General features: G+C 39.5%; 2 protein-coding genes across 9 annotated transcripts in view; both read right to left on the minus strand.

The window, feature by feature from the left end:
* Positions 1–660, minus strand: part of RWDD3 (RWD domain containing 3) — a 12,221-nt gene extending 11,561 nt beyond the window's left edge. For all 3 annotated transcript variants that reach the window (XR_006268070.1, XM_043460579.1, XM_043460581.1), the window contains exon 1: positions 530–660. Coding sequence is in view for 2 of the 3 variants with exons in the window: in XM_043460579.1 (XP_043316514.1) it covers positions 530–614 (85 nt within the window). In the remaining variant the exon portion in view is untranslated. The remainder of the gene's footprint in view (positions 1–529) is intronic.
* Positions 661–36,807: 36,147 nt separating this feature from the next.
* Positions 36,808–107,900, minus strand: LOC122436661 (TLC domain-containing protein 4-like). 6 transcript variants are annotated; one of them, XM_043460585.1, is made up of 7 exons: positions 107,519–107,900; positions 84,930–85,095; positions 80,556–80,645; positions 78,572–78,630; positions 76,312–76,406; positions 57,739–57,812; positions 36,808–42,814 (listed from the first exon to the last, which is right to left on the minus strand). In XM_043460585.1, exons 2-7 carry the CDS (start codon positions 85,082–85,084, stop codon positions 42,496–42,498), a joined length of 792 nt encoding a protein of 263 aa, XP_043316520.1. In that variant the 5' UTR covers positions 85,085–85,095; positions 107,519–107,900; the 3' UTR covers positions 36,808–42,495. The 6 variants fall into 6 exon arrangements, with proteins under 6 accessions (XP_043316520.1, XP_043316521.1, XP_043316517.1 ...); XM_043460586.1 differs by lacking the exon at positions 107,519–107,900 and adding an exon at positions 107,323–107,489; XM_043460582.1 differs by lacking the exon at positions 107,519–107,900 and adding an exon at positions 106,977–107,292.
* Between the last annotated feature and the right edge of the window lie 36,279 nt (positions 107,901–144,179).

Consider the following 144,179-nt stretch of genomic DNA (forward strand, 5'->3'; position numbering starts at 1 on the left):
GAAGAATAAGTTCAGGACACCCAGGGAAAGCCTCGGGGGACGCTGTCCAGGAAGGCGCAGCTGATAGCCCTCAGCGAGTTGAGGAGTGATCAGGCTAGGGGGTGCAACGGGGCGGGGAGTATGTTTGAGGGGGTGTAGAGGCGAGTGGGGGAGGGACGGGAGAATGGAGGGAAATCAAGGAATTGGGGGCAGGGGCGAATGGAGGTGGGAACGGGCGAGTGGGGGTGAGACGCGAGAGTAGAAGGTGAGACGGCCCAGTGGATGAAGGGGCGCGGGAAGCAGGGACCGGCCGACGGGCTGCACAAGCCTGCGCGTTATGTTCTCGGCTGACTGCAGAGCAGCGGAAGGGGCGCTACGCTATTCACGTTTTAAGGGTCGCCGCACTCTCCCGCCTGCTCCCACACACGCCCAGTCCCGGCGCCTGTCATTCCATCATTCAACTACCCCGGCCCCCAAGTGTGGGCTCGAGGAGGTGAGCCCAGTCGGGGTGGGTGGGGAGCCCGGGTCCCTCTGGCGCGGAAGTAGTCACCTGAGAGACTCAGCACTTCCCACTCGTCCGGCCCGCAGAAAATCGCTGCCAGGGCCGAGAGCTCCTCCCGCACCGGCTCCGCCATGGCCGCGCCGCCCCGCACGCTCAGCACCGCCCCTTCCGCCGCCGCTGCCGCCCCGGTAGTCCCGGAACAGTGCGGCCGGGCGGCCACCAGGGGGCGCTCCGCGTCTCCGCTGCGCTCCGCGGGCTGGAGGCCACTAGACGCCCCGCCCACAAGCTCCGGCTCTGTAACTGCAGCGGGAAGACTCACGCCGTTTGGGGGGCTTTTCTCCGAGGGTGAAGGCCCTGTGGTCCAGGGCAGGGTGTCTGCCAGAGGCCACCCTGCAGCTCACCCGCTGCTTTTCTAACAGAGGGAAGCCGCCTAGCAAAGCCGGAAATTCTCTAACTTTATCCCGGGCTTTGTACACTAGCCATTCCCTCCCAGACTTGTCCTTGAAGGGAACTTGGAGGTTGGGGGGGGGGGGGGGGAAGGCAGGGAAGTGACCAGAAGAAGTTAGCCCCTGTCTGGCTCAGAATTGAACTAGGTGTTAGAAACACTGCAGTTAACAGATCAGAGGAGATTCTCCGCCCTCATGGAGGTACTAGAGACCCAGGCAATATGGGACACCCGGAAAACCTCCCGGGCAGTAACAACCTCCAGATGCTGAGAGGTAACTGGAGCTCAGACTCTAGACCAAGACCGGATTCCTCTTTCTCTTTCTCCTAACGATGGTTCAGAAGGGGAGAGTTGGACCTGCCACCTCTGGCATTCTAAGGATGTTACTGGGGTGGCCTGGACCCTTGCTGGGGACCTGTGTACCCAGGTGCTGGGAGCAATGTCATAACGTTCCTATTTGTCTCTGCCTTCACAGGGTTCCCTGGTGGCTCAGTGGTAAAGAACCCCCGCTGCCAACGCAGGAGACCCAGGTTCAGTCCCTGGGTGGGTAAGATCCCCTGGAGAAGGAAAGGGCCACCCACCCCATATTCTTGCCTGGGAAATCCCATGGACAAAGGATGCCTAGCCGCTACAGTCCATGGGGTCTCAAAAGAGTTAGACACGACTTAGCATATAAACAATAACAAACAAACAAATCACAGGGGACAGCCCTGCTGAAATTGGCAAGTGGAACTCCTGGGCCTTGGAGGGTACAGTCAGGTATGTAAATATGGCAAATGCTAGCTTTTCAACATTACTCATTTTGTGATCTTCAGTTGATACAAAGCAATGTGATTCTTGAAGCTTAATAATGAAATGATCATCCTTGAACTCCACTCAATTCTAAGAATGTTCACGTACCAGTAAGGTAACAGAATTATCAATCCATTCTGTTCCAACGTTGGTTTTGTGAACAAGATTACAATGATTCTGTGTGATAGTTTTTTCAGTATGTTTGACTTGTCCTTTTGTTTGTCAAGTAGCAGTTTAAAATTTTGCAGACCCAAAAAGTAGCTGGTCTAGTTAACCGAGGTCCCATGATTTTTGTTTGTATCAGAAATAACATTTTGTGAGATAAATCAGGGAATTTAGATGACTACACAGTGACTCCTGTCATTGACCATGGATGTCAGGGAAACAGGGTTGATTTAAAGACTGAGTTCATATTACCATCATTAACATCCTTCCCACTCCAACTAAGAAGGGGTCTTAAAAAGGAAAAGATACTGACTTCTGAGAACAGAAAGGAAGTTTAACAAGATAAACTGCAGGGGAAATGCCTTTCAGAGGATGCAGTGGGGTTTTAGTGACCCCAAGTAGTTAAGAGCACTGCTGTGTACATAACTGGAAAGACAAAGGTTTAGTTAAATGCATAATTATCTCTGATGTGGCCAATTTGTTTAATAATAACTCCTTCGAGTTATTTCCAAAGTAGCAGCAGGTCAGTAGGTTCAGTAGCTGCTAAAGACTTTGGTGAGCAAAAGAATAAATTTTTAATTTAAAACATCATTAAATTATTTTTAATTTTAGCTTGAAATCCAATGTTAGTATTAAAAGTGGTAGGAAAATATTAATTTATTTAACTTACTTATTAAAGATGATCAACCAAAAATCAAGTAGTTCATATCTTATTTTTAATATGAGTCAAATAATATTAACAGCAAGACTACAGCTGTCAGAAATGTTAGGAGGCATCCCTGAAGCCTGTTGTCACAAGGTGTCCGTGAAATTGATGTAAGAGTGCATCAATCTATGTAAAATTTTCTTGTCAATAGGTTTCTTCTTTGCTTTTCCTTTCTTCCTTGATTTCTTAACCTGCTTCTCATACTCCATTTAGCATGTTTAAATAAAACAGAAGTCGATGTGCATGTCTTTTAAATTGACAGTATCCTCAGGCCCTGAAGTCCTATGAATAAGTTTCTACTCTCTGACATTTGGAAGTTATCATCACAGAGAAAGCATAATGTCAGCTTGATATTTCTCACACTATGAAAATACCAGCTACATGTCAAATATCTGAAGCCTACCTTAATGCAGTAAATTTTCTTGGATTCATATGCTACTGAAAATTCTAAATATTTAAATGTGCAATGATATCTAGACATGTGGATAAATGTCTAGTTAGAGCATGATCTCTTTCTCTCCTTCACTACTCCTCTGCCCCCAACAATGTTTGTTTTCCTAGAACAATATTGTTTATATATGCGACTTTCCTAAATAGTTGCTTTCCCAAGACCAAAGGAGAAGCTGTAAATCTCTCACCTCCAGTTAAAACCACTAGCCCAAGAGAAAGAGTTCTTTAACTTTTCTGGGAAAACCTTTCTATTCACTTTATCATGTGTAGTATGTGGACTGGAATATTCAACTCTGTGTCTGTAATTTTAAGTCAAATTAAGGTAGGAGACAGATGGGCCCCTGGGCTGCACAGCTGGTGTTTGTCAATTGGAGTAAAATTGAAGCTTTGTTCTCATCCAGATTCTCGGGGGACAACGCTAGTGGCAAAAGCTATGAAGTAAGAGATAAGGTACCTACTCCTAAGGTCAAGGAAGACTTCCCTGTCTGCACATGCGCAAGAAGGCTTCTGGGGGGTCAAAAAGGGAGGGAGTCCAACCACATATTAAGTGTGAACATGCACCCACAGGCCTCTATGGTGGGGAATCCATCTTAACAAAAAGTTGCACATGCATACCGGGGAGGGTCCTAGGACCTCAGGTGTAAAGAAAGAAACAAGATAATTGGCCAAAGGTAAACAAAAACCTGGAAGGACTGTCCTACTTAAATGACTTAAGTCACTTCCTTACTGCTCTCCTCCTCATTCAGTACACCCGCCCGCATTCGTCCCCAGGTGTGTATTTCTGTCTTGCTTCTAACTTACTGTGCTCCTCCTCATTAGGGAGGCCACCCATACTGTTTCTGTCTGTCTGCGTCTTTCTGCCCTGCTTCCATCTTAAACCTTTTCTCTGTGTGCTGTCCCACATGTTGTGCTGTGTCTCTGATAATAAACTCTGTACCTGTTTTTACAGTTTTTGCCTCCTTGAAACATTCTTGCTTTCAAATGGGGGAAAGAGCCAGAACCACTGTGCTTCTAGCCTCTGGCCCCTGGTGGTCTAGTAGCTAGGATTCCTGGTTTTCATCCAGGCTACCCAGGTTCAATCCCTGGATAGGGAGCTAAGATTTCTCTTCAGAACCGCTGATTGCTCTCCCTCCAAGATCAAAATCTTATAGAATTGAGCATAGAAATGAGAATACATAACAAAGAATATTAAGAGAGGTTAAGTATTAGTATCATGTCAAAAAAACTGAGACTCCTAAATCTGAAGTGAATGGGAGTATGATAAGGAAAATGATCATATTAAGACTATGAGGCAAGTAAAAATGCTTTCAAGAACCACTAAAAGTAAAGAACAAAAGAGGCATTAAATGCCAGCTTGCTAAGTGAACCTGAACTCCAGTAAGTTGTGCTACTGGTTTTGCCTAAAGGCTTTCTGTGTTTTCTTACTTCATAAGTACTCATAAGTTACTTCATGGTTCTTGGGCACCACTGGTCTGACTCGACAAGCTGAGTATTCAAACACAGAGATGAAGGCAGCAAGCCTTTGCTCTCTTCAGTTTTGAGTCTAGACAGGTAAACCCTGCTTACAACAATTACACGTTCTTTCATCATATCATGCTGAGGTAGCAAGAATTGCCACATTCCCTGCTTCGTGTGAGGTTTGCTGTCATGGTTTGGTGACCGTGAAGGCCTGCTGTGGAGCACGTACCTCCTACAATTTCCCAGAGGACAGATATGTCTGTAATGCTCAGGAACATGGTAGGTTTCCAAAAGTACATCAAGTCAGTGGTGTTGATTGGCCATAGTTCTTTTTGTTCTGTTACCATGTATGAGTCACAAACTTATTTTTCACCCAGAAAACAAAAGCAAATAGAATGTGTAAGAATTTGATATTGACACTGTAATCATACCCTTCTGTGGAAAGATCTGCCTCCACCTTGTCCAAATAATCGGTCCTCCCTCCAAAAAATTGGTTACATTCTGCCTGTAAGAAATCGCTTGATTCTCACACAGGAGCAATATCAAACGTTTCAGCTTGCCTTGTAAGAAAACATCCCTATGACCCAGGTCCATTGACATAAAAGTTCAATGCCTTATCAATGTTTTGAAAAGAAGTCTTCAGTTTCATTAGTGTTTTAGACTTTATCTAACACCCAAGAGTTAATTTTGGTTACTACTGTAAGTGGACTTTTTTATTCATTATATATTTTGTCAGTGTGTGTTACTAGTCTAATCAGTTTTTATTATCTGGATTGGAGTGGGGGGGGGGCGGTGCTTGAGAATATGTGAATTTTTTAAAACTCCTTTTCTCCAAACTTGTAAAGGAATTATAAATGAGTCAATGCTGCCATCTTGCAAAATAGATTCTCGGTGGTTGCAAGTTGAAAGAAAGAGTATATCAAAGAATCAAAACTGTGACTGGGAAACTTACATCTGAATTTCCTTATAAGAAAAAATGTGGGGGCTCCACAGGCAGAAAATGTATTAGGCACAGAGAGAGGCGAAAGGGAGGAAAAAAGGAAGGGGGAGGGGCAAAGAGGCGCCTTAGGAAGATCAACACTTCAGAACACTATGTGAAAGGATGATTTTCATGAAGTGAAGGAAGTCATAGGTTAGAAGTTTGGCTTTATTTCTAGATTTATTTACCAGCTTTTTATGCACAGAGAGTCCTGAAACTTTATTTATTAATAATATGAGGTCTAGGTTTGCTTCAAAATAATGTAGGAAGGGGGAAGAAGCTGGGGTATGGATGGGGCTGACATGACCATAGGTTAATAATTGATGAGATGGAGTTGTGGGTACAGAAGGATTTGGCACTGTTCTATTTTCATGTATTTTATATTCTTTATAACAAAAGTTCATTTTTATATTATTGGTAGATAATCTATCAAGATACTTGAAATTTGCATAATAAGAAAGAAAGAAAAGGGAAAATAGGAGGGAAGAGAAAAGAAGAAAAAAAAAAAACAGGGCCAAGTAGAAAGACCTGAGTTGGTGAAGGCCATTAAGAAAGAAAAGAACAGGTTCTCTAGTGATAGGCTCAACAAATGCATGACGTACGATTTGTTCAGGTGAGAAAAGCACAGAACCTAACATTTCAGTGTCCCTCACAAGATGCAGGAGGTTTACTCTTAGACACTCAGGCAGAGGGAGACAGGCAGAGCGGTGGGCTCCTCAGCGTAAGCCTCCAAACTCCTTCTGTTCTGTGGCTGGGATCCCATCGGTCGTTCCGTGGTCCAGGGTGGCCACCAGGGCCCCGGCCACCAAGTCCACACATAGTCAGGAGAGTGGGGCTCAGGCCACTGGCTGGAATGTAGTCCCATGACTGCTCCCAGCTAAAAGGCGGGGACCAGGAAATGTCATTTCTGGGAGGCCATGTACCCAACCAAAGGTAGAGGAAGACATGAAGTATTACTGTTATCATTTCTTTCTTATTATGGACAAAGGGAATCAGCCCTGGGAGACAGCTGGCAGTCCCCACATGAAGTTGAGTTCTGGCCCAAAGGTTAGGTGCTCACATACCATAACTCTGTGGAGCTCACCCTTCCCCACCCCTCAGCCCCCACTACACTTCACTGTTTGTCACACTGTCCCATTTTATTTTTCCCATGTCATTTACCATTACCTGAAATCTCATTTATTTGCTGACCTGCAACTTGTGATTGCCCCACAGAGAGCAGAGTCTGCCTCCCCCTGAGTACCACCAGGTGGGTTCATATGTCCAGAGTGTTGAGGACACGCAGGCCCCAAGAGGGTCTGATGGGGTTTGTGGCTCACCAGCTGAGACTTTCTGGGAGGAGCAAGGCAATTCAAAACGACCTGAATGAAGGCAGGGGCGAGCGGCTCTGCGGTTCCTATGGTTAAGGGGTGGGGCCGACTTGGAGTTCTCTGCACCATGCGGGTTTCTGGAGTCTCAACAAGGGAGGGAATGTCCACACTTTGCCAGAGGTGGAACAGAGGGAGTGGGGTGGGGGTGGGGGCAGGCCTTGAAAGCTGTAGGCAGTCACACATCAAAAACAGAGTCAGACGCATTTCCTGTCTGTCTCCACTAGAATTCTATAACTCCCAAAGACGCCAGGGCCCTATCAGTCTTGTTCACCTCAGTATCCTCCATGTCTAAGACAGTACCTGGCAAATTAGGAATTCAATAACATTTGCTAATAAAAATAAACTCACTGCAAAGTTTATAAACTCTTCATAACCATTGCTTAGTCAACAGAATTATAGAGCACCTACTATATGCTAGTGACTTGATGAGGTCTCCGGCAATCCATGGCTAAGTAAGACATCACTACACTCCAGGAGCTCCAACTCCAGTCTGGGAGAGGCATCTGCTTTTCCTGGGATGGGGCAATGAGTGTCCTGCCAGGTGAAAAGAGGGTTATTAGAGGCAGGCCAGGAAAATGATGGTTTGGCCATGGTATCAGAGTTCTCCCATCACAGGGCAAGGGGAAGAGGAGGAAAACTGCAGGCAGAGATGGCTGGAGGTAGATCTCCGCTTTCATTCCTAACAAGCCTTTATTGAACACCTTACTATGTGCCATGTATGACAACGGAGCCCAGGGAATCTGTGGTTGCAGTGAAATGAGGAAGACAGGTCTCGAAAGGTCACACTTTTGATAATGGGCAGTCTGTTGAAATCAAGGAAGTAGATACGACTGCCTGCCTACATTTCAAGAATTTCACAACGAAGGTGATGTACATCCCAGCAATTGAAACAGAGAAGCACTGGTTGGCCAGTGTCTAACACAATCTGCATCAGAACAAAAGTCACTTTGTGGTAGAGTCTCTGTATTTCCCTTTTGTTTTCACTTATTTGTTTTACTCTGTGTTTAGTGAGGAGAAAAATCAAGCTGAGAAAACAGAAAAAAAAAATTTGTGGCATTGTTACCACTTGGAAGGGTCTCTTTGTCTCTATCTCTCTTCTTAGGAATGTAAAAACTATCTGAGAATAAAAGACTAGGCTAGGATATGTTCTCTATGGTTGTTTCAGATAAAATCCTGCTATATTTATGTGATTCTTATTGCCCTTTGAAACAGGTTGGTCAGAAATTTCTTCACTATAACTTCATCAAAAGCTTTTAGAGGGAACATTATACTTCTAGTAGAAGCATAGCTAGGGTTCCTACTATTGGGATCATATTACCAAATACTTTGTTCTTAGTTCCTTGTCCTTTTTTAGAAAATACTTTCCCGCCTCTTTGCCTGATGAATTCTTATTCATTCTTCAGCTCTGAATCCCACCCATGCCTCCTCCTGAGGCTGAATTGAGGACTCCCTTCTATTTCTCCACCATCTACAATATTCACACACCTGTCAGGCTGTATTATGTCAATAGTTGCTCATGAGTCTGTGATCCTGGGAGAGTATGACTTTCTTTAGAGGAGGGGGTGTTTTATTCCATCTTTGAAAGTATCTCTGACTCTTAGCACAGTGACTGGAATACCAAAAGCACTCATATTTGTAGAATAAATCAGAAATGAATGAATATGGAACTTTCCTGTTGGCCCAGTGGTTAAAAATCTGCCTGCAGCCAAAAATACAAATAAATAAAGATTTTTTTTTAATGAATGAATGCATGGTTATGGTATCAAAGTAAATAGACTGTGCTTTTTTTTACTTGTTACCTCTACCCCAATTCCTACCAGTTTTTTTTCACCCTTGAGTATATTTGTATATATCAAAATCAAACAAGGAGATTACTACCCATGTCTTTACCTGTGAATCACAGTCAGAGGAATGAAGAAAGCACAAAAGGACAAAGGAAGCAGTGGATTACTCCTAATGAGGCCCCACAGTTTCATACAGACAGTAACTTTTAAAGTGAAATAGTAGTCCACAGTTATCATTTTACTATATACTATATCATGAACAAAGAAAAATGAATTTTAAAGTAATTATTATAGCTAATACTAAGTCAGTCATGTGGTAAGTAAATCTACATAGTGAAAAAGTCCCAAACTGAAATGAGACACCACGTGGTATCTGATCCAGTCTGGCTAGAAAGTGATCATATTTCCACTTGAATTTGTGACTACTGTATATATTTTATTTATCCTTCAGGTTAATATTAATCATTTTAAAAATAAAAAGGTCACTTGAAGATAGGGTATTATATAAAACAATGTAGCCGTAGCAATTAATTTGAAGTTTTGACACAAATTTTTGACTGTGTAACTCATTATCACTTATGAAGATTCTCTTCTTTTTTCTTTTTCTAACATTCCAAAATGTTATTAACCCATGATTTAAGTTAAAAGATAGGTTATGTTGAAAGGGACAGGAGGATTGATTGGAGAGAGGCCCAGAGAACTTTTTGTCAAGATAGAAATATTTGTTTTCTTGATTGGGGTGGTATTTACATGAGTTTATGCCATTTAACTATACCTTTAAGAACTGTGCATTTTATTTTATGTATAGTATGTCAATTTTTAAAAAAGAGTATTTGGAGGAAAGAAAGTAAGTTTATTAAATTTTATAAGATTTTTTTTTCTGAATTTGAGCTATGCTCTCAACTTGAAAATTGAAGGGAATTATTCTTTTAAAAAACCTTGAAACTTTGCTGTTGCTTGATTTTTAGGTATAACAAGAAATCTTGGCAAGAAAAAAGTTGCAGTTTTCAAATGTCTTCAAATGGCACTGACTTGTCTCTCTGTGAGTAGGTTGTTAATAAAAATGAAGAAAACCATCCCTTAATCCATGGCAACTTGTTTTTAGCCTAAAAGCTCAGCCTACCATTGTCTGTTGATGTAAAAAAAAAAAATGTGATTGGTACAAGTACACCTCATTTTATACAGTCTAAAGACTGGTTATTCAAAGATTTTAATGTACTCAATGAATTTATACAAATAATTTTAGGATGAGTTTTTTTGCTAAGTGAGGAACTTGTAATGATGTAGACCATCTACCATTTGTACAACTGTTCTGTGATGCCCTTATTTTTTACATTTTAATCATCTCTGAAATCAAAAAGCTTTATAGCATGGACAGCACCTTCTGTTGACCATTGGCCAGGCAGCAGATGAGACTACTGTGGCTTGCACATGCATAAATTTGGTTATTTTACTTGGTGACTTGATTTCTGGTGGAGCTATGAATGTAGCAGTATCAAAATTTGCAGAATGTCAGAAAAGGTATTAGCAACTTAGAAACTTCAAGTAATAAAAAAGTGAGCCATAGTAGACTGGCAGCATATTTCCTTTTGTAGCAGTACATAAAATAATGACTCATAATTAATGGCATCTTAGAATCTATTAAAGCTGATCTTTGCACTTTTTGCACGCTGGCTTTCAGCTAAGGGGATGATTGAAGAGCAGGCAAGAAAGACTTTCATCAGATAACATCTTAAATTTATAATAATAACGACACTATGTACTGAGTAGCTACTATAGGCCAGCTTCTATGCTAAGTGCCTTATATAACTCATTACACGTAACTCTCCCCCAAAAAGCCTGAGAGTTACTATTGAGCAGATCTTTATCCCTTCTGAGCTGTTAGATAACCTAAGTTAAGTTTGCAAAACTGAATCTGAACCTCGTTTTGACTGATCCCTCCTAAAAGTTCTTGATTTTTGTGTAACAGATTCTTCTTCTGCCTATCCTCCTACCCCCACCCCCACCCCCATCCCCACAAGTTCAAAGTGAAAGCTTATAGAAGGGGAAGAGAGAAAGGCAAGAATCCTAGCAGCATTCAATTTCTGTTCAGGTTGTTCTTAAAGACAGCTTCATCCTTGATCTGGTGATGCACTTCTTCATTCAATCACATGCAATACCCCAGAATTCTAACATCATCCTCCTTTTGCCTTGGTTCTATTTGGGATTTTATCACTTGCAACAAAAAGCATACTACTATAATCATTCATAACTTTAATACATTTAAACATATTACTTGTAATAATAAAATATTACTTCTAACACAGCCAGCCAGTTTAAGTTCTGCTGGCTCATTTCATTAAACTGAACAAGGACTGAAGCTGGCTGTTTCAGTTACAACCAGCAGCCCTGGAGGCACTGGATTCTCTCTGGGATTAAACAGTATCCTGATCAGCACAGGTAGGAAGCTGTGGATACAGCACAGAGAACCTGGGACATTGAACCGGCTTGGTTTTCCTGGGAGCAGCTCTGTGGTTAAGCACAAGTTGCTTAACTCTGATGGAATTCCATTTCCTTGATTGTAATAAGATGCAAATTACAAGATGATTTTTTTTAACTTTTATTGAAATATAGTGGATTTACAATGTTGTGTTAGTTTCATGTGTATAAAAAAATGATTCAATTATACATATATAGATAAATTCTTTTTTAGATTCTTTTCTATTATAGGTACAAGATGATTTCTAAGAATGTTTCTGGTTTTAAAATTTTTGGCTCCTGCACAGATTAAAGACATCCAGATAATGCATTTGTTTGTAGTAGTGTAGTATTAGTCACTCAGTTATATTCAACTCTTTTCAATCTTATGTACTGTAGCCCATCAAGATGCTCTGTTCATGGAATTCTCTAGGCAATAATGTTGGAGTGGGTAGCCATCCCCTTCTCCAGGGGATCTTCCTGACCCAGGGATCAAACCCAGGTCTCCTGCATTGCAAGCAGATTCTTTACTGCCTGAGTCAGCATGGAAGCACCATTCAGTGGATTTCATGGCTAGCTTCAACTCCAGGTTTTTTTTCTTAATAAAATTAAAATTTGATATTATCAAGGGATACGCTTAAGAATTTTAAATGACACTTAAAGTTAAAAAAACTTAGTTATAATATAAACACATAAGTTGATAGTCCAAACATTATCCAGTAGCAACTTCAGAATAGTTTTAATACTATAAGACTTGTAATTCATGGGAGGAAAATCATCAGGTTCTGGAACGGTGAAATGAGTTTTTTATTCTTACCCCAAAATAGCAGCATCCATCCTTGAAAGGAAAGTCAAATTTTTAACATTAAGCAATAAGAAGGACATGGAAATGTTCTTGTTTTTCCTTTTGGACTATTGATTTCAAATTTTAATACCAAAATACAATATATAATGACTTTTTCCCCAAAGTGATAACCTTAAAAATAAACACATTAAGGAAATTCCCTGGCAATCCACTGGTTAGGACTTGGTGCTTTCACTGCCAGAACCCACATTACATCTCTGGTCAGAGAACTAAGATTCTATGAGACACAAAGCGTGACAAAAAAATAATGACAACAACAACAAACCCACATGGATAAGTGATTTGCGATTGTTAAAAAATATTTGTGTGTTCAACCTCAGACAATTGATACAATTTTACAAATCAGAAACTAAACTCTTTTGCCAAAATGCTGACTTGGAAAAACAAAACATGAAATGTGATTGAAAATTATATTATTAAATATTTCTTCCAAAAACACTTAAGCAATTTTTTCCCAGCAAAAATGGAATTGATTCAATTAAGTGACTTCAAGTTATATGTAACATGTTTTAGGAGATACTCTTCAATGTTATTCTTATTTACCAGTGTCATGTAATTTCCTGGAGCAGCTATTTCCTAACTCAGGATTTTTATGTTCTGGTTTCTTTGGGCGAGAGGCATGTGGGATCTTAGCTTCCCAACCAGGGATCAAACCCACACCCCTGCACTGGAAGGTAAAGTCTTAACCACTGGACCACCAGGGAAGTCCCCTGGCTTGGAATTTTTGTTTGCTTTCTATGATATCTAACTTGCTTATACTGAAGAAATTATTCAGGGGCATAATTTCCCTCATGTGTACAGTACTTTGGGTAACATTTTAACAAAAGGAAACCAAGGAAATGAACAAAACTACCTTTGCCAAACACTAAATCTGCCCACTGCCTTAAATGTTCATACCAACAGATGGGGATCCACAGAGCCACAGTCAGAGAAGGGCTATACTGACTTGGCTTGCCGACTCAGCCATTTCAAATACATGTTCTGCAAGAGGAAAGATTACCTTTCAAAATCCCCACCCCCAGATCTCCAAGCAACACGACATCTTAATTATTCAAAGGCAGCGAGGTCCAGATACTGTGGTTGTCCCAACAGTACATAAGTAAATGACTGTGAGGGCCAGAAGGAAGCAGGATCTCTGTGCAGCTCACAAGCAGCTAGCAGCAGTGAGAGTCAAAATAATAAACACTACTGCAGCTTGTGGAGAAGGAAATGGCAACCCCCTCCAGTATTCTTGCCTAGAGAATCCCATGGACAGAGGAGCCTGGTGTGCTACTGTCCATAGGGTCGCACAGAGTCGGACACCACTGAAGCGACTTAGCATGCATGCATGCATTGGAGAAGGAAACGGAAGCCCACTCCAGTGTTCTTGCTGGAGAATCCCGGGGACAGAGGAGCCTGGTGGGCTGTCGTCCATGGAGTCTCACAGAGTCGGTCGGACATGACTGAAGCGACTTAGCAGCAGCAGTAGTGCAGCTTGGGTTCTGACCAAGCTAATAAACATTAGGTGTAAAAGTCTATACTGGCTGTAGCGGTGCACCATGGCTGGGTGTTAGCCCCCGGAATTAGTGGCCTGAGCAAACTAGTGCAGTTTTATAGGTCACAAATATATTTTGAAATATGTTATGTAACTTAAACCTCAAAAATTATGTAGGCATTACTATTTTTCTAATTTGTAGTTTAGAAAATTGAGGCTCACAGAGGCTAATCAATTTGCCATAGCTTACACAACTAGTAAGTGATAGAACCAGATAAACTACTACTGCTACTTAATACAACCAGTTTGTTTTATTCTGTGGTTTCTCTTTCATTCTCAGGGCTAATTATAAGGACTTGACACTAACCTTGATTTTTCAAACTGTTCTATTTAGACATTAGAAAATAAAAAGCACCAAAGATGTTGATTCAGTCCTTCAACTTCATGTTATTCAAATCACTGTTATCAGCAGTTCCTATTAAATGACTTTTTTCTTGGCCTATGGAAATGTTAATGATTAGTACAAGAAATATGTGCATAAGACACTTGCAATGTTATTTTTGTGAGGCTCTTCATTGCTCTCATCTTCTGCTGCTGTTAGCATGTTAATCTGTATTGAAAATTATGAACCAAATAGTTAACTTCCTGAATGAAATCTATCACACAGGTTTAATCTTAGAAAGCAAGGCATGAAGTAATTGAGTCTTTTACAGGAAAATTAAAAATTCACTTACCCTGGAAAGAAAAGTCTGTGGTTCAGAAGATTTCTTCATAATCTGTGTAGATACTCTACTCACACAGAGATGGAGCCTGTTTCCTCATTCCTTGAGTGCAAGCTGTGCATAGTGATTTCCATCCAAATAGGTCTGTGTGAGGAGTGGGGTATACAGGCAGTAATGTTTAAAGGGGAGAAACCTGACAAATGATACTTCATTCAGGTGATCAAGGTCAATATCAACAGTAATAAGTCACTTTAATGGTACGTACCTTTGACATGATGTGATTAAAATGACATTCTGGGGTCTTCTCCAAAACTCACAACCCTAGTCTAATCATGAAAAGCATTGGATAAATCCAAGTTGATCTAGGCATTTTACAAAACATACCTGGCCAGTACTGCTCAAAACTGTTAAGTTCATCAAAATCTAGGGACATCCAAGACATTGTCAAAGCCAAGAAAAGGCTGAGAGACATGATGAAAGAAAGTTGTGTTTCTTGGATGGGAGCTTACAACACAAATTATTCTAAAAATTAAAGTTTATTTTATTTTAAAGAAATAACTCATTTTATCATTTTGACATTTCAATAGTTGATGACATAACACCAGGCCTTCGGTTAACTCAAAAGTATTACATAAAGTGAGGGTGGAATTCCTTGGATCCACCCTCACCGGCTCTCAGGAAATCTACCTCCTATATCACCACTACCCCTACTTTATCCTCTTTCACTTTGGTTTCACAACCAAGGTTCTTACTAAAAAAAAAGGTGTAACCAGTCAGGATGGCTGCTATCCAAAAGTCTACAAGCAATAAATGCTGGAGAGGGTGTGGAGAAAAGGGAACCCTCTTACACTGTTGGTGGGAATGCAAACTAGTACAGCCACTATGGAAAACAGTGTGGAGATTCCTTAAAAAACTGGAAATAGAACTGCCATATGACCCAGCAATACCACTTCTGGGCATACACACTGAGGAAACCAGATCTGAAGGAGACATGTGCACCCCAATGTTCATCGCAGCACTGTTTATAATAGCCAGGACATGGAAGCAACCTAGATGCCCATCAGCAGATGAATGGATAAGGAAGCTGTGGTACATATACACCATGGAATATTATTCAGCCGTTAAAAAGAATTCATTTGAACCAGTCCTAATGAGATGGATGAAACTGGAGCCCCTTATACAGAGTGAAGTAAGCCAGAAAGATAAAGAACATTACAGCATACTAACACATATATATGGAATTTAGAAAGATGGTAACGATAACCCTATATGCAAAACAGAAAAAGAGACACAGAAATACAGAACAGACTTTTGAACTCTGTGGGAGAAGGTGAGGGTGGGATGTTTCAAAAGAACAGCATGTATACTATCTATGGTGAAACAGATCACCAGCCCAGGTGGGATGCATGAGACAAGTGCTCGGGCCTGGTGCACTGGGAAGACCCAGAGGAATCGGGTGGAGAGGGAGGTGGGAGGGGGGATCGGGATGGGGAATAAGTGTAAATCTATGGCTGATTCATATCAATGTATGACAAAACCCAAAAAAAAAAAATTTAAAAAAAGGTGTAGACTTACTGTCTCTACTTTCATTCACTCTTCAAACCACTGCAGTCATGTGTCTACCCAACAATGATTCCAAGTCCAAATCCAATGGATTCTTCTCGGTCTTCACTTATTTAATCTGGCAAAGCTTGAAAATATTGATTATTCTCTTCCTTCAAACTCCCAATTTCCTTGCCACAGTCTGTCCTAGTCTCTTAACTTCTCTTCTCCACTGTTAATAAAGCAGGATATCTACCCTCCAGTGTTTTTTTTTTTTAATTTTTACCTTTATACAATTTGATAGAATCTGGGTTTCTTGGTCTGGAAAAGGGTCACTTAGTTATGCAAATATAGGGCGAGTACATAAGCATCATTCTAGAACAAATACTTACTTTTTTGTCTTAGCAAAAACTGTCTCTCCCATTGATGTGCAGAGCTGGACACTGGGGAAGAAGTGACTCAGTCCCTTCTAGGAACTCAAGGCCTTCTTGAGGAAAAGACATCAGAGCACCAAAGTCCAATTTCCAAGACAGAAAAATCTGTAAGGATCCATCAAAGAGTTCTGATTAAAGACTGCTAGAGGAGTAGTGACCAAGGATTCTAAGAGTTGAATGTACCAGGAAAATAAGATACACTCATGCAAAGACTCCAGAATATATGGGCATAGAAGGTGGGTACACTGTCTTCAGCACAGGGTGGAAGAATTTTCTCTCCAGCCATCCTGCCACTGCTGTTGCACATTGGGGAAAATTAGTGAGTGTAAGTGGTAATTAAAAATAGCTAGGACCCTGATGGGGCTTCCCTTGTGACTCATTGATAAAGAATTTGCCTGCTAATGCAGGAGACTCAGGTTCCAACCTTGTGTCAGGAAGTTCCCCTGGAGAAGGAAATGGCAGCCCACTCCAGTATTCTTGCCTGGGAAATCCCATGGACAGAGGAGCCTGGAGAGCTAAGTCTATTGGGTTGCAAAAGAGTTGGATACAACTGAGCGACTAAACAACAACAAATGACCCTAATATACAACACAGTGGTTTTGTATAGTCATCTGACAGGTCAGCAAGGGCATCCTAACATCACCGATCAAACTTCAGGATTAGTCTTCAGTGGTAATACCCTGGGACTGAAGAAACAAAGGCAAAGAGCTTATCAGACTCCAATGCACTCTCCACTTGATGCTTAGAAGCAGACCAACCAACAAACCTCCTGATCCTTGGCTAAATCAGGACCTGACATTAATAGACATTTTTGAGGATGAAAATGATGGATTTTTTTCCTTGCTAATATGGACTCAGTCAATTTGTTAAGCAAAAGATGTGATCATATTTGTACCCTAAATTTTTGATGGTCACACCAGCTATACAAGTTTAACTCACTCTACCTAACCCTTTATATTGCTGTAATTTCATCCTGCCTGTAACTTTCTTATTACCTTTATCCAATGGCTCCCATACCTTTATTTAAAACAAAGCATTCTGAGCTATTACCTCCAGAGGCCTCCTTAACTTCGTCTAGGTGTTTCATAGGACTGTAAACACAGCCTGTGCAAAAATGATTGTATTCCCCCAAAGTATACCAACACACCCACAAAAAACTTATTCCCCAACCTTACCAGTGGCATTATCCCAAGCAGAAATATGGGAGTCTTCTCAGTTGCCCTATTTCCATCACCTCCCACATTTCATCTCTCCTTTTCTCAGCACCTTCTCTTGTTTACCATCTTCTTTGCACTAATCCAGACCCTCATCACTTCTTGCCTGGTTTGCAATTGTCTCCTAATGTCTTCAGTTCAGTTCAGTCGCTCAGTCTTGTCTGACTCTTTGCGACCCCATGAATCTCAGCACGCCAGGCCTCCCTGTCCATCACCAACTCCCAGAGTTTACTCAAACTCATGCCCATCGAGTCGGTGATGCCATCCAGCCATCTCATCGTCTGTCGTCCCCTTCTCCTCCTGCCCCCAACCCCTCCTAATGTCTTACACCTGCCCAAATAAGCTCCTTCCTCTTTTTGAAATATGCTTCCCATTTTCCCTCTCCTCACATCTGTCTTTTCCAACTCATAATTGGTTACTCCAGGAGGCGTCCTTCACTCCCAAATCTGGATTAGCAGCCTCTCCTGTGAGCTGCCCTATCACAGGGCTCTTCACGCTGTACCCCATTCTTGTTTCTCATCCTTGTGAAACTGAGGGCTCTTGAGGGAGGGACTATCTGATTCACCATGACAGTCCCAAAATCCAGCACAGTGCCTGGCACTCAGTAGGTATTTAACAATAATTTGATGAAGAAACGAGCTGCCCTGGTGGCTCAGACAGTAAATAATCTGCCTACAATGCAGGAAACCTGGGTCCAATCCCTGGGTCGGGAAGATCCCCTAGAAGGAAATGGCAACCCACTCCAGTACTCTTGCCTGGAGAATCCCCACGGACAGAGGAGCCTGGCGGGCTACAGTCCATGGGGTCACAAATAGTCGGATACAACTGAGTGACTAACGCTGATGAAGAAATAAATGAATATAAATGAACTTTTTCTCCTTCCTTTTAGTCTTCCTCCTCCAATCCATCCTTGACAGTCCGTCCTCCACACATGATTCTAAAATAAGTCATGTTACTTTCTACAGTTTAAAACTCATCATTTATTTTCCTATTGTTCTCAGTAATATATCTCAAACAGTGTTCTGTGTTACACTTCTCTGAGGAAAAAAAAGCAAGGTTAATGATATTTTTCTTCTAAAATTCATAGAGAAAAGGAGAACCAGCCCTTAACCCCTAGGTGCTGGCCTGCTTCTATCAACTGTGCCTTGGGGCTCTACCATTGAGCACAGTTTCATAAAACATCAGCAAGAGACAAGGCTGTTCTTTGACTATGCTGAGTCAGGATAAAAACAAGGCCACTGGATAACCATGTCTGCATAGAGACATAACATGAACAGTGTTCAAACCACATAAATGGCCTAACAACCTCCTACCCTGACTGATATGAGTGAATGCTGCTTCTTTACCCATTGCAGACTAGCCTCCAACTAGTCTTCTTTCCTTTGAGTTAAGATTTATTAATCCTACCCAATGATAGAATTACCTGTTTCCTGACAACATTCAATCTCAAGAAAGTCCCACTTCTTCAAACGCTCCTGAAATCAACCCAAACCCCAGTCCTACAATAAGCCCTTTCTAACACCATCTTACTGAGATGCACAGTTTCCCATTGTGAGCATCCTTCTTTTCTGTCATGAGTGATAAACCCAACCTGTTCAACCGCAAGTATGTTCCCAGTCTGATCAGATTCAGCTCAAATATCGGCTCCCTCCCTAACTTAGGAAGAATGAACTAACAGGTGGCCCTAAGAGCACGTAGAGCAGGATGAACACAACACTTTGGGTAATAAAAGGGTCCAGACCTGGGACTAACCTGAAGAAATAAGAGCCCACATTTCCTTTCAGAGTGTTTGCACTAGTAATAGTTCAACTCCTCCTTTGTCTTCTCCTGTCTCTATAAACAGACAATGCCTGCAGAATGCTGTCTATAAGCTATGACATCTTTGTGGAAATTATAAAAGGAACAAGTTTCACCTCCAGGCTCATTCCATAAACTGTGGGAAAGTCTCTGGGTTTTCAGAGGTTATAGAACTGGGAATGTGTTTTGATCTAATTTTATCTAAAGCCTGAGAGGAGGAAGAAGCTCCTTGATGCCATCTGGGCTGTATATATAATATGAAAAATAGGCTGAAACGTTTTGAACTACAGTGGAGGACAGAAGTGGCTGTAAGTAGACTATGAATCTTTTAAGGATGGACTGGTCTTTCTGAATTTTACTACTCTAAGTGTGGTCCAAGGTGACCAGCATTGGCATCACTTAGAAGCTTATTAGAAGCACATATTCTAACCAACTCCAGGACCAACACTGGATCAACCCCAAACCTACTGAGAATCTGTATTTGAATAAAATCCATGATGTTTTGTATCCATATTGAGAAGAACCTGAGTCCAGTACTACACCTCACTCACTGTTGAAGGAGAGAAAAAATAGACAGAAGGAAGGCAATCTTATTTTGAAAGCTCTTACACTGGAATATCTGAGTATTTTAGAACTTTAACAGTGAGGAGATGATAAGGAGAATATTTTTAAAATTAAAATGTATCAATTTTATGCAGTCCATGATGTTCTCCTCTGTTTCCTTTGTTCTCTCATATTGCATATCTTTGTCACAAAATTTCTCCTAATTTTTTAACATAAGTACTAGTATGAATAAAGTAGTGCATGAAATAATTTTTTTTATTACTTAACTAATTTGACATAAAGTGCTGCCAGCTTTGACCTAAAATTAAGGGCATCATTGTTTTCTCTTTCTTAGCTATCAGTTAGCACTGTGTTTTTTAAATATTTGTTTAATGTTTTTAAGGTAACGTAGTTGTTGTTGTTCCTCTTGTTATTAATACTCTCTATCAGAGTTGAGCATAAACTTTCATTCTCTTTTTCCCTTTTGGTAGGAAGTAAGTTACCAAAAATAAACTGTGTTAAGTCAATATACAACTTTATGATTTCGGCTCCCTTAAAACTGTGACTTAAAATTACAAGCACCCTCCAAATTTCCTTTCAGGCCTAGGTAAAATTACAGAAATGCTGGAGGTCACAGTGGCATTAGATAATGAACCTAACTGTGCAGAAATAATCTTGTTGATATAAGTACTTTGAAAATTCTAAACACGATGCTGGCTCTCCTCCTCCTTAACAAAGATAAGATGACGTTGGAATACTCACACTGCAGTGACCTCAAGAACAGAATAAACAAGGAACAGTAGCCTGAAGGGGTAAAGAAGTATTTAAATTTAATTGCTGTTCTCCTCTGTGTTTGCTACAGAGCAAGAAGTTCCCCAAAGATATTTAACTATTCATATGACTTTTTGGTTTCTTACCAGGAAATCAAAAATTATGTCAGGATCCCACATCTTAGAAATCATATTTGTTACAGGAAATTAGCTTTTTCCATGGAACCTATAAGATATCTATTACTTAAATGTTTGTTATTTAAACCATTTAATCTACAGATGGTTTAGTATTTAAGTTGTTCACTATTCTATAAAGGAACTAAACAGCCTTGTAAAAATTCTCTTTCCAGAATATTTAGTGTGTAGGGTCTTGTTAGTCAGATCTCTAGTCTTAGCTTTCTACCTGTAGCCCTCTCAGAATAAGGGGTGCCCCAAGTAGACACAATTGCAAGCACATCAGAAGGCTTTGTTCTTCCATAGAATCATAATTAGGCAATTCTTAATTATCATTAATTTATTAAAGACTCTCATTCCAGCCTAGATTACCTACCAATAATTGAACAATATTTTTAAACCCTAGCTTGGAAATAATGTGTTCTAGGGGAAGTGGAGGAGAGAGGTTAATAAGTATAGCACAAAGCAAGTGTTTCAGATGCATTAGGGCCAATTATTAAATGAAATATTCTAAAGCCAGGGTGGGTTGTAGGCTTTGCTTTGGGGTAATGGATCCAAGAAGAGACCAACGAGGTGGGTGGGGGGATGCTCATTATTTTCCTGCTAAAAGCTCTTAGTATTTAAATCAAACTGTGGTTAAAAACAACCCTTGGGACCATACATTCATACAGTTTTATTTTAAGTAAGCTTTTCACTGACGTACAGCATACAGAAGTTTGTCCAAACCACATGAGTTTCACAATGCAAACTCACCCATTTGACCAGCACTGAAATCAAGAAACAGAACAAGGCCAGCTCCACAGAAGCCTCCATCCTGCCCTTCCTAGGTGTTACTCTCAGTCCTGTGCAAGGTAACTTTTAACATCATAGATTAGTTTTACCTGTTTTTGAACTTCAGGTAAATAGAATCAGGTAGTATTGACTTTTTTGTATTGGACTTTCTTTTGCTCAAAAATAAGTTCATGGCATTAATCCATATTTACTTATAATTGTGATTCAAACATTCTCATTGCTATGTAGTATTCCATTGTGGGTTTATATTGCAGTTCTCCATTCTATCATTAATTACATTTGGGTTATTTTCAGTTTGAGGCTATTATGAATCCTGCTTCTGCATTATAGCTTCTAATCAAAAGTTCTAATAATCAGTTTGAATAAGGAAAAGCTTGGCAATACTTTTTTTCATCAGTATTTTCCTTTTAAAAAAATGAGGTTATTGGATTAGATAAAGCAGAAATAAACCTTAGAGTCTAGCAGTCTATAATCATACAATCTTAACAACCTTTCTGCTTATAAATAATCTTTTTAAAATAAAAAATAGTCTCTACATAGCCAATTTAGCAACTTTATTAGTTTCTATTGCTGCTGTAACAAATTACCTTAAATTCATTGGCTTAAAGCAACACAATTTGTTCTCTTATAGTCCTGAGGTCAGTCCAGAACGTGTCTTAAAGAGCTAAAATGAAAGCATTGGCATGCCCACCTTCCTTCTGGAGGCTCCCAGGGGATCTGTGTCCTGCCTTTTCCAGGCTCTAGAGGTTGCCTACATTCCTTATCTCCTGGCCTCCACTCTGTGATCCCATCACTGACAGCTATATCTCTTGTCCTTTCTCCTCTGATTCTCATGCCTCCCTCTCCCTCCATTATAAGGACTTCTCTGATTACCCTGGGTCCAGCTGAATAATCACATCTGCAAAGTCCCTTTTGCTATGTAAGGCAACACATTCACAGATTCTGGCAATTAGGATGTGGACATCTTTAGGGGACCATTATTCAGCCTACCACACCAACCCTCTGAAATTATGTTCGGCTTCCATTCCCCACTACACCTTGCCCTCATCACTTCACTGAAGTAAAGGAGATACTCAATGTCCTTTTACCCTATGATCTCAATTGGAAGACATTTACAGCATCAGCTCATGGAGGGTAGAGTTTGAGCAACTCTCTTGCCTCTTCCCCATCTCCTGAATAATCTCTGGCACTCAGCAGGCTCTCAGTGACTTAGATGAATGAATGCATGAAGCATTCCCTACATCCTCATGTCTTCTCCCTACTAGGTAAGGAGCAGCCACTTGACACTGGAGTCCCTGCAGCTATTGTTTTACTCGATACTCTTGGTTGCTTAGTCGCTAAGTTGTGTCTGACTCTTTGGCACCTCAGAGACTGTAGCCCACCAGGCTCCTCTGTCTATTAGATTTCCCAAGCAGGAATACTGGAGTGGGTTGCCATTTCCTCCTCCAGGGGATCTTCCAAACCTAAGGATTAAACCCACTTCTCCTGCTTATCAGGTAGATTCTTTACCACTAAGCCACCTGGGAAGCCTGCCATCCAGGATACCACATATTTACTTGTCATGTCTCTTTAGCCTATGACAGATTTATGGTTTTAGAAAAGGCAGAGGAACCAGAGATCCAGCTGCCAACATCCGCTGGATCATTCTAAAAGCAAGAGAGTTCCAGAAAAGTATCTATTTCTGCTTTATTGACTGTGCCAAAGCCTTTGATTGTGTGGATCACAATAAACTGTGGAAAATTCTTCAAGAGATGGGAATACCAGACCACCTGACCTGCCTCTTGAGAAATCTGTATGCAGGTCAGGAAGCAACAGTTAGAACTGGACATGGAACAACAGACTGGTTCCAAATAGGAAAAGGAGTACATCAAGGCTGATTATTGTCACCCTGCTTATTTAACTTATATGCAGAGTACATCATGTGAAATACCAGGGTAGATGAAGCATAAGCTGGAATCAAGATTGCCAGGAGAAATATCAATAATCTCAGATATGCAGATGACACCTTCCTTATGGCAGAAAGCGAAGAAGAACTAAAGAGCCTCTTGATAAAAGTGAAAGAGGAGAGTGAAAAAGTTGGCTTAAAACTCAACATTCAGAAAACTAAGATCATGGCAACCAGTCCCATCACTTCATGGCAAATAGATGGAGAAACAGTGAAAACAGTGGGCTGACTTTATTTTTTAGGACTCCAAAATCACTACAGATGTTGACTGCAGCCATGAAATTAAAAGATGCTTACTCCTTGGAAGGAAAGCTGTGACCAACCTAGACAGCATATTAAAAAGCAGAGACATTACTTTGCCAACAAGGGTCTGTCTAGTCAAAGCTACAGTTTTTTTCAGTAATCACATATGGATGTGAGAGTTGGACTATCAAGAAAGCTGAGCGCCGAAGAATTGATGCTTTTGAACTGTGGTGTCGGAGAAGACTCTTGAGAGTCCCTTGGACAGCAAGGAGATCCAACCAGTCCATCCTAAAGGAGATCAGTCCTGGGTGTTCATTGGAAGGACTGATGCTGAAGCTGAAACTCCAATACTTTGGCCACCTGATGTGAAGAACTGACTCATTTGAAAAGACCCTGATGCTGGGAAAGATTGAGGGCAGGAGGAGAAGGGGACAACAGAGGATGAGATGGTTGGATGGCATCACCAACTCAATGGACATGAGTTTGGGTAAACTCTGGGAACTGGTGATGGATAGGGAGGCCTGGCGTGCTGCAGCTCATGGGGTCACAAAGAGTTGGACATGACTGAGCAACTGAACTGAACTGAAAATAAAAATTCAGTCTTTTTATTGTCTGAGATAAATTGGTTAAGAATTTCTGTCTCTTGTAACTCACAAGATTCCTAGCTGACACAGCTTTCTAGTATAGATTATTTTATAATGAGAAAAATGAGGCCCATAGTGTCCAAATGTTTACCCAGTGTCACACAGCTAGTACTAAAAGCTAGGATTCTAGCCCAGTGGTTTTATTCTTTTAATTTTATGCTTTATGGTAATATGCCAATTGTTGCTGGGATACACTGCAATCAAATTACTCCAGAAAGTTACCTTCATTATATCCTTAATTTTGGAGCTCTTATAAATAGCGACACTAAGATATAGATCACTGACAAGGTCTTGATGAACTCTCAAGGTCTTCTGAGGAAATAATAAAAACAAATCTTGGTAGTGAAACTTCTGTATCTACAAATTAAAGAGAGAGAATTTTCACTCACTGACTTGTACGTCAGCAGCTTCTCTAACAAGGTACCGAATATAGGGCTTCAGAATAAAGATCTACTCATCCATCCAGTAATGTGTCCATCCACCTCTGAAAGTGTAGTGTGGGCTTTGCTGCTGGCTCAGATGGTAAGAAATCCGCCTGCAAAGTAGGAGATCTGGGTTCAATCCCTGGGTTGGGAAGATGCCCTGGAGAAAGGAATGGCTAACCACTTCAGTATTCTGCCTGGAGAATTCCTTGGGGCCCATGGGGTTACATCCAATAATGAAACCATACACCTACTGAAACAAACAAACAAAAACAAACAAAAGGGACTTCCTTGGAAGTTCAGTGGTGAAGACTCTGAGCCTTCACTGCAGGTGCATGGTTTTGATCCCTTATTGGGGAACTAAGACCCCACATGCCACCAGGCCAAAATTGACCAAACAAACAAAAAAACCTACTCATACATACATACATATAAGTATTTATTCAACAAACATTTATTGACTAACTGCTATTGCTCAGACAATACTACTGGCAGTGCAAAGCAGCTCTTGTCAATCTCTTTTATCTCCTATAGTGGGACAGTCATGCATCTCCAGCAATTTTTGGATTCAAACCAAATGGTATCAAGGTATTAAGTTCATGAATCCTTTTTTCTTTCTTGTGGGTTCAAAGTTAGCAAAAACACATAGTGCCTCTCTGTGTCTCCAATTCATTATCTAATAAAGGAGGTGGCTGGCACAGGTAATATCCAGAGTATCTGGCCAGCGTTTATGTTTGTTTTAAATAGAAACAATGCTTGACAGTGTGAAAGTGTTAGTAGCGCAGTTGTGTCTGACTCTTTGTGACCCCATGGACTGTAGCCCGCCAGGCTCCTCTGTCCATGGGATCCTCCAAGAAAAAGTGAATAAAGTGAAAAGGTCAGAATTCAACATTTTATCAATGGTATGATTCAAGTTGACTGTAAAATTATGCACCATACTGTTAGGTAGTTAGAACAGGGAAAAGGAGTCCAGAATGACGGTGGCTAAAAGACAAGGAAGAGAAAAGCCCGTGAAAATAGAACAAAGGAAGGTCCGAGGACCAGAGTGAGGACCTCAGGCAGAACAAGCAGTGCTCCTGGCAGGGAAGGGAGAAAAAACTTATAAAAAGAGGGGCCAAAGGGCCGGGTCTCTCTCTCTCTCTTTCTCTTCAAGTCTTTTGGGTCAGTATGCCCTCATGCCTCGAGGATGTATTTTCCTTTATTTTCTAAATATAACAGCTGTAACACAGAGCTGTAACACTGATCTGTCCGAGAGCTGTGACATGCTGAGGGCTTTAACGTCCGTCGCTTCAAATTTTTGTTGTGACAAGACAGAACCGAGGAAATTGCACACTCCCCCAACAATACTAATATAAAAGTTAATACTGGAAGAAACAGTTTGGGGTATACTGGGACTCTGTACTATCTTTAGACTTTTAAAGTAGATTTTAAACTGCTTTAAACTAAAAAGGATTTTTTCTTTCAAGTTGCTTGGCAATGAGATAGATTATAAACTTCTTGAGGGCAGAGACCATGCTCTCCCTCATATTTGTTTACATAAAGCCTAGGACAATGCTTCAGAGTGATTAATGTGTTGAGTGTAAAAGAAAATATTTTTCTGGATTTCAGATTAACACAGGGTATCTAACAGTCTTATCAGAAGTGTGAAATAAGCTTTGTTGTATGAAAGCCCAGCTGGACTTGATGAAATCACTTGTCATAGAGGAATGAAGTCTTGGAGGAGGCTGAGAAATGTGTGGCTTTTTAAGGATGAAAAATGGTGTTTCAGTGGTAAAGAATCTGCCTGCTAATGCAGGAGATCTGGGTTTGATCCCTGGGCAGGGAAAATCCCCTGGAGAAGGAAATGGCTAACCACTCCAGTATTCTTGCTTGGAGAACCTCAAGGACAGAGGGGCCTGGCAAGCTATAGTCCATGGGATTGCAAAAGAGTTACATATGACTTAGCAACTAAACAACATCAGATGGGAAGTGAAGGAGGCCAGAAAGAGCACACGTAATTCAGACAAGCATATTTAATTACTTTATAATTGAAAATTCTTAAAGTCTGTGTATCTAGAATTCTCAGTGGGGACAAAGATGGATGTTGTAGAGTGTGTGAAGTACAGTTGACCCACCATACCCACGGGTGCCATATCTGTGGATTCAACCAACTGCAGCCTGAAAATATTTAAGAAAAAAAAATTCCAGAAAGTCCCCAAAATCGAAACGAATTTGCCTGTGGGCCAGCAACTATTTGCATAGAATTTACATTGTATTAGGTATTAGGAGTAACAGACAATTTTAAGTATATGGGAGGGTGTCTGTAGGTTATATGAAAATACTATGCCATTTTAAAGAAGGGACTTGAGCATCCTCAAATTTTGGTATACAAAGGAGATCCTGGAATTTATCCTCTGCAGATACCGAAGGATGAATGTAGATGTGCAAATATCAGCCCATATCCAAAGCTGGTTATAAATTATGATGTGATCATACACATGGGTTTTTAAAGTTTGAACAACATTGGACTGAATAACTGGGTTTCTCATTAAAATTATTTTATTACAAAAGTGAAACTACTTGTTAAGCATTAATGATCATAAACTTCTCAGCCTCTAAAACCACTGATTATCTCTAAACTGCTTATGTAATTTCAACTCTAAACAACTATCTTCATAAAAGTTTAGACAATGGCCAAAAAATATGCATGGAAAAATTACATTAAAGAAACATTAAAAAATTAACCATTGTCATTTGAGGGCAGGATGAGCCCATGGACCACATTTCTTTTCTTTTTGGTTTAGTAAGCAGGTTTTATTTCTATGGTAAAAATAAAATTATTTTTTAAGTGTTTTTAATTTTAAGAGTTTACATAAAAACACTGTTTTAGTGTCAGCTTTTAATTTGAGCAGGGCTTCCCATGTGGCTCAGGGGTGAAGTATCCGCCTGCCAATGCAGGAGACATGGGAGATGGGTTTGATCCCTGGATGGGGAAGATCCCCTGGAAAAAGAAATAGCAACCCACTCCAGTATTCTTTCCTGGAAGATGCCATGACAGAGGAGCCTGGCAGGCTATAGTCCGTGGGGTAGCAAAGGTTGTACATGACTGAGTAACTGAGCATACACACACTAGGTTTTGAGCAATTAATATTACAAATCCCTATGCATATGAACATCTATGATCAAAGATTTCTGAAGTATTTAAAAGAAGATTGCTCAATTTCCCCTCCACCTCTCAAAAACAACCTTCTATTTTCTTCCCCATCTTATGATGTAGGACCAACATGTGCCCATTTGTTCAAACCAAAATTGTAGAAAGTTATCATTCGCTAGGCTTTTCTCCTTACTTTCCTTCAAGTCTATCAACAATCACGGTCAATTCTTCCAAAATACACCCTGAATCTGTTCATTCTTCTCCATCTCTTATGTCAGCACTTTAGTTTGAACCAACATTTTTTCAACTGTGAATTGCACTCTTTGGTGAGTTAAGAAATCACTTTAGTCAGTGACAATCAGTATTTCTTCTTTTACAATGAAATCGAATAAAAAATCTCAGGGTGCATCCCTCATGGTAAGAGTATTGTCTCAGGAAATTTTTGTTTATGAGTATGTGTTAACGCCCTGAGTCACCATGAAAAAAATGTGTTTCTTCTTGTGGACTTAAGCCCCCATCATTTCTCACCTGGACTGCTTAAAACTGGAATGTTTATTCTAAGCATGATGAGAAGCCAAACACTTCACAATGGCCTAAAGGCCCAATGTTGTCTGGCACCTACTTACCTCTCAACAAGTCTTATCTCTCTTCTCCTCCTCACTAACATGTGCTGCCAAACCCCACCCCCTATCACATTGGCTGCCTTTTGACTGTACACACCAAAGCATCCTCATCTCAGAAAATTTATACCTGCTATTTTCCCCTGCCTAGAACACTCTTCACAATCTTTGCAGATTCTGCTTGCCCTTAGTGTAAGGATTACCTCCAGAGTGGACTTTCTAAAACACATCCACCCAGTATCCCCTGTCTTTTATTTCATTCTTAGCACTTATGGCAGCATCTGATCACATCACATCAGGACAAATGAAAGGGGAAACAATGGAAACAGTGATAGACTATTTTCTTGGGCTCCAAAATCACTGTGGATAGTGACTGCAGCCATAAAAATAAAAGATGCTTACTCCTTGGAAGACAAGCTGTGACAAACCTAGACAGCATGTTAGAAAGCAGAGACATTCCTTTGCCAACAAAATTGTGTATAGTCAAAGCTATGGTTTTTCCAATAGTTCTATATGGATGTGAGAATTGGGCCAAAGAGAAAGCTGAGGACCAAAGAATTTATGCTTTCAAACTGTGGTGCTGAAGAAGAATCTTGAGAGTCCTTTGGATAGCAAGGAGATCAAACCAGTCAATCCTAAAGGAAATCAATGATGAATATTCATTGGGAATGATGCTGAAACTGAAGCTTCAATACTTTGGCCAGCTGATGCAAAGAACTGACTCATTGGAAAAGACCTTGAAGCTGGGAAAAACTGAATCAGTTCAGTCAGTTCAGTCGCTCAGTCGTGTCCGACTCTTTGCAACCCCATGAACTGCAGCATGCCAGGCTCCCTGTCCATCAGCAACTCCCGGAGCTTTTTCAAACTTATGTTCATCGAGTTGGTGATGCCATCCAACCATCTCATCCTCTGTCGTCCCCTTCTCCTCCTGCCCTTAATCTTTCCCAGCATCAGGGTCTTTTCAAATGAATCAATTCTTCATATCAGGTGGCCAAAGTATTGGAGTTTCAGCTTCAGCATCAATCCTTAACAATAAATATTCAGGACTGATTTCTATTAGGATGGACTGGTTGGATCTTCTTGCAGTCCAAGGGATTCTCAAGAGTCTTCTCCAACACCATAGTTCAAAAGTATCAATTCTTTAGCACTCAGCTTTCTTTATAGTCAGACTCTCACATCCATACATGACTACTGAAAAAACTGTAGTTTGACTAGACCGAGACCCTTGTTGGCAAAGTAATGTCTCTGCTTTTCAATATGCTGTCTAGGTTGGTCACAGCTTTCCTTCCAAGGAGCATCTTTTAATTTAATGGCTGCAGTAAACATCTGCAGTGATTTTGGAGTCCCAAAAAATAAAGTCTGTCACTGTTTTCATTGTTTTCCCATCTATTTGCCTGATGGGACCAGATGCCATGATCTTAGTTTTCTGAATGTTGAGTTTTAAGCCAACTTTTTCACTTTCTTCTTTCACTTTCATCAAGAGGCTCTTTAGTTCTTCACTTTCTGCCGTAAGGGTGGTGTCATTGGCATATCTGAGGTTATTGATATTTCTCCTGGCAATCTTGATTCCAGCTTATGCTTCATCTACCCTGGTATTTCACATGATGTACTCTGCATATAAGTTAAATAAGCAGGGTGACAATAATGAGCCTTGATGTACTCGTTTTCCTATTTGGAACCAGTCTGTTGTTCCATGTCCAGTTCTAACTGTTGCTTCCTGACCTGCATATAGATTTCTCAAGAGGCAGGTCAGGTGGTCTGGTATTCCCATCTCTTGAAGAATTTTTCAGTTTGTTGTTATCCACACAGTCAAAGGCTTTGGTGTAGACAATAAGGCAGAAATAGATGTTTTTCTGGAACTCTTTTGCTTTTTTGATGATCCAATGGATGTTGGCAACTGGATCTCTGGTTCCTCTGTCTTTTCTAAATCCAGCTTGAACATCTGGAAGTCACAGTTCATGTACTGTTGAAGCCTGGCTTGGAGAATTTGGGGCATTACTTTGCTAGCATGTGATATGAGTGCAATTGTGCGGTAGTTTGAACATTCTTTGGCATTGTGTTTCTTTGGGAATTAAATGAAAAGTGGCCTTTTCCAGTCCTGTGGCCACTGCTGAGTTTTTGCAGTTACTGGCATATTGAGTGCAGCACTTTCACAGCATCATCTTTTAGGATTTGAAATAACTCAACTGGAATTCCCTCACCTCCATTAGCTTTGTTTGTAGTGATGCTTCCTAAGACCCACTTGACTTCGCATTCCAGGATGTCTGGCTCTAGGTGAGTGATCACACCATCATGGTTATCTGGGCATGAAGATATTTTTATATAGTTATTCTGTGTATTCTTGCCACCTCTGCTTAATATCTTCTGCTTCTATTGGGTCCATACCACTTCTGTCCTTTATTGAGCCCATCTTTGCATGAAATGTTCCCTTGGTATCTCTAATTTCCTTGAAGAGATCTCTAGTCTTTCCCATTCTATTGTCTTCCTCTATTTCTTTGCATTGATCACTGAGGAAGGCTTTCTTATCTCTCCTTGCTATTCTTTGGAACTCTGCATTCAAATATATCTTTGAATATATCAAGTATATCAAATATATCAAATATATCAAGTATATCTTTCCTTTTCTCCTTTGCCTATGGCGTCTTTTCTTTTCTCAGCTATTTGTAAGGCCTCCTCAGACAACCATTTTGCCTTTATGCATTTCTTTTTCTTGGGGATGGTCTTGATCACTGCCTCCTATAAAATATCACAAACTTCTGTCAATAGTTCTTCAGGCACTCTATCAGATCTAATCCCCTGAATCTGTTTGTCACTTCCAGTATATAATAATAAGGGATTTGACTTACATCATACCTTAATGGTCTAGTGGTTTTCCCTACTTTCTTCAATTTAAGTCTGAATTTGGCAATAAGGAGTTCAATAAGCCATAGTCAGCTCTTGTTTTTGGTGACTGTAAAGAGCTTCTCAATCATTGGCTGCAAAGAATATAATCAATCTGACTTCAGTATTGACCATCTGGTGATGTCCATGTGTAGAGTCTTCTCTTGTGTTGCTGGAAGAAGGTGTTTGCTATGACCAGCGTGTTCTCTTGGCAGAACTCTATTAGCCTTTGCCCTGCTTCATTCTGTACTCCAAGGCCAAATTTGCCTATTACTGCAAGTATTTCTTGACTTCCTACTTTTGCATGTTCACTCTTGTCATCTTCTGTTTGACCACTTCCAATTTGTCTTGATTTATGGACATAACATTCCAGGTTCCTATGCAATATTGCTCTTTACAGCATATTGGACTTCCATCACTAGTCATATCCACCACTGGTTGTTGTTTTTGCTTTGGCTCTGTCTCTTCATTCTTTCTGGAGTTATTTCTCCACTGATCTCCAGAAGCATGTTGGGCACCTACCAGCCTGGGGAGTTCATCTTTCAGTGTCCTATTTATTTGCCTTTTCATACTGTTCATGGAGTACAGGAAAAGGAGTATGTCAAGGCTGTATATTGTCACCCTGCTTATTTAACTTATATGCAAAGTACATCATGAGAAACGCTGGGCTGGAGGAAGTACAAGGTGGAATCAAGATTGCTGGGAGAAATATAAATAACTTCAGATATGCAGACAACACCACCCTTATAGCAGAAAGTGAAGAGGAACTAAAGAGCCTCTTGATGAAAGTGAAAGAGGAGAGTAAAAATGTTGCCTTAAAGTTCAACATTCAGAAAACTAAGATCATGGTATCTGGTCCCATCACTTCATGGCAAATAGATGGGGAAACAGTGGAAACAGTGACAGATTTTATTTTGGGGGGCTCCAAAATCACCATAGATGGTGATTGCAGCCATGAAATTAAAAGACACTTACTTCTTGGAAGGAAAGTTATGACTAACCTAGACAGCATATTAAAAAGCAGAGAGACATTACTTTGCTGACAAAGGTCCGTCTAGTCAAGGCTATGGTTTTTCCAGTAGTCATGTGTGGATGTGAGAGTTGGACTATAAAGAAAGCTGAGCACAGAAGAATTGATGCTTTTGAACTATGGTGTTGGAGAAGACTCTTGAGAGTCCCTTGGATTGCAAGGAGATCCAACCAGTCCATCCTAAAGGAGATCAGTCCTGGGTGTTCATTGGAAGGACTGATGAAGGTGAAACTCCAATACATTGGCCACCTGATGTGAAGAGCTTACTCATTTGAAAAGACCCTGATGCTGGGAAAGATTGAGGGCAGGAGGAGAAGGGGACGACAGAGGATGAGATGGTTGGATGTTATCACCAACTCAATGGACATGAGTCCGGGTGTGCTCCGGGAGTTGGTGTTGGACAGGGAAGCCTGGCGTGCTGCAGCTCATGAGGTTGCAAAGAGTCGGACTTGACTGAGCGACTGAACCACTGTTCATGGGGTTCTCAAGAACACTGAAATTGTATGCCATTGCTTTCTCCAGTGGACCATGTTTCATCAGAACTTCCACCATGACCCATCTGTCCTGGGTGGTCCCACATGGCATGGCTTATAGTTTCATTTAGTTAGATATGTCTGTGGTCCATGTGATCACTTTGGTTAGTTTTCTGTGATTGAGGAAGTTTGGGAAAGATTGAGTGGAGTAGGAGAAGAGGATGAGATGGTTGGATCGACTCAAGGGACATGAGTTTGAGTGAACTGCAGGAGATAGTGAAGGACAGGGAAGTCTGGTGTGCTGCAGTTCATGAGATCACAAATAGTCAGATATGACTGAGTGACTGAACAACAAGCATTTATGACTAGCTGAAATTACCTTGTATATTTATTTCTTTTCTTCAGACTTATTTTCTAACTGCCATTTTCTAATTGCTAGAATGTATGATGGGGTGCTCGGATGGTAAAGAATCTGCCAGGAATGTGGGAGACCTAGGTTTGATGCCTGGGTCAGGGAAGAAACCCTGGAGAAGGGAATGGCTACCCACTCCAGTATTCTTGCCTGGAGAATTCCATCGACAGCGGAGCCTGGCGGGCTACAGTCCATGGGGTCACAGAGTCAGAGACAACTTGAGTGACTAACACTTTCACTTTCAAGGGAGCAGAGGCTTTCAGGTGTGCCTTTTTCACCAAAGTATCTCCAGAGCCTAAAATAAATCCTGGTACACAGTGAGTGCTGATGAAATGTTTTTTGATGAGTGAGTCAGTGTGTATGAAACACTCTGCTAGATCTGGGATCAAACAGAAGAGGCATGCTTGAGTCGCTAGACATACCATATACTTTCCTGTTCCTTACCTTTCTATTACCATTCCGTTCCCTGGGGGCAAGGCTCCCAACAGTGTTGTTCACCTTCTGCCTTGCATGGTGCCTGGTACCTAGAGAATAAGTTTTTATAAGTGAATGACCAAGATCCTGAATTTGTAGTGGCTCCAATTACATGGGGTTAAATGATTTTCCAGGTCTCTGTTACCCTGGTTAAGCACAGAAAATGTGTGTATTTGGTTAGATCCAGGACAAAGGTACTTAAAGAGTTGAAACTAACAACTGGAGAGTCATGAGAGGGATAGACAATGGAGTGTAGACACCTTCATTCTGGTTTCACATTTTTCGTTAAAAGCTTAGATTCCTGTCTAAAAAAGAATGGTTCCAAGTTATAAAAGCTTTCCTTTCAGTCATTTTTAAAGGAAAAAACTAACATATTGTCACATCCATTTTCTTTTCAGTTCTTTAGAATATAAATCCTAATTAGTGTTTATTTTTGCTCATTACAATGCTAAGGAATCATTCAGACTTTCCCCTAAAGCAATACCAATTGTGGAAATTTGGAGTGAATTTTTACTATAGATAATTCTATCACCATTCAGGTAAGTCCAATCAAGTTGCGGGAAACAAGTATACCACACAACCAAGTCACAGGCAGGAAGTACTGTCAGCATAATTGCCTTACCCCATTTCATCCTGGCCTGTGCACAAAGCCCACCAAACCACCCCAGCAGTCCATATTTAGGGTCACTAAGAAAACAGAAATCTTGTGGAAAGTCTGATTATTCAATACTTAGTGAAGCAAGGTAAATGATCCATTAATGGTAAATGGCTTCTCAAAATAATTGAAGGATTCAGATTCTCAGATGTTTTTGTTTTGGAGAAAGAGGAATAAATAACTGCTATTTATATTTTCATTAGTCACCTATTGTCCTTTCTGATGATATTTTATTGTGGGAAACAATTAAAAAATGGATTCCGTATTTGGATACCGTGATCAAGATACTTACATCTTCCAAAGGTTAACATTAGGAAGAGCATTAAAAAATCAAATTGGCTTCAAATCTAGTAGAAAAGAATATCATTAAAACTTTATCTCTTTCCCCTAAATATGTTGAAGCACTCAGCAAATATTTTTACTCGGCTTTTTTGGCTAGGTTCATCGATTGCAAGTGATACCATCTCTGCAAGTGAGGAAGATGGAGTCATAAACAAGGGGCCTCACTCAAGGGCATGCAATCACAATTAAAATTGGAATTTAAGCCACCTCCCAAAACATACACAACTTAAACCAATATACTAGAATTGTAATCTGCTAGTCTGCTGCACCCAGGGCTAAACCCTAACCCTGATTCTAATTACCATTATCACAGAATGATGAAATCTGAATTTTAAATTTGAAAAGGGGCCTTCAATTCACCCAGTTAAACTCCTCACTTGATGAAAAAACAAACACCAGCAAGGTGAATGCACTTGTCTGAGATGGTTTGGTTTGGTGGCCCTTATACATGCACAGAGTAAGTGATGACGGCAGGTTTGCAATTTTTGCCCCTGTGAGTAACTGATCATCTGACAGATGTTCCTGGATGCTCCCCCCAAATTAGAGTCTTTGTCTCCAGCCTGTGCACCCCTTTCTGCCTGAGGAGCCCATGGCTGCTTCTGGCACAGTGTTCCTAGGTACTCCTCATCCCAGCCAAAGAGTCCCTTCCTCTTTTCATCTATCTCCAGCCAAATTTTACTGCCACATCTCATCTTATCATTTTACCACATATTCGGTTATACCACTCCCGAAATTACCTTTGCAGAATTTTCAAAGAAGGGGACTTGTAGGGAGAAAGGAAAAGTCATAGGAATGATGGGCTGCATTTCTACTGAGGATAAAAGTTCGAGGACAGATGAAAATGCGAAAAGAATGACACAGACAAGGAAGGAGAAAGGATTTCAGAGAATAAAAAGAAAAAAGAAAATGCTATGTATGTGTCCATTGTATAGGGTGACACGAATATTATCAAGAAAAATTAATATAGTGAAGTTCCTATACATGGTGTAAGAATTTTTACATCTTTTCTGTATTTAAAAGTAATGTAAACATTATTCATTTTAGAACCCTGTGTGTGTGTATACGTAGGGATACTGTGTGTGTGTGTGTCTGTGCATTTATGTATACATACATGAGAACATATCTTAGCAGTGTTTCACCCACTGCCAACAATCAGATGCCTCACTGTGGAGCCAGGAATGAGGGGGTGGCCTTTGTGGAGCAGTGGCCCTCGTAGGCTGCCTGAGCCTGCAAGAGACCCCATGTCCTGACCTGTCATTACCAAAAGCCATCATCATTCCTATGACTCCACACTCTCCCTGCTCATCCATTGCATCTGCTATGGACCAACTGTCAGATGATCAGTTACTCAGAGGGGCAAAAGTTGCAAACCTGCCATCATCACTTAGTCTGTGCATGTGTAACGGCCACCAAAAGGAAGGGAAAGTAGTAAAGAGGCTTTGATGAAGACCAGAAAATAGGAGAGTAAAGGGTGACTCATCTCTGAGATGGCCTGAGGAATGGGAGAGCAAGTCCATTTACATTCGTTTAGAGAACATCTGAATCCTTGGAATTTTACCTGTGGCCTGCCTCCACTGACAGCTGAGCCTGCTATTTTAATTTTGAAATTCAGCTGTTCCTTTGCCAGTCTTGACACAACATTTTAGGCATGTTCTGAAGCATGACTCATGCTACTCTCCAAAGGCCAAGCCACTTCAGTATTCTATTCAATTAGTGCTCTGCTTCCTGATCTACTGGCTATTCTCGGAGTAAGATGCAAGATTAAGACCACGGGCAATTTGAGAAGGTAGGAATTCCAGCCAAGACATTTGGCGAAAAAAAAAAAAAAAAAAAAAAAAAACACTAAAGACATGAGAGGCCTCAGGGACAAAGAAAAGGAGATGAAAAAAATAACTGCCAAAGTTTTACTTAATCTAAAAAAGCCTGTTGATTAGATAGCACCATCCTTTTCCATTAGCAAGCAGGACTGAAATGTTTGCTGCATCTTCTCATGTACTGGGACTATGGGGAGAGATGGGAAGGAACAAGATCTACAAGCATCTTAGAGAAGACGGCATGTGAAAAAAGTCATTTTATCATCCATTAATTATTGTTCAAGTGTACACCTTGCAGAGTCAAACTTTTCCACTAAATAACTGTGATTTTATTTTTTTCACAAAATACAAAGCTTTGCACCACATTATATTAGTGTTCTACCACAAGAAAATCCCAATTTTTTTTATTGGGGGAGAGGAGTGATTTATATATAAATATTGATAAGGATATTGATTTTATACAGTCTTAAAATAATAAAATTGCCATGACAAAGAAATGCCAACCCTGTATAACATGCAGATTATTGCTTAGAACTTGCATATATTAACTTTAAACTGGCACACTTACTAAGTATACAAATATTTCAAATTTTTAAGGGAAATACACAAAGACATCCAGAAACCCCTCTAAAGCACAACCAGAAACAAAAAAAGAACACTAAATCGCTATTTTAATTGCTGATAAATCTGAGTAACATTGATTTGTAAATTACCAAATCTTACATTCTGTAAATAAAAGTTCTTCGACCTTATGGAAATACATTAGAAGGTGTGTTCTCAAAATGTTAACAAATGTATTTTGAAAGACTTCTAAAATCTTTGACAATTAAATATTAATGTGATATATTCTCAGAGAAAAATTGTATATCACAATAGCTGTCACATCTACTGAAGTTTTCAAGTAACTTCTTCAAATTAAATCCATGTCTAAAAGTTATTATTACAAAATCAAATAATTATCAAAATATTCTCATAACTCACCCCAGTTACAAGTTAGTAAGAGAGTATTATCTGTGCAAAAAGTCCTGAAGTAAAAAGTAGACATAATCATACTAGAAGCAAACCAAGCAAGAAACAGAAAAATATACAGCACATTTTATTTAGTTATATTTTTTATGCTTCATTAACCAACAAGTAGCAAATACCTTAATGCATACTTAATTACAGCAAGAATTACATAAATATATAAAAGAAAAAACATGCAAATGACAATTAACGAGTTTTCAGCCAGAGGTATTTATATCTTTAAGATTTTTAAAACTGTCTACTCCTTGGAGGGAATCAGTGTAAACACCTTCTATGCAAACAAAGCAATCTTTAGTTTCACTGCCAAAATATCTTCCAAGAAAGGTATGACCATACAAAGCTAACAGCGGTAGTTTGAGGTCTGGGATAAAAAGAGACAGGGCTCAAATCCTTGGGTGTTGTACTTCGGAAAACACCCTGAGTAATTCACTCGCAGTGAACTCACTTTTGAAAGAAACAGGACTGTGACTACATTTGCTTGATTAAAGAGCAAGACTCAATAATGCTGCAACTTATCAGCACACCCTCCTCATAACATCCTCATAACACAGAACCACCTCAGTTCCTCCCTCGCCTATCAGAGGGTCTAAGGAAGAACATTTAGATAATTTACATGCCTGCAATGAATCCCTAGCTGAAACAAGCTATAAAGCTCTTATTGCTAAACCAGTTTAAGGAAAAGACACCTAAAGATGTTTCTCAATAAAACCATAACATTATAAGCTTTGCTTGGTGTTATAAATAAGTATTATTAAACGTTAAATGGCTTCCTGTAGCCTCTTAATAAATTATGGTTTGTCTGTTCATTACTGAAACTTACAGCAATGCTTTTTCTTCCCCTCAATGAAAGAACATACTAATGAACTTCTAAATTTCCCACAAGGGGCTGGGAAGCTTACACATTTGCACACATGCTAATTCACTTCAGTAATGTCTGACTCTTTGAGACCCTATGCACTGTAACCCTCCAGGCTTCTCCGTCCATGGGATTCTCCAGGCAAGAATACTGGAGTGGACTGCCATGCCCTTCTCCAGGGGATCTTCCCCACCAAGCTAAGGAACCCCTGTCTCCTGCATCTCCTGCGTTGGCAGGCAGGTTCTTCACTTCTGGCGCCACCTGGTGAGGCCTCAAAAGTTGACATAGAAAGATGGCATAAAGGAGGGAGGTGCTGATGAGATGGAAGGGCTCAAAAGATCTGGAGAGAAAACTTCTGGATTGGGGGAGGAACATCATGGTTTTTAAGGGCAAAGCAGTCATACTATCTCCTCCAACCTTAGATCCTGCTGGCTTTTCCTTGTCCTCACTCATATCACACATTTTATGTCAGAATTTGCTTTCAGTACCTCTAGTGTGTCTGTCATTAACCAGCTGTAGTTAAGGCTAGGAAGGTGTGTGTGCGCCCAGGGCCTCTCATCACAGGAGGATCTCTGGGCTATGCTGGTTTGCACCTTTTGAGATACACTCTGTCACACTTGTGATAAAATTATACCAGTTTGCTTCTTGTAGAATCCAAAACATATAAATACATAATTTTCTATGAAGTATAATTGATGATGTCAACAATGACATGGACTTTCAAATTTCATTCGACAGATTAAACCATTTAAAGCCAATTGAAATGTATATTTACATATTTGGAGTGAAGAGAAACCTAGAAACTGAAATTTATTCAAACACTTATTTTAATAGTGTCTTTTGGAACATGTTTATTTTCCTTAAAAATGAAGCAGAACAAACATGAATATTACAACATGCTTTCCCTCTATATATCTCCATGAGAAGAATATTTCTAAACACATGATTACAATGTTGGTATACCCAACAATAAAGGGAAGAACCACTCCTTAAATGCCTAGTGCACCTCAGAGAAAATATATAATTTAAAAACTGATACTTTCAGCAAAATTTTGAATTCAGTCTAATAGGTCATTAAAATTTAGAAAAGAATTTGATTCAAATACCTATAAACTAGGCAGTTTTTAAAACTAGATCTTTACAACAGTACTGGGTCATCCACAGTATATGAGCCACCCTTAGGAATGATAAAAACATCATTATTTCTCTGAACAAAGACTAATCCATAAAATAACAAAACTGAACAGTTAGAATAAATATTGCATTTCAACTTACTATAATATATCAAGACACAATTTAAGCAGGAGTTCATTTCTCTGCACTCAGATTCATACTGAGATTTAAATAAATGCAAATGATACTCATTCAAAAGATTTTAGACACAATAATATAGACTCTATAAACTCAAGCTCATAGTTTCTAAATTCTCCCAAATAAAATATCTAATGCAGAGTCTATGATCTTGCATGATATTTAGTTGATTTTCATTCATTTTCAAAATTTTGTATGAATTTTTTATTCTCTAGAATACTACATGTTCAGAGAACATTTATATAGTTACAGGTTGTCACTAACCTTTTTCTACAAAAATAGAGTTGCTTAAAAATTTATACCAATTTGCTTTCATTTTCTATAAATATTTTAACAGTTGTTTAATATCAGAATGCATAATATCAATAGAATCATTTAAATTAATCCATGTAGTCAAAATATTTAATATGTAAAATGTCTAGCAAAAGTTTGTCATTTAACAAATGAAAAATTCATTATTTAATAAATGAAATGTTCTGTCTTTAACTACTTGTATCTCAGGCAGGTGGATAAAATCACAGAACAGCAAAGTATAGCTCCTGTAAAGATCTGACTTAAAGTAGCATGGCAGCTTATAGTGTCTTTTCCATTTCATATCTATTGTATGAGGAAGTACGTAGAATCCATTTTGGATACTTAATCTGGATGTTAAATTATCTGTCATGCAGCCAGCATAAAATAAGAATTGCTGACTAACTAAGGGAATAACAAACTTTAGTTTCGACACATTGATATTTTAATTATACTTACTTAGTGGGGGCTATACTACTGAAAGGTGCTGTTAGTGAAAGTAAAAATAAAGTTTTAAGCATGAAATAACAACTATAAAAACTGAAACTGCTATATGGAAACTCACTCATCTTATATAGAATTATATTTTCTTCATATTGATGGTGGGTTTTTAAAATCTGTGTTCAGAAACTATAGAAATATCTGAATAGTCCAAATTATTTATTTCACATTTTGCTTCTTTCTAAAGGAATGAATTTCCAAAATAGTTTTCTAATGTAAGTGTTTTCCTTTTTGAAAGCCATTTTTCTTGCAAAAGAGCAAGAAAGGAATAAGATTAAACCACATGCTTTCATACTCCCACTAAACAACCAATACATGTCTAAGTGCCTATGTGTAAAAGGGACTAAATTTAGCAACAAATTATCAATGTAATATTAGTAAATCTGAAAACAAATACTTACATTTTACATTACTTAAAGCCTTTCAAAAATAAGTGTACTGGTATAAGCCAATCAATTTCAATTTATCATTCAGTTACTGACTGAGATTTCAATTACCTTCTTTAAATGTTCTATAACTTATCAGACCCTATCTGCATCAGACAGCTGAGGTCAAATCAAATTACATTAAATCAAAAGTCCTGAAATATCCAGCTAGCCTTCCTTCATCACTGTAACATGGACAGTGAGAGTGAGTCGCACATTCTCATTCAAACTGAGAAACTGAATGGATTAGATCTTTTGGTTTGGGTTCAATTAAACTCAAGTATTTTCCACTGATTAATTTTTTTCCATAGGTAAGAATGATCATTAAAGTAAAGTACTTGAGAAAAATAAAGACAATAATACCTAACTATGTTATTTTATATTTGGGTTGTAAGGACCAAAACAAAAGCAAACATATACCCACATACACAAACAGAAAAAAAGTCACCATTCACATCTTCACATAAAATAATATTGATAATCAGAATGCTTAGATTAAATTATCTATCTTTTGCCTGTATTTTAAGAAAGACAGAAATTCAAAGCACTCAAAATGCTAGCAAGCATGGGTATAAATTGTGAGTTAAAGATGAATACTGACTTATTTAGTTTTTGCAGTTTTGGTCTCATCAAGAAGAAGCCTACTTTAGGAACATGATAAATATATATTGCACAAGACTGTGGTGCTAAAAAATGTTGGGTTCAGAACTCATGGGAGGTTTTGCCAATAGAAATAATATAGTTTTCAAAGAAAAAATGCAAAGGAAGCAGATAGAGACAGCAGTGTTAAAGCCTTTTTCTTAATGAATCCTCATATTAGTCTAACTAGTCATCTAGAACATGCATGTTTAGAAGGAAGAATTCATCTCTTAAGGAGCTCTATTAGATTGGTCTTAAGCTTTACTACTGAAGAAAAAAGCAATAATTTGATAAAATGTTAAAAACAGATATAATGAAGTGATGTCAGAAAAGTCTAAAATTGTAGGAAGTATTTCCCATGAAAACTAATTAAAGGTTTCCAAAGCAAGCAAAATACTTCATTATTAGTAGATGATAGCAAATTGAAATGAAAAAGACATCACTTCTAATAGTCTAAGAAAAAGAACATTTCAATAATTTGGAAATCAAACTCTACTCCAGGAATTGACAGCCATAGTAAGAAACAAGCACGGTGCATCAGAATGTGGAGAGCCATTTACAGATTTAAAAGCAGTTCCCATTCTTTCAGCAAAATCAGTGACATAAAACCAAGTGTACCAAATTAGCATAGTCATCTTTTCACAGAGAAAAGTACCAATGCCAGTGAACAGATTTCCAAAAAGATTCATGACCATATTTATACATTTTTATTTAAATCTTTAAGATTTTATCCATGCTTATAATGCAAAAGAAAATTAGAAATTAAATCCTGAGGGGAAAAAAAAAGTGTTTTAGTTTCTCTTTTCTAATGGTTAAGAAAAAAAGACACTGAAAGTATGAATACCAAGTATAATTAATAAAGAAGCACAAGAACATGCCAAGAGTTTATCCTATCGGAAGATACAATGTAGGTAGCAATGAAGTATGCTTATCAATAGCCCACTTTTAGTCAAGTTTTCCATTCTGAAGACTCTTTCTGGCTTTCTCTTGTCTTAAGAGAGAGATGACTTTGATGCACCCCTTTGAAATTTTGATCATCCACATGACATTCATCACATCCAAAACCACACAAGTGGCAACCCAGGAAAACTGAATTAAAAATCCAAGCCTCACGTAGGCTTCCGTTCCAAACACAGAGTACATGTAGCCGTAGAAAGGAGGTATCGAGGCAATCCTCACTATGAAGAACACCACCGTCATAAGTATTCCATTGATGACATTAGCCTTGGAAAACTTAGGATACTTCAGAGCCTCAAAGAACCACCTGGGAAAAAAATTAAAGAAACATCTCATTTATTCTGCATCTTTGAGGATTAATGGTTTCTGGTTTACAGTTTTTAAAATTCAGAACACCCCCCTCCCCAGCAAGATTTATTGGGTTGGCCAAAAAGTTTGTTCAGGCTTTTCCTAAGCTGGTATAGAAAAACTCAAATAAACTTTTTGCCCAACCCAATCTATGGCAAGACGAAGGGCCTAGAATAGTCAACATAATACTGAAAAAGAACAAAGTTGACAGATTCACTTTCAAGAACTACAATAAAGCTGTGATAATTAAGACAGCATGGCATTGATAAAAGAACAAATAGAACAGTGGAATAGAACAGAGAGTACATCGATAAACCCGCACAAATATACTGAACTTGCTTTTGACAATGGTGTAAAGGTAATTCAATGGAGAAAAAGCAGTCTTTTAAACAAACAGTACTGGAACAATTGGATAGCCACGTGCAGAAAAATAAACCTAGGCAGAGACCTCACAACTTACACAAAAATTAACTTGAAACAGACCACAGACTTGAAAGTAAAATGCAAAATTATAAAACTTCTAGGAAAAAAACAGGAAAAAATCTGCATGGTTTGGGTTGGGTTTGATGATAGTATTTTAGATGTAATACCAAAAGCACAATCCATAAAAAAAACATCAATAAGCTAGACTTTGCTAAAATTAGAAATGGGCTCTGTGAAAGGCACTATTAAAAGAAAATGAAGAGACATCCAAACACTGGGAGATTGTTTACTAAATACATATATGATAAAATACTTGTATCTAAAATATATATATAACTCTTAAAGCTCAGAAATAAGGAAACAACTCAATTAAAATATGGGCAAAAGATCTTAAATACATCATCAGAGAAGATAAACAAAAGGAAAAAAAGTATATAAAAAAGATGTTAAACATCATTTGTCCTTAGAAAAATGTAAATTAAAACAATGACATACTACTACACATGTATTAGAATGACTAAAATCCAAAAATCTGACAATATGCATTGTCAGCAAGAATATGGAACAATAGGAATACTCATTCATTGTTGGTAGGAATGCAGAATGGAAGCCACTTTGGAAGACAGCATTGCAGTTAAAATGTTAATCATATTCATAGTGCACAATCTAACTATCACACTTCTAGGTACTTTTTTCAATTGATTTCAAAATATATATCCACACAAAAACCTGCATACAAGTGTTTACACCAATTATATTCATAATTGCCAAAAACTGGAAGTAATCAAATGTCACAGGTTGGTTCACAATGTTATTCACAACATAGTATGTGAATGAATAAGCAAACTGCGGTACATACATACAATAAAATACTATTTAGCGATACAAAGGAACAAACTATCAATTCATGTAACACAATAGGTGAATCTTAAATGCATATTGCTAAATCAAAAAAGTCAGAATGGAAATTGTATGATTCCATTTATGTGACATTCTGGAAAAAGCAAAACTGTAAAGACAAAACAGAACAGTGATTGCCAGAGGTTCAGAGAGAGAAGGAGAGTGTAGAACAGGTGAAGCATGGGCAATATTTTAGAGCAGTGAAATAATTCTGTATGATACTGTAGTAGTGGATATGACAATATGCATCTGTCAAAACTCACAGAACAGCATGAAGAATGTATGCAAGTTTAAAAAAAAAATTAATAAATAAAATCTCTCAGGGGACCCCAGGTAACTCTGAAAATAAGACTGTAAGACTAAAAAAACTATACAAAGGCACTGTACTCTAGCCAGTAAAAGTATTATCTCCAGGGGGAACAGGTTAATAATTCTGAAACCATTATGCATGTATATTAGGATTTAACAAATAAATTTGTCTGATGGTGCATGCAGTAGGGACCAGATTTCTCATTGTTGGAGTGAAAATTACAGACAATTGAGTGTAAAAGGCTAGATTGATCCATATGATCCTGGATTAGAGCTGCAAACTTCAGTATAAACTCACACTTAGTTTAACACAGATATAGATGGATATATAGAGAGAACTAGTTATAGATATGTGCGTATATACAGGTTAGTATATTTCCGAGTTGCCAGCTGGGAGGACATAGGAACAATGATGACCCAGGAGCAGTGAGCACACCCAGGGCCCACATTTTGGTTTCTAATACCAGTCTCCAGTAAAAGAAAACAAGGCTCCTTAAGAAAAGGCAGATTCTAGGGTTGGGACACAATATACAATAAAAATCCAGAATGCTGTTTTTAGTATCAGAAACTAAATAAGTGCTCAAAGAACAAAATGATGAATTTATGTCAAAGGGACTAAGAAACCAACTGAAAGAGCTCCCAATGGCAAGTTATAACAATTTGAACAAAATAAATATAGGTAGCATTGGTTTTAAACTCCAAGTAAAAAGTAAATATCCATGAAGTCATGGTAACACAAATGAATGACTGAGTGAATGAAAAGGGAAGAAAAGATAAATACTCTGTACAGAATGATTGCAAACAAAATATGTAGATGCATCCTCAAAGAGTTCATGAAGCCTAACTCCACTGTTCAAGAGGGGACTATGTGTAACGACTTTGTTCCAGGGAGTTCAGTGTAGAAGGCAAGTGGGGTAGAAATAGTAACTTTAAAAACTGAGAAATCCTACAAACTACCTCAGCCAGGTAAACAGGTAAACATCAACACTGATAAACCATGTTTGTGCATGTAGTCCTGACATAATGGGATGAGAATGGCACATTACTTCTGTGGTCTTCCTCCAAAAACCCCATTGTTGTTGTTTAGTTGCAAAGTCGTGGCCAACTCTTATGACACCATGGACTATAGCCTGCCAGGCTCCTCTGTCCATGGGATTTCCCAGGCAAGAATACTGGAGTGGGTTGCCATTTCCTTCTCCAGGGGATCTTTCCGACCCAGGGATGGAACCCGCGTCTCCTGCACTGGCAGAAGAGTTCTTTACCAATGAGCCACCAGGGAAGCCTCCAGAAAACCCCATAACCTGAATCTAATCACCCAAGAGAAACATCAGACAAATCCAAATTGAGAAATATTCTACAAAACACCTGACCAGGACTTCTCAAAACTGACAAGGTCATCAAAAACAATGGAAGGCTGAGAAACTGTCACAACCAGGAGTCTAAAGAGAAGTGACAACTAAATGTAATGTAGTATCTCAGACAGAATCCTGGGACAGAAAAATGACATTCGGTAAAAACTAAGGAACTCTGAACTACTACAGCCATTAGTTAATAATAATGCACCAATATTTCACTAATTATGGCAAATGTACCATATGAATGTAAATATTAACACTAGGAGAATTTGAGTGTGGGGTATATAGGAACCTTTTGAACCATCCTTGAAACTTTTCTGAAAGTCTAAAATTATTCTCAAGTAAAAAGCATATTTTTGAAAAATTCAGTTATTTGCTCTATTCTACTTTTTCCTCCTTAAAGAAATGACATCGCCTAATGTTGCTTCATTACATTTTAGAGGTTGAATTATAAAATGGAGTGAAATATATCCATGTATCTTAATATTAAATTTGACTGCATTAGTCATGACTAAACTAGAAACTGCTCAACCTCAGAAACTAAAAATTAAGCTGTTGAAAAAGACCTTAAAATATTTTACTATGAAATTAAATTATGAAACGGAAATGATTTGTAGGATAAGAGAGATATTACAATTTATAACTATGTTGGGTGAAAAAAGAAGGAAGTTAAGGTAGCAATTTAGGTAGCAATGCTCAAATTAATAAAATAGCATCACAAATAGGAAAAATGTCACTGTAGCAGTGAAGTCAAGATTTTTTGCTCTATCCAGATCTCCTGTCTTCCAGCCTTCCCTACCCCCCAAATTTTCCCTATCTGATCTTCAGGTATTCATTTTTGTGACTATATAGCCTTGATTTTAATGAAAAATGGTATACCTTAAATAACCCACCCCCTTCTTTTTTAAAATATTAAAAAAAAATATTTATTTATGTGACTGTACCAGGTCTTAGTTGCAACAGGTGGGACCTTTGATCTTCATTGAGGTATGCAGGCTCTTAGCAGCAGCATGAGGGATCTAGTTTTCTGACCAGGGATTGAACCCAGGCCCTGTGCATTGGGAATACAGAGTCTTAACCACTGGATCACCAGGGAAGTCCTAAGCCATTCCCTTCTAAGCATATTCGTAATACCTGATATTTCATTTTATCCAATTCCATCTAAATCTCTTCATTGACTTCCACTCCCAAACTTGTCACTATTAGCCTCTGATTCACTTCTTTTCCTACCTACCTCAGTTACCTTCAGGACACACATCGGTACCCTCAGCACTCTTGCCACTTCATCCATCATACTCCACCTGCCTATCGCCAACTTCTCATCAAGCCAGCTTTCCTTAGGCAGAAAACAGAGGGAAGGCAGGTACTATACTCTGCAGTCAGAAAGGCTGGGCTCAAATCTCCTTCCTCCGTGGCTGCTGTGTGGTCTGACCTCTCTCAGTTTGATCTACAAAGATCATGGTGGATAATGATAGCAACCCCCCCCCCCCTTATACAATGAAGTTGTTATGATACGTAGTAAGAACTCCCTCGAACTACAGAGCTCAATCAATAGCTATTATTACTCACCAATATTGACATTAGATAAATAGCACAAATATAGAGAGATCTGAACTGCCCAGTGTATCCTCAGATTTGCTTCATGTTCCTTTCATTTAACTCGACATTCTCCATAGAATTGCCTCCAAACCTCTGTATCACCAATGAAGTCACTTTCCTTCCTCATTTAACTTTACCTCTCAATCCCAGAGGAACTGGCTTCCTCTACTATTAAGATATTAGTCCACCAACCATGGATTCCTCAAATTCTGACCTCAAGACCTCAAATCTTTTCAGGTACATCTTCCTCTACATTCAATAGAAGTGGTTTCTCTTGCCCTCTCCAAGGCCAACTGCTCTGCACCTATGCTCTGCAACCTTAGGCCATCAATTATCCCCTTTCTCTTGCTCCATCCAGCTCTCCATCTATAGGTTGATTCCTTCTTTTTTACCAACATGTCCAATTCTTCCTAATCCAAAAATCTCTCCTCCACTGCTCGTCTTCCCTATTAAACTTTTAAAAAGAGACATCAACAGTGTATTCACAGACATTCTTGCTATAACTTCACAAACCAGTACATATGATTTCATTCCCCTACAAAAGAATGCAGTGGTCACCAGTGGCATCTCTATAACAAGACAGTGGATTCATCTCAGCCTTCATCCCAGATGACCTTTCTGTAGCATATGACACTGTCGATCATCACATTTCCTTTCTCGTCTCCTGGTTTCCATGATACTATTTCCTCTTGATTCCGGAGCTACAGTTTTTCAGTTTCTATTTCCTCTGCCTTTCCCTTAAATTTCTGTGCTTCCCAAGTACACTTCTTCCATATGCTGTGCCAAGGCCATTTAATCTATTCCCAGGAGCCTAAAGGGGTTCAGAACAAGTTTCCCAAAATGTGCCACCGCTATGGCACGCACAATATTTTGTGTGCGCATGTGTGTTAAGTTGCTTCAGTCGTGTCTGGCTCTCTGCAACCCTACGGACTGCAGCCCACCAGGCTTCTGTGTCCATGGAATTTTCCTGGCAAAAACAGCTGAAAGAAATTAAGACCCAGCAGATTCAAGAAAAACTCCTCTACCTCTCCCTTAACTACCTGAGAGAATTCAGACAGGTAACCCAGCCACACAGAGAGCTATTACCAAGAGATAACTTTTTATCTGAATGACCTATCTGTATGGCAGGACAAACATCTAATTACCAAATATCTGCTCTTCTTATCATCCTGTGAATATCCTCCTCCACAGATCCCTACACCATTCGTTAGTTCAAGACGGCTTTATAAGTCTTTATTGCCCAGTTCGAACTTGGATCTCATTGTCCTGTGGGACTCCCACATATATGTAATTAAATCTGTTTTTTCTCCTGTTAATCTGCCTTATGTCAATTTGATTATTAGATCCACCAAAGAACCAAAACTAGTAGAGGAAAACATTTTCCTCCTCAAAGGCTCAAACACCCTGACACAAATCTCTGGTTTCAAGTTCTCTCTTATATTCTACTCGTAGTTCCATAATTCTAAGTTATTGCTGAGCATCCTTACCTGACAAATCACACATTCTCAAATATGCCTCAAACCCAACACGCCTAAAACCAATACCCTACTCTTTACCTAATCTCCCTTTCTTCCATGACCACCACCACAGAAATCTCCCAATATTAATCAATGGGATCATCATCAACTTAGCCAAGTCAGAAACCTGAAGTCACCCTAGACAGTTCCTAGTCTGGAACCAAGCTCTATTCATCTTGTCTCCTAAGATTCTTCCTAATCCTTTCCCAACTTATCCCATTACACCTGTTGCCATTATAATTTTTGGTCATTGGTATCTCTTAGACACCTAGATGAATGCAATAACCCAACTGGTCTCCTGTAACTGTATATTTCTAGCCTTTTCTCTTCGATCTCATAACTCCTAGATTGTATTTAGCCTAGACTGTTTCCTGTTCTCCAGCACTTTACACATTTTCCAAATTTTTGGTTGTCTGGAAAGGTGATTATCTACAAATCTGGACTTTAAGAACTTGAGCTTTGGCTTTACTGTACAATCATCAATTTATCTTCAGCCAGTTTCTCCATGTGACTGGTGCCTGACCTTTAAGCAAGTCTCCTTCAAAGGAAAGAACGCATGTACTAATTTTTAGGATAAAATAATATTTACATAATTGTTTTTCTCTTCCTCACGTCAGAAGAACCCCTTATGTTTTTGGAATGTACCTCTTTTTACCTAATTAGAACACTCCTTCATTCCAACAAATACAGGCTAACAGTTTTTGAATATATGTACTGATGCTAAGAGGGAGAGGAACAGGAGCAAGCAAGAAAACATGCTTGTGGGAAGGAAGGAGAGTGGGAACACACTCTCTTTCCCCACCATCCACAGTTATTACTCAGATGGGTATAGGAGAAAAGATGGTAGATTGTATGTGTTTGCAACCCTCCCCAACCCCATATAGAAAAATCTATCTTTGGTCATTTAGCACTTCCTCCTCCCTCTGTTCTTCTAAATGCATGTGGACTTTTCAATCAAGTGTCCTAGGAATGAACTGTGCACTGTGTGGTATTAAACACACTCAGTGTAAACACAAGGCATCAGCGGGTGTAATTCACATTTGGGAAGATGCGCCAGATAGAGAAAGACAGGAAAAAAGAGGATGGGAACCAAGAATCTATCCACCAACAAGGTACTGGTTTGGTGAATTTTAGGAGTTGAGAGTCACAAGTGTGAGCTTTGGGAAACCTACAGGGTCCAGGAGATACTGTGAGTTCAGGAGGAATGAAGAGAACAAAAATATCACAAACCAAAGAAAACAAACTATGGAAAATTTCATTATAACCTCCTTGCTGCTCCATTATACCATTTCTTGCTCATATTCCAATCCCATTTCTCAATTCTTAATTTCTTCAAGACTCAAAGATTTTAAATAAAGGTAGAGCATAGCTTTTTACTATAAAATTACAGAATAAGTTAAATTATCTCTAATATTATGATTTCTCAAAAAGAGTTTCAAACAAAAACACATTAAAGTTCCTGTAAGTGTCAAAGATAAGTTCCTCCTGCTTTAAAATCTCAAATCTGAATCACCTTCAAGATACAGACACTGCTAAAGCTAAACTGATCACCTCTTGGGAACCACTAATTCAAAAAACAATTAAATGGCTACTAAGTACCAGACAACAGGTGGACACTGGACGATGCAAAATTCAACAAAGTTTGGCTGCTGACCTAACAAAACACAGAGATAAGTAAAGAACAGGAAAAAAAGAAAAGCTTACTTTACAATAATTTATCAATCATAATGCTGTAACTGTGTGTTGCTATTGCGCGACACAGGTGAGGGACCCAGAACCCAGCCTGGAAGACATGGGGTTGCTTGTTGTGCTCAGGACAACAACTCTTGGGCTGACTTGTGAAGAATGAGCAAGGATCCAGGAGACCTTTCCAGCACAGGGACAGTGGGGAGAGAGGACGGTTTGAGGGGAATATGGCACAAAGAGAGAAAACAGCTCTACTTACAGAGCTTTCTATGTCACATTACAGAGCCCGTAGTTTATCCTGGAAGCAGCAGGAATCACTCAGAGGATCTAACCAGGGGGGGTGTGTGCTCATTTTTTGTGTGGAGATCACTGTGGAAGGTAACAATACAGCAGAGGAGGAAAGGGGAACAGGACTGGAGACAGGCAGACTGCCTAGAGCAGAAATCAGTAAACTTCTTCCCTAAAAAGCCAGGGAGTGAACAGAAAGCAAGGGGCTCTGGAAGCCATACCATATCTGTCACGACTAACCAACTTGGCCACGGTCATGTGAAAGCAGCCACAGTAAACAGCACACAGGGCTGGGCCCCAGTGAAGCTTTATCTGCAGAAACAGGCAGCAGGTTTGGCCTTCAAGTCTTAGTTTGCCGACTCCAGTCTAAAATAATCCCACTTCTGGGCATACACACTGAGGAAACCAGATCTGAAAGAGACACGTGCACCCCAATGTTCATCGCAGCACTGTTTATAATAGCCAGGACATGGAGGCAACCTAGATGCCCATCAGCAGATGAATGGATAAGGAAGCTATGGTACATATACACCATGGAATATTACTCAGCCGTTAAAAAGAATTCATTTGAACCAGTCCTAATGAGATGGATGAAACTGGAGCCCCTTATACAGAGTGAAGTAAGCCAGAAAGATAAAGACCAATACAGTATACTAACGCATATATATGGAATTTAGAAAGATGGTAACGATAACCCTATAAGCAAAATAGAAAAAGAGACACAGATGTACAGAACAGACTTTTGGACTCTGTGGGAGAAGGCGAGGGTGGGATGTTTTGAGAGAACAGCATCGAAACATGTATATTATCAAGTGTGAAACAGATCACCAGCTCAGGTTGGATGCATGAGACAAGTGCTCGGGGCTGGTGCACTGGGAAGACCCAGAGGGATGGGGTGGGGAGGGAGGTGGGAGGAGGGATTGGGATGGGGAACACATGTAAATCCATAGCTGATTCATGTCAATGTATTGCAAAAACCACTACAATATTGTAAAGTAATCAGCCTCCAACTAATAAAAATAAATGGAAAAGAAATAACATATGGCAATAGAGAAAAAAAAAAGATTCAATAAAGACTCGTTGTGACAATAAAAAAAAAATAGCACTGTTCAAAAGAGCTTTCTGCAGTCATGAAATGGTCCACAGATGTTCTACCCAGTTCTGTAGACTCACAGGCCTATGAAGCACTGGAAATGTTACAAGTCACGCTGAAGAACTGAATTTTTAATTTCATTTCAATTAAATATAAATAGTCACATGTGTGGCTTGTGGCTACTCTACTGGACAGTACAGGTATAACAGCTAGTTCAGGAGCCCAGGCAAGAGATGATGAGCTAGGGCACAGACAGCAGAGATGGAGAGGAGGCGGCCAAGGCAAGAGCAGTTTAGGAGGCGATGTGGCAGGACCTGGGATGTACCAAATACAGGTGAGGGGGAAACAGTCAAAGATGAGTCCCAAGTGCTGAGCAGAGATAACGGAGAGAAAGGCCAGGTCACAAGCTGAACAGGAGCGTGTATGAGAACACAGAGGGAAACGTGCTGCGTTCTATTTCAGACACGTGGATTCTGACGTGCCACCTGGGAGAAGAAAACACTTGACTACAATGCAGAGAAGTAAGTAATATTAAATATGCTTTTCTATAGATAAAGCCACTGCAGTACAGGAATGTTACATAACTTAGCCAAGGTCAGAGCAAGTAAGTGGCAAGGTTAAATTGCAACTGAAGTTGCTATGATTCTAAAATTCTGGCATAGTTCATTACACCACATTGAGAAAATGGGTAATAGCTGAAACCTTGAAAGCACAATTCACTCAGGGGAAAGCACAGAGAAGGTCAGAGGGTCCAGAGGAGAGCCCTGGGGAACACCAGCATTTAAGGAACTGTCTATTACTTGAAAGACTGAGACAGGATGGTCAGAGCACTCCGAGAACCAGTGCAGTGTCCTGAAGGAGAAGGGGCGCTGTGGCATTACAAGCAGATGGCCAACAGTATCAAGTCCACAGGGAGATGCAATGAGACAGGCACCAAAGAGTGTTCACTGGATTTTACACATGCAAGTCACTGGTACCACTAATGAAATCATTCTAACAAAATGACAGAAGAGGAAGCCTAGTTTTAATGCATTAAAGAACAAAAAAAGATACAACCAAGTAGAGAAGGCAAACACAAACTATGCACTTCTAGTGTTGACTAGATTTTAGCATATTGAATATACACTACATTTAGCACTTTTTGCATATGTAGTGAATGAAAAGCACTAGGTCAGGTACTTGACACACGTAAGTAAATGTACAACCAAACATATAACGACATAGAATCTTCACAATAAGCTGTGAGGCCTATCAGTCAGTTCAGTTCACTTGCTCAGTCGTGTCCAACTCTGCGACCCCATGAATCGCAGCACGCCAGGCCTCCCTGTCCATCACAAACTCCCGGAGTTTACTCAAACTCATGTCCATCGAGTCAGTGATGCCATCCAACCATCTCATCCTCTGTCATCCCCTTCTCCTCCTGCCCCCAATCCCTCCCAGCATCACAGTCTTTTCCAATGAGTCAACTCTTCGCATGAGGTGGCCAAAGTATTGGAGTTTCAGCTCAGCATCAGTCCTTCCAATGAACACCCAGGACTGATCTCCTTTAGGATGGACTGGTTGGATCTCCTTGCAGTCCAAGGGACTCTCAAGAGTCGCCTCCAACACCATAGTTCAAAAGCATCAATTCTTCGCCGCTCAGCTTTCTTCACAATCCAACTCTCACATCTATACATGACCACTGGAAAAACCATAGCCTTGACTAGACGGACTTTGTTGGCAAAGTAATGTCTCTACTTTTTAATATGCTATCTAGGTTGGTCATAGCTTTCCTTCCAAGGAGTAAGTGTCTTTTAATTTCTTGGCTGCAATCACCATCTGCAGTGATTTTGGAGCCCAAAAAAATAAAGTCTGACACTGTTTCCACTGTTTCCCCATCTATTTCCCATTAAGTGATGGGACCAGATGCCATGTTTTCTGAATGTTGAGCTTTAAGCCAACTTTTTCACTCTCCTCTTTCATTTTCATCAAGAGGCTCTTTAGTTCCTCTTCACTTTCTGCCATAAGGGTGGTGTCATCTGCATATCTGAGGTTATTGATATTTCTCCCAGCAATCTTGATTCCAGCTTGTGCTTCTTCCAGCCCAGCGTTTCTCATGATGTACTCTGCATATGAGTTAAATAAGCAGGGTGACAATATACAGACTTGACATACTCCTTTTCCTATTTGGAACCAGTCTGTTGTTCCATGTCCAGTTCTCACTGTTGCTTCCTGAGCTGCATATAGATTTCTCAAGAAGCAGGTCAGGTGGTCTGGTATGCCCATCTCTTTAAGAATTTTCCACAGTTTATTGTGATCCACATAGTCAAAGGCTTTGGCACAGTCAATAAAGTAGAAATAGACGTTTTTTTGGAACTCTCTTCCTTTTTCGATGATCCAGCAGATGTTGGCAATTTGATCTCTGGTTCCTCTCCCGTTTCTAAAACCAGTTTGAACATCTGGAAGTTCTCGGTTCACGTATTGCTGAAGCCTGGCTTGGAGAATTTTGAGCATTACTTTACCAGCGTGTGAGATGAGTGCAATTGTGCGGTAGTTTGAGCCTTCTTTGGGATTGCCTTTCTTTGGGATAGGAATGAAAACTGACCTTTTCCAGTCCTGTGGCCACTGCTGAGTGAGGCCTATAGGGATCATTATCCCTGGTTAAAAAGAAAAAAAAAAAAAAAAAAAACACAGGCCCAGAAAGATGAGATAATCTTCCACTCACATACAGTGGGAAGTGGGGCAGCTTGGATTTGAATCCAGGTCTCCTGCCTTCAAAGAACATGTTGTTTGCTCTCTACACTTTCACATCATCAGAGTCTTTAAAAATTGCAGAAAAACTCTTATTTTTAAAATTTCAAATGGCCAAGGCTAAAGAACTTAGTGTCTTCTCGAAGAAATAAAGATTAAAACATATGAAACACTGGCAAACAAAATAAGATAGTACATAAGTACCTGGGAAAGAAAGTTTAAGCAGCAGATATGTAATCTAATTTCTCCTGTTTGGGTTGGAAGGACCATGGTTCCCACCTTTGGTGAGAAAAACAAGTGATGAGGCTAATTGCTTGGTAAGCATAACGATGCATTTGCAGCAGAAGAGTCTTCATCTTTGGAATGCTTTTAGGATACATGTAGGCTAGGGTTGCTTATAATAAATGAATCTAGAGTGTACAGATGTATGGGGTCTGACCTCCTTGGGGAACGTTAAGTAATCTATGTAACTATTTGAATATTAAATGGAGATATTTCATAACCAAGACAGCTACTTTATGTCAGCAATATGAACTATACATATCACTTAGAGACCTCATAGGTAACCTCATTCCAGAACGTGCCCAATGCAAAAAAAACTTCAGGAGCCTTGCTGATGGTCCTGAACATCACCATGCTTTGCCAGTGTCTCATGATTACTTGTATCCTTGGGATTATTAGTAAGGTTTTGATACAGGGTAAGCTCCCTAATGCACATGAGTCTGATTAGACTCCCAATTCTCTGAGCTATCTCTGTAATAAGATACAAAAAGCTACATGTAATTGTGGGAGCTTTCCCTGGGTTTGGGACTTTGACCTAAAACTTGAAAGACAGGCAAATTTTTCAAAGATGGAGGGAAAATGGAGGATACGAATAAAGGAGGAAAAGTGAGAAAAATCCACAGGTGCATGAGATAGTTTAAAGGTATAAAACTAACTCTAATGAGTGGTAAGAAATTAGGCTGGAGACATGGAGCACATCACAGAAAGCTTCAAAAGTTCAGAGAGGACTCTAAAGAAGGCACAGCATTACTCTAAAGTAAGGCACTGAAAGTGGGACAAAAGAAAGATGACTTGGAGGCACTATGAGGAAAGGACTGAAGAGTGGGTGAATGGAGAATCAGGAAGTCAGTTAGAAAGCTATCAGTCACCCATGAGATCCTAAAGGCCCTAAACTAGGACCATGGGTACGGAATGAAAGGAGCAGCTAAACATTACACAGAAAAAATTACAGCAGACCCTGTTAAATGACAAGATAATGGTAATAAATTATAATAATAAAGCCATTATCAAAATGAGCAACTACCTCTCTCCAGGAGGTGGAGCTTAATTTCTCCCCAGAATGGGTTACATACTTCATGCCTTGCTTTCAAAGAAGAGAATAAGGAAAAGGAAAAACTTCACAGCAGAGAAACTTGTCAAACACCACCTCAACCACACAGTGGATGTTCACACCCCCTGTGATGTCACATGGACATCATACAGCTCCTGATATGTGACAAGGGCAGTTCAGTTCAGTCACTCAGTCATGTCTGACTCTGCGACCCCATGGACTGCAGCACACCAGGCTTCCCTGTCCATCACCAACTCTCGGAGCTTGCTCAAACTCGTGTCCATCAAGTCAGTGATGCCATCCAACCATCTCATCCCCTATCATCCCCTTCTCCTTCTGCCCTCAATCTTTCCCAGCATCAGGGTCTTTTCCAGTGAGTCAGTTCTTCGCATCAGGTGGCTAAAGTATTGGAGTTTCAGCTTCAGCATCAGTCCTTCCAATGAATATTCAGGACTGATTTCCCTTAGGTGGATCTCCCTGCAGTCCAACGGACTCTCAAGAGTCTTCTCCAACACCACAGTTCAAAAGCCTCAATTCTTCAGCACACAGCTTTCTTTATAGTCTCTTACATCCACACGTGACTACTGGAAAAACCATAACTTTGACTAGATGGACCCTGGTTGGCAAAGTAATATGCTTTCTAATATGCTGTCAAGGTTTGCCATAACTTTCCTTCCAAGGAGTAAGTGTCTTTTAATTTCATGGCTGCAGTCACCATCTGCAGTGATTTTGGAGTCCCAAAAAATAAAGTCTGTCACTGTTTCCATTGTTTCCCCATCTATTTGCTATGAAGTGATGGGACCGGATGCCATGATCTTCATTTTTTAAATGCTGAGTTTTAAGCCAGCTTTTTCAAATGTTGAGTTTTAAGCCAGCTTTTAAGTGACAAGAAGGGCACTTCACCTCTATAGGATTTGGTCCAAAAACCTATAACCTTTGCCTAGTCATGAGAAAAACCGGTAAATCTAGACTGCATGATTCTACAAAATAACTGGAGAGTATCCTTTAACAATGTTAAGGTCATGAAAAACAAGGAAAGGCTAAAGACTAAGAATCTGTTACAGACCAGGGTGGATCGGGGAGGAAGACTGACAACTAAATGTAACGTGGCAGCCTGGATTGAATCATAGAAAAGACACTAATAGAAAAACTCGGGGAATCCAACACAGTCTGGAGTTTACTTAGTAATAATGAGTCAATGCTGGCTTAGTTTTGACAAATGTTCCGTGATAATGTAAGATATTAACAAAAGGGGAAACTAGGTGAAGGGTATGTGGGAGTTTTTGTGTAATTTTTGTGCCTTTTCTGTAAATCTAAAATTAAAAGATTCTTTTAAAAGAGGGACAACATAATGTTGGTATCAAAATTTGGGAACAGGAGGAAGTTGGTGTCAGGGATATTAACTGGACCCAAGATAAATCCAGTACAACAAAGTATTGTCATACCACAAAGGAAGCTGGGTTCAAGAGCCAGGGTCACCACCAATCTTGGCTAAGTTTCCTTCACCTTTCCAAGTCTCAATTTCCTCATTTGTACAATGGTGATAGTTCATATCACATATTCTCATTTTTATAGCTAGGATCTTGAGGAAAATATTTCCCCAAACTAAACAACCCAAGTATAAAATAATTAATGATATCAGTAACCTACCGCTGATTCACAAAAGGGCTGGAAAGTTCTGCAAGCAGGCGGAAATTCCCAATGTACACCAGCACACCATCCTTCTGGGTGATAAATATAAAACATCATGTCAGGGTTAACATTCTTATCAAAATCTCCAATCACATTCAATAGCTTCTTGGCATAAAACAATGATCAATATAAACACAAAACAAGTCTGCTAAAGTGATCTTCTTTATGAAAACTTAGAAATGTCATTAGAATTCTACAGTATTTTTTAAAGACAACATATTGCATACTTATGTTCATTTACGTACATAATGTTCACTCAGAAAGACAGATTTCAAGCAGCAGTCTCATGCTGAACTAATGAATTCTGCAAATAGCGATGAGTAACAGCATTCTCAAATTACCATAGAAATAGTGATCATGGTAGTGTGAATTTCAAAAGTTGAGTAATTTTATGGCAATTAAATACCTAATAGGAATGTAGTTTTATATCCATTAGACACACCTTAAAAATCTCCAGAGTGTGCTTCACTTCCTAAATAACAATATAAGCCTATAAGCAGACACACACTTGCCAAATATAACGATACATATTAAACCTTATCTATCATATTTGATCTGAAAAATATATTTGTCAATCAAAAGATCCTATAGCTAAAACACATACTTTGGGGACCTTTCTGAATTTAGAAACATAATGCTTAGTACATTCCACTAATTTAATAACAAGAAAAGTATAATAGTGTTAATAAGCATTAGAACTAAAACCAAAAGTATACATTCCAAAAATGTTATGTAATTTTAAAAATGTTACTAGGTAAATGGAATCATTCTAGCACTTCCAATTAAATCAGAATTATGATTATACACCAAAAGAAATAGTCCCATCTGCCCTCAAAACATTCCCAGATGGCGCTAGTGGTAAAGAACCTGCCTGTCAATGCAGGAGACATAAGGGACATGGGTTTATTCCAAAGTTGGGAAAATTCCCTAGAGGAGGGCATGGCAACCCACTCCATTATTCTTGCCTGAGAATCCCATGGACAGAGAAACCTGGCAGGCTGGAGTCCATAGGTTTGCAAAAGAGTCAGACACGACTGAAGTGATTTAGCATGCACACCCTCAAAACGTTAGATACACCACTTCAGAAACATTTTTCCCACTGTTTATAGCACATTGCCTTCCAAATGGGAACAATATAAAGCAACATTTTAGAAAATGATAATGAATGGACTTTTTATTTGAAGAGTCTCAATTCTTTTCTATGTAAGTTATTTTAGGGGTTAAAAACTGAGAGCTGGATTGCAAGAATTAGTTTTTCCAAGATAAATCTAAAACTAAAACTTTTCATCATCTCAAACTCGCTGTCCTTAGCAAAACTGAAATGGGTTATGAGGAAGAGGAGAGGACAGCAGAAAGATGAAGACAATAGCCAAGATGAGCTCTGTGCATGTGGGGGGTGATGGGGAAGAAGGGGAAGATGATCAACATTTTAGAGGCAACTGGACAGTTCAAAAACACATGACAGTACATGGGAAATAACTATGCACATGTGTTGTTACTTTAACACAGAAATATGTGTGAATTCGAAATTCTATATTATTCTATACTATTTGCTTTTCTGTTACAGTAAATGCTTTTATTTAAATAATAGAACTAGTTAATATCAGTAACTAGTAATTAATAGTGGGACTAATCAAACAAATCAAATTGTGGAAAAATATAATATTTTAATATTATATCTTCTGATCTTTTATTTCTCTTTGATGTTGAAATTTGGTAGGTTATACTATGTTTTCAGAAGCATAAATGTAAGACTTTTTAAAAGAAGAATGCAAATACAATAGGACTAAACAGTTATTACCCATATTTAATAAAAAAATTATGATATCTTTTTACCCATGACATAGTAGGACATTTTCACTCCTTATTTCCTTTTCCAATAGTACCTTTCTGAAATGTCTGCAGCCCTTAGGATATCCTTATTTTTTGCAGCATTAAAACAACTACAGTTAAATATAAAATTTACTTTGACTTGTAACTGTGCTCTTAGAGGTCCACATTACTGGCATCAGTCAAATATGATGATCTCAAGCTAAATATTTTCTCAGTAAAGTTGTTTAAGCATAAAATACATAAAATTTTACTTACTAGCAATAGCAGGCTTTTTTTTTTTTCATTTATTTTATTAGTTGGAGGCTAATTACTTTACAATATTGTAGTGGTTTTTGCATAGCAGGCTTTTAGAGTTATAAGAATTAAGTTTCCAGCTCTCTAACAATATCCATTCACTTTGTAGCTACAGGCTTCTTCTGGTAGACCAGCAGTTTGCATGATCATTTGTATGTATAAATTCATTATATATGCTATTTCTAAAATGTCTAAAATACATATTATTTTAAGATACCCTAGAGCATACTGAATGACTTCCAGTAAGTTATAGTTTTAGTATAAAAAAAGTTCTATTTAATGTAGCTACTCTTCTCTGGTAACATTCTTGAGTTCTGAGGCAGTCTTATTTCCAAATACCTGAGCCAGTATTTCACTGTATGAGTTTTCTCATTTCATTGTATGCAATTTCACAATCTGCACATAACATCAAGTGATGCAGGCACTGATAGTTCACCGTTTTCTAGCTCCTTATGGCCTCTTCAACTATCCTCAGTTTTGCAGAACCAGTACATAAATATCTGTTTCACTGCAACATTTTTCTGCATTCTCATCCTCAATCTATTTCCAAACTAAAGGACATTCCTCTTGCCTCACACTCTGAACATATGCTTGCAGAGCAGGCCAACATTTGCTGGCAGCAGTCATAGCTACTTGCAGGCTCTTGTCCACAAAGGTTATCTCCTTCCATCTCCATAAAGTCAAATATCTCATTAAGTGTTTCTTCAGGTTTTGAGTAAATGGAAGGTGAGCAAGAACTTTCATTATGAAAGCTTCAATGTCACAGGTAAGCAAATCACGTTCCTTTTTAAGATGTAGAAGACATCTAGCAGGTAATATCTTTTCACTTTTCTTGGTAAGAAGTTTACAGACTGAATGAAATTTGCCAAAGTTGACAGTAGTACTGTCTGCTATAAAATGCAGATAGATGAGCAAAATCTAACTTGTTTTTGTATAGTAAATCAACAATTTTTATGTTTTATGTGGTTTCTTTATAATTGTCACAGAAATCAAAAGTTCAGTTTGAAACTCCATTTTTCAAATCAAAATACCAAAGATGGAGGGGGACATCTTTTTGTTGCTGCAATTCAATAAATCACTTGACATACTGCAGATAGAATGATCGTTGATAAGGTCTGACAGAATCAACTCTATATAAGAAGCCATCACATCTGTTACCAAAATTTCCCCCTTCTCTCACCTACAGAATATTTTAGTTGCACCTTCTGAATCAGGAAATCCAGCTTTACTCAGTTTCACAGAGCAATCAAGGGGATAAAATGTGTACATTCATGTGGAATATCCAAGTTAAGTCAATGCCTGCTATTTTCATTTGAGCATTGGTGTCTTCTTGCAAGATGAGAAAAGCCCAGATTGAGATGTATCTGCCTGTATTGTTCCAGATCTGTGAGATTTGGTCTCTTCAGGTGCTTTTACACCCTCTTCTCCATCAGGCCTGTGTTGGAGGCTAGAGCCACTATAACAAAGTACTGCAAACTGAATGCCTTAAACAACAAAAATGTATTATTTAACAGTTAGAGGCTAGAAGTCCAAGACCAAGGATCAACAGGGCCATGCTCCTTCTGAATGTTTTAGGGAAGAAGTTATTTTAGACCTTTCTCCTAGATTCTAACCATTCCTTAGTTTCTGGCAGCTCAGCTCTAATCTTCATATGACGTTTTCCTTGTGTGCATGTCAGTGCCCAAATCCCCTTTTCATGAGAACACCAATCATATTGGATTAAGGACCAATACTACTCAAGTATGACCTGATTTTCACTTAACTAATTATCTCTATAATGACCCTATTTCCAAATTAGGCCATATTCTGAAGTACTGGGGCTTAGGACTTCAACATATACATTTGAGGTTAGGGTGGGGCAGGGGACACAATTCAATCCAAAATTCTTTTATGCACATTGTGCAGTATGTTCTGCTTTGATTATCCAACTTCCTAATTGTCTTTCTATCCATCTATGATAACATATCACTATACACAATAATATATACTATGTATATATATCCATATATAACTACTACTATAACCTTCTTTCTTGGTCATACTTGTGGCAGTCTGGTGGTATCATAACTGTTGTCATTTTCATTATCTGCTCTTAGAAAAAATGGTCACAATATGTACAGTACTAATAAATTAAGCTAACACTGTTTCAATAAAAATACAACATTAATCCAACGGGCAAAGTCAAGGATGACAACACACTTAAGTTGCATCATTCAGAGTGATGTGACAACAGATGACCCATTATTGAGAATTGCAAATCATGGTTGCCATGATTTTTTTGCATCACAGGGAGGGGTTTCATGGGATGTAGGTTTTTTGATGGTAAAATGGTAAAACCAGGATAGACAAAGGCAGCCCACTCCTAACTTTACTTTATTATGAATTTTATTATAATGAATTCCAAATGGCAGGTGAATGTTTTCATTTTAATATGTAATAGGAATCACATTCCCAGCTAGGAGATGTGGGAATGAATAAAGAACAAGCATCTTGTCTCTCTTAAGCCACCCAGCAGGAAAAAAAGCACTTTAAAGAGAAAATGAGAAAAAATGTTACTCATATCCCAGGTTCCTGGATAGTTTGTGGGCTTATTTTTAGTTTGAGTGATTTGTTTCAAGGTTAGGTGAGTTTTTCCAAAAGAAGTGGTCAGAACAGTTAAATTAAGAAAAGGCCAGAAGAACAAAAAATTGTAACCAATGACAAACCATTCAAAGAAAATTCTGAAGTTGAAATGCTCTTCTTTTCTCTCCTTCCATAGTTGAATTCTGTAGTGAATAGGTTAAGGGAGAAAAGCCTTGCAAACAGGATAAAACTACAAACAATATGACTGGGGCCACAGAGGACAGAAAATGAAAGGAAAAAAGTTATTTTAGTAAGATTGTTACTTGAACCAGAGGTAAAAATCTTGGATATATTTTTACTAGTATAATCTTTCATTATAACAGATTCAGATACATAATAAACATTTCCTATTTTTTCTTAAAGATAAATTCTCTCATTCATAACATTGCCTTTCCTCCCTCAGTTAAAGGCAGCTCCTCATTCGATCCATTATCAATCATTATTCTTAATGATTTTCTTCTTCTTTTGATTAGTTTTTTTAAGTCTATGCTATTCTAGAAAACTGTATCCAATGTTTAGAGAATATGATAGTCCACACTGCTGTACTGTGAGTTAATGTGTTCCTATGGTCAGTCAAAATCCTTGCTTAATTAGTGTCTTTCAAATAAACAGTTTTTCCAAAGATGAGATCCGACTCTAAAATTTATTTTTGTTTAATTTGCATTTTATGCAACTTCAAAAATATTTAAAAGACACCTCAAAGTCATGTAAAATACTGAAATGATATAGTAGCAATAGCCTTAGTCTTAAACTTTAAAAGAGAATTCTATGAATTATTCTCTAGTTAACTTTAAAAACAAAAAAATATGTTCATGAAATATACTATGTCTAAGACTTTTTTGAGAGTTTAAAAGATTTACTTCTTCCAACTCCTTTCGAATTAGAACAGAATTAAAAATACCTATTAATCAAATTAATATCAGATTAAACCTGACTTTATGATATTCTTTAAGTATTAAAAGTTACTAGTAAAAATAGTATATTTGGTACATTGTTTTTTTCTAAACATGGCCAAAATACAAATTTTTCACATTTTGAGAAAATTTCCTCTAGATTTTCTTTAAAAATAATGGGCATAACATCCTGACCTTTCTCTTAACTTCTCTTACCCCTTTCTAAAGAGAATCAGTTAGTTGTAAGCCAATGATTCTCAAAATGTGGTCCCCAGACTAGCAGCATTAGCATTTCCAGGGAACTTGCTAAATTTGCATAATTTATTTTTGGACCCCATCCCAGACCTACTGAATCAGTAGCCCTGGGGGTAACACCCGTAATCTAGTTTTAACAGGTCCTCTAAGTGATTCCCATATACACTAGTGTTAAAGAGCTACTGTGCTAACCTAGAGATCGAAGTCCTAAAGAAACTAGCTCCCTACTTCTCTGAAATCATAATTAGGGAAGATTTACAAAAGCCCTCATTAAAACCCACAAGTATTATCTAGGTGGACCTGATACATTCCACTAGAAAAGTTTCTTCTGACCCCTTCCTGTCTGTTATTGTACTTAAGTTAAGCCGCTCTGTTATTGTACTTAAGTTAAGCCGTAAAGTGTCCGACTCTTTACGACCCCGTGGACTGTAGCCCACCAGGCTCCTCTGTCCATGGGATTCTCCAGGCAAGAATACTGGAGTGGGATGCCATTTCCTTCTCCAGGGGATCTTCCCGACCTAGGGATCAAACCCAGGTCTCCCGCATTGCAGGCAGACGCTTTAACCCGTGAGCCACCAGGGAAGTCCCTGGTTATTGTACTTAGCCCCCTGCAAATACCTACACCCGCTGTGTCTCACTTACTGTTCTATCCATAAAGCTTAGTGCACGCCTGGCCCAGGTTTCCTGAGTTGAGCCTCGCCTGCTAACCAGTGTAAAGAATCACCTCCAAAATAAAAATCCTAAAAGAATCCTTCAGGCCTGTTTCTGGGCGGGTCGGTGCACCCTGATGAGAATGTTAGTATTCCGCCCAAAAATGAAAAGAGAAAAATATCTCAATTTCAATTTTTTTAAAGAGATCAGTAGAGTAGCATTAGAGGTGATCATAAACTTGCTACGAGAAAAAAAAAAATAGATGGCTGATCTCCAAACCTTGATACATTCAGGTTAGGGAAGGCAAGACAGGAAAAGTGGGCAGGCAACTAAAAGAGGTAGGGGAATTTGAGACCTATGTAATAGCTACCAATCAGAAGGAAAACAGCTAGAAGCAGGTTTTCAATGAGCACACAAGCAGAGTCCCTTGTCATCCCATGACCTCTTGTCTACTGATGAACTTCCCTAACCTCATTTCCAGATCTCTTTAAAATATGAGGAATACTTTGTACCAGAGCTGTTCTTAGGGGGGTATGGCTGTCACTGCCACCACCATGATCTTCATCAGATAAAACAGAATGAGAGATACAGTTAACTGATAGATGAGAGGTCTCTGGATGCCCTGACCTCTTTATCCCAATACTCATGATAGAATTTCCATGAAGACTTACAGGCTAACTGACTGCTTAGAAAGTCTGTAAAACATTATCCTCTTTGGGCAATTAATGATGATTATTAAGCAGTTAAGTTTAAGGAGGCAAGGATAGTTAATGAATGATTATGGGCCTGCAGTCTGAAAACCAGGATTTGAACCGTAGCTCTCCTGGGTGACCTTGGGCAAAGATGACCAAAACCTCAGTTTTTCCATGTGCAAAACAAGCAGAATACCATCCTTATGACAGAACTGATGTGAGAAGAAGACACAGTACATACTAACGGCAAACAGGAAAAATACTAAAACAGAAAAGCACTGCAAAAAAACACTTTTTTTTTTTAAGTTAAAAGTGAAATAGAACCAGGTATTTTTTCTTACCACACAAGTCCTGAAAGGATGTATTCTTTCCTGCCTAGGTACAAGCCTTCAACTCTAGTCATTGATCCCTGGATGACTACACAAGATTAAGGGCCATGCCTGAGGTGATGACAATGAACAGATGATAGGAAAGACAGATCATCATCACAATTAGGACTAAAATGTAGGTTCACTACTGCTATTTTACTATATATTAATAATCACTCCTCAAAAAGTAGTTGATGTTACTTTCTAATTGCTGCAGAAAAAATATCCACACTGGAAAGGAAAATAAATACTTCTAAGGGAAGACTCACCTGTTTTATTTGCCCAGTAGGTTGTATCAACTTTATACCTCACTTTACACAACTAAACTGCATCCAAGCTAAACTTACTTCTTCATGACAAGTTTATGCTTACGACCATCAAAATGTGGTGAGATTGAGATGGCTCTGAAGACTGCCTATTTCAATTACCCACAGATTTCTTAAATCCCTTCTACAAAAGTTCTTCCAGTTTGCCCCCCAGCATGGAAAACTCTGTGTTAAGAGGAGTAGCATCTTCTAAAGCAGCTTTCCAAAAGTTCCAGAACTATTCTGTTCCCTCTTTGACATCCATCTACTTGTCCTATTCCAGATTCTCGCTATCCAAAATCACTTTTTCATATGAAAGTGAAAGTGTGAGTCAGTTGTGTTCAAACTGGATTTGTTTGCAAACCCACTGACTATAGCTCGCCAGGCTCCTCTGTCCACAGAATTCTCCAGGCAAGAATACTGGAATGGGTTGCCATTCCATTCTCCAGGGGATCTTCTCAACCCAGGGATTGAACATGGGTCTCCTACAATGCAGGCAGATTCTTTACCATCTGAGCCACTAGGGAAGCCCCTCTTTTCATATCATAACCCTTCAAATATTGAATGATTGTCCAAGTGCCTGTCTATCTTCTTTATAGGTATCATTTCCATTCTGCACAGAAAATTTTGGCCTATCCTTCTCAGAGTTCCTTAGCCCTATGAACTGCCAGTATTCACAAGACAAAGACAAACAGATGCAACAACAAAACCAACCAATCTCTTGATGAAAAGAACCGTTTACACATAACACTCCCTACATGTTAGCCAATTCAATCACTTACGCACATACATCTTTGGAGGACACTGGGTAACCTTTCGAAAGAGAATTTTAGTAGAACATGTCACTAATCTTAAAAATGTAAATAGCATTTGCCCAGGAACCCCACAAAACTAACCTTTGAAATAACTACGTATAGGCACAAATATGAAGACATAAGAATGTTTATGCAAGTTATATACAATAGTGAAACTTAGAACAAACACATAAGGATAGAGAACAAACACATAAGGATAGGATAATGATGCAACTAGATGGCCTGAAAATAAAAACATTTTCAGAACTTGCTGAAGATTTCGAGAGTGTACCTCCTTTACCCTCTTTCTTGGAAAATATCTGAGGATATACTATAGCATGAGTGAATAAACCAAGACAGATACGGAGTAAGGGAAGCAGTGGCCTCAAACCAGAAGAGTCATGGCAGGAAGCCAGGACATTCAGAAGCACACCTAGAGGGCAGGAGAATGGAGAGCTCCGGGGCAGGTATCTGGGGAATTTGACTGAAGAGACGAGACAACGCAAGTATATGATAAAGGCATAAGTTACAAGGAAAAAAAAAAAAGAAGGCAAATAGTCTAAGCAAAAATTAGATAGGAAAAATAATCCTAGTTGTTCAGTGAACTATTTTAATACAATCATAAGAAACACTTCATTTTCTCTGTGTAGGATCAACTGAAAAGCAATATGATTATAGAATAAAAGGCAAATGTTGTTAAATCTTAGTGATACAAAAGTACACATACAAATGACAGAAACTGGGAAGCAGAGTGGGAGACGTGAACAGAAGGACAGAAGCATAAACATCTTCACCTCAAAGGATCAAGAGGTGCTACAAACCCAAAATAAAAATGTTTCAAGTTTTCAGAGAAACTGAGAGAGGAACTCAAATTACTTTATCTACATGGGAAGAAAGAAGGGAAAGGAGATAGAGGTGGGAGAATTAAACTCTTACCCACCACAGCAAGAAGATAATACATGGTATCTAACACTGGCCAATTAAGACGTGACTGACAGTCACCTAATCACCATCCATTCTGTCCCTTCCTGCATGTGCACGGTGTTCCTCAGATCATGTGCTTGGGTCTCACTTTCCTCCCCTTGAATCTGGGCTGCCTCAGTGACTCATTTGACCACCAGAATATAGAGGAAATGAAGTTCTGGTCTTCTGCAGCTAGGTCACAAGGAGCCATGCAGCTTCCTCCTCGGTCTGTTAGAATATTTGCTCTTAAAATGCTCCCTCTTGGAACACAATAGCCAGGCTGTGAGACGCTCAAGACACATGGAGGGGCCACATACAGGAGCTCCAGGCAAAGAGCCTGCTGATGTTCCGGCAGGGAACCAGCATGAACTACCAGCTACTTGAATGAGCCCCTTTCAATCCAGTCAAGCCTTTAGATTATCCAGTCTCAACTGCTACCTAACAGCACCCACATGAGACCTCACGCAAGGACCACCCAGCTTTCTTTCTTCCTTCTTTTTTTAAAAATATAATTAAAAACTTGTGAATCAATGGGTTTCACTGGCCTAAGTCAGTATTCTAACTGATGATCAAATTGTCACATTTTTAACCAATAGGATAGCCATTGTGTTGGTTCCAGCATCCTTTTGAGAAAACCCTATTAGTCTTTGAGAAAACCCTATTAGGTTCCTTGCTTTCTGACAGATTACCTTATTTTGTTGTATGCAATGCTTCAATATGTAAAACAAATTTAAAATTTTGGGGTTTGATCCTATTTTTGTAATATATATTCATATACAGAAGAGTATCTTTTAATTATGCATATACACAGGACATATTCCTAAATGTAAATGGTGATTAAGTAAATATAAATAGTTATCTCTGGGCTGTGAGACTGAGCATTACCTTTTCTTTTTGCTTGTCAATATTTCCTAATCCTCAAATAAAAATGAGAGACCAAATTAACTTTTTCAAGTAGCTCTGCACTGACATTTCTTATCATAGCTTTTTAAATTACAGTGTTGCCTTAACCACTGTTTACCAAATGTATTCTTTTGTGGTTCTCTTTCTGCACTTCTGAAGTTCTCCTCTGCCTCTTTTAGAGGACTGACTTTCTTTGGGTCCCTGACTGATCACCCTGCACCAACAGGACACTTCTTATTTCTAATGGCATATGGGCCCTTTTCCCCTGGAATAACCATGTATCACCACAAACCTGAAATTTACAAGCACATTCCTGCCCAAATTGGTTCTCCCATTTCCTTTAGGGTCTCCATTCCTCTAGTGCCCTGGGTCACTTTGCCCTCTTGTTTCCCTTCCTTCTCTGAAATCTAAATTAGTCACCATGATCTACTGACTACAGTGTTGCTTTTAGATTAGTTTCTTCCTCATTATTTCTTCCTGCTTATTTAGTATTATGGATATTTCTTCCTGCTTATTAACTTACATGCAGAGTACATCACGTGAAATGCTGGGCTGGATGAAGCACAAGCTGGAATCAAGATTGCCAGGAGAAATATCAATAACCTCAGATATGTAAATGATACCACCCTTATGGAAGAAAGCAGAAAACTAAACAGCCTCTTGATGAAAGTGAAAGAGGAGAGTGAAAAGGTTGACTTAAAACTCAACATTCAGAAAACTAAGATCACGGCATCTGATCCCATCTCTTCATGGCAAACAGATGGGGAAAGAAAGGAAACAGTGAGAGATTTTATTTTTGGGGGCTCCAAAACAGGTGGTGACTGCAGCCATGAAATTAAAAGACACTTGCTCTTTGAAAGAAAAGCTATGACAAACCTAGACAGCACATTAAAAAGCAGAGACATTACTTTGTCAACAAAGGTCCATCTAGTCAAAGCTATGATTTTTCCAGTGGTCATGTATGGATGTGACAGCTGGACTGTAAAGAAAGCTGAGTGCTGAAGAATTGATGCTTTTGAACTGTGGTGTTGGAGAAGACTCTTGAGAGTCCCTTGGACTGCAAGGAGATCAAAAGAGTCAATCCTAAAGGAAATCAGTCCTGAATACTCATTGGAAGGACTGATGCTGAAGCTGAAACTCCAATACTTTAGCCACCTGATGCGAAGGACTGACTCATTTGAAAAGACCCTGATGCTGGGAACGATTGAAGGCAGGAGGAGAAGGGGATGACAGAGGATGAGATGGTTGGATGGCATCACTGAGTGATGGACATGAGTTTGAGCAAGCTCCAGGAGTTGGTGATGGACAGGGAAGCCTGGTGTGCTGCAGTCCATGGGGTCGCAAAGAGTCAGACACAACTGAGCGACTGAACTGAACTGAACTTCCTCATTAATAAAATCACCAAAGTTAAGTTCTTCACAATTTATCATCTACATTGCTCCAATAACCTCCTCAATGAGATCCTTCCACACAAAACTTTTCTCCCCTTACATATCACCTTCAGCTTTATTTTTCTAACATGTAAATTGCATCAAGCTATATTTTTGGCTAAAGGTCCTACAACAATTCTGTGAAAAGTAAAATACAAGGCTGATGAGGTCCAGGGAAGTCCCTTGAATTTTAAAAAATAGCTTCCTATATTTAAATCTTGTGACTTGTGATATTTAATTAGGTAGCTATCTTATTCTTATTCCTTACCCCCCAACTCCTTATTTCAAAACCACAGTGAGCCAGTGAGCTATGCTTCAGTAGCCTGGCTTCCATATTTTCTGATCCTGTACATCAGTAACTCTTAATCTGTTTAATACAATCCACCCGTGGGAGTGAGCATCACGTATGGCAGAGGCTTCCACAGGCATAGGTAGCCATTAGATAAGTTTCATGTTACGTACAATTCGTTGTTACCTTATCCCTACCCCATCAACAAAACTTTCTAAAATATAAGTCAGATAGATGCTATTAAGAGGACAGATTTAATTCAGATCAAATAAACTATATATTTTGATACTTTCCTGTAATAAATTACAGCAAACTCACAACTGAGTAAACTCTCTTTGCTATATAGGTCAATATGGTGTTTCCACTTCTGGCATCTACCTTTAAGGCGCTTTGTCTGTATTAGAATTCATACTGGCCATGACTCTGTGAGAGAAAACAAAGTAAGATTTGTCTGATCCCTCCCAGAGCTTAAAGAAAATTCTTTCAGCCAGTGATTACAAAAATCTGGATTTTCTTATCACGAGAAATTTAATTTTCCAATAGCCAAGAACTGCTAGGGTCGGGAATTCAGGAGGTGAGGGAGGAAGATAAATAAAATTATTATGCACCTATTACAGCTAGTATCATGTTAAATATTGTGCCAATGTCAAGGGTGTGGAGTGGGATGGACACATTTTCCCACCACTAGGGCTGTATAACTGGTGTGAGGTCATTTATGGGCATCCCAACTAGGCTTTGTATAAAACTGACTATGTTCTACTGTAGCAATTAGGAGGTACTTTCTCTAGGCTATTTGAACTGACTCAGAATCTTAGGTCATTTCCATGATCTAAGAGAACCCTTTTAAGGCACCATCAATATAGAAATGAGATTTGGGAACAAATTCTACCATGTATTCAATTACTGTTTGCTTCACTTAAATCATAAGTTTTTCATGATTTACTTATAAGACAGAGTTGAAGGTTTGAGGCAACACACTGGACTAGTTTGCCAAATCAGGCTCATGGGAAACAGTGATCTTACCTAGAGTTGCTGCTGCTGCTAAGTCACTTCAGCTGTGTCCGACTCTGTGCGACCCCACAGACGGCAGCCCACCAGGCTCCACCGTCCCTGGAATTCTCTAGGCAAGAATACTGGAGTGGGTTGCCATTTCCTTCTCCAATGCGTGAAAGTGAAAAGTGAAGTCGCTCAATCGTGTCCGACTCTTAGCAACCCCATGGACCACAGCCCACCAGGCTCCTCCATCCATGGGATTTTCCAGGCAGCTTTACTAATTGCTACAAGCAGAGAGGCTATCAGATTAATGCAGAGGAAGCAGAGATAGGTTTGGGATATGAAGGGAAGTTGGCAAGCCAGGTCCTTCCTGTGTTGAACAAGCAGTTCTGGCCCAAAGAAGTTAAGGCTCTACTAGGTGAGATTTACAAAGTTCCTCACACAACAATAGGAGTCTATCTTATAAAACGTCCTCATCTTATGCCTCTTAAAATATTGTAGAGCCTACATGACATTCTCCAAGGAGCCAGGCCTCACAGAGCCTGGCTTCTCTTTACTACAGGGAATCCTTGGCCAGGAAAAGGCTAAGGGCATTTCAGGGTTAAGATCGCCTTCTTCTAACAGTACATACCCTATTTACTCAAAGGTCCAGGTGACAGGAGATTAGACCTGGGTCGCTTGCCTTCTTTCTCCCCCTCCCTTTCTTCCCAGGAAGTGAATGGGTTTGCACACCGGCTGCTTGCGCCACTTCCTTACTTAAGAACTTGGTGACAAAATGTAGCTTCTTACTCGCCCAGTGCTTAGCTATCCGTATTAGGAGTAAGTCCAATAATTTCATCAAAACAACTGAATCACAGGATCTCAGATTAGAACAGAATTTTAAAGATAATTTAGTACAAGCTCCTACCTAAAGCTTCTGCTTATTAGATCCATTTTTATACCTATCTGATTGAAGATACCTTATGGAGAAGAATCACTTTAAAAGGCTGTTGTTAAAATCTTCTATTCATTGGGGATGTCTCTTTCGTAAAAGAGAAGTCTCCCCTACCTCTCATTACTATCCCCTTTGGTCCTAGTTCCAAGGTCTGAGTTAAACCAGAGTAAGTCTAATTCCTCTTCCATTGAACAGTCATTTCACATTTCTAAGGACATTTCAAAACCACATAGATGTCCTACAACTTATCTCTTCTATGCTGACCTCTCTGGGTCCTTCAGTTGTTTATTCTGGGACAATAGCTACCTAATCTAATCTCTCCTCTACAGCTATCTGGCAGCTCACCTCTGGACAAAGGCAATTTTAGAGACTTCAGAAGCTTTGGGTATGGTCTAACCAGGAAACTACAATTTGTTTGAACTGGATACCAAAACTCCCCTAATAGAGTACACATTTAAAAACAATTTTGTGTTTTAGCAGATGGACATGTTATTGGTACACATGCAATTGTGGTCATCTGCTACTTCCAGGTCATTTCCCTCTTTTTATACACTGTCAAACTCAAATGCAAAACTTGACATTCACCACTATTCAGTTCAGTTCAGTTCAGTCGCTCACTGTTAAGTTCCATCTATTTGTTTCAGCTTATTATTCCTGTCTGAAACATTTAAATATAAAATATATCATCTGACACATTATTAGTTCCTCCTCCTAACTTTGCTTCAGTCATTTGATGTGCTTAGTCGCTCAGCTGTGTCCTACTCTTTGCTACCCCATGGACTGTAGCCCACCAGGCTCCTCTGCCCATGGAATTTTCCAGGCAAGAACACTGAGTGGGTAGCCATTTCCTTCTCCAGGGGGTCTTCCTGACCTAGGGATCAAACCCAGGACTCCCACAATGCAGGCTGCAGGCAGATTCTTTACCTTCTGAGCCACCCGGGAACTCCACAATTGAGAATGGCTTCCCTTGTGGCTCAGCTGGGAAAGGAAGAATTGAGAATAGGCAACATTATTAAAATAATCTTAAAAAACAATAGTTTTTTTAAAACACTGTTAATCATCAAATGTTAGTGAGTCATGGCATTTATTCCACAGCATTGTGGAAATTTTTCTTTAGACTAAATATAAGATCGGTATTTTTCTACTTCTTGTCTCCCGATGTAAATTACAACTTTATCTTATCTTAAACACTAAATCTCATTTTCCAAAACCACTTCATATGTAATTGCTGGCAATATGTTTTTAAAATACAGATACTGGGGTAAAATACTAAACAAAAACCAAAACTCCTCACTCTTGAAGCATGACACAACCATGAAATAAATGTAACAAATGGCATCTGAAACCAAATTTTCTTCCTAAATTGCAGTAGAATGGTTTAATGATTAGATCCTAAGGTAGTGGAATGACACAGAAGAGTTGGCAAAGTATGCACAGACTCAGTCATTTCGTATCAAGTTTGAAAGTTTTCCAAATATACTATAACTCATTGGTTTTTTTGAGGGGAGACAATGATTCACAAGGAACACAAGAAAAGTAAGGCTACCCAAGAAGTCAGAAATGGAGTGCAAAGAGGGTGTTTTACCCTTAAAAATAGGATATTAAAGCATAAATGTGTCACTTCCTTTATGATAAGAGATTAACCTGTCATATTTTCCCTGATTATGAGTATCCTGCCCAAGGGGTGAAAGTTGAATATCAGGGAAAAAAATTGTAGAATTTTTTTTACCTTCCTATGTAAGCAGAAGGGAGAAAACCTCTTAAACTCTAAACCTTTTTACAACCTACAAACACTAAATTCATGACTATCTGATTTGTGTTATATCAGATAAAGTAAAGTTGTTACTTACATAACTATTCAGCAGGGCATACATTTAAAACCTACAGGTAATTAGCCTCCATTCTTAACTTTTTATTTAGTTCCAATTAGAAAATCTTTGAAAAAAACAGCTTAAATAGCTACAGAAGTATCAAGTCAAAGTGCTTTCCAAGTACCAATTCTCACTGCATAAGGGGTAACAATTTCATAAAAGTTTATGTGAAATAAGAATAGTAGTCCTTGCTGTTGGTATTTTGTTAGCTTTACTTAAAATGTAAGCAAGTGATCTGAGAATTCACCACATGGAAAATTTTCCTTATACTCAAATAGTAAATGTAAGATCTATAAATGACATAGGATCTCTATAAACACGTATTAGTTCATCAATTTTGTTTCTATTTTCTTTCCCTGTGAATAGATTCACTTTAATTAAATTTATTTCATACCATTCATTTATTTCATACAATAGAACATAGGAAGACATGTCAAAAAAGCAACCATCTCTTGAAAAATATTGCTGTTGATCTTATCAACTTTACTAAAAAAGGCAATAGTTAATTTCTTTTTTAAAAATCCAGCATTTATGTCACTGACTTTTTTATAAAGGCATAAAAGTTCAAAGAGAACACAGCATTCATCCCACATAATGAAATATTCAACTTGCCAACCCATGTTCAGTCAGCCACTTGCCAAGCTTGTGACTTCTGGTCAAGAGAGAACAACAGTTCATACTAGTCACATTTACAAATGCATGTAAGCGACCTGTTATCCTTCACCAGCTTATATTCTTCTCATAGCACAATGATTATTTGTGACTTGTGTTCATAAACCATATTTCTAACCTGCAGCATGATATTAAACTCAAACAGATACCCACATAAATTCTTCCCTGAATTAACCAATATTAGGTTAGTCAGTTTTCATGTCTTTTTAGCAAAAGTGTTTAGGAAGCAAAGTGCATATATTCCAACTATCTAAGACCTGTAAAAAAGTAGAAGCCTATATGTTATAATTGCTTATAATCTATTAAAATCTAAAAAGGAAGATAAGGAAATAAACAGTAGGAAATGCCAGTAAAAAAAGCCTCTTGTTTCAGAAAATAAAGTGGTTGTGGATACCTACTGGGATATATAAGCATTATAAATAACATTAAAACCAGCATAGTTTTTAAAACATTTACATTAATTACTTAGACTCATGACTTCAAATGGGTGATATAAAGAGATGCTTTGCTATATCTTGTTCTTGCAGAATGATGAACTGATGTCTTCTTTACCAGCTATCTTTGTGTGGGGCAATATAAATAAAAATGGAACATAAATTTGTATGAGTTTTTTTAGAAAAGACCTCAAAACAGTTGCAAATGTCCACTAATATGCATATTTTAGTAACACCAAATTTTAAAAAAGCCAATGGTTACATTTATGTCTTAAAACAGAGAAAACATGGAAGTGTATACAACATGTATTACACAAAATTTATACTATTCTAGTTTACATATGTCTATTATTTCCTAATATCTCTTGGGTTTGGTGGTATATCTAGGCTAAAAAATAATTGACTGAGGAGATGCAAAGGATATAAAATTGCTAATTTACAAATGTATAATGTAGAAAAATAATGTTAGAAATAAAAATTAATGTACATTAGTGCTGGACATTACATTAGATTTGCTGGATCCTCTATTAGTTCAGTCTTGAAGTCCCTGAGCAAGACTCCCCCTCACTCCCCGCCCCACTCTCTAGGCTACTTAAGTGCAATTATGCATTTACAGGGCTTCCCTGATAGCTCAGTTGGTAAAGAATCCACCTGCAATGCAGGAGACCCTGTTCAATTTCTGGGTCGATCCGCTGGAGGAGGGATAGGCTACCCACTCCAGTATTCTTGGGCTTCCCTTGTGGCTCAGCTGGTAAAGAATCCACCTGCAACACAGGAGACCGGGGCTCAATCCCTGGGTTGGGAAGATCCCCTGGAGAAGGGAAAGGCTACCCACTCCAGTGTTCTGGCCTGGAAAATTCCATGGACTGTATAGTCCATGGAGTCATAAAAAGTTGGACGTGACTGAGTGACTTTCACTTCACTTCATGCATTTACATGGAATTATACATGAGATTAAATAGAAAAGAAATATTTTAGCTGGCTATATAGGAATCTATACGTAGCTCCGGCTGTTAAAACATAAATACATCTAGAAAGACAGACAAACATCAAGAGCCACATGATCCTAAAGGTTTTTAAGTGAACATTCAAGAAATTGGGATCATTCGCCTTTCTCAAAGTTTATAAATCCAGAGATATACACACTAATACAAATATACAAGTGAAGGTATTATTTTTGTTAATATACAAAATAACATCACAAGAGTGATCCCTGAATGCATTTGGAGTTGACCTTTATAAATTAAGAATTACATGTTTAGATTTATGTTCACCCTTGAGTCACTACTCCCAGTGTTGTCTGTTTGTTAGACTGCTGGAAATCCTAGCACTCACCAGTATAAAGTGGTATGCATACAGCGCTGTACAATGGTGAATTACAAAATACTTATCACCAATCACTTTCCAATACCAAATGAGAATCAACAAATCTGTAAGAAGGAAAAGTAAGACATTACATAGGAAGAAAGCATCATCATTTTTCAAATGCATTTAACTCTTTCTCCTGACAGCTCACCACAGTCCATTCTGAGCCCACAGCACTTGTCTCATACATCAGGAGATCAACTACCCTCTTACCACAAAGCCGGTGCCTCCAGAGGCTATCTCCCTCACACTACTGTGACTCCTCTAGAATAAGCACCAAGTAGGGGCATCCATCACAGTGCCTGGCATATAGTTATATAATGTATTTGTTGAAAGTATAAATGAATAACTTGTTTCCAGAGTTAAACAAAATACTATTGAATAAAAATAATTGTAAAATAAGCTTAAATTACTGATTTTGTCAGTATGAAAACTCAGAAATTAAGATGGTCCCAGAAAAGGTATCAAATGACCAACTCATTTATAACACAAATTCAGCAAAAGAATTTAAAAATTAACAAAGAATGTGATTAAATATTAATTCAGAAGAGAAAAAAGAAAAGGACCAAGAACTGTAGCTATTAAAAAGAGATCTTAAAAGAGAGCTCAAGGCATTGATTTTCTTTTAATTCAAAATCAGCACCGTGATTCAGAAAATTATTTCCTTTAAGAAAACAGAAATGTCTCAAAATTTGAACACAACTATTTTCTTTACCAAATGGTTAAACATGAAATTTAAACATGGAAACAAATAGCTATCATGGATTGAAACCAGAGGAGAATTCAGGTTTTAAGGATTTGGAGCTTATAGCATGGGGAGTTTCTTTTATAAAAATTGCTAACACAAAACTAGATGTGACTATATACATAAAGATAAAAGAAATTATCAAATTATAAATTTTCAGGAGAGAAAAAAAGTACCATAAATGTGGAAACCAAGAAAATTTTAAAGTGTTAATAATTTCCTGCCCTTTATACTTCTCTAAATGCACTTTCCCTATATTTCAGCTGTATAATCTTTGATCACCAATTTATATTAAGATAATGATTTTATAATATTTTCTATAGAGAGAATGAAAGAATTCACTTTTCACCCAGTTTGGTATAAAAATTTTGTTTCAGTTCATAATCCTTATTTTTAAGTGTTTTGAATTATTGCCTTATTTGAGTAAACCTTTCTCAAGTTCCTTTTGTACAAGATTTCCTAGGTTGTAACTACTCTCTGAATTGACAACAGTCATTAACCAGTGTATGAAGCATATTATAAATTTTGTGTTAACCTTGTCAATGACAGAATTTTGTGCCAAATGAGCAAATATTTTCCCAGTGTGTCCACATGATTCACTCTTCTTTTAATTGGGCCATCAAATAATCCAATAGCCTATTCATTATTTCTATCCCAAATATATCTTTTCCTTTTAATAAATTACTGTGTTTCAATTTAATCTAATTTTTTGGTTACAATTCACTTCTTGATGGCAGAACATTTTCTAAGACCATCTATATCACTTTTGATTCATATTCTATTATTTTTATTTGGGTTTTATTTCAGCTGTTATATTGAGTTCAAAAATTCCAAAACAGTGTTTCCTACATAAATGTCCAAGTCAGGGATCTGTTATTTCTTTCTTGTTTTATTGAGGCAGTTCAAAACGTCTTTTTAAAAAGCGGTTTAAATGGCATATTCTCAACCTAACTTCCACTCTGTCTCGTTGTGTAAAAGATGACTCCAATCTCATCCAACATGAGATGAAATATGACAGAGGGAAATGTGAAGTAGAAAGACTCCATGATCTTAACTGATTATAACTAAAATAGTTTACTTTTGCAGATTTTACCAAAACCATACAAAACCATGACCATGGAAGCACATCTCAAGTGCCTGTGAGATGAGGACTCTCCGGCTTAGACTTCATTAGCTTCAGGGTGATTGCACCTGAGCAACTTTAGTCCAAACAGGGACAATCACTGGTTAAAAAACAAAACAAAACAAAAAACCACTCCAGGTTTAACTGAGGCCTCACTCTACAGTTCTAATCTTTGAGAACTAGAGAGCCACCATGAAAAATGTTTCATATCCTACCATCAGAGCAGACATTTTTTCCCTCAGTATGGGTCCTAAAAGCTACTTCTCAAATACCCAAACCTAAAGCATTGACTCTGTATTCTTTGCATAATTCCATAAGCAGTTTAAAAAGAAACAGACAGATATGAACAACATATCACATACCAGAAACGAGATAGCCTGAAGCAATAGCAACATTCACTTTCCCGAGAGATGGATCACCCCTATAAATATTAAAAAAACAGGTTTCTTTTTTTAGCACATGGTTATAGATGACAGTTACTATTTTTTCTATCGAGATTTAAATATAAATGCTTTCTATAGGTAGCAAATAGTAACCTATCATTTGCATAAGGTATTAATGTTAGCTATGATAATACTTCTAATTGCAATAATCAGAATTTCTTATACTTATTAGCCAAAAGTTTTATGAAAATAAACAACGCTTTATAAGTATGTTCTCGTATGATTTGTTTTTGAAAGGACTAAAATGTAGTTCCAGATGCTGGTGGTTGTTTTGATTCCTATTTTGAATCAGAGGCTCAAACAGGCTCAAGAAATAATCTAGCCTGCCCCGATATAGAGGCAATATATTGAATGCTATTAGCATTCTCACTTTTCTGAGGACTGGAGGGACTTCCCTATTAGCACATATTAGAAGGGCTTCCCAGTGGTGCTACTGGCAGAGAATCCACCTGCCAATGCAGGATTCGTGGGGGTTCAATCCCTGGGGTGGGAAGATCCCTTGGAGGAGGAAATGGCAACCCTCTCCAATATTCTTGCCTGAAAAAATTTCACAAACAGAGGAGCCTGGCAGGCTACAGTCCATGGAGTCACAAAGAGTCGGACACGACTGAGCAACTGGGCATGCATACATTAGAATATGGTCAGAACAGGACAATTTAATCCTGCTGTTTCAACCCTTTTGCCCTAACCTTGGTTCCAAGGAACAAATACAAATTATCAGTCCTTTATCTGACTTTTAAGGTGACTTACTGGTAAAATGAACATTAAGTAAAACTGATAACAGCTAAAGTACAAGTGGAAATATTTAGTAGAAGTTATGTCTTCTTTACAAATTTTCATTTGTAAATATGATCCAGGAAAATTGGACCTGGAATAAACTACAGTACCAAAAAATGCTAAAATATCAAAACGTATAATAGGTAAAAATTTGTTCAGGACAAATTGGTCAATGAATCAAATCTGTGTTATAAAATTTACTTCCCAAAAGAACTGGTTCTATCGACAGTCGTGTTGGTAAAATATGGGAAAAAAGCAGCAATTGTTTAGGTAGATTGCATTAAAACCTGGTCAAAGAATTAAACTCACTAAATTAATTCACTTTGAAAAAGATCTTCTCAATGGAAATTAACCAAAACTGGTGTGATTCTGACTAGCATAACTTCATATTTATGAATAAAAAACAACATAACTTCAGTCAAATAGAAACAATCAAAAGACCTGGTTAAATCGCCCCACATCCCTCAGAGGCCATGACTATCACATCCTTGTACAGTGTTCTCTCAAAACATAGTCTCTTAAACTAAGCTGAACTAAAGCTTCTCATGTAGTGCCAGGAAGTACAGTTTGTGAAATTTCTGCCATAGGAAAGATATTTAAATTCTCCAAAAAGAAAACTTTACAAATAATCCTATTATGGCTGAACACAGTTACTATTGATGCTTTAAATCATCTCATGTGGTACTAAACTCCTTTCACAAGGACATCTATAATTCTCATTTTCCTATCTTTGAAATTGAAGGATGGATCAAACATAAATTTGAAGACAAAGTGTTGTTTATCCAAGTTGACTATTCTATCTCAATAACAACTCATTTTTGCTCAAAACAGTGGTTATAATAACTTGATTTCACTCACTAACACAGTATACACGTTTACATAATTATCATATTCTCTTTGTTTTGGATAGCAATTGCAATACTAATGCAAAATGGCCCTCATTATTTGTATTCAAATCTAAAATAAATCATTCTAATGCACCTTGCTGAAACAAGTCTGAACACAAGCATTTAAATAAACCATACACCATCAATATGCTTTCTGTTTTACAGCAAAGAGATGTTCTTATTAATAATTAATATCAAAACATAAATCAAATTGACGATATTAGAAAGAAACAGCTTACCAAAGTGGATCAGCAATACCAGCCTCATCAAACAAGAAAATGTACAAGCTAACAACCCCAACCAGCAAAGAATGACACGTAGATACCACCCTGAAACAAGAGGAAATACACACAAAGATTTTAGATTCTGTGCAATAAACTTTAACTAATTCTGGCAAGACATTTAACACTCTGAAGAAGTTAAATCTGGAAGCATTTAAATATAGGATTGCAGTACATCTGAGAGTATAATACAAAATGGCTATTTAGAAATCCAAGGGCCATAACTTTACTTTGGAATCGATAGCAAGAAGGATGCCTAGGTCTACAATTTCCTGCTAGACAACTGATGAACCACTTATTGGTTAAAGGGTCTGAAGGGGAAGAATAGCTAATGATCTGGTTGACAGTCTTATGCAAACAGGTGGCAACTGGTAAGCACACCACCCTGCACCCTGCTTCATCCCCAGCAACGTCACTGAGAGAGTAGTGTCCTGCTCCAATCAGACCTGAAGGACTTCCAAATCTACTACCCTTAATGAACTCTACATCCATGGATCAGAATTGGCATGGATTATGAAGTGAAAATGTATTCCCTTGGAGATTTCAGTTTTAATACACACATTATTGTACTTGATTCTTTTAAGAAATCTGTGAGATAGTTAGGGCAGCTATCGATTATTAGTGTCTCTTTATCATTGTTACGAAAACGAAAGGCTATGAATTCATCCAGAAGAATCTGTTTTTTAAAAGAAATGCCCAAGTGAAAACAAAATGTTCACAGGATCCAGATCAAATTTTCTTTATAGAAAGAATAACGTTTAGCTGAAAAACATCAGTTTCATTGAACATATCTTGTTAAACATTTAATGACTTAACCAAGCTCCAAGATATCCTACTTACAGAACTGTATACAGGACACTATACACTTATTTACAAAACAAAAACATTTATGAGTAGTGAAGTTTCTCTCCTTTTCATTAGAATAAAAGATGAGAGGAATAGTAAAGTTTTTAGAAATTAATTGCAGTGGTAAAAAATCCACCTGTCAATGCAGGAGACAGAAGAGATGTAGTTGGATCCCCAGGTAGGAAACAGTGATCCCCAGGAGTAGGAAACAGTGATCCACCCCAGTATTTTTGCCTGGAAAATCCCATTGACAGAGGAGCCTGGTGGGCTACAGTCCATGGGGTCACAAGGAGTTGGACGACTGAGTGTAGCATAGGAGTGAGGAGTAGAAATTAATGGTGTGCAATGAATCTCTCTAAGTATGACCCCAAATCTTTAAAAGTGAGTGAAATATATCAACCAATATAAAAGTTGATATGAAAAAATTTCACTGCAATTTGAAAAATCAATATAGTTGATCTAATAAATGATGTGATCCTTAGCAAGAATATCAAATTAATCAAATCATTTTAAATGCTCAAAGAGTCTAAGTTAAAGGTATTGAGTCCTTGGTAATACCAAAATATCATTTTGAAATGTGATAATTAACTCAATTAACCTGGTTTACAAGTCTGGAATTTTCACACCAAGTACATTTGTATTCCATTTGAACATAGCAAGATAAAAATATAAGTTCCTTGATGTCAAGTAAAGCACTCCATCTAAATAATCATACAACCAGTTTCCTGTTGACATTCAAAAATTCTACTAAAGGAAAAAGCATAACTTCTTACTAACCCATGGTAGTGCTTGGTAACCTTCTATCAAAAAGTTCCCTTTTGGAAAAAAAATCTAAATTTTTGTTCCTGATACTCAGGCCTCAAATTCCCTTCTCTGTTGAGATGTTTCATGGTAAAAGGGAAAAATTGCAAGCCCTCAACTGATGGAAGTGACATATAATTCATGAGAGAAAAGTTACATGGTACTTTGATCAAATAGCTCCCACTATAATGAACAGAAGAAACAAACACCCTTATATAAGCAAACATGCTTATATGCTATTCTGTATTAAAAGCCTATACATTCAGAAACTTCTACTAGTAAGAATTTCATATTTCATTCTTTAAAATCAGATTCCTGGCAAAGCAGAATGTAAATTCCTCAAGGTCTTTAAAAAAAAAAACAAAACCAAGATGCTACCCAAAATAAAATATTTAAATTTTTTCAAAGAAATTGAAAAAGAATGTTTGTGGGTTTTTTCCTTAAGGAAATAATGACCATTTTAGAATAGCAATTTAAAGTTACTGATGTAGTCACTTACAAGTAGTATGAGTATGACCAACAGAAATGATATAGCTCCATCAGACCAAAGAGTTACATTTTGAAGACAACGACTTAAAAATTAGGAATATTTCAGCATAACAGGACTTTCCATGTCATAGGAAAGCAAGTGGAAATAATGAATTCATTTAATTATATAACATAAATAATATAAGTATGCATCTTTGCAGAAAAAGCAACAATTATGTACAAGATTTTCTCACTTATAATTAATTAACTGTTATCTCTCAGGTGTGAACTTTATGGAGAGTTTTTCTGCCTAGATTGTACCCCGCCAGGCTCCTCTGTCCATGGGATTATCCAGGCAAGAGTACTAGAGTGTGTTACCATGCCCTCCTCCAGGGGATCTTCCCAACCCGGGGATCGAACCCGTGTCCCTTAAGTCTCCTGCACTGACAGGCAGGTTCTTTACTGCCAGTGCCACCTGGGAAGTTCAGACAGATTTAGATACACACGTATATACATACATGTACGCAAAAAGCAACCCACTGGTTTTCTTTCTTTGCGCTCTCCACCTTACAGCTTAAGTCCCATGTAAATCAAGGTGGAGTGGGAAACAGGAGTAAATGTGAAGAAAGAGAATGCTATTTGAATAGCATAATGCATCTTAGATAATTCCCGATTTTTTTTTCAAATAGGAACTCAGTTTCCCAAATTGTGATTCTATGTCTCATAGAGTGGCAGTGATAAGACTGAATAATGCTAAGTATTTTTCCATCTCATCATTTTATTTCATTTTTATCTTTGCTTCAATCTATCTGAAACCTCCCTATTTCTTTGGCTTGCAGCTCCCCAAGATTCAAATGCCTTTACTCACCCTAATCATGTTGAAGAGAAAATGAAAATAGTTCAAAATTCAATCACAGAAAATGTATGTCCTCCTGTATATCCCTTTCCTTTCCTTTCCCACTATCTTTTGTCCCCTCCCCACCATCTCTTATCCTTTTCTTTTCCATTCTATCTTCACGTTAGAAATGGTTTTACAAAATAACGGTGCCTTTTGTATCCTACATTTGAACAACATTTCTATGCTATTCTTTAGACAAAAGAATCATACCTCTTATTTTTCAAAAATATGTGGAGAAATAGTTCTAACCTTGGGGGAAAAGAGCCGTTACATGTATGAACCAGAGTAATCAGTGTAAGATGCAGAGAAAAACAACTAGCCTTATTCCCAGTCTGAGTTATAAAAGTGCATGCCTGCAAAACAATTTGGATAAAAGATGGGGCATTTCAGGTCTTGTAAGGCCACTCTCAAATAAATACTTTGGCAGAAGTTTTTAATTCTAAAAAGAAATTTCAATGAAAAATAATTATAGCAATGTTGGAGATCTGCTGGATTCATTTTCTAGTCAGCATTAACTTCAACTAAATAAGAACAATAAGAAGTATCCCATAGCTGCTCAAATTCCCTGAGGTTTGCAAATGCACAGAGGTCTTTGAGCATCTGAAATGCTCTAAAGCAAGTGAACCAGTCATCAAAGTTGTTTCACACTCGAAACTCTGTGAGAGATTAACAAGTTGTATATGCACAAACAATTTGCAAATCAACTAACTAAAACTGGTAGATTTCTACATCCTTAGATGTCTTACTCGTTTTTCTTTTACTTTTTTGTTAAAAAAATTGTTTTAAGCAAGTTTTACTTTAAAATTACATAACGAATAGATTCTGGAGGGCTCTGAATTATAATGAAAAGTTCATTAAAAGAGAGACACAGATGTTCTAACTGTACACCAGGTTCTTTGGTATGTAGTGTTTAATGCCCTAGGTTGGACTAAACCAGCCAATACTATATATAGGCTACTCACAGTCCCAACTACTATTACTTTCGTTACCGTTTCCAAAGAACATGTATTTGTTATCATAAATATTTCAGAGGAGAATGCAAAACAGTGCCTTCCACCACAGTTAGACACAGCCTACTTACCACTTCCCTAGTGAGTTAAACTTTCCCTAACATGTTTCAGAATAAGAATTTAAAACTGTTTCTTGTATAAGATCTATCCACTTTTCTTTCCTTTTACTTCTAATGTCAAGTAAAAAATTTGACCTAAGATTTTGTTAAATACTAAGTGAAAAAGAATTTTTGGAAATATTTTAAATGTGTAATTTTGTTTCATAAGACTAGGTTTTTTAAATCAATTACATTTTCATATATGCTTTACCTTGAGTTCCATTCAATCTTCTTTTTGAAGTTGAGATTATTAAAACCTGGAGAAATCTTTGCTGAAAACCAATAACTTACAACGTGGAAAATAACTTGAAAGGTGAAAAAGCTGGCAAAACAAGTGCTGATGAGCAGTATGGTGTTGGTATCCATATTTCTTCAACCTGTTAAAAGAAATGATGGCTATAAATTCCTTTAAATTGCCTGTAATACACCCAAATTAATATTTTAATTTTAAAAGAGTATGTGGTTGTATTTTTTTGCAATTTAATTTAGCACAAACCTAAGAGTACAAGGAAATTATATGAATTCAAACCTTTACCAGCTATCTGTCCTGGTATCTCATATTTATACCTAAAAGAGGGAAAAATCTATTGTCATAAAGATCTCAATATTATAAACGTCAGGAGACAAATTTAACACCATTATACTTAAATGCTCTAAGTCTAAAGTTTAACATTATAAGGGAGTTTCAAATACTGTAATTGAAGATATTTTAGTAATTATTTTTAATTAAACCAAGAACAAATCACCTGATTTCTCCATGCCTCAGTTACCTCATCTATAAAATGAGAAAGTTGGTTAGATAATTTCTAAGAAAAAAATTATACCAAAAATAAGAATAGAACATTATCTGCAATAGTGAAACAAAATACAATCATCTAATAAAAAATAACTGTACCATGAGACAAACATTTAAAGTCTTAAGAAGAATAATACCACCTTGGAAAATAATCATACCATTGTTTTTGCTTAAATTAGTATTTAACCTAAAAGAAAAAATATTTTTCAACTACACATATCCTTGAACCAAAAATCCTCTATGACTTTTTATCTCTAAAATAAAACATTTTTATAAAAACACTCCAGGTTTTAGGGACAGAATTACTGAAAGAATAGTAATACGCATATATACGCATTCAAAGTATATTTTCTATCTCATTGAGTTCAACTTTATTTGGCTCCTAAAAATCTTAGGAACATTCAGACCAAAAAAAGACACTAAATCATTCGTTCATTTTCAGCAAATACAGCATTTCTATGACTCCATCTTTGATAGAGCTGACCCTCAAATGAAAAGGAAATGAATCAATACGCATTTCCAGCTGCATAATGTAAAGAAATAAAATCACCTATGAAAGCCAATTCACAAGAGAAAAATCAAGTCATTGACTACACTGGCAATAACCCTACTTAATTCCCTTCCAACCAGGATATCATAATAAGAATTGGTCTCCCACAGGGCCCCTTCAGACTGAATTCATGTGTCTGTAATGAATTCCTTCCTCATTCTTTTTTTCTGGCCTGTGTGCACAGTAAAAATATTGATATCACAATTCTTCTCTGTGAAATTCCATTAATTTCACTCCTCATTTTTTTTTTCAATAAATGTTTTTTGGGTATTAAAATTTTTAATTTTAATTTATCTTGGTCTTTTAGCCTCAGTTTAATATTAATCAAATAATACATAAAAGTAAGTTGCCTACATAAATTAATGTCATCATAATTTGCTAAGTGAGATATGAAAAGGAAAATGTTTTTATAAGATTCAAGCAAATAAGGATATGGATCCCATGTGGGCATATCAGTTCAGTCACTCAGTTGCATCTGACTCTTTGCAACCCCAATGGACTGCAGCATGCCAGGCTTCCCTGTCCATCACCAACTCCCAGAGCTTGCTCAAACTCAAGTCCATCGAGTCAGTGATGCCATCCAACCATCTCATCTTCTGTCATCCCCTTCTTCAATCTTGCCCAGCATCAGGGTCTTTTCCAATGAGTCAATTCTTCGCATCAGGAGGCCAAAGTATTGGAGTTTCAGATTCAGCATCAGTCCTTCCAATGAATATTCAGGACTAATTTCCTTTAGGATTGACTGGTTTGATCTCCTTGCAGTCCAAGGGACTCTCAAGGGTCTTCTCCAACAACACAATTCAAAAGCATCAATTCTCCAGCGCTCAGCTTTCTTTATAGGCCAACTCTCACATCCATACATGACTATTGGAAAAACCATAGCTTTGACTAGATGGACCTTTGTCAGCAAAGTAATGTCTCTGCCTTTTAATATGCTGTCTAGGTAGGTCATAGCTTTTCTTCTATGTGGTGGTCAGATAAACAAAGACAATGAAACCAGGAACAAGAAGCTAGCAGAAACTCTAATCTTAAACGTGAAGATTTGTCCTGAAGGGCTTTGTGTGTTCCCTGGAGGTTCTGGAGGGTGGCTAGGCAAGGGCTGCTTACTTCAGTTAAAATTTAATGTATACAATGAGCATTTATTTCACGAGTGTTTGCTAAAAGTTATAAAACATAGAAGGTGTCATGTAACATTATCCATTTTATGAATTGTTAATTTAAGTAACATTTAAAAAATCACTCAATTCACCATTAAAAAAATTCCTCATTCTTTAAAAAAAGCTACTTTTTATTAATTTTTCACTATTTTGCTATACTGGATATTTTATATTTTCAACAGACTTTTGTTTAACTAGGGTTTTTAGGGAACATATTGAGACTCTCCCTTTGCAAAAATGTCCCACTTTTAAAACTAAAAAGCTCCACATAGTCAAGTTATGGCTTCCATTAAAGGCGCAAAGACAGAAGCTAATTAAATTGTCCAACTCCCAGCTTTGCTTCTTATTAAGCAGTTGCTTGCTTCATCAGTCATGCCAAGTCAAGGACTAATTTAAGGAATTAAAAAAAAAAATTCCCCAAGAAACCAAGGTTTCCAGTAGGAAGCAACTGCCTCTGTTCATTCACTGAATCTGGCACGAAAATGGTAAAAATGGATAAAACCAAATAATGCTAATCACTGACACAGATTAAAGACCTTTTAGAGTTTAGTGGTTATTTGGTAAAGGAACACACAGTAAAAGCAGAAAAGTATTAGACGTGGTTCCTACACCTCCACATGTGGCAAGCAGCTGGTAGAACAGAGCTATCCTAGAACAGAGCAACAAGGACAGAAGTGGGAAATACTTCTGTGGCAATTTACAAGAGGCGAGTCTAGACATGAACTTTAATTAGCCCATCTTGATTCACAGGAATTATGGACACGAAAGAAACTCTTCGAGAGGCTTCCTGGATTCAAAGGATCTTTGTACTTTTCCCCCTAAGATAGTTCCATAAATTTTAACTCAAGTTGGTTTCTTGGTAGAGAAAACCATGAAAAGGTTTGGAGAAGGCCTCTCAACCATCAGCCTGCGAGAACTCCAGGAAGAGGACGCCCAGAGGCAGGACCACTAGAAACATCTCGGCCAGGCTGATTCAGTCCTCGGCCAACAGTTCACCCAACACCTGTCGTGAGTCCACTCTGCGCCAGGCACTGTGATGCAACTCCAAATACAAAATGGGAGACATGCTCATGGGCCAGCAGGTAAGCAACAGACTGATCACCCCTACACAGAGTGGCAAATTCATGGTGCTAAGGGGGCACTCTCTGCTTTCCAGGGAATAAATACCCAGCAGTGTAAACAGTGAGAAGATATCCAAAGGTACTCAGGGTAAACCAAGAGAATACCTTCTCTTCTACTAAAATCCCAACAAGACACTTTAAGGCTGAAGCCCATAAGGATTCAGTTACACCAGCTGACTCTAGAACTACCACCCTGGGAATGCAACTGCTCCTCTCAATTCCCCATGTTCGTTATCCCATTGTAACACAAAGAATTCCTTAGGGAGTATGTTGGAATCACCAATGTCACCTCCAATCACTAATACACATACATACCACACTCCTTCATTCTCTGATACAACTTCCAGATAAAACCACTGCTGTACTAATTAGCAGTAAAAATCCTTAAAACCAGGGGGAAAGGCCTTGTGAGGTTGTCTTTAAGGGCAGCAAGGAAGGAGGAAGCTGGGAAGAACATTCTACACATGCTTAGCAGTCCTTTTCCCATTTCTAGTAAGTTCCCTTTCCTGTTTCCACACTGATTCCAAACACCGATTGCTCTCAAACCTCCTGTTCTCCCTGTCTTACAATAGATAAGGTTTCTTCTCTATTCACCAAAAAACGTAGGCTCTCAAGTGTGAACTTCTGATGATGGCAATGTTTACCACCTCCCCTCACCTCAACCAAGAAGCTCTTCTCTGCACACTATGGATTCTGCAGGGGTATATGTCCCACACTTTCAACATGGCTTATACTGAGTACAACCAAACCCCACTATTTCCAAAGGTACCAGTCTTGGATGGTCAGCTACCCTCTCAATGGCTCCATAGGAGCATCCTGAAGACCCCCAGATTCTACATGGCCCGAGCGGAATTTAAACCCATTCCAGTCCTTCCCCCAGGGTTCCAGATCTCAGAGAAGGACATTATCAACTACGACACCTCCCCACCTTCAATCTAGAGCAGCTCTGTCATCCCGGTCCCCCTGTTATCTCTTATTCCCACAGTTAACTGACTGCCAAGTCCTGGTAGATTGAAGAATACCAAATAAATAGCAACGTGATTCCAGGGAAGTTCTGAAAGTTTCTCTTGAGTGCCTTATGAACAACACAAAAATTGTGGCTGGTTAACCAAATTAAGTAATTCCAGAGTTAGTTGCAAAACTAGAACCAGCATGAAGATCAGTGATCTGAAGGAGATTTGAGAAATATCTCCTGCTATCACATAAGGTTCTCTCTTTTTTATCTCTTTCAGGAATATTTTTATAAATATTTATATGTATACTCACTCTGCTTATAACACAGAGCTTGGAAAGATAGCTAATATAATTAGTTAACAGATTCAGGTTTCAAAATTGTCTTCAGAAGCTGAAATAATAATCCCAATCAGAAAAACAGGAATAAATTTTTAAAAAGTAATACCCAAGTATAGGACTTAGCATAATAGTGACATAACACACACAAATACCCATGGAGGAAATCTTACCATTTTAATTTGCACAAACCAATGAGAAATGATAATGTAATGAAGACACTAATAACAAAAACAAACTTTAGAACCATTTATAATCAGAGAGTTAGATTAAGACATATCAGCCCTCTTTTACTCTGAATTAACCACATATCAAAGTACCTTTAGAGCAGTGTAACTAAGATGTAATTTTTAGAAAACATATCATATCATAAAGAGTTGAAGGGCTGAGAGATGTCAGCTTAGGAACAAGATTACTTAGAGAGGACTAAAGGGCATTCTGCAACATCTAAAGAAGTGTCACATAGAAAAGTAAAAGAGAGAACTTACTCTGCGCTACTCCAGATGATCCAAATGTACAAAAATTACAGAAAGGGAAGAGCTGACCTTAACTGAAGGAAGCATCTTCTAACAATTTAGAAGTACCCAAGCATCCATCAGGTGGCATAGTGGTAAGTGCAGTGCAGGAGACGCAAGAGACGTGGGTTCAGTCCCTGGGTTGGGAAGGTCCACTGGAGAAGGAAATGGCAACCCACTCCAGTATTTTTTCCTGGAAAATTTCATGGACAGAGGAGCCTGGCAGGCTGTAGTCCATGGGGTCACAAGGAGTCAGACATGACCAAACACACACGCAAATATCATGGAAGTGGTAAAATGACCACGAGGTTGGTTTGCAAACCTAAATTTTAGAGAACTTAAAAGTAAGATTCTGGAATTCTAGGACTGAATAGGCATCTAAAAGGTTTATTTTGTATTAGCTTTTCAATAGTCTATCACTTATGTTTTACAAAATCAAAATTACATACATAAGAAAATATCAATTATGTACTACCCGGTGGGAAGTACACAGGTTCTGCCACAGGCTTGAGTCTGAGCCTCACTTCCACCAATTGTTAGCTGTGTGACCTGGGACAAGTTCCTTGCCTTGCCTTACCTGCGTCTCAGTGTCTTCGTCTAGAAAGTGGAGATAAGGACAGTATTACTCTGACACGGGGAGTAAACCACAGAACGCCCAGCACTCGGAACAGTACTTGGCATGTGGCGCACACTAGAGAACTATTTATGCTTCCACTTGTCCGTCTCCTGGGTCTGTCATCACTGCAGCCAAGGAAAGCAAGACCAGTCTCTGACCACTGGGCTCCTTTCTCTAACTCATCCCCTTTACATTAGTCAACACTCAAAACGCAGGTGGCCCCACGGTAGAAATCAAGTCTCCACCATTGGACTACCCACTGTCATGCTCCAATGTTCCGTCCAGTCACCTGACCTAGCCCACCACCCTTCCACCTCCCACATGCTTCCACTAGCCCCCTGAAAGTGAAGGCCCACCCCCAGAAAACAGTGCTCTCTCCTTGGCCTCTCCTCTGCCTGCTCTGAAGACATGCTCTTCTTCTGCATCCTTTCAGAGAGCCCAGGCCCTCATCCATCAGGGTCAGGAGTGGCCCCACATCCTCTTTGCTCCTCATGGTTCACTTCAAGCCTCTTTCCTCCCTTCCCTCACCTCCCACAGACAACCAGGGTGTTAGGTCCTTCTATTCACACCCTCTTCCACTCCACAATGATATCATATTCCAACCTCCTGAACATGTCCCCCCATTCAAAAACTTTGGTCCTGGTTCACTTACGTCCTCAAGCCCTGCCATCATCCTGCGTGCATGCATGCTCGGTCATTCAGTCTGACTTTTTGCAACCCTACAGACTGCAGCCTGCCAGGCTCCTCTGTCCAAGGGATTTTACAGGCAAGAACACTGGAGTGAGTTGCCATTTCCTGCTCCAGGGGATCTTCCCGACCCAGGGATCGAGCCCATGTTTCTTGAGTCTCCTGCATTGGCAGGTGGGTTCTTTACCACTCAGCCACCTGGGAAACCCTGCCATCATCCTGAGTGATTTCCTACATAGAAGACCCAGTTTCCTCAACAACTCAATCCCTTAATCTTTTCTTTCAACCTCTCATTTTGTACTGGAGTACAGCTGATTGACAATGTGATAGTTTCAGGTGCACAATAGCGACTCAGCCATATGTATACATGTATCCATTCTCCCCCAACTCCCCTTCAATCCAGGCTGCCACATAACATTGAGCAGAGTTCCCAGTGATATACAGTAGGTCTCTTAATCTTCATTTGGAATGGGACTTCAATCATTTGTTTGTCATCTCTTATCCATCACTTTTCTGCCTCCAAAATAATATTTCAAGAATTCTTTGTTGAACTTTCCTTCAAGTGTGCTTAGTATGACAACATTCTCAAGGTCATTGACCTCCCAGCTTTTCCTCAATCCACTAGCCCTTTCCTCTTTTTATGTCCCTCTTTAATCGGCTTAGATCCTAGAGCCCATCATTTCAATAAGGCTTTCTAACATCCCACATTCCCTTTCTATTGCCAAGAGCCAGCAAAACATACAACGGGGGATATGTCCAACAATTTACACAGTGACAAGCCCCAAACAATCAGAGCACTGTTGGAAAAAGTAACATAAGAGAGAAGACTGAGGCTGGTGAGTGTGAACCTACAGAGAGATCAAACAGCTCTCAACCCTGCTCTGCACTTCCAATGCACTGCCCTTGCCAACCAATCCTTTTACGCTCCACAATTAATCTTCCAAATTGCCCCTCCTCTCTTCAAACCTCCAGCCATACAGCCCCATTTTCAACAAATACCCATCCTACTTCATAGAAGAATAGAAGACAACATATAAAAAGTATGTTGTCACACTGGGTTGGCCAAAAACTTCATTCAGGTTTTCCCATAGCATCTTATGGAAAAACCTGAATGAACTTGTTGGCCAAACATCAACCATTCAAACTACCCATCTGTCCTCCCTTCTCAAGACCCCTCTTTAACCTGTGCAAGTGGGGCCATCCTCTCTGGTATTCTTGGGAAATTTTATTTCCCATTATTCTCTACTCTCTCTTCAACTATTGGCTTTTTAAAAAAGATTTTATTTTATTTAGCTAGTTATTTCTGGCTGCACTGGGTCTTCATTGCTGCACAGGGGCTTTCTCTAGTTGTGGTGAGCATGGACTACTCTAGCTGTGGTGTGTGGGCTTCTCACTGCAGTGGCTTCCTGTTGTAGAATATAGGGTCTAGGTGCATGGGGCTCAACAGCTGCAGCACATGGGTTTCGCTGCTCCACAGCATGTGGCATCTTCCTGGACCAAGGATTGAACTCGTGTCCCCTGCATTGGCAGGCAGAGGCTTAATACCTGGCTTAACACCGGGGGAAAAAAGCCCCCACTATTGGTTTTTAAACAGGCTCAAGTTCCCAGAAAAAACAAAAATCAATAAACCCACCACCTCTTCTTCATTTTCCTCTTTTCCACTGTAATCTCTTAACCTTTCTCCTTCCCTCTTCCTTAAGGACAAAGTTCTAGAGAGGTTTGTAAATATCTTCATCATTTCTCAACTCTCTTACTCTTCATTCTTGTTCCCACCCTCGTTACTCCCCTGAAATAGTTCTTGCTAACATCAGTGACAACTTCCACGTGTGACCTTTCTGTCCCCTGACATCTCTGCAACATTAGACACTATGGACCACTTTCTCCTTGAAACACTTTTTTCTTCCTATGTTTTTACGACACCACACTTCTTCTGCCCAGAAACTAAGTGATAGAATCCCCTAAGTTTCAGTCCCTGACTCCCTTCTACTTGATTTCACCTATACCTGTGGCTTTGGTTACCACTTATATGCAGAAAAATCTCAAGGTCGCCCTCTGCGCTCCTGAGGTGCATAACCGACTGCCTGGCTGTTAGCACCACAGAGCATTTCAAACCCCGCTTAGGACCTGATCTCCAAACTTGGGTCCTCCTCTAGGTTCTTCATTTCTTCTGTGAATGGTACCACCATACACTCTCATTTGACAGCCAGAAACCTAGGAATCACCCCTGATAACTTGCTTTCCACACCATCCTACTAAGCCACCATGTCCTTTCCCTTCCTAAATAACTTTCAAAAACACCCATTTTTCTCAACCTGCCATCACCATTTTTCTGGACTGTCTCCAAATTGGTCTCCTTAGCGTGGAAGACAGATTGGAGGACCCCAGGGGAATCGGTTTTAAAAGCTGTCTCTGCTCATGTCACTTCTTCACCTACCCCCAACCTAAAACATTCACTGGGTACCCAGTCCTCTGATGAGGGCCCTGTTCTCCCCAGCTTCAGGAGGCACTTACCCTCACTTGCTTCCCTCCTCAGCCAATGTGGCCTTCTTTCTGTCCCTTAAAGATGCCACATTCCCTCCATCCTCAAGGCCTCTGCATAACCTATCTCCCCACTCCCGCCCTAGCCCTTCACCACCACAATAATGCTCAAGTCAATCCTCACTTCCTCAGGGAAGTCTTGTTGGAGCAATCCCCCCTCGTCTGCTTGCATGGCATCACATCCCTCTGTTTTACAGATGCAATTTAAATGAACATCTCTCCCAGTGGAATATAAGCCCTATGAGGGTGAGAAACATGAACATTTCCCCCCCACCATGGTGTCTTATCTAACACAGTGCCTTGCCACCCAGGTTGCACTCAACAAATGTCTATGAAATATAATAATGATAACAACAGACATTCATATTCTTACATGTGCTTTGCATTCTGCTAGTACCTGATCAGTTACAAGTCCCTCGTTTTGCCAGTACAGTCAGAACACTGGAAATAAGAATTTTCTAAATTGACAACCTTAGTATTATAGCATGAACACATACTGACTACAAAAGGATCCTCACCCCCAAACATCCAAAATAAGAGTACCAATGCTATAAAACAAACTAATATTGAGCATGTGCCTTAGTCTATTTGTGCTGCTATCACAAAACACTACAGACTGAATGACTTTTAAATACCATATGTTTATTGCCCACAGTTCTGGGGGCTAGAAGTGTGATATCAGGGTACCAGCATGATTGGAGAAGGGCCCTCTTCTAGGTCACAGAGTTCACATGATGGAAGGGATGAGGAAGCTCTGTGGTATCTCTTTTACAAGAGCACTAATCCCATTCATGAGGGATCCACCCTCATGACCTAATTACACCCAAAGACTCCACTTACTATTACCACCACTTTGATGGTTAGGACTTCAACACAAGAATTTTGGGGGGGGGGGGGGACCACAAACATTCAGACCACAACAGTATATTTGGTTTGTCTATTCCAACCAACGTGTGACACATGTTCTCAAGTTTTCAAGAGTATATTTAACTGTAATCTGCACTGTGTTTTCATATTCTTTCCAATTACAGAAGTACTTATTTATCAATTTATCTACCAGTAGCCCTAACATGTAAAAGTATTTTAAAAGTCTCTATTAACAAACTGTAAATCATTTGTAAATGAACACATGACTATAAAAAATGAGATATTCACCAGACCAAACAAATAAAAATCCTACCAAAAAAACACCTGCCCCCCACCCATTCTGGCTTGATTTGCATTTTCATATGGCTGGTACATAGCAATCACCTTTCTCAGTGCTCACTGCGGCTGCTGCTGCTGCTGCTAAGTCGCTTCAGTCGTGTCCGACTCTGTGCGACCCCATAGACGGCAGCCCACCAGGCTCCCCCATCCCTGGGATTCTCCAAGCAAGAACACTGGAGTGGGTTGCCATTTCCTTCTCTGCAGTGCTCACTAAATGTCAATAATTAACCAGAGACATTAAAACCACTCAGTAAAGAATAACTTATCTACCACCCACTAACCACTTTTGACTTTTCATTCATGTAAAAATCTGAGCATCTAATCAAATGTGTACATAGCTTTTGGCTAACTGCAGTGACTGCTTTTGTTATTGTTTTGTTATTATTGCTAATTCTGCATTAAGAGCTATATGAAAAAAAAGAGCTAGGAGAATCCATCTCTTTTTTTCCCCTGAGCATCAGGTTTAAGAACCATTAGCACTGGAAAAGTCTAAAACCCCAGTTGCATAAATGTCAACCTAATTTCTATAAACCCTCCAATATTCATGGTACCCCTTTTTAAACTGAAGCAAGTGAAAAGAAATGAAGACTAAACCAGAAAAGGCTAAAGAACCCTATAAGTTACACTCCTTTTCTTGAGGATATGACATTACTTAAGATTTAAGAAGGAATTGCTCATTACTACAGAAAAGATTACTCCATACTTCTTCCTTGTCAGTTAAGACCCTAAACTTTGAATAAGGGTATCCTTTACATTTTTCCTATACTTTCAACCCTTTCTTTTCCTAGAACATATAATAGAATTCAAGTTAAAGACAAACTGTTTGATTCTGCTGTTACAGAGCTTGGCTATGATTAATCCCCTGAAACAGGTTTTTGTTTTGCTTTTTTTTTTTTTTTAATATAGATTGTTTAATGAAAACAAAGAATGAAATATGTAAGGCTAAATATTCACACATTTCTAACTGACCTTTATTACCCCCACGATTCTATGTAATAATTACAATCACAGTGTTAGGGCCGGAAGAAGGCTAAATTGTTCCCCCAAACTGGCCATAAGAGTCACCCACTCCGAGGCAAAAACATCCTCATTCAGGGTAATCTATGTCATGGCAACTTTTCTGTTGTTCTTATTTAAACATTTTTATTTCATTTTACATTGACTCCTGGCTTGGGATTTGTTTTTATAATGCCTAACAAGAATTGAGACTGTAACGCAAAAAAAAGGCCTTCTTTTTCAGCTCCCCACCCACTGAAGAATACTTCCCTTGAGAAATTCAAGAGTTCATTTTCCAGGGTCTTATGGCTCAGAGCATAGGTGGCACATTTTATTTATTTGATAGATGTTGCTTCCTAGCATCTTACTCCAACAAAAACTTTCATAAAGAAGTCTGCCTTTTAAACTTATAAGCTCCAACCACAGCCACTAGATTTTAGATAAACCAGAATGTGTTAAGCCAGAAGACAGAAACAATTAGATCACCCTAATACAGTATCTGACACAAGTAAAAAGTAAGGGGTTGGAATTTGAGGACCCATCTTTAAGGAACTCAGCATTTCAAACACAATGCCCTCCCTGAGCCTTAGCTGAAACAGGGACCAGGTGGGACCACATAGCCTGGGGGACTCCGGGAGAGGAGGCGGCTCTGTATCCCACCTCTCCCAGCTTCTGATGTGCTCATTTTCAGATTTCCGCTCTTTCCTGGAGGGATCACAGCAGGAGCCTCTTGGCTTGGGACATCTATTGGCTTCCTGACAACACTAGAAAATCCAGGAAAAGCTGGACAGAGCAAGTTTTCCAACTGTGTTTTGTTCTTTAAAAAAAAAAAGAAATCACTGGGAAACCTGCCAAGCAACCTAGGACTTCAGAATCTAAGGAGACACGGAGGGCCTTCTCATCTCCAAATTGCCCACCTGATTACCCGCAAGGAAGGGCTCAGGATGCAAGAAAGGGACTGTGGCAGGACTTCGCCTGCCTGCCTGTCTTCTATTTCTCTCTTGCCTGCTCTCCACAGGGAAAAAGGCGATTGTATTAAATGGGTTTGAGAGGTTGAAGAACAACTGGGCAAATTTCTCCCACCTGTTGAGTTCTTAAGCCAAATGAAAGAGATGGGAATACCAGATCACCCCACCTGCCTCCTAAGAAATCTGCATACAGGTTAAGAAGCAACAGTTACAACTGGACATGCAACAACAGACTGGTTCCAAATTGGGAAAGGAGTATGTCAAGGCTGTATATTGTTGCCCTGCTTATTTAACGTATATGCAGAGTACATCATGCAAAATGCTGGGTTGGATGAAGTACAAGCTGGAATCAAGACTGCTGGGAGAAATGTCAATAACCTCAGATATGCAGATGACACCACCCTTATGGCAGACACTGAAGAGGAACTGAAGCGCCTCTTGATAAAAGTGAAAGAGGAGAGTGAAAAAGTTGGCTTAAAGCTCAACATTCAGAAAACTAAGACGATGGCATCCGGTCCCATCACTTCATGGCAAATAGATGGGGAGACAACAGAAACAGTGACAGACTTTATTTTCTTGGGCTTCAAAATCACTGCAGATGGTGACTGCAGCCACAAAATTAAAAGACGGGTGCTCCTTGGAAGGAAAGCTATGACTAACCTAGACAGCATATTAAAAAGCATAGACATTACTTTGCCAACAAAGGTCCATATAGTCAAAGCTATGGTTTCTCCAGTAGTCATGTATGGATGTGAGAGTTGGACCATAACGAAGGCTGAGTGCCAAAGAATTGATGCTTTTGAACTGTGGTGTTGGAGAAGACTCTTGAGAGTCCCCTGGACAGCAAGGAGATCCAACCAGTCAATCCTAAAGGAAATCAGTCCTGAATATTCATTGGAAGGACTGATGCTGAAGCTGAAACTGCAATACGTTGGCCACCTGATGGGAAGAGCCGACTCATCTGAAAAGACCCTGATGCTGGGAAAGATTGAAGGCAGGAAGAGAAGGTGATGACAGAGGATGAGATGGCTGGATGGCATAACCGACTTGATGGACATGAATTTGGGCAAGCTCCTGGAGTTGGTGATGGACAGGGAAGCCTGGCATGCTGCAGTCCATGGGGTTGCAAAGAGTCAGACACAACTGAGCGACTGAACTGAACTGAGAGAAAGAGAGCTACAATCAAATCCTAGTCCTGGTATTCATCAAGTGGTCTTGGTCAAGAAGACTATGACGTGCAAGGTCTATAAAATGGAGATAAGAGTGCCAAAAGTGCAAGACAGTTATGTGGCGTAAATGAAATGAGTCAAACACACCTAGCACAGTGCTTGGCACATGCAGCCACTTGCAGCAAGTCATTTAATGATCATAAATACCTTTGTAATGTAGCATTACCATCCTACCATTCACAGGTGTCGTCCATGTCTCTGTCCCCTGTGAATGTGAGTTGGCCTTGCCACCTGATGACAGATACAGTAGAGGAGAGGGCTTCAGAGTCTAGGGAGGCCTCCAAAGACCTTGTAGCATCTACTTTTCACTGACTTGGAGAGTTGCCCAGAGACTGCCGTGGAAAGAAACCTGTCTGGCTTATTGGAGGATGAGAGGCCACATGGAGAACTGAGGCTGCCCAGCTGACAGTCAACATGCAATACCAATTACCAGCCGTGCTGGTAGGTCCACCCTGGACCTTCCAGCCCAACTGACCCTCCAGCTGAATGCAGACACACTAGTGAACCTATAACCCACAGAGTAACTGCTCAAACACCAACCGGAATCAGAAGAAAGAAACTGTCTTAGGTTTGGGAGTGGCTTGCTATTTAGCAATTGATCAAAACACCACTCAATAAAGGATATCATTTATTACTACCACTCTTTCCTAATTGGAAATTGTTACATCTCTCTCTCTGATGGCACCAAGTCACACAGGGATAGGATATTCTGTATCATAAGCAATGTGAGCATCTCCCCCTTCCCTTAACCTGGGGACCCTGAAGTTTGTCTACACCTATGACCTGATTAGGGAATTTGGGGGCTTCAATGAGAAGACAGCCAAGGAGTTACTAAATTCTCTAAGTAGCCCCTTATCCTGTTACCTAAGAGCCACTTAAATCCCTACCCAAGGTACTTTGAGAGTGGTTTCTCTTCTTACCTCCTTCCATAACACTGCCATTGCCTCAAATTGCTTCCAACTGCACTTTTTTCCAATAAACATGGTACTTATCTGACTCAGTTTCTGATCTGACACTCTCAGGTAGCCAAAAAATCTAAATGTGTTGACCTGTTTCTTTGAACCATTTCACAGATCAGAGAGTTGATGATGTGCAAAACAAATCTGATGTGGCTTCAGGTGAATTCAAGTTTAACATTTATTACAAACCTCATGTTTAAATTCAGAGTTAAGTCCTATAAAATACCTAAGCTTGGCCCAGAGACTTGGTAACAAAGAACTGTTCTGGGTCAATGTTCATGAGACCAGGCTTAAGTGAATGAGGTTATGAAAGCTCAGATCCAGGTGGTTCAGGAAAGTTAAACTTTCCCCAGTTTAACAAAACAGGATCAGGCTATCCCAGGTTGTAGTTTTCTACTGCCAGAAACACTCATTCTACAACCTATTAACAATGTTAAGCTTGGTGATGCTCTCAAGGGTCCTTGGAACTGTAGCTCTGACCTTTCTAATTTGTGGAGCTTATCAGTGACCACATTACCATCCTTCCTGCATGGACCAAGTGCAGAGTTTTGCTCTTTTTGTTTTAAAGAAAAACTTTTTCTTCAGTCTTTGTTATGGTTCAAATACATTCATGTCATCAAAAACATCTCACTTCTTGCTTTGTAACTTGCAAGCCTAGTATTCGTGGGTAAATGAATTCTACTAAAATTTCACTAAATTTAGAAATTCCGCTAAGATTATATATCCTCTACTACTTTTCAGGAAAAAAAAATGTCCAAGAACAATATTGGATGGCTGTTTTCATTGGTCATGTATCCTCTTAAAGCTATTTCTGGATTGAACCCATGAACTTACACCTCACCCTAATGACCTTTCATTGGCAGGGCCAAGGCATAACACCCCTGGCCAGAACTGAGGAACATGATATGAAATACATCATAGAGCAAGGTCACTAGGTTTTATTGTAAGACACCAGGAATGTGGTTAAGCAGGCTGGCCACTGCAAGTGCAGCATTTTCTTAATGCAAATCCAAAGGAGAAATTTCTTTTACATCCTCGAATCAGGAATAGATGGGCTTCTCCAATCTGGTTTCTCTTCTGGACACTTTAAGCTTATTCTGGATTCTTGGCCTCTTCTCTTTGGCTGCTGGAAATCTGATGGCCAGAACTTTCAGGAAGAATAGAACAGCACTTCAAAGTACACTTGTCAGCCTCACTCATACCTCCATCTTATTTTCCTTTCACTTATTTTTCTTACTTATCCTAAGTTTACTTTATCTTGTCGTATTGTGTGCATCTTTGTAAACCTTCCCTAATCATTTTTGGACAGGGTGGGATATAAAGACATAATAGTCTATGTCTAATATGCCTAATCCCCCTACTCTAGAGAGAGGGAGCTCTTGTAAGCAAGCGCTGTGCATTGTCCCACTTTAAAATCTCTATAGTGTCTAGTGTTGTGCTTTTACTGTTAAATAAATATTTGGGGAATTAAATGGCAGAATATGTACATTTTGATAGCATTATGTTACCTGAATTATGAAATAAGCAGTATACTGACGATTTTATCTTTTATCCTCAGAACAAATTCACATGAGTGTGAAGGGATGCACATACAAGAGTTTACTTTAGCATTAGTTACCAGAAGCAACCTCAAGGTCTAACGATAGGGACATGGTTAAATATATATGCACAGACACACTATCCCAAGTTAGACCGACACTGAAATGAACAAGTGGATGAAGAAGAATGTCTGTCACATGCTACAAAGTGGAAAAGAATGGTAAGCTGCTGCGAAATGATACATTTTCATAAATACACAGCTGGGCACATTCTGGTATTTGTACAGAAAGAAGGCCTGAAGAGCTATACCCTGCAAACTGGGGGTGAAAGGGCGGTGGGGTAGGCGCTGGGGGCGGGGGGGGGAAGAAATGAAGTTTCATTCTCTGGAACACCGATTGCAATTTTTTTATAATGTGCAAGTATCACTCTTGTGATTTAAAAATTAAAAACACGGAAGAAAACATTTAGAGACTTGAGGCTACAATGCCCTCTCAAATTCTCAAAATGCCTAATGTCTTAAGGGTTTGTTGGGAGATACTAAACTGGGATACTCCCAAAACACTCCCTTTGCTGCAAGCAGCCAGGCCTCCCCTTCTGGCAATGTGGCCTTCCTCCCTGTAGAATTTATCTTGCCCTGGATTTCTCCACAAAGTATATGTTGATCCGTTCAGTAACAACCCATACAGGTTGTCAAATACAAAAAGGCAAGGGATCTTTCTCCATGAGAACAGAGCTGCAGAATTTTAAGTCCTTTACACAGCATGTGGGCTCCCCAGGTGGCTCAGTGGTAAAGAATCGCCCGCCAATGCAGGAGACAGGGGGTTCAATCCCTGGGTGGGGAAGATCCCCTGGAGAAGGAAGTGACAATCCACTCCAGTATTCTTCCTGGGAAATCCCATGGACAGAGGAGCCTGGTGGGCTACAGTCCATGGGGTTGAAAAAGAGTCAGACGTGACTTGGCCACTAAACAACAACAACAAAATAGCATGTAACAAATTATAGAGCATTTAAATTCACAATTGGTTCAGTATTTTCACATGTATTAGGGAAAAACATGTTAACTGAGTAACATGAGTATGGGGAAATATGCCCCTAAAAATGAAACACTTTGTAAAGAGGGGTTTCTAATTTGTTCTAAATTTTTTATCAAATGAAAATTCCTTCTTCCTCCTCTTCCACTAAATAAATACCTGCCAAACAAGAGATTTTCTATACCTTCAAACTGTACTTTTTAAAGGTTTTTTTAAAGCCTATTTGGAGAAAGTGAAATAAATTAACTTGACAAAGATAGTTTCTCTATGTCCCCCAAATTTTAAAGTTAAATCAAAGCCAAGTATAAATCTACCAATGTACCAGTTACTTCTAAGGTGGCCATGGCAAGATACAGGGAACACTAACATAGCCCAGGCCTGGATCCAATGTAAACCCCAAGCCTGGGCTCCGTGGGAACAGTGAGGTGGAGACTATATGTCTGGACCTTACAGATGATGTCAGAGAAACCAAGGTTGAAAGCATTAGACAGATAGCAGAAAGCTGAGGAGAGCTGAAGTCAGACACTGGAAACATCAACTAAGGCAGGAAAGGGGCTTCCCTGGAGGCTCAGTGGTAGAGAACCCGCCGGCCAATGCAGGAGATCAATGGGTTTGATCCTTGGGTCAGGAAGAATCCCCTGGAGAAGCAACCGGCAACCCAACCAGTATTCTTGCCTGGGAAATCCCACAGACAGAGGAGCCTGGTGGGCTACAGTCCATGGGGTAGCAAAAAATCAAACACAACTTAGCAACTAAACGACAAGGTAGGAAAATCAGACAAGGCAGAGACGGGTCAAAGGAAGGATCCAATTAGGTCAGAGTGTGGATGATAAAAGCAAGCAGTAAGCAAGCAACTCGGCTGATCTCTGATACCTGTGTACGTCTTCCTCCTGGCTTTGTATTTGTCCACTGGTGATGGTGTTAGGTGTTGGAGTCAGATGTTAATTATTATAAAAAGGAAATCAAAGGCATGCAGATCACATCTGCCCTTGATTAAACAGCACAGCTAGTGGAAATAGTTCCAGGGTGCCAGCTCACCTATTTCTCCAAAAGCTTTTTTGGCAATCCCAAAGACTGTGAAGATGATCCCAGTTTGATTGTAGATCTTGAAATAGATGTCAAAGGAAGTCTTACAATCTAACCCTTTTATAAAATGCAATGAGAATACTTTCCCAATTCACTGTGAGGCAAGCAGCCAACTTCCTAAGGACTTTGATCAGCAAATGGGGTTTTGAAACAACACATCTATCCGCTGCTTCTGTAAGAACTTCCCAAAGCCACCTAACCACCCACCCACTTCACACTGGGAGGCCCTTTGCTCCCTATTCAGCTGATGAAAGTGACCTAGTCCATCAGCCAACTTGTTCTGAGTCCATTTGCCTTCTCATTTAACCTAAGGAGAGAAACATACTGATCTAAAGACACTACTTTCAAATCCAAGTTTACTCCTTCCACACTTCCTTTTCCCTTAAAACCCGCTGTTTTGCTTTGAAGCAGACAGAACTGGTATGATGTTCTACTTTTGCACCTTCCCATCCAGGTGCCCTCCATTAACATGAGTCTGGTGCCTATCAGACAGAGATGAGCTCCCATATTCCCCCTGTATCCTCCTGGTCCAGAGATCTCCCAACCACATCTATACATCCCTACCTCCTCCAGTATCTCCAAGTTCAATGTCCTGCCCGCTCCACTGCAACCTACTTTCCCACCCATTAGACAAATGGTTTCCAAATAGTGGACCGTGATCCATTAATAGTTGATGAGTTTTTCAGAACACAGAATAGAAACAGAAATAGAGTAGAAATAGAAACGAAAATAGAAGCAATACAGAGTAAGGGTACATATTGTTTCATGAAACCTGTTTCACATACACATATATTTACTCATGTCCTAAGTCAATGTGAAAACTGTACTGCTCATTTTGTACTGTGTTGTAATCCAAAAATGCCTGAAACAAGCCTTTGTCCATCTCGTCAGACCCCGCCCCCCTTGCTGCAGGGCCCGCTGCGACTGCTTTCTCCATGCCGGCCCCAAGCTCTGAACAGACTGCCAGCTGCCTTCTTCATCGGCTGTTTGCACAAACCTTGGCCTTTCACAGTGACTCACAAGCTCCTCTCCTGTAGCCAGGGACTGCCTCCTCCTTGATCAGACCAGTGTTCACACACACACACCTTTGGTATTCCAGGCCCTCTTTTCAGGTCTGGGATCTGCTAGCAGTATCTCCAACTGTTTCACTATGAATAACAACCCAGAGCAGCAGGACTCCGTTTCTTTGTATGCTACTTTTCATCTCCAATGAGGAAAAAAACATCACCAAAGTCACTCTTGAAATAACCTTAGACTTTCTTACAAAAGTAACCTCACTTTCCTGATGTAATATGTTCCCTGGTGTAACACATACAGCGTCCGATACCAATGCCAGGTGACCACAGCTCACCCCTCCTGTTGAATTAACGTCTGTCTCCCATCCTTGAGAACAGATGGCTAACCCACCTCCATGTTGCTATCTTCTTCCTCTCACAAAGCAAATGGGAGGAGAGAAGGCATCACCAGGTGACCGTGGGAGCGTGGGCCTCCTTTCCTCTCTCAAGGGCGAGGGCACAAGCTGTCCAGCACAACGCCACCCTGGTCCTGCCCTCCCCTGTCCAAGTGCCCAAGTTCTCACAGAGACAATTCACACATTATCTTCCTCGATAGAAAAACTCATTCTCTGTAATCCTCTTGTAGATCATTCATTTTACTTTTCTCAATCAATCTAGGCATCCCACTTTTTAGCCTTCCAAGAGATAACAAAGCCACATGAGTCCTTCATCTGTAAGATGTGGCGCATTCGTTTGAGAAGAAGGGTGTGGGGAGACACTGAGGTCTGAAGGTTTCTTGTGAAGCAAAGTGCTCGGTTTCATTTCCCACATGGAAGGCCAGCTTTGAGGGAGGATCATACACGTGGGACGTCAGTTTGAGCACCAACAGAGGGGGTGAACAGGTCTGAGAACTGCAGGACAGCTGGGCTAGGCTTGAAAGGGCAAGAAACACTCGCAAAGTGAAAGGGAGGAAGGGTAAGTCACATCTAGGGCACATTCCAGAATTCTCCTTGTTGCCCCACAACCCCCTCTCTGTGACCTGGCCCTCTTCCCATTTCTCAGTCAGGAATCCAGAGCTCCCTTACCATCTCTCTGGTCACCTGGCTTTTGGGAGGGTGGGCCCTCCAGCCCCTCGCAAGTCATCTCTTCCTCCTCCCCTAGTCCTAGCTGAAGAAGCTCTGAATCAATCTAGTCCTGAATTAGATTTCTGAAGGCTCCCTGCCCCTGAGGCCTCTGTTTATCTTGCTCATCAAATGAATCTCTCTTGGATGGAGATTTTAGAAAAGCAAGGAAAAGACAGGCCAAATTCTTGAATCCACATTCTAGGGTCTACGTGGAAGACTTGCTTTTTAGGAATTTACTATAAAGTTTCAGCCCCTTGATCCCTGCCATTCCTAGGGACCTCTAAGCATACAGCTTGAGTTGCAGAGTCATTTTTCTTTCCATCAAGATAAAGAAGGCTAAGGGTGAAAGGAACAGGAACAGAAAGTTAACAGTGTGAAAAATCACTACTGATTGAGCAGCTTGGTATGTGGCATCTGCCCTTAGGTGAAACTCATGCAAGATCACACAATAAGGATTCAAACTCTGGAGGGAGGCAATGTGGCAAAAAGGAGTTGCAGGGATAAGGAGAAAAAAAGTACCCTCAAAATATACTAACCTCAGGATCATCCAATAGCACAGGAGGGAGGATGCAAATAAACTAAAATCCATGCTTCCTCAAAAGGAATCTTTCAAATTTTCTAGTGTTGCAAGAGTCTGCTTTTCTAATACAGTTTCACCAATTTAAGGACAGATAAACAAGGAGAAAATTCTCTACTTCACACAGCTCAGTTAAAAAGGGACTGGAATTCTGTAATATATTCTCTTAACTGGCTACATAAAGATGAGGCTGCATTCCAAACTATACCCTGCTGGGCTCACACAGCAGTATCTCACTTAAAACACACACTCTAAGATCCATTTTTCTCAGCTCCATTTATGACTGGGTGAAGATTTTATTAAAGTGAGGGTTTTGGGTTTTTTTTCCCTACTTCACACACGGACTCATAACATCCTCACAGACTCTTCCAACTTGTCCCCAAATTGGAATCAGATTCATTTAAACATTATCAAAGATCACTCTTTAAGGATAATTTTGTAATTTCGTATAAAAATGTGCACCACATTCACACTTAGATGTGTACAACTAAGAAAACACTGGCCAGCAACAGCGACCCTTTCATGAACACAGACAACTTAAAGTGCCTTCACGAAGGGCCATAGGAAAATGCTAGCATTACAGGTCCCATTTCATAGCTGGGTAAACCGAGGCACTTAGTTTAATAAACTTGCTCTGGGATATAATGGTAGAGCTGGAAATAGAAACCAATTTCTCCCTCTGACTTTGAGCCCAGTCACTCTCCCACTAGACTCTTCAGCACTCGCTAGCTAAAAATGGGACCCACTTGAGAACTGCAAGGGTAAGTGCTTCTTGTTTTATTTAGTAGCGGGGAGGTGAGAGACGGGGGAGACTTACCTACTTGATGCACCTGATCGTGTACTGGCTTCTAACAAGAAAGCTTTCCATGGATGCCCAAACACCCGTCCCTTTGAGCTGAGACCCCAAGGCACCGCCAGGCAGCCCCAAGCAACCCAAATCACATCGCCCGGGAAACGCGACTGGAACGCGGGGCGTCCGGGCGACGCGGGGGCCGCGGGCCCGGGGACACCATCTGTGCCCAGAGCGGCGTGGGAGCCCGCCGCGCCGGGATGCTGCTGCACCGGTCGCACACACCTGCTGGAGCCCTCCCCGGAACCCCCCGGCCGCCTCCCGCGCGGGGGACGCCCACCTAGGCTCCGGGTGCCTGAGCCCTCGGCCTCACTAGGCCGGGGGCGGGAAGCCGCGGAGCCCCTCCCGCGGGCTGCGCTCGGCGACGCGGAGAGCCGCTGGGCAAAGTGAGCCCGCCCTCCTTCCGAACCCTCTCCAAACCGCGTCACCTGTGCCGGGTCCCGGGGCGACTCGCGGGCGGGCGGCAGTGAGCCGGGCCCGGAGAGGGCGGCGGGTGGTTACAGGAGCCTGGTCATCCGGCCCGGCCCGAGGGCTGACGCCTGCCAGAACCGTCCCGCGAGATGCTCGGCGGGAGCCAGGAGAGCCTCGGGCTCCGGGCCGCTGGAACAGCAGCGGACGCTACTGCTGCCGCCGCGGCCGCCCGGACTGCGGGCTCGGGTTACCGCAGAGCGTCTCCTTAAAGGGGCCGCGGCGCTCGGGCTACGGCTGCCGCTCCCCGCGGCTCCGACCCCCGGCCAAAGTGGGCGGGGCCCCGAGGCGGGCGATGGGGCCGACCTTTGGGTGCTGGAAGTTGGGTCCCGGAAAGAGCTCAAAAACAGGAGCACGCGAGGCGGGCTGGAAGCACGCGAGGCGGGATTCTGGAAGAGCACACCTCGCTTGGAACAGTGTTCGGTTCCGCGTCTTTCCGAAGCAAGTAACAGAACTAGCAAGTGAGGCTACGGTCTGAGTCCGTTCTCGCAGCGGTCAGTACCTGGGCTCGCCACGTAACCAAAATTCTTTTCAGATTATAAATTTACGTTCTGCCTTAGTTGTCCAGATTCTGCGTGAATGAAGCGCATGGTTTGACGATCAGAAAGGAGGTGAAAGGGCAATTGCTGGTTTTCCTGCCACGTCGCGGTCCTCGCCGTTTCCGTTTGGGGCTGCAGGTGCGTTCCAAACTGGGTAGGGGGCGTTTGTGGAAAAGGCCAGTGCTTTGGAAGCCGCCGCCTCTGGAATCCAAGAAAAACACCACCTCCACGCGGAGTCCCTCTGCTGTCAGGGCAGGGAAGTAGGATTTGGAATTCTGAGGGGAGTTGGCTGAGAATTCCAAGTTGCCCAGTGAATGAAGTTTGCTAATAAACAGTAGCTCTTCTGATCTGCTAAATATGGCCTCAGAAACTTCCAAGTGTCCTGGATCAACACGATAGAATTGTTTTGAATAAAACAAAATAATAAAGAAATACGTTCTGGTTGTTATAATTTGCACACCAAAAAAAATCACAAATTTTTTTTTTTTTTTTAGAAAGAGCCTCACTGCTCAATTTTCTCATCTGTATAATGGGGATAATAATTCATAGACACCTCTGAAGTGTCTTGCTAAACGGACTTCAGACTGACTTAGAAAAGACAGAAACCTGCCCTGTCGTCAAACAGGGAAGATCTCGCAGGCCCCCAGTACACATTCCCCCGTTTCTCTCTAAGACTCTCGGGACGTACCGGGCACCAATGCCCTTTGAGTACAATGTGTCCCATCACAGGTGTTTCACAATGTGCATAGTCCTTGATGACTTTTTTTACCCCATACTCACATGGGTATTTCATAACTATCCATGGGGTAGGATGGTTGTGCACACCTGTGCCATCAGCCCTGCCAGTACAGAGGACACCTATCATCTCAGGAATCTGCATTAAGACTACTCCTCCAGACTTCATCCTGTGCTTGTCTGCAGTGACATGACAGTTGCTCTGCCCTTTCCTGATAAACACACCATGATTATCTTTGATATGCATATTCTCTAACACCCACAGCAGGAGCCAAGGTCATCTAAACCGCAGAAATCCAGTATCCTCTAGTCCCCCCATACTCCTTCATGTTAGGCCTCTACTGATGCATCATCAAATCTGCAGAATCGTTTATAGAGAGCATGTAAGTGAATACATCAATGACAAGGCCTGAGATATGAAAGGAATTCAGTAAATACTAGTTCAATTTTGAAGCTTTTAAACTAATTAAAACTCAATGACTTTCAGGAGGTAGAAGAATACATCAACTAGTTTTCCTCAAAGTTTTAATGCAGCTTAATTTCCTCAAAAATATTCATTTCACTATTTACATTTAGATTTTTAATTACTATTCTTAACTTTGTTTTACCAATACTCTTTTTCCAAGGACAGTTCCCCCAAATTCTGTCTTTACTACCCTGAAGTTTTTCTGCATTTTGAATATGAGGTTGCAAAACTGGATTGCACTTTTTATATTTTTGTTCACTGAAACAGTTCCAAGAAACAGTTCTGAGAAATGAAATTATCCATCCACACTGAAAAAAAAGAAAAATAAATACGGAAATTCTTTTCAGACAAATTTTCCTGATAAATTTCTGTTTCCAAAAATTCCTAAACTTCTAATTAGAGCCAACTGTTTGGAAAACTGAGACCAAAGGCTGTTTCTTCCTGAAATAACAAGATAATTAAAGCAAAAGTATTTTGGGGAGACTGCCTCAATTCTCCATTCTGCTCTGTTAGTGAAGATAAAACCAAAATGGCACCAAACATTTTGGCCCAAACACATGACTTTTTGTTTATTCTCTTACATTGCTAAAGCACAGACTCCAGTCACTTACTCAGAAGGGGCGCGTGGAAGATAAATTTGTAGAGGGCTTGATTGTCTGGAAATGTCTCTTTTCTATTCTCATCCTTGACTGATCATTTGGATAAGTTCAGATCATTTTCCCTTTGCTTTTTAAGATAATCGTTCCATTGTCTTTTAACTCCAGCATTGCCATTGAAATATCTAATACCTTTCTAGTTCCCATTCGTCTGTATCTGACCTATTTTTCCTTCTAGAATCTTCCCATTGTCTCTAACAGTCTGAAAGTTCACAGTGGTGTGCCTTAGAATGCTTCTATTTTCATTGATTGTGCTGGATACTCAAGGGTTCTTTTGACTGATAATATCTGTACTTTTTTCCTTTCATTATTTCTTTGCTAATTTCCTCCCTCCCCATTTTCTCTGTTCTCCCTTTGTGAATTATTGTTAGTAGGATATTGGGACTTCAATTTGTTGTTATTCACTCACTCAGTCGTGTCTGACTCTTTGCGGCACCATGGACTGCAGCACACCAGGCTTCCCTGTCCTTCACCAACTCCTGGAGCTTGCTCAAACTCAGGTTCATAGAGTTGGTGATGCCATCCAACCACCTCATCTTCTGTCATCCCCTTCTCCTCCAGCCTTCAATCTTTCCCAGCATCATGGTCTTTCCTAATGAGTCGGCTCTTCATATCAGATAGCCAAAGTACTGGAGCTTTAGCTTCGGCATCAGTCCTTCTAATTAAGATTCAGGATTGATTTCCTTTAGGACTGACTGGTTTGATCTCCTTGCAGTCCAAGGGACTCTCAAGAGTCTTCTCCAAACCACAGTTCAAAAGCATCAGTTCTTCGGCACTCAGCTTTCTTTATTAAAGTCTGTCACTGTTTACACTGTTTCCCCATCTATTTGCCATTAAGTGATGGGACCAGATGCCATGATCTTCATTTGTTGAATGTTGAGTTTTAAGCCAACTTTTTCACTCTCCTCTTTCACTTTCATCAAGAGGCTCTTTAGTTCCTCTTCGCTTTCTGCCATAAGGATGGTATCATCTGCATATCTTAGGTTACTGATATTTCTCCTGACAATCTTGATTCCAGCTTGTACTTCATCCAGCCTGGCATCTCGCATGATGTACTCTTCATATAAGCTAAATAAGCAGGGTGACAATATACAGCCTTGACGTACTCCTTTCCCAATTTGGAACCAGTCCGTTGTTCCATGTTTGGTTCTAACTATTGCTTCTTGACCTTCATACAGGTTTGTCAGGAGGCAGGTCCAGTGGTCTGGTGTTCCCATCTCTTGAAGCATTTTTCACACTTTGTTGTGATCCACACAGTCAAAGGCTTTAGTACTGTCAATGAAGCAGATATTTTTTCTGGAATTCCCTTGCTTTTTCTATGATCCAACAGATGTTGGCAATTTGATCTCTGGTTCCTCTGTCTTTTCTAAATCCAGCTTGAACATCTGGAAGTTCTCAGTTCACATACTGTTGGGAGCCTAGCTTGGAGAATTTTGAGCATTACTTTGCTTGCATGGGAAATGAGTGCAATTGTGCAGTAGTTTGACCATTCTTTGCCATTGCCCTTCTTTGGGATTGGAATGAAAACTGACCTTGTCCAGTCCTGTGGCCACTGCTGAGTTTACCATATAATGGGACTTCAGTATTATTCTCTAAATTTTTGTCCTTTTATCTTATTGATCATCTGTGCATCTTTCTTTTCTACTGTCTAAGACAGGGGTTCTAAATTGGGAAGAGGGAGAGTTGGTTCTCCCCACCTCACCCCAGCCATTTGGCAATGTCTGGTGATATTTTTGGCGGTCACCACAGGGTAAGGGGCATGCACTGGCATCTAGTGAGTAGAGGCTAGGGAGGCTGCTAACCATGTTGGAATGCACAGGAGAGCTTCCCACAACAAATAATTTCCTGCCCACATGTCAGTCATGCTAAGATTGAGAAATTCTGGACTAGGAGAATTACTTAAACCTTCTGAAGTTTCTAGTTCAAACATATTTTTCTTTCCCATTCTCTGATTAGCTCTTTCGTTACGTGAACTCTCCATCAAAAAAAAAAACAAAACAAAACACAACAAAACAAAACAAAACAAAATATATATATATATATATATTCCCATTTCACAGAAGGATTGTGTTGGTAGTGGTACAATGGTAGAATGCAGGCTGGCTGTATGAAGTAGGGAAGAGATCTACTGGTTCAAGAGCTTTGTTAACAACTTTCGGCAATCTCCCTTTTTCAGGTTTTTGCCTCACCCCTACCCTCTGTGTTACACTGTACCTCCAAATGCTAAGCACTGAGGTTAACCCCTATCCCACTTTGCCAAGTCAATTACAGTTGGCCTGCCATTTCTGTGGATGTACAACCCAGATGTAGGGAGGGCAGACTGCTGACTGTTTTGTTGTTGTTCATGCCCAACTCTTTGAACCCCATGGACTGTGTACGACAAACTTCCCTGTTCTCCACTATCTCCAGGCATTTGCTCAAATTCATATCCCTTGAGTTGGTGATGCTATTTAACAATCTCATCCTCTGTTGCCCTCTTCTCTTTTTGCCCTCGGTCTTTCCCAGCATCAGGGTCTTCTCCAGTGAGTTAGCTCTTTGCATCAGGTGGCCAAAGTACTGGAGCTTCAGCTATAGCATCAGTCCTTCCAATGAATATTCAGGGTCTATTTCCTTTAGGTTGACTGGTTTGATCTCCTTGCAGTCCAAGAGACTTTTAAGAATCTTCTCCCAGCACCACAATTTGAAAGCATCAATTCTTTAGTGTTCAGCCTTCTTTATGGTCCAACTCTCACATCCGTAAGTGACTACTGGAAAAACCATAGCTTTGACTATACAGACCTTTGTTGGCAAAGTGATGTCTCTGCTTCTTAATATGCTGTATAGGTTTGTCACAGCTCTGTTTGAAAGGAGCAAGTATCTTTTAATTTCATGGCTGCAGTCACTGTCTGCAGTGATTTTAGAGCCCAAGAATAAAATCTGTCACTGCTTCCACTTTTCCCCTTCTATTTGCCATGAAGTGAGGGACTGGATGCCATGACCTTGTTTTTGAATGTTGAGTTTTAAGCCAGCTTTTTCATTCTCCTTTCCCACCCTCATCAAGAGGTTCTTTAGTTCTTTTTCATTTTTTGCCATTAGCATGGTATCATCTGCATATCTGAGGTTGTTGATATTTCTCCCAGCAAGCTGGATTCCAGCTTATGACTCATCCAACTGAGCCTTTCAGATGATGTACTCCACATAGAAGTTAAATAGGCAAGTCAGCCTTGTCATACTCTTTTCCCAATTTTGAACCAATCGGTTGTTCCGTCTGGTTATAACTGCTGCTTCCTGACCCACATACAGGCTTCTCAGAGTCGTGTGGTCTGGTATTTCTATCTCTTTAAGAAATTTCCACAGTTTGTTCTGATCCACACAGTCAAAAGTTTTAGCATAGTCAATGAAACAGAAGTAGATGTTTTTCTGGAATTCCCTCACTTTCTCTATGATCCGATGGGTGTCAGCAATTTGATCTGTGGTTCCTCTGTCCTTTCTAAACCCCGCTTGTACATCTGGAAGTTCTCAGTTCATATACTGCTGAAAACTAGCCTGAAGGATTTTGAGCATAACTTTACCAGCATATGAAATGATTGCAACTTTACAACAATTTTAACATTCTTTTGCATTGCCCTTCTTTGGGATTAGAATGAAAACTGACCTTGTCCAGTCCTGTGGCCACTGCTGAGTTTCCCAAATTTGCTGGTATATTGAGTGCAGCACTTTAACAGCATTATCTTTTAGGATCTGAAATAGCTCAGCTGAAATTACATCACCCCACTAGCTTTGTTTGTACCAATGCTTCCTAAGGCCCACTTGATTTCACATTCCAGGATGTCTGGCTCTAGATGAGTGACCACCCCTCATGGTTATCCAGGTCATTAAGACGTTTTTTGTATAGTTCTTCTCTGTATTCTTGCCATCTCTTCTTAATCTCTTCTGCTTCTATTAAGTCCTTGCTGTTTCTGTCATTTATCATGCCCATCCTTGTATGAAATGTTCCCTTGATATCTCCAATTTTCTTGAAGAGATGGCTAGTCTTTCCCATCTTATTATTTTCCTCTATTTCTTTGCATTGTTCATTTAAGAAGGCCTTCTTATCTCTCCTTGTTATTCTTTGGAACACTGCATTCAGATGGGTATATCTTTCCCTTGCTCCCTTGCGTTTTGCTTCTCTTCTTTCCTCAGCTATTTTAAAGCCTTCTCAGACAACCACTTTGCCTTCTTGCGTTTTTTTTTCTTGGAGATAATTTTGGTCACTACTTCCTATCAGGCACTCTGTCATCACATCTAATCCCTTGAATCTATTTGTCACTTCCACTGTAAAGTCGTAAGGGATTTGATTTGGGTCATACCTGAATGGCCTAGTGGTTTTCCCTACTTTCTTCAATTTAAGCCTGAATTTTGCAATAAGGAGCTCATGACCTGAACCATAGTCAGCTCCAGGTCTTGTTTTTGCTGACTGTATAGAGCTTCTCCATCTTTGGCTACAAAGAATATAACCAATTTGATTTCAGTATTTACCATGTGGTGATGTTCATGCAGAGAGTCTTCTCTTGTGTTGTTGGAAGAGGGTGTTTGCTATGACCAGTGTGTTCTTTTGCCCTGCTTCATTTTGTACTTCAAGGCCAAATTTGCCTATTACACCAGATATCTCTTGACTTCCTTCTTTTGCATTCCAGACCCCTATGATGAAAAGGACATCTTTTTTGGTGTTCATTCTAGAAGGCCTTGTAGGTCTTCATAGAACCAGTCAACTTCAGTTTCTTTGGCATTAGTGTTTGGGGCATAGGTTTGAATTACTGTGATACTGAATGGTTTGACCTGGAAACAAACTGAGATCATTCTGTCATTTTTGAGACTGCACCCAAGTACTGCATTTCAGACTTTTGTTGACTATGAGGGCTACTCCATTTCTTCTAAGGGATTCTTGCCCACAGTAGTAGATATAATAGCCATCTGATTTAAATTCACCCATTCCTGTCCAGTTTAGTTCACTCATTCCTTAGATGTCAATGTTCAATCTTGCCATCTCCTGCTTGACCAGGCCCAATTTATCTTGATTCATGTACCAAACATTCCAGGTTCCAAGGTAATATTGTTCTTTACAGCATTGGACTTCACTTTCACCACCAGACACATCCACAACTGAGCATCGATTCAGCTTTGGCCCAGCCATTTTATTCTTACTGGAGCTATTAACAACTGCCCTCTGTTCTTCCCCAATAGCATACTGGACACCTTTCAACCTGGGAGGCTCACCTTCCAGTGTTGTATCTTTTTGTCTCTTCATACTGTTCATGGTGCTCTTGAGGCAGCAGTACTGGAGTGGTTAGCCTTTTCCTCCTCCAGTGAACCACGTTTTGTCATAACTCTTCACTATGATCCTCTTTGGATAGCCCTGCACGGCATGGCTCATAGCTTCATTGAGTCATGCAAGCCCCTTCACCACGACAAGGCTGTGATCCATGAAGGGGATCTCTCCCAATTTGTCAAGTCAGATATAGTTGGCCTGTAATTTCTGTGGATGTAGAACCCAGACCTAGGAAGGGCAGACTGTACTTTAGCAATTTATGTAAGGAACTCAAGCATTTGAAGATTTTGATATCCAAGGGAGGTTCTGGAAAGACACCAAGGGATGACTGTATCTCTATTCCACCCAACTTGTGCTTTCCACGTTTTCCGGAGATCTCTCAGCTGCTGTGTACTTTGCTCCTGTCCTCTTTTTTCTGTGACTTATATCTTGCAAACCTCTTTGTACACTATTGTTTTAGTGCTACTTTGCATAAGAATAAGTGATTAAAAAAAATTAACAGAAAGGGATCCAAAACAGAGGGAGGGGAAGAACATGGATTTATTCTTCTTAAATTTGTAACTTTTTGTTTTATTGTGCCAAAATATTATATTTTCATAAATTTGTAAAAAATGTTACAAATTCAATAGACATTACCAATCACTGGTTCACATATATGTTTATAACTTTTAGATCAGTTTGTTGACTGTCCTTCCAGATACTTTTCCATGCATGCTTACATATACTTTAGGAGTTTTTAAACAGCAAGAAGAATTAAAACAGTACATATTACTTTGTAATTGCTCAGACTATCCCATTCAATGGATATATCGTAATATATTTAACCGATCTCTTACTGTTGGACATTTATAGACCTTACTAATGGACCAAATTTTCAGTTTTCCAGATAGAGTAAAGTGGTAACATATGACTAGAAATTTATAAATATTCAAAGCTAGTTTCAACTTTAATGGGAAACACTGGAGGATTCCTGCTCAGGTAAAGAGGAAGACAAGAGGGGTGGCGACTCTTCCTCTGCTAATAGAGTGGTACTAGAGCTATCAGTCAAAGGTACTAGAGAAAGAGAGAAAGTAAAGACAGTAACTATTGGGAGAAAAAAGTTATTAAATTGTAATTATTTGTATATTATGATTATGTAATTAGAAAACTCCAAGAAGATCAAATGAAAAATACAAACAACAGAAAATTAAGTATGGGAGGAGGATATAAAATTAATTTGTGAAAATCTGTGCTATATATAGATATGTGTATACACACACAATACACTCTTATAAAATAAAAGCCTCCACTTGTAACTGGAGCAAAAAACATCAAATGCCTAGGAATAAATTTAATGAGGAACATGAAAAACTTATATGAGAAAACCTTTGAAAACATTTCTATAGGACCCAACGTAGACTCAAACAATGAAACAATAGACCATGTTCTTAAGTAGGAAAAGTCAGTGTATGTCAATTCTCCAAAAGTTTTAATTTTTAAATTTATTGCAATGTCAATGAAAATCCAGAAACTATTTTCCGGAATAGGACAAGCTGATTCTAAAGTTCATATGGAAAAATAAGTAAGCAAGAATCACCCAAAAAACTCTTTTGAAAAGGAAAAAAATCTCCCAATATATATTAAAAAATACTAGAAGACCTCAATAATGAAATATTTTGGGATAAGCCATAGGAATAGAGATACTAATGGAACTAAATAGAAAGTCCAGAAACAGACCCAAATATATGTCATCAAATCAGTAGTATAAAATGGACTTTTTAATAAATAGATAACATGTGGAAAAAATAAATTTAAATCTGTATTTCATATTGTATACTAAGATAAATTCAAATGGGTCAAATATATAAACTATGAACACAAATGAATCTACTCTAAGAAAATATATGTGAATTTTTTTCTTACCTTGGAATTGGAAGGCCTCTCAAAATCTAGAAATCATAAAATATTAATAAATCTGACTAAAAATCAAAAACTACTATAAGGCAGAAACTAATAACAATAACATGAGCAAAGCTGAAATACAAATTACAAACCAGGGAAAAAATATCTAGTACTCAAATCACAGATAAAGAGCTAATCTCCTTAATATATATGAAGCTTCTAGAAGTTAAGAAGAAAAAAGACCTGCAACCATGCCCTGTGAAAAGAGGATGTTAACAGACAAGAGATATGTAAAGAAATATAAAAATGACCCTTACACATTATAAATGGCCCTCATTCATTAAAGATAAGCAAATTACAACTGACCAACCTCATCCCATCCATACACAGACTGTTATATTACCTTCTCAGTATTTTCTCACTACACTCTTTAGAGTGGCTCTATCTAGCATCATTTTGAGTGAAAAAATGGGAAATTTATGAAGTTGTGTCTTTCTTTAAGTTCTATATCCCATACATTTTGTTAACAAGGCATGCAGATCTTAAGAAGATAACACGGGAGTATTACTGCTTATCAACATACTAAAATTCATGCTTGCTGTTTTGAAATATGAATAACCTATATATTGGTATGATAAAAATCAGTATGTTCTTCACCCTTATGCTATGAACAATCATGTTTTTTAAAAAATAAGTTGATAAATTATTCATAAGTAGTTTTCATAGTCCTTATAGTCAAATATAATTTTAGAATTTAGAAATATTCCTCAGTATAAACATCTCCTACCCTAGCTCCATCCTCTGCCAAATATACTCAGTTCCAAAAGAATCAAATTTTGTAGTGATATAATTCAACTACTTCATTGGTCATATGTTCATATGCACTGGTCATATAAACTATCCTAAAAGTCTTATTTTTTAATTTTAATTTAACTAAAATTAAAAAATAAGAGCAATTTTCATGACAGTATTTTTTAATATACAAATGTAATATCTCCCTTATATGTCCCAATCAAATTGATCTCCTAATGTCATTATGATTTTTGTTCATCTGATTGTTGTTGTTGTTTAGCCGCTAAGTCATGTCCGACTCTTTGAGACCCTATAAATTGTAACCTGTCAGGCTCCTCTGTCCATGGAATTTCCCAGGCAAGAATACTGGAGTGGGTTGTTATTTCCTTCTCCAAGTGATCTTCCTAACCCAGGGATCAAACCTTCATCTCCTGGGTTGGCAGCAATTCTTGACCACTGAGCCACCAGGAAAGCCTATTCATGTGATAGTATTACTATAATCAACCCACAATTTAAACTGTGTTCATCACTAACTGAAGTTACTGTTTTAGGCACTCTGTATAAGAAGTTAGAAGCATTAAGAATGACAGTTATAATTATTATTTTTATAGAAAATAATATTCTGAAAACATTACATTCTACAAAAACAGAAAGCATTCTGATCTGCCACTTAATCTTGAGGCCTGTGTTCTTTGCCTTTTAGTACAAACAAAACATTTTTGACCTCCAGTAAGTAACAGTTTCAAAAAATTATCATCTCTTTTCAATATACTGCTGTTATACTTTGTAATATACTAGGAAGCCAATCTAGCTTTAATAAAAAAAGAAATCATCCATTGGAAATTTTTTTTCCACCAGAAAATGTGTGGTTCTAGTCACAGATTTTTAAACTCTGCTTGCCAGAAAATATGAGGTAAGAAATAATTTTTGAAAGACTGTTAAATTAAGTGTCTTCAAACTTTTTGAAATATGTCCCATAATAAAATGTGGAGTGTCTCAAAATGCTAACATAATGTTTAACAGCCAAAAAGTAGGTAGAAATGAATTGTGGGGTAAGGAAAATTTTAACTATTAATTCTATTTACTCACAGCATGTTAGAAACTATAATATCGATGATGAAAAAGATCATCAGGATAAGGAAATTTAAGTTAATCTATGAATTCTTCCTCCAGTCAAATACAAACCAAGGGTTTCACAAAAATCATATATATACCAAGTTAAAATGAAATGTCAAAATTTTTTAGCATAGAAACTATTTCTTTCAATGTAGATATGAAATTCACTTTTCCTCTAAACATTTATAGATAGAAGGTGAGGTCATAGGAATTTGGATATTTGGCAATAACCAGTTGGCAGAGGGAGTATTATCTGCAGTAGTTCTCTCTCTCTCTGCATGGCCAACATGATCCACCAGCAACTGAAAGACACCTTGGACTCCTTTCCAGCCCCACAGAAGCTTTAGGATCTGCATTACCGCAACTGTCTCCTCTGCTCCAGGCTTGTTCCCACATCTTCTAATTGAACTCAATTGCCACCATTGGTTACAATGAGGTAGGAGATAGATGGGCCCCTGGGCTGGACAGCGGATGTCTGTCAAGTAGAGTAAAACTGAAGCTTTGTTCTCACTCAGACACTTTGAGGACAAAGCTAGTGGCAAAAGCTGAACTCTGCTAAAGTGATAAGGTGCCCACTCCTGAGATCAAGAAGACTTTACAGTCTGCACATGTGCAGAAAGGCTTCTTGGGGGTCAAAAAGGTAAGGAGCCCAACCCCATAATAAATGTGAACATGCACCCACAGGCCTTTACAGGAGGATCCATTGTAACAAAAAGTTGCACATGTATGTTGGGGTGGGTCCTAGGACCAGTCAGGTGTGAAGAAAGAAATAAGATAATAGCCAAAGGTAAATAACGACCCAGAAGGACTGTCCTATAAAAGTGACTTAAATCACCTCTTTACTACACTCCTCATTCTGGACACCCACACTCCTCTCTGGGTGTGTACCTCTGTTTAGCTTTGGACTTACTGAGCTCCTCCTCATTAGAAAGCACGCTCACACTCCTTGCTCCAGGTGTGTATTTCTGCCCTACATCTGCCTTAAATAAACAAACAAACCATTTCTCTGTGTGCATAAATTTGGGACTTCCATGGTGATGCAGTAACTAGCCCTCCAAACTTCCAATGCAGGGGGCCTGGCTTTGATCCCTAGTCAGGGAACTGGATCCCACATGCCACAACTAAAGACTCCACATGCTGCAACTTTAAAAAAATCCTGCATGCTACATTTAACCAAATTTAAAATATTTCTGAATACCACAACTTAAAAAAAAAATATCCCACGTGTCGCAACTAAGGCCCAGTGCAGCCAACTAAATGAATAAATATTTTTAATTGCATAAATTCTGATGCAAGCCATACAAGAAATTCATAGAAAAAACTAACTACAACCAACAGCTAAAAACAACTGTCTACATTCAACATATTCATCTGGAAGGGAGAGAGGACAAATAAATAGAGCTAACGTTTAAAACCACATGTCTCCTCAATAATTTAGATGTGTTTTATGGTAGATCCACCCTTCTTTGGTTTGTAATAACCATTACAACAGTAAAAAACCAATCATTCTTTGAATTTGGATATCAACATAAAAACACAAAGAATTAATTCACTGACATTCCTGCTGCCCTGCAACACCCTGTACCCAGAGTTCAACCCTCCCTCTAGCTTTAATAGTAAATTATCTCTAAGAATTTCATGGTTTTCCCCAACTCAACATATAATTGAGGAGATTCCTGAGGAGTCGAATGATCTGTGAAACAGCTCTGTGTTCCTCTCCCTTTTTCCTCACATGAGAATTGAGTGGGCATCTTAAGTCTCTTAAAATCCCTGGAGTTTCACTGCTTACCTAAAGTAGTTCTTCCAAACAAATACAGCATTAATCCTAAAATAAGTCCTAGGGAAAACACTCTTTAACTTAATTCATCTACCTTGCTTTTATTTCTCAGTAAACTCTTGTACTCTCTTGGCCCCTTGACTTTTTCATCTCCAAGTTTAGACAACTTCCTGCATAGCCTGACAACATATGGGCTTTCCTGCTTTAATTCTGAGCTCTGATTTTTGCAGTCAACCTTTTGCTTAGTTCATTTCCACCCACTCCAAGTGACAGCCTCATTCAATTTAGACCTGATCTCATCTTTGGCTTAACTCTTCTCCCTATTTCCCCAATTCACCAAGGTACATCTGTTATCAACTCTGTTTACATAATAGCTATCTAAAGCTCTCTTTCTTGAGCTCCTACATCCCTTGATTTCTTGACCTACATTTCTTGACCTACATCCCCAATATCCTACTATATGTTCTCAGGTTCTTCAAATGCAATAAAGCATAACTCATTATCCCCTCTTCTTCCCCATGCTCTTTTTTTCTCAGTTTATGGAGTCATTATGTGCCTAATTACCCAACCCAGAAACTTCTATTTTCCTAGACTCTCCCCTCTTATTTAGCCCTCTGTATCCAAGTAGACACCAAATTCTACCAATTCTACTCTCTAATCATTCATATGTTTACGTCTTGCAGCCTTTCCTCTTTCGCTCACCAAAGTTTAGGCCCATATACCTTCTTTAACCTCTGACGTCTCTCTGACATCTTCCCTCTTTGAGCCTTTACACACAAACTACCAGGACAACAGCTTCCTTCCCACTGCTTAATAACACATATTTCACATGTGACAGACCATCATAAATATTCATTAATTACAGAAGAGACCTCAAATCCTTGTGATCTCTCATCGTTCTTTTCCTGGCCATTCATTAGATTGCCTCTCTCTCTTCATCTAACCTCATGCTTCTTCAGGATTCTGTTAACATGCTGTTGATTATCTTATCCTTTTATGTCCAATCAAAGCTTTTTATTACTCTTTATGACCTTTCAAGTAAATGCATGGCATCAAAATCCTCCATTCTAGTTCAAAGTTACCTTTCTAGTCTTATTGTTCATACCACCCCTCAAAATTTTTACTCAGTTTAGTCAAATCCAACCACTAGTCATTCTCCCAAAAGTGTTGTGCATTTTCCTCCCTCCTTGACTTTGCTCATACTGCTTTCAAAACAAGATGTCTTGTCTTCATATCTTTCTGTCAAAAGCTTCCCTAGTTTAAGGTCCAGATCAAACACCACTTTCTTCACAAAACTTAGTGTTTCTTTCAGACAAAGTTTCTCTTTTCCTCTTCTCTCTTTCTTTGAAACTTAGTTTGTAGCTTGCTTTGTATAAGCATTTTTACTCATCTGCTTTAAAAAAAAAAAACCTGCAGGTGGCTAGATGGTAAAGAGTCTTCTTGCAATGTGGGAGACCTGGGTTCAATCCCTGGGTTGGGAAGATCCTCTGGAGAAGGGAATGGCTACCCACTCCAGTATTTTTGCCTGGAGAATCCCACGGACAGAGGAGCCCAGTAGGCTACAGTCTTGGGGATTGCAAAGAGTTGAACAATACTGAACGATTAACACTTTCACTTTAAAAAAAAAAACAGTATTATATAGTTTTTCAAAGCAGTGCTTTTCAGACCACCTGCAACAGCATAACTGGAGTCTTCCGTTAAAAACAAAATGCTACAGAATCAGACTCTCTTGAGGTGGAACTCAGAATTCTGCAACTTGAAAACAGGCTCCCTGGTAAAGTGCACAGAGAAGTTGGAGGCCTGTGATGTACAGAAATGGGCTTTGACGTCATTGCGAGTGGGAGTTGCATTCCAGTTGTATCTCTGTTAAAAGATGATTTTCAGAAAAAAACTAAAATCATGACTGATTCAGACAGAAAAGCAAAAAAGTTAAAGATGTTATTTAACTCGTTCAGTGAAGGAACCAAGCAGATGTTACAACCTGTTCAAAAGATAATCTTAAAAAAAAAAGACACATTTATTCAAAGTTGTAAAATGAAGCAAAGATGATAAGCAGCTACAATCAGCTGGTTCAGAAGGATGTGCAATAGTTCCAAGACAATGAAAAGCAAGAGCGAGGCGACCTGGAAGATTTCTTGTAGGCAATACCAAGTTTTCTACTGAAACATGACATTTTTTTCTATACCTCTTACTGTTTGATTTCATCTTACCTCCTAGCTGTTTGATTTTGAGTATATTACTTACTGGTGATGGTGATGGTTTAGTCACTAAGCTGTGTCTGACTCTGCAACCTCATGGATTGTAGCCAGCCCGTCTCCCTTGTCTGTGGGATTTCCCAGGCAAGAATACTGGAGTGGGTTGCCATTTTGTTCTCCAGGGGATCTTCCCAGCCCAAGGATCAAACCCACGTCTTCTACATTACAGGCAGTCTACTGCATTGCAGGTGGATTCTTTACCACGAAGCCACCAGGGAAACCCCATGTTACTTATTAGCTGTTTGATTTTGACTACGTTCTCTGATCCTCAGTTACTTTATCTATAAAATGGCAATAAGGTTTCATTGTTTTCGCAAAGTTTTAATGGGGACAATAATTACCTAACAGAGCTATTGTTAGAGTTAAATGAGCTAATGAGTTCCAAGAGCTTAGGACAGTACTGAGCAAGTGACACTTGATAAACATTACACAGTGGTAGTAGTACTAGTGGTAGTATTACTACCAACAGTAAGTTCTTTGAGACTCATTTTTGTTTATTAATGTATGTAGTAATTCATTCAATCAACTGATGTACATAAAACATCTATTCATGCTATGTTTGGCTGGATTATAAAATGGTCTTTGTCTTCAAGGAGTCCAGACTGGCAAAGATAAGAGGTTAAACAAATAATTACATGGGATATAAAAAGTAAAATTCAAGATTTGTGAGAACAATTAAGAAAATGGCTAACCATGTAAGGAATGTACAGAATGATTCCAGAAAAGCATTATAAAGGTGAATTTGAGCTGAATTTTGAAGGGTGACATGGAAGTCACTAAAAGAAGCACAGTATGCTAACAATTATTCTGTTAGAATGTTATGTATGTTAATTTTATTTAATTCACACAAGAGTGATAAAATAATAGTACTTACTTTGTGTCAGGCCCTGTTTCTGATAAACTTCATTATTCTATTTTATGAAGAAAAGAACCTGAGGTTTAGAGAAGTCAAGCAACTTTCCCAAGATGATACAGCTAGTGAGTGTCAAAGCCACAATTCATCCCTGATAACCTCTTTCCAAAATGTAGGAAACATAGTCTCAATTTACTAATAGAAGACTCAAAACCCAGAGTGACTATGAAATCTTCCAGGAAAGTGATTAGCAATTGTGTTCCTGATTTTAAAGCCCAGGCAAGTTGAGGAAGAGCTCTCTAGAAAGAGTGAAAACGTGCAAAATCTTGGAAGCATGGAGGAACTTGGGATGTCCCCAGGAACTAGAAACGCTTGGAACTCAATGTACGTATATGGAAATAGCAATAAGGGTCACTTCAGAGATTGTGAAAAATAAACTATGCCACACTAAATATTGCAGACTCTGCTCAGGAGCAAATGAGGAAAGGATGAATGTTTTTAAGCAAGGGATGTAAAGAACTCAAAGGCTTAACCTGGAGGCAGAGCAATGAGTCAGGAAAAAACAGAGGCTAGTATTACTGAGGTCAACAGTTTTGAAGCCAGACACCATGCCACTTATCATGACCTAAGGAAAGAGAACTTCTCTGAGCAACAGGCTCCTCATCTACACAATGAACATACTAGGCAATACCAAGTTTTCTATATGAGGTATACAGGAAAGAACGTGGGTAAATACCTGACTGCACTTTAGATCCAGTAGGCATTTGACAAATGATGGTGGTTGCATTAACAGCTGCTTATTGCCATTTTTGTCGTGATACAAACTAGCAATACTGTAGCTCTATTTGAAGACAGAACATGTGAAATAAACTGCAGTTCAGTCACTCAGTTGTGTCCGACTCTTTGTAACCCCACGGACTGCAGCACCCCAGGCTTCCCCTTCCTGTGCCAGCTCCTGGAGCTTGCTCAAACTCCTGTCCATCGAGCTGATGATGCCATCCAACCACCTCATCCTCTGTTATCCCCTTCTCCTCCCGCCTTCAATCTTTCTCAGCATCAGGGGCTTTTCCAGTGAGTCAGTTCTTTGCATCAGATGGCCAAAGTATTAAGTTACAGCTTCAGCATCAGTCCTTCCACTGAATACTCAGGACTGATCTCCTTTAGGATGGACTGGTTTGATCTCCTTGCAGTCTAGGGGACTCTCAAGAGTCTTCTCCAACACCACAGCTCAAATTCTTCAGTGCTTAGCTTTCTTTATGGTCCAACTCTCATATCCATACATGACTGCTGGGAAAACCATAACTTTGACTAGATGGACCTTTGTCAGCAAAGTAATGTCTCTGTTTTTTAATATGCTGTCTAGGTTGGTCATAGCTTTTCTTCCAAGAAGCAAGAGTCTTTTAATTTCACAGCTGCAGTCACCATCTGCAGTGATTTTGGAACCCCCAAAATTAAAGTCTCTCGCTGTTTCCATTGTTTCCCCCATCTATTTGCCATGAAGGGATGGGACCAGATGCCATGATCTTAGTTTTCTGAATGTTGAGTTTTAAGCCAACATTTTCACTCTCCTCTTTCACTTTCATCAAGAGGCTCTTTAGTTCTTCTTCACTTTCTGCCATAAGGGTGGTGTCATCTGCATATCTGAGGTTATTGATATTTCTCCCAGCAATCTTGATTCCAGCTTGTGCTTCATCCAACCCAGCATTTCTCATGATGTACTCTGCACAGAAGTTAAATAAGCAGAGTGACAATATACGTCAAAGGAGCCCTGATGTACTCCTTTCCCTATTTGGAACCAGTCTGTTGTTTCATGTCTGGTTCTAACTGTTGCTTCTTGATCTGCATACAGATTTCTCAAGAGGCCGGTTAGGTGGTCTGGTATTCCCATCTCTTTCAGAATTTTCCACAGTGTGTTGTGACCCAAATAGTTAAAGGCTTTGGCATAGTCAATAAAGCAGATATAGATGTTTTTCTGGAATTCTCTTGCTTTCTCGATGATCCAATGGATGTTGGCAATTTGATCTCTGGTTCCTCGGCCTTTTCTAAATCCAGGTTGAATGTCTGGAAGTTCATGGTTCACATACTGTTGAAGCCTGGCTTGGAGAATTTTGAGCATTACTTTGCTAGCATGTGAGATGAGTGCAATTGTGCAGTAGTTTGAGGATTCTTTGGCATTGCCTTTCTTCGGGATTGGAATGAAAACTGACCTTTTCCAGTCCTGTAGCCACTGCTGAGTTTTCCCAATTTGCTGGCATATTGAGTGCAGCACTTTCACAGCATCATATTTTAGGATTTGAAATAGCTCAACTGGAATTTCATCACCTCCACTATCTCTGTTTGTAGTGATGCTTCTTAAGGCCCACTTGACTTTGCATTCCAGGATGTCTAGCTCTAGATGGGTGATCACACCATCATGGTTATTTGCATCATGAAGGTCTTTTTTGAATATCTTCTTCTGTGTATCCTTATGACCTGACCTCTCCTTAGTATCTTCTGCTTCTGTTAGGTCCATACCATTTTTGTCCTTTATTGTCCCCATCTTTGCATGAAATGTTCCCTTGGTATCTCTAACTTTCTTGAGGAGATCTCTAGTCTTCTACCTGGGTTGTTTAGAAATAAAGGCAATACTGCTTGATTTGTTCAGACATAGTAGATGGATCTGTATCAGAAGAGCAAAGTCCCAGGAACACAAAGCAAATCAGATTTCAGAAATGGCATGAGGTTGAGGGTTCAGTTCGTCAAACATTCCTTGTGTTCAACACTGTATTAAGTGGTGCATACATAAAAACAGTTATGACATAATCTCTCTTCACAAGAAGTCAAGTGTCTACAATACAGTTTTTTGGGTTGATTTTCTTTATTCTAGATCTCTGACCTCCTCTTTTAATTACAACCTTCCACTCACCACTTAGGTCTGCTATTTACACTACTCTTTGGAAGTAATCTTGGTTTCTCTATTTCATTTTCCTCCTCCCTCAGCTTTGGACTCCTTCCTTTCCTGAGTGAGTCAGATTACACCTCATCTGATCCAAGCCTATCCTCGAACCCCACCCTGGTTCCAAGATGCCTTGCTACCATAGTAAAGTTAAACCAATTTCTCAACAGCAGGCACTAGAATTCTTCTCAGAGGGAAATACTTTGATGAGTTGTTATGAATAGACACGTTGTTACGGAATAGTGCTTGAGAGCTTGGATTAGCAAGAGGCAGTATAAACAAAGATTGTTCTACATTAGAAATTCACTTAGGGGTTTGGAAAAAGTTGGGGAGAAAAGAGAAGACAGAAGAGAAAGAAAAGAGACAGAAGGCAGAGTAACTTCATAATGCCTAAAATACTTTTTTTCATGTGCAATATTCTGTTACTTGCATTTCTTTTAACTCCCCTCATGTCTCTCAAATCTTCAGTAAGTCTTCCAGTACCCCTACACCACCCCACCTCCCCACAGCATACACACTGTAAGTGGAGATGATGGTTGGATAAGTGAAGAAATCATGGGGCCAAGTTCCACTGCTGGATCAAACAGGAGCAGAACAAAGACAGCACAGCCAGAACAGCGAGACAGTCCATAAACTGAACTCATTGGTAGGACTAGGCTCCATGGTAATGCTAAAACCACAAGCGTCTAGAAAACTGCAGAACACTTCAGGAGATATTGTACTTTGTTTAAAAGTTGTGTAATAGGGGCTTGAACCAGTCTCAACATGATAGAAAATCCTAAAGATGCCACGAGAGAACAGTTAGAGGTCATCAGTGAATTCAGTAAAGTTGGAGGATACAAAATTAACACAGTAAGTCTTCTACATATGAACCATCAAATTGAAAACTTTCAAAAATGCAAACATGTGCTCCATCAATGTCAGGGATGAGTGACTGCAGCGTGCCCTCCATCCTAACAGTCCTTCTACTCTTATCATCTCCCTCGTCCTCTCCTTCCTCCAGTCAGTAACTCTTCCTGCCTGTTCACTTGATGCTAGCCCCTGTATGCCAACTGTTGTACTGTACTACCATACTTTTCAAGGTACTGTACTATAAGATTAAAAACATTTTATTTTTTGTATTTATTTTTATGTATTATATGTGTGAAAAGTATTATAAACCTATTACAGCACAGTACTATATAGTCAAATTGTTAGGGGAAGCACACTGACAAACCGCCCACCATGGCCAGGCACCATAGTAACCATTTGCATGAGTTATTTTATGACAGGAGGTCCTGGTAAGGAACATGGAACTAATAAGCCACCAGCAACCAGAAGAGTTTGGAAAAGGTCAAAAGGAGACACCACCGGTCTGACCACCTCCCAGAACCCTTCTCGCTGGCATCCATCTTGACTGGACATGGTGTACAGCACCAGGAAGGACTCTGAGTCAGAATGATTGGCTAAAGACAACCTGGAAACTACTCCCAACACCATAAAACCAGAGACCGCAAGCCACTAGGCAGAGCAGTTCTCCTGGGTTCCCTAAACCTACGGCTCTCCCACCAGGCACCCTTTCCCAGTAAAATCTCTTGCTTTGTCAGCACATGTGTCTCCTCAGACAATTCATTCGAGTGTTAGACAAGAGCCCACTTTTGGGCCCTGGAAGGGGTCCCCCTTCCTGCAACAAAATGTGTTAGTTGGGTACCTAGGTTAACTTTGTTGTACTTATAAACAAATTTGACTTACAAATGTGCTCTCAGAATAGAACTAATTTTTATGTAGAGGACTTACTATACACAAAAATCTCTTGCATTTCTATACACTAACAACTAAAGATTGGAAAGAGAAGTTAAGGAAATAGTCCCATTTACCATCTCATCAAAAAGAATAAAACACCTGGGAAAAAAACCTACCTAAAGAGACAAAAGTCCTGTACTCGAAAAACTTTAAAACACTGATGAAAGAAATCAAAGATAACATAAACAAATGGAAAGATATACCATGTTCATAGATTGTAAGAAGCAATACTGTCAAAATGACTGTACTTTCCAAGGCAGTCTACAGATTCAGTGCAACCCCTATCAAATTACCAATGGCATTTCTCACAAAAACAGAACAGAAAATTTCTAAATTTATATGGAAACACAAAAGAGCCTAAATAGTCAAAGCAATCCTGAGAAAGAAAAACAGACCTAGAGGAATCAGCTTTTGATGCTGGCACAAAAATAGAAATATAAACCAATGGAACAGAAATCCAGAAATAAACCCACATACCTATATCAATTAAACTCTGACAAAGGAGGGAAGAATATACAATGAAGACAAGACACTCTCTTCAATAAGTGTTGCTGGAAAAACAGGACAGCTACATATAAAAGAATGAAGTTAGAACATTCTCTAACGCCATACACAAAAATAAACTCAAAATGAACTAAAGACCTAAATGAAAGACTGGATACTATAAAACCCTTAGAGGAAACAGATTATGACAACTGATATCGAGGTCATGATTTCTTCAGCTATTGACAATGACTGCCTTTTTAAGATTCCTTTCTTCCCCAGTGTTGGGAAGACAGGAATATTGTCTTACCCAGGTTTCTACAATAATCTCCCTGGGTTTCTTAAGGAGCTAGATTATAAATATTTCAGGCTTTGTGGGCCAAATGGTCAGTCAGTCAGCTCTGCACTTATGGCCTGGAAGCAGCAATAGACAATATGGAAATGAATGCATATGGTTGTGTTCCAATAAAATTTTATTACAAACTCAGGTAGTAGGCTTTCTATCCTGCATCTTCTGTTCTCCACATTATAATCAGGGTAGTCTTTCTAAATGTCACTTCTCTGCTTAGAAACTAGAATAGATTCCCACTGCCTTTAGGATAAAGTCCAGATTCCTTAACAGAGGAGATTTCATCTCATTATCCCTCTCTCTAGTATTTTCTAGCTTCTAGCTCAATTTGTCAGCCCAAATGAACTACTTTAAATTCCCCCAAGCTCCTGATTGTCTTCCTTCTATGCATCTGTATATGCTGTTATTTTGACCTGGAATACTCCCTTCTCCCTAAGCCAACAGCCACACTCTTCCCCCATTCACCAGCTTAGTTGATGCCTTGTTGTTATTTGGTCACTAAGTCATGCCCAACTCTTTTCGACCCCATGGACTGTAGCCTACCAGGCTCCTCTGTCCATGGAATTTCTCAGGCAAGAATACTGGAGGGAATTGCCATTTCGTCCTCCGGGGATCCTCCAAACCCAGGTATCAGACCCATGTCTCCTGCATTGGCAAGAGCCACCTGGGAAGCCCTAGTTGATGCCTACTTATCTATATTTTAAGTTTCACATTAAATGTAACTTCTTCTAGGAGGTTTTCTCTGATTCCTAAGTTCTCACAAAGTATTGAGATTGCTGGTTTCATTATCTGACTCTCCTGTTAGTCTGAGGCTCTGGGAGTACAGTACAATTGGAAATTGTTGTATTCCAAGGTACTCAATAAATAATTTGTGGATAAATGGGTTCTTGACTGTCGAGGAAGGAAAAGACAAGAACCACCCTAAAAATGGGCTTTCGTGGTGGCTCAGACTGTAAAGAATCTGCCTGTAATGCGGGAGACCCAAGTTCGATCCCTGGGTCAAGAAGATCCCCTGGAGAAAGGGATGGCAACCCACTCCAGTATTGTTGCCTGGAGAATTCCATGGACAGAGAAGCCTAGCAGGCGACAGTCCATGGGGTTGCAAAGAGTTGGTCACGACTGAGTGACTAACACTTTCACTTTTTCACCTTAAAACTAGAGAGAGCCCTCAAAGGCTAGTTGATGGAGAATGAGCTAAAGATTTGTTTGAGCTATTCCCTCTAATCCAAAATCTGCTTCTGAAGCATTTTCTGCTTCGCCATGGTACTTTGCAGTGGGGATAAGGAAACATGCAATGTATCTTCCAGAGTTACTGATGCAGCAACCAAAGTCTTGAATGGTTTCACTTCTGCCTTGATCTCCAAACTTAATCTGTTCATCTTCTCTTTGGCTCCTAATCTCTTACCTCATATCCAGTTTATAGGCTTATATATAGTGTGCTTCATATTTGGTAATTCTCCTCTCAACATGATCTTGGCTTGCCTTTCTGACCATTACTCACATTTTAAGTATCATGTGATGCATATATTCTACATGCCAAGCTCACAGGACTTCTCTAAATCGGGCTTTTAGGACTTAATTATTTAGTCCTCACTCAAGCCTCACAATAATGGTATAACAGATTTCCTTTCATTGGTCCCACTTCACAGTTGATAAAATGAAGACTTACAGAGGTTAAGTAATTTGACAAAGAAACAGAACAAATGGCAAAGCTGAGATGTGAGAGAAGAAAGTCTGACATCAGAAGTCAAGTTTCTAACTGCATACTACTTTATAGTTTCTCCAGACTATGTCTTATTTTTGCTGTTTTTTTTTAACCTCTCTGAATCTGTTTCCATACAACCCTGGAAGTCTTCTGCAGTACTCCTGCGAGTTTCATCCTGAATCTCACAGATAGTGTGTTGAATCCAAGGTCATAATACTAACATTTACTGAGCACGGTCACTGTGTTACTCAATCAACCTTCACAGATCCTAATAAAAAAGATAAGATCAGTTCTGTTTTACAGATAAGGAAATAGAAGCACAAGGGGTAAAGATAATGTGTCCAAGGTCACACGATTAGAAATGGTAGGATCTAGAATTTAAGCCTCGGTAGTCCAACTCTACATATATTTCTGGGTAAGAAGGAATATATCCGGAAACAGGTAGCATAAAGATTCCTCAGGCCTCACAGAATGAGATGGAAAGTGTGGGTGAGCTGGACTGACTCAGGCTGTAATCATTCAGGATAAGAGATTAGAAGGATAACTTAATTATTTATTGCCACCCAAACAAACTCTCATCAAAGTTCATGCCTTAAAATAATAATTGTTCATTAGCTAACAGTTCTATGGGTCAACAATTTGGGCTGAACTTGGCTGGGAAGTTCTTCAGCTGGTTTTGTCTGAGCTCACTCACAGGGTGACAGTCAGCTATGACAGCCTGACAAGGGCTTGATGCTCTGAAGTGTTGTCTCCATCTGTCAAGGCCAGCAGCATGCACATGTGACTTGTGCTTGGCTCATCGTTCTGCTATTGCTACCTTGAAATTCTTAATAATTATGAAATAAGAGGCCCTTATGGGCCTTGCACATTATGTTGCCAGTCATGTTGGTGTTTGGTGCTGAATGTCAGCTTGGCATCTTTCTCCACGTAGCTTCTCATCCTTAAAGAGACTAGCCCAAGTTTCTTCACATAATGGTAGAAGCTTTCCAAGAGACTGATAGCAAAGCTTGCAAGGCTCTTGAGGTCTAGGCTCGTAGTTGCCACATCATAACTTCTGCATTTTTTACTTATTTATTGGCTGCATGGGTTTCTCTAGTTGCTGTGAGCTGGCTTCTCATTGTGGTGGCTTCTCTTGCTGTGGAGCACGGGTTCTAGGGCACCAGCTCAGTAGTTGCAAAGGGATGTGTGTGGAGGGACAGGATGAGTTTGTGACCATTTATTGCAATCTATCACTGATAGGGTACATGTTTAAGGAAAAATGAAATCATTTCAGTCCTGGACATCTGGTGATTAAGGTTTTTCCAGTGACAAATCCATGCAAAGCTGTCTACTATTCATATAATACAGGTTTAGAATACAAAAGAGAATCCTGGTTGGACATACATATTTGAAAGCTGTCAGTATGCAGGCGACAGGTGTCTGAATAAAGAAATCAGAACCTCAAGCAAGACTGTATTAGTTCAGGTAAAGGTAAACAAAGAGATTCAGTCAATCCCTCACACCACCGAGATGTCTAAGTGCACCCTTCTTCCCATACATCTCAGCCTCTCTCTAAGAGGAGCCATCTGTGGGCCTATTCATTTCCATAGCCAGCTCAAAGTCTACTACCTCTGGGTAAAGTATAGCCTTCTCTGTCTTGTCCAGATGTGGCTACATGTAGTCCAGTGACTTATAAACCAAAAATATTAACTTGTTCCCCACTTTCAACCCAATCTGCAATGGTGGATCAGGAATAGAATACAAACTTCCATGTGAAAAATGAAAGAATGGGAAACACGTAGCAACCTGTAATCCTTAATAGTTTTCTTTCCAGACAGAAACTTTTGCCCTAACCATGGAAGACGTTGCCTGATGAACCCATCTGGATGCCTCTGGTTATGCCTGCAGACCCCTGGGTTCACCCTCTGGGAGGTTCTTCCATGTCCACCATTCACCAGGATCAAGACTGAAGAGGATGTTGAAGACTAGCATTCCTGGAAACTCCTTGAGGACACAGTGAATGGCTTTTGCAGGTCAGATTTATGGTTTCTTTAGTAATGCAACTTCCTAAAAAAAAAAAAAAAACTTTTAGGCTTTTGTACTAATCATATCCAGTTATGTGTCAAAAATGATGCCAAAGTTCTTTTATGAACCTAGCTCTTAAATTAGCTTATTCTGTAGTTTCTATGGTCTACTCATTCCTCTTTTCATTGTTTTAATGGTGCTACTTTGAGGTAATCTTAAAAAATAAGTGAGTATAACACCCTTAATCTGATCTTTGCTGAAAGGCTAGATTTCTTTCTTTGTCTGAAGAATCTTAATTTGTTGTTGCTGTTCAGTTGCTAAGTCGTGCCTGACTCTTTGTGAGCCCATGGACTGCAGCATGCCAGGCTCCCCTATTATTCACTATCTCCCAGAATTTGCTCAAATTCATGTTCACTGAGTCTGTGATGCTATCTAACCATCTTATCCTTTGCTGCCCTCTTCTCCTTTTGCCTTCAATCTTTCCCAGCAGCAGGGTCTTTCCAATAAGTTGGCTCTGAATAGCAGGTGGCCAAAATACTGGAACTTCAGCTTCAGCATCCGTCCTTCCAATGAATATTCAGGGTTGATTTCTTTTAGGACTGACTGGTTTGATCCAGGCAGTCCAAGGGACTCTCAAAAGTCTTTTCCAAAACCACAATTTGAAAGCATCAATTCTTCAGCATTCAGCCTTCTTTATAGTCCAGCTCTCACATCTGTACAAGACTACTGAAAAAACCATAGCTTTAGACTATATAAAACCTTCCTCAGCAAAGTGATATCTCTGCTGCTTAATACGTTGTCTAGGTGCATCATAACTTTTCTTCCAAGGAGCAGATATCTTTTAATTCCATGGCTGCAGTCACTGGCCACAGTGATTTTGAAGCCCAAGAAAATAAAATTTGTCACTGCTTCCAATTTTTCCCCTTCTGTTTGCTATGAAGTGGTGGGACTGGCTGCCATATTAATTTTTTGAATGTTGAGTTTTAAGCCAGCTTTTTCACTCTCCTCTAGCACCCTCATCAAGAGGCTCTTTAGTTTCTCTTCACTTTCTGCCTTTAGAGTGGTGTCATCTGCATATCTGAGGTTGTTGATATTTCTCCCTGCAATCTGGATTCCAGCTTGTGACTCATCCAGCCTGGCATTTCACATGAGGTACTCTGCATATAAGTTAAATAAACAAGGTGACAAAAGACAGCCTTGTTGTTCTCCTTTCCCAATTTGGAGCCAGTCTGGTGTTTGAGGTCTAGTTATAACTGTTGCTTCTTGACCTGCATACAGGCTTCTCAGGAGATAGATAAGGTGGTCTGGTATTCCTATTACTTTAAGAATTTTCCACAGTTTGTTGTGATCCACACAGTCAAAGGCTTTAGCATAGTCAATGAAGCAGTAGATGTTTTTCTGGAATTCCTTTGCTTTCTCTATGATCCAACGAATGTTGACAATTTAATCTCTGGTTCCTCTGCCTTTTCTAAATCCAGCTTACACATCTGAAAGTTCTTGGTTCATGTACTTCTGAAGCCTAGCTTGAAGGATTTTGAGCATAACCTCACTAGTATGTGAAAATAAGCACAGTTGTACAGTAGTAAATGGAAGTGGTTCTCCAGTATTATTGTCTGGACAATCCGATGGTCAAAGATGTCTGTTGGGCTATTGTCGACGTGGTTGCAGAGAGTCACACACAACTGAGCATGAGGAATTTTAATGCAAGGACTTTAAAATATATATATATCTGAAAAACAAAAAAAAAAAAAAAATGAAAAACAGTCTTTATTCTCCTGTTTGGGCTACAAAAATAGTTGGATTTTCTAATCCTGTGAGGCCCAAATTTTCTATACACTCTATTTCCTTTCATCTCTGTTTACAAAACCCTCGTTTCTGATATGAGCTCATCTCTTTCTCAAAAAATCTTGCTAAAGTCAGCAAGGAGCAACCATCACACATTTATATTCTGGTTCTTCCCAAACGCTTCCTCTAAAACTCGTCCATAGAAAGAAGATGGTCAGGCTTCCAAGTTGACTACGTAAAATTTCTACCAAACATTTTGCAATGGTATTACAAGTATCACTGGTTTTCCAGCCTGCAAGATCTATTCCTTCACTGTCAATTGTCTGACTGTTTATGTAATGCCATGTTTTAAGATTCTGTTAGAAGTTCCCCATTTCCAGGTATCAATTTTCATATTAGAGTAAATGCGTCCAATGTGTTCATTGGAAGGACTGATGTTGAAGCTGAAAACTCCAATACTTTGGCCACCTGATGCGAGGAGCTGACTCATTGGAAAAGACCGTGATGCTGGGAAAGATTGAGTGTAGGAAAAGGGGACAACAGAGGATGAGATGGTTGGATGGCATCACCGACTCAATGGATGAGTGTGGGTAAACTCCGGGAATTGGTGATGGACAGGGAGGCCTAGTGTGCTGTGGTTCATGGGGTCGCAAAGAGTGGGACACAACTGAGCGGCTGAACTGAACTGATGGGACCAGACGCCATGATTTTAGTTTTCTGAATGTTGAGTTTTAAGCCAACTTTTTCACTCTCCTCTTTCACTTTCATCAAGAGGCTCTTTAGTTCTTCCTCGCTTTCTGCCATAAGGGTGGTGTCATCTGCATATCTGAGGTTATTGATATTTCTCCCAGTAAACTTGATTCCAGCTTGTGCTTCACCCAGCCCAGCATTTCTCATGATGTACTCTGCATATAAGATAAATAAGCAGGGTGACAATATACAGCCTTGACGTATTCCTTTCCTATTTGGAACCAGTCTGTTTTTCCTTGTCCAGTTCTAACTGTTGCTTCTTGAACTGCATGCAGATTTCTCAAGGGGCAGGTCAGGTGGTCTGGTATTCCCATCTCTTTCAGAATTTTCCACAGTTTATTGTGATCCACCCAGACAAAGGCTTTGGCATAGTCAATAAGCAGAAACATGTTTTTCTGGAACTCTCTTGCTTTTTCGATGATCCAACGGATGTTGGCAATTTGATCTCTGGTTCCTCTGCCGTTTCTAAAACCAGCTTGAACATCTGGAAGTTCACAGATCACATATTGCTGAAGCCTGACTTGGAGAATTTTGAGCATTACTTTACTAGCGTGTGAGATGAGTGCAATTGTGTGGTAGTTTAAGCATTCTTTGGCATTGCCTTTCTTTGGGATTGGAATGAAAACTGACCTTTTCCAGTCCTGTGGCCCCTGCTGAGTTTTCCAAATTTGCTGACATATTGAGTGCAGCACTTTCACAGCATCATCTTTCAGGATTTGAAACAGTTCAACTGGAATTCCATCACCTCCACTAGCTTTGTTCGTAGTGATGCTTCCTAAGGCCCACTTGACTTCACATTCCTGATGTCTGGCTCTAGGCGAGTGATCACACCATCATGATTATCTGGGTCATGAAGATCTTTTTTGAACAGCTCTTCTGTGTATTCTTGCCACCTCTTCTTAATATCTTCTGCTTCTGTTACATCCACACCACTTCTGTCCTTTATTGTCCCCATTTTTGCATGAAACGTTCCCTTAGTATCTCTAATTTTCTTGACGAGATCTCTAGTCTTTCCCATTCTATTGTTTTCCTCTATTTCTTTACACTGATCACTGAGGAAGGCTTTTCTATCTCTCCTTGCTATTCTTTGGAACTCTGCACTCAAATGGGTATATCTTTCCTTTTCTCCTTTGCTTTTCACTTCTCTTCTTTTCACAGTTATTTGTAAGGCCTCCTCAGACAGTCATTTTGGTTTTTTTGCATTTCTTTTTCTTGGGGATGGTCTTGATATCTGTCTCCTGTACAATGTCATGAACCTCCATCAATAGTTCATCAGGCAGTTTGTCTAACAGGTATGGTCCCTTAAATCTGTTTCTCACTTCCACTGTATAATCATAAGGGATTTGATTTAGGTCACACCTGAATGATCAAGGGGTTTTCCCTACTTTCTTCAATTTAAGTCTGAATTTGGCAGTAAGGAATTCATGATCTGAGCCACAGTCAGCTCCCAGTCTTGTTTTTGTTGACTGTATAGAGCTTCTCCATCTTTGGCTGCAAAGAATATAATCAGATTTTGGTGTTGTCCATCTGGTGATGTCCAGGTGCACAGTCTTCTCTTGTGTTGTTGGAAGAGGGTGTTCACTATAACCAGTGTGTTTTCTTGACAAAATTCTATTAACCTTCGCCCTGCTTCATTCTGTACTCTAAAGCCAAATTTGCCAGTTACTCCATGTATTTCTTGACTTCCTACTTTGGCATTCCAGTCCCCTATAATGAAAAGGACATCTTTTTGGGTGTTAGTTCTAAAAGGTCTCGTAGATCTTCATAGTATCATTCAACTTCAGCTTCTTCAGCGTTACTGGTCAGGGCATAGACTTGTATTACCATAATATTGAATGGTTTGCCTTGGAAACGAACAGAGATCATTCTGTCATTTTTGAGACTGCACCCAAGTACTGCATTTCAGGCTCTCTTGTTGACTATGACAGCTATTCCATTTCTTCTAAGGGATTCTTGCCCACAGTAGTAGATATAATGGTCATCTGAGTTAAATTCACCCATTCCAGTCCATTTTAGTTCACTGATTCCTAAAATGTCCATGTTCACTCTTGCCATCTCCTGTTTGACCACTTCCAATTTGCCTTGATTCGCGGACCTAACATTCCAGGTTCCTATGCACTATTGCTCTTTACAGCATTAGACCTTGCTTCTATCACCACTCACATCCACAACTGGGTGTTGTTTTTGCTTTGGCTCCATCTCTTCATTCTTTCTGGAGTTATTATTTGGATAACTGATCTCCAGTAGCATATTGGGCACCTACCGACCTGGGGAGTTCATCTTTCAGTGTCCTATCTTTTTGCCTTTTCTTACTGTTCATGGGGTTCTCAAGGCAAGAATACTGACATGGTATGCCATTGCTTTCTCCCATGGACCATGTGTCAGAGCTCTCCACCATGCCGCATCCATCTTGGGTGGCCCTACACGGCATGGCTTAGTTTCACTGAGTTAGACAAGGCTGCAATCAGAAATTAGAAGGAAGAGTAGTATGAGGAGCAGTATGACTAGTATGAGGAGAGTAGGAAGGAGAAAATGGAGTCATGGAAGTCAATGAGAGAAAAAAGTTCAACTGCCTGATTGAAGACAAAAAAAATTAGAAAAAGAAAATGGCAGAAGCTAGATTTCAGTGAATTAAGAAAAAACAAACAAAAACTAGACAGCAAATACGCAGTAGTCTTTAACAACACTGATCTTATAGGAAAGAAGGGATATGATGGTAACTAATTATGACTAGTTCCACTAGCATGTGGACTAAGATAAGAACCAGTCTCCAAGGCTGAGTCGGGATATTGGGTCCTAGAGACTAGGGTGGTTCACAGTTCTAGCTGTCCAGCATATACATAATGTACATCGAAATAGCAGTAACTCAACCAAGCTCTCTGATCCTTGGAAAAGATTATGGAGGTCACTAGTATGCACAGGGCACTGTCACTCTAGGACAAGCCCTATGTCAATCAATACCTGACTTCCGTAGTGCTGGGAGGACCAAGTTTCTTCCATATGCTGAGAGGAGCCTCCATATGCTTGGAGTCCACCAAAAACAGGCTGCCTAGCTACATGTTCAGGATGACCGCCTTTCAACATCTGAAAAATAATTCTGTTCTATGCACACCAGAAGTCTTCAGTTCTATGAAAATAGTCCAATTGCTTAAAAATAGACTGGGAGTGGAAAAACACTCTGGCAAAGGGATAGAAGGTGTGGTTGAGCTGTGCAGAACTGGTAGTTTAAAGGAGTTCTGTTGAGCCAGGCCGACTGAGGGAGGGTTTTATTTGATTGCGCTTTTATTTTTTAATAGGAGAGACTTCAGCTTTAGAGACTAAGGACAAAGATACAATGAGAGTCCATAGTTAAAGATTCAGGAGAAAAGGCATAATTGATGGAGGAAATTGACCATAAAAGGTTTTGTTTCAGTTATAGCACCATTTTAGAAAGGAAAATTGAGTTGTTTTTTTTTTAATTTCTAAGTTAAGACACAGACATTCCACAGTTCCCAGGAAAAGATTAATGAAGTATTACAGAGTGTTAAGAATTTCTCAGGTTCATTTAAGTTATCTTTTAACTTGTGTGTGTGATTAGTCGTGTCCGATTCTTTGTGACCCCATGGTCTGTAGCCTGCCAGGTTCCTCTGTCCATGGAATATTCCAGGCAAGAATAGTGAAGTGGGTTGCTACTTCCTACACCAGGGCATCTTCTCAAACCAGGGATCAAACCCGAGTCTCTTGAGTCTTCTGCACTGGCAGACAGATTCTTTTACCAATGTGCCACCTTACTCCAAAACAAATATAACCAGCAAGGATCCCACTGGAGCACTGGTGTAAAGAAAGGAATCTTAAGTTTGGGAAACAGCCAAGTCATCTGAGATTTCTATCTAAAAAAAGTTTTCCTGTAAATTGTCAAGCCTGTTTGTAACAAATTGAGAAGCAATTCATAGTGAATAGGGCACCTAATACAGATGACAAATGATTAGGATATTTAATAAATTGTGGAGATGCTGAGAAGAAACCAGGTTACATGTCACAGCAAGAGCAATATATTCCCTGTTGTAAAGTATACTCAATATTATTCACATAGAATTTTAGGGAGAAAAATAACACTAACCTTTAAGAGGCACATCTGTAAATTTCATTCTTCTTATCTCCTTAATGTAACATGTTCTCTGTATTTTCTGCATGAATTACTTTCCCTAAGTAACATCACTATACTCCTGAAGCCACTAGATGGCCACAGCACATCCACAGGAACTCAAATCAAAACATCAGTGGTGTTGACTTAGCACAGTAGAGCCGTAAGTTCCTCACCTACAAAATGGGGATAATAGTACTTAAGATCATAAGATGGTTGCGAGAGGTAGTTGACAAGCTATACAAATGCCTACTAAATGGTAGACTGCTTGAATGACTGTGTATATGAATTTTGTTTTTTCATATAAAGTTAAGGAATAATGTATAGTCAGATAAGAATGAAAACATAATTTGTGTGTTTCTAACAAGGACAATCAATCTGATTTTGATACTGACCATTTGGTGATGTTCGTGTGTAGATTCATCTCTTGGGTTGTTGAAAAAGGTGTTTTGCTATGACCAGCGGGTTCTCTTAACAAAACTGTTAGCCTTTGCCCTGCTTCATTTTGTACTCCAAGGTCAAACCTGCCTTTATTCCAGGTATCTCTTTACTTCCTACATTTGCTTTCCAATCCCACATGATGAAAAGGACAACTTTTCTCGGTGTTAGTTCTAGAAGGTGTTGCAGGTCTTCATAGAACTGGTCAACTTCAGCTTCTTCAGCATCAGTGGTTGAGGCATACACTCGGATTACTGTGATGCTGAATGGTTTACCTTGGAAATGAACTGAGATCATTCTGTCATTTTTGAGATTACATCAAAGTACTGCATTTCAGACTCTTTTGTTGACTATATAAGAGCTACTTCATTTCTTCTAAGAGATTCTTGCCCACAGTAGAAGATATAATGGTCATCTGAATTAAATTCACCTATTCCCATCCAATTTACTTCACTGATTCGTAAGATGTCAATGTTCAATCTTGCCATCTCCTACTTGACCACATCCAATTTACCTTGATTCATAGACCTAAGGTTCCTATGCAATATTGTTCTTTACAGCATTGGACTTTACTTTCACCACCAGACATATGCACAACTGAGCGTTGATTCTGCTTTCGCCCAGCCACTTCATTCTTTCTGGAGCTATTACCAATTGCCCTCTACCCTTCCACAGTAGCATACTGGACACCCTCCAACCCAGGGGGCTCATCTTCTAGTGTCATATCTTTTTGCCTTTCATACTGTCCATGGGGTTATCCAGGCAAGAATACTGGTGGAGTGGGTTGCCATTTTCTTCTTCATTGGACCACGTCTTGTCAGAACTCTTTACTGTGACCCATCTGTCTTGGGCAGTCCTGCACAGACAGCATGGTTCATAGCTTCATTGATTTACACAAGGCTCTCCACCATGACAAAGCTGTGAGAGTTGGTCCATAAAGAAGGCTGAGTGCTAAAGAATTGCTGCTTTCAAACTGTGGTGCTGGGCAAGACTCTTGGAAGTCCATTGGACGTCAATGAGATCCAACCAGTCAGTCCTAAAGGAAATCAACCCTAAATATTCATTGGAAGGACTGTTGCTGAAGCCCCAATATTTTGGCCACCTGACACAAAGAGCCAACTCACTGGAAAAGACTGATGCTGGGAAAGATTGAAGACAAAAGGAGAAGGGGCTGGTAGAGGATTATATGGTTAAATAGCATCACCAACTCAATGGACATGAATCTGAGCAAACTCCAGGAGGGAGTAGGGGACAGAGCCCGGCATGCTACAGTCCATGGGGTCACAGAGTCAGACACAACTTAGTGACTGAAAAACAATAACAATAAATCAAGGACAAAAAGTTCTATGGAAGCAGAAAGCAACTTGAGAAAGACAGAATAAAGGGCAGATATACAGTGAAGAAGAAAAGATGGATTTGATGGAGGTGCTGGTCAGAGGCTCTGGGAGGGGGAGGAAGGGTTGGGATGAGTAGAAAATTAATTCAGCAGATATCAAAGACAAGCAGTGTTACGTGAAACTAAAACAAAAAATATGAAAATTAAAAGAGCTACTTCTATTGTGGTTGTCATTAGTCAATAGTATAATGTGGTGTGGTACTTACCATGATAGTTTTGGAATACATTTATAAATAAGATTTTAATGTCTTGTTAAATTTGGAACTGATAAGGCATTCTGGGTGCACAAGGCTAGGGCAGGGATTTATAAACATACCTGGAAAGGCGTAGCTGAGATAAACGGACATAAAGTGAGAGAAAAAAATAGCACATCTAGACATTTCACTGCAAATATATTGAATCAAGTGTTAAGATGAATTTACAGTGAAATGACTAGACACACTAATTTTGTTCTCTCACTTTATGTCTAGAGAGAGAGAGAGGAGCATACATTTGTCTGTCAACCTATCTAATCTAGTATCGTATTTTAAATGTATCAATGCTTGGAGAAAAGGCTAGAACACTGTAAACCAACCCTTGACTGGCATGTGAAACAGCTACTTTTCAAAATCCTTTTCCTCCCATTGAGCTCTAATTTTATAAATGAAAAGTCAGGCATAGTAAACAATACTGCATTTCTATCTTGCTTACTATAATGTATAGCACAGCAGCTAGTATAAATACACAATAAACACATTTAATGATACTGTAGAAGATAAAGTGTGAGATATTTTGAATTCTGACTACCAGTTCCTGGCTTTGTGACCTACAGTATATGATGTGATCTCTCCGTACCTTAATGTCTTCATTTGCAAAATGGGGGTCATTATAATGCCTACCTCATGGAGTTGTTGTGAGCATTAAATTAGTTAATTCATGATCTGAATGCTTGGCATATATTAGGCACACAGTAAAATGCCACTTAAGGATTAAACAATCACCTTCAAGAGGTAGCATTCAAGGAACACTAGGAAGTGGCTTCCTCTAGGAAAAGGTTGTGACTTAAATATACACTAAGTGTGTGTGTGTGTGTGTGTGTGTGTGTGCGCGTGTGTGTGTGTGCAGTCACTCAGTTATGTCCAATTCTTTGCCCTGACAGCTCCTCTGTCCATGGAATTTCCCAGGCAAGAATACTAGAGTGGGTTGCCATTTTCTTCTCCAGAGGATCTTCCCTAACTAGGAATAGAACCCACGAATCCTGTGTCTCCTGCTTGGCAGGTGGATTCTTTACCACTGAGCCACCTGGGAAGCCCTATATGTTAAGTATATTTGGCCAAAAACAGTCTTGGCTATGACTCCGATATTTGGTTGTACTGGCACAATTTCTGCCGCCTATCCGACCCAACCTTCCAGAAGATCTTTACGGTAAAGCATAGAACCATCCATTCTGGTGGCCACAGTTCTATCTCTGGCCCAGGCTAAGAACTCCCTTCCAGCTTTATCCTACCTTGTCAAGGACAAACATAATGCTGACCAAAGTGGGTCTCCCTGGCTCTTGCAGAAAAGCTTCATTCTTCTTTACCACCCTCATTAGGATTGAAGATTGCTGAACTCTGGTGGGAAGAGCTTCGCTGCTAGGCTTCCTGGCAGCCCACACCTCAAGGCAGCCCAAGAGAGCATGGGAGGGTGACTTTTCTCTAGGAGGCTCTGGTAAGACAAACACAGTTCATATAACCAGGATCACTGTAAAGTCACTGTTGGGGTGTTAACTGTCACTGCCCGCAGAGTGCAGCATGTAACAGGTACTAATACACCTGGATGAAAAGGAATTGAGTCCCTGCCCTTAACCCTCTTTACTTCAATCCAGAAGCCTCCCAGATGAGCCAGAAGCCTCATCTCTGTAGTTACTTGTAAATCCCCCAATCTGACCCAAATGGCATTCCTCACCACCTTACAAACCCTTTCACTGCACCTTTGGACCTCTTGATCTTAAATGCAAATTTTCCCTGAACCTTCAACTTTTTTCTGAATGTCTTCTTCACTTTGCTGCATAAGCTGAAAACTCGCTTTCTCACATTTCTTCAATATGTCTCTCAAACAGAGGCTGTCTGATTCTCACATCCTTACAGGAGGTGGGGAAGGTACTCCTCTTGGACCCTATCACTGCTTCCAAACCATTTCTCCTTCTTCTTTCAAAAACTTCAGCTCCTTTGAAGTTCTAGTCATGCTGTTGTACCACCCTATATCAGCGTCCCTAACAGATGGCATGCAGATGGCACAGTTGTATTTGGTTAATTTGAAGATGATTTAATAAAGGGACTGCAGTTGACCCTTGAACAAAGGTCAACTCATTGTTGACCCTAACCCTAACCCTAAATCCTAACCCTAGGGTGGGGGTTAGAGTTTTCATTCTGTACAGCGGAAAATTCTAGTATAATTTATAGTCAGCCCTCCATATCCATGATTCCTTCATATCTGTGTTTCCTGCCTCCACAATTTCAACCACCTTCAGACCATGAATACTGAAGTGCTTATTATTGAAAAGGCTCCACTTGTGTTGTTCAAAGGTCAACATATTTACAAAGGTGTGAATGAGGTAAGGAAGGCACAAGAGGTCATGCAGCGACTCAGGTTAGTATCAGTGGAACTATCATCATTCCTAGGCCTGATGAAACAAGGAAAAGGAGCGCTGGCACCCAGAAGGAGACAGATGTGTAGACAAAGCCACGCTGAAGAGCAGAGATCCGAGTTCAGGGACATAGCCTACCTCCATCCAATCTTCTGAGGATCCCCATTCGCCAAACCCAACCAGAACCAGAGAGCAAAAAAACCCAGTTGGTTTAATCTAGCTTTGAGCTCTCATGGCACTGAGCACGATGGAGAAATGTGGATCTGGAGGGACAGATGGAACATATCTAGCTTAAAACCAAAGCTTTTTGCGGGGACTTCTCTGGTAGTCCAATGGCTAAGACTCTGTGCTCCCAATGCAGAGGTCCCAGGTTCTATCCCTGGTCAGGGAATTCTATCCTGCATGTGGCAACAAAGATAGAAGATCTTTCTTGAGTGCTGCAACTAAG

The sequence above is a fragment of the Cervus canadensis genome, chromosome 2, assembly GCF_019320065.1.
Source record: "Cervus canadensis isolate Bull #8, Minnesota chromosome 2, ASM1932006v1, whole genome shotgun sequence".
Classification (NCBI taxonomy): domain Eukaryota; kingdom Metazoa; phylum Chordata; class Mammalia; order Artiodactyla; family Cervidae; genus Cervus; species Cervus canadensis.

What these genes read in the sequence shown, in the direction of transcription:
- LOC122436661 (XM_043460585.1), bottom strand. Translation starts at nt 85,084, where the DNA reads ATGGATACCAACACCATACTGCTCATCAGCACTTGTTTTGCCAGCTTT. An exon ending in AAGATTGAATGGAACTCAAG is followed by an intron (nt 80,646 to 84,929) that starts GTAAAGCATATA and finishes CTCTTGTTTCAG; the next exon opens with GGTGGTATCTACGTGTCATT. An exon ending in AGCCCTTTTGTGAATCAGCG is followed by an intron (nt 42,815 to 57,738) that starts GTAGGTTACTGA and finishes TTTTTTTCCCAG; the next exon opens with GTGGTTCTTTGAGGCTCTGA.